The sequence below is a fragment of the Micromys minutus genome (assembly GCF_963924665.1).
Source record: "Micromys minutus genome assembly, chromosome: 6".
Taxonomy (NCBI): domain Eukaryota; kingdom Metazoa; phylum Chordata; class Mammalia; order Rodentia; family Muridae; genus Micromys; species Micromys minutus.
In genome coordinates, this window is record NC_137975.1 from 82447667 (window position 1) to 82578928 (window position 131262).

A 131262-nucleotide genomic window follows, 5' to 3' on the forward strand; every position below is an offset into this window, starting at 1 on the left:
TACCTATAGATTCTACCAGAAACCAAAACCAAAGCAAAACAAAATAAAACAAAAACAAAGACAAAAACAAACAACAAAAACAAGCCATGAGCTATCTCTAATTGAGCATGTGTGGAAGAAACCTGCTCACTCACTGATGCCCTCTGCTGTTACAAACTTACCACTCATATAAAACAAGATACTTCTCAGTGAAAAGTATAAAAAAAGCAAAACATGAAGCTGGGACAAGGCATGACTGTCTATGCCTAAGTGCAAGAACTTTGAATGGTCCCCCTTCTTAACCATCCATCAGTTTCTCCCCTCTTTTTCTATATACTGCACCAAGATCAACAAATGGCATCCATACATTTGAACATGCTGCCTGTGTCACTCTTCAACAGAAGATCTTTGTGTTTTACAAAACTCTGGTGTCAAAACATTGGCTTTTATGTTCATGAAACAGTAGGCATTACCAGTGTCAACCTAAAAGTGAGAGACCAAATCTTTTAAGTTCAGACTCCATTTTAGAGAACTTGAATTCAGGTCAACTAACAGGCCAGTACATAACATTAGTTTCTAAGTTACCCCCAATAAAGCTTGAGCCTAGCTCCAGTTTCTAGGATAATCCCAACAGTCCAGAACAATCCCCCAACAATCCAGAATTTCCAGGTTAATTTTCAACAAGCCCACCCCCTGCCTAAGGACCACCAATGCAGAGGGAAGCATAAGTTAAGTTTATGGTTTGATTCCCAGCACCACACAATTATGTTAAAGGCCATAGTACTGTTCCAATTAGATGCTTGCCATGCTAAACACACCTCCTGCCTGTTGCTTTCTATAAAGCCTTAATTGGATAGATATCCAGGGCTCATCTCCACCAAAACCATCCTGCATGCTGGTAGTAGGCTGAGGGGCCTGAGCTATCTCAAATAGAATAAAGGTCCTATTGTGATTTGCATCAGATCAGCTCCTGTCTATTTTGAGGGTTAACTAACACTTCCTTGGCACCACAAAGGCACTTAATATTACTAGGAAGTCACAAGTATGAAAAAATTAACTTTTAAAGAATCCACGGCATAGGAAAGATGGAGGAAGAAGGGGAAAGAAAAAAGATCTCTTTGGTTCCAGAAAATATCCTGAAAAAGAGGAAGGCTTAACAAGCCCTCAAAGCTACCCAGGCAAAGTGGGTTCTTTTGGCAAAGAGAGAGAGAAAAGGGAAAGAATTCAGGTTTAGATGACTAGAATCTTTCGTGCACAATTCCTGGCGGCAGCAACGTGACAAGGTGCATGTCCAGTGACTAGAAGTGAAGCCTCGTGCTTTGAAGATGCCTGATACACACTTGTTGGCCTTCATTATATGCATGGAAAGGATTGAAGGAGTGAGTGTATTGGTAAAGAGCACCATCATGAAAGTTGGCCTGAAGAAAATGTTCAGTGGCATCTTTGTCAAGGTCACTCCTCAGAGTGTAAAAATGCTGTGTACGGTGAAGCCTTATGTGACCTGGGGATTTCCAAATCTGAAGTCTGTCCAGGAACTCATCTTAAAATGTGGACAAGCAAAGATTAGTGATAAGATTGTCCCTTTGACACACAACATAATATTGAGGAGCACCTGGAGAGATTTGGCTGTCTGCTTTGCAACCTCTCAGCCTTGCTGTCCTGGCCTGGGTCAGTGTAACTGCATTTGTACCCTGACCTGCAGTGACAGTGTTTTTCTGTAGCTCAGGATTTAGGATGGGGGATTCCTATGCTAGAAAAAAAAAAATGATACATGGGTCTGGAGAGATGGCTCAGTGGTTGAGAGCACTGACTGCTCTTCCAGAGGTCCTGAGTTCAATTCCCAGCAACCACATGGTGGCTCACAACCATCTGTAATAAAAAAAAAAAAAAAAAGAAGAAGAAAGAAAGAAAAAGCCATACATCCATACATTGTGCTTGGAACTCCTTGACAGTGATACACACCCTCTTGGCACCCAGAAGTCTTTTGTGACAACAGGCAACTTTTTAATGCACATTGGTCTATTAAACTAGTCTCATTCTATACTACAGGAGGGGACTGACATTTAGTCACTTGTTTTCTACTAAGAAATAGTGTTTGGTTGGGCCTGGTAGTACATACCTTTAGTCTCAGAACCTGAGAGGCAGGCAGATCTCCCGAGTTCAAGGCTAGGCAAGCCTGCTCTACAGAGTTCCAGGATACCCAGTGCTACACACAGAAAATGTGAAGGACAAAAATTAATGCAGCAATAGACTTGTTTCCTAAACCACATGTACTCAGAAAATGCCCACTAAATTTGATTTAAGGATTCCCCTGTCTGCCCTTTCCTTAAAACCCACGCCAGGAGTCTTCATTCTTAACAGATGTTTCCCTGAACTTTCCTGTAACCTTGGCTTCATGGGGCCCTTCAAAACTCAGCTGTGAAGTGAGTCAGGTATCTGATGGTGCCAAGCATAGTGATGGCTCACCTTTAGTCACAGTGTGGCAGAGGCAGGTGGATCTCTGAGTTAATGCCACCTTGGACTACATAACTGCCTCAGCATGCCAGTTACAAGGTTAGTGGTTCCAGAGAAAACTGGCCAGAGAACAGTGTGTTCACTATAGAGTGATTGCAGTCTTGGAGAAACAGTCACAACTACATAACATTCTGGGATATAAATCCTGTATCTTACTAAGTTATGAGCACTGTAGCGTTGGGAGTGCTTGCCTACTGTGAGAGGTCCTGGATGAGCTTCCATTTCTGGCTTGCTCAGAATTGAAAGCAATTTTTTTCTATATAGTAAAAGATTTTCTTTAAAATAATTCACACATTTTTATATCAATAAATGTAAGGAAATAGCATTTGAAAGTCCTATGTGCAATACCAAAAAATATCTACAATATGTTGGATTAAATATAATAACCAATATAGCACAGGATCAAGAGAATGCAGAAAAAAGAAACTTGAGCTTTGGGTAAAGGAGGAAAATCATAGAGCAAATAGCAGCAGATGATCATAGGGGTAGCTTTGATGAAGGTGACTGAAGATGGCTGAGATGCTTGTCGTGTAGAATTAACTAGACTTGAAAATAAGCATGAGGGTGTAAGACAACGCCCGGAGGTTTAACATCCCAAATGTTATGATTCTGTCTAAACTCCACCCGACAGTTACCTGGCACTATAAAAAGGGCTGCTTGCCCCTCCTCAGTTTCTTGCTCTTGCTTCCCTTGCTCTTACCCCTTTGTCCCTCTTCTCCCCTTTCCCTTCCCCTTCTCTCTCTCCATGTGCAAGGCCAGCCTCTTCTCTACTGCTCTTCTCTTCTCTCTCTGCCCCTACTACCCTTTTAACTCCCCTCCCCAAGCCCTGAATAAACTCTATTCTATACTGCACTATATAGTTCTGTGGCTGGTCCCTCAGGGGGAAGGGATGCCCAACATGGGCCCACCAGAGTCATTCCCTTCCCCCTTCACCTTATCACACCTCCATAGAGCATATCTCTTCTCTCTCTTTTTCATAACACCAAGAACGAACGCTCACAGTACACCTGCGTCCAAGAACAGCAGTGTATCACTCTGGTTATGCTCACTGAACTTCCGAATCGGGTCTATTCCAGTCTTTAAGGAACCTATGGTTTCCACTCTGACTCTTGAGGCAGGAGAGGGAAGGTGTACACAGCTCAAAGTAAGCACTCAAGAACAGCTGAAAAGCATCAGTGACTCTTTAAAGGAGAAAAATCAATTCTAGGCTTTTGGTTCAAATACTTCTTTTCTTGTAATTTTATGACAGTAATAATTATGATGTAATTATTTCTTGTAATTTTATGTATCTGTATTTATGCTGATTCAAAAACAAACTAAGCATATTTTTTTTTCTTTTTTCTTTTTTTTTTTCTTTTTCTTTTTTTTTTTTTAAGTCCTTGCTGGTATGGTTTATTTTTGTACCATCACCACCTAGTGGAGAAAACCTTGAACTTCAAAGAGCTAAGGTTTGAGAAAAAAAATGCAGGAACATTATACTAGTTTTTATTCAGTCTGTTCTCACAACGGATTTTGAGGTCATTGTTCTGCCTTAATATTTGCAAGCAGGATCAGAATTTAAGTAGATTTGCCCAGGGTCACCCTGTGACTCACTAAATTCCAAATAACTTGAAATTAGATCTAATTCATTTTTCACCACACAGGCCATTCAAAGGGCTCAACTCTATTCTTGTCTTCAGGAGTAAATTATGTATGGAAAATTTCCTTAATTATATGTGTGAACAAATGGCATATGCAAAAGGAATAGCATGAAGATAGAGTAGAACACATAGTATATACAAGACCCTGGCTTCAATCTCTATCACAAGACAATGAAAGCATCAAGAAGAAGGAACTTAAAAGTGGGTCTCCCAGGGACTTGACCACCTTCCTTTATCCCTCTTACCATAGTTTTTTTCTATATGAGCCATCTGTTGGTTCCTTCTACCTTAGGCATTGGCGGTTGGTCATATGCACTGTATATTCAGATCTGATTTCTGTGCCCAGAGATCAGAGATCCAGTTACTGTATGGATGCTAGTATTGTCTTGATAATAGAACCATTTCCTGTATCAAAGTTGTGTAAAGAATGCTCCCCAGGAGCTAGAGAAATGGTTCAGCACTTAAAAGCACTGACTGCTCTTTCAGAGGTCTGAGTTCAATTCCCAGCATCTGTAATGGGATTCCATGCTACCTTTTGGTGTGTCTGAAGAGAATGCTGCCCAATTATCTCTGACAGATAAAGAGCTGATCAGTCTATGGCTAAGCAGGGGAGATAGGAAGGCTGGACTTCTGATCTCAGCCAGGTAAAGAGAGTTGGAAGAGAGGGAGCACAAAGACAGAAGGTAGAGAGACCATGTGGAGAGATGAATGTTTGCCATGAGGTCGAAATGAAAGAGCAAACTTGAGAACACACATGGATCAGAATGAGCCAGGGGAAGACCAGACTGGCATGTAACGAGGCATTTGTCTAGGTATTAGCAACCTTAGAGGGTTACAATCGGCCAGAACCTGTTCAGCTTAGGCTTTCAGCTTGTTATGAAACTTAATAGGTCTTTGTGTCAGTTATTTGGGAACTAAAATGGAATCAGATGAGGTCTATACTCAGGGATATAACAGAATTTGCAATTTTACTTCACATTAGCCATTGCCAGTTTATTTCATAGCATAAGGTAATTAAACCTTCAGTGGGAAAACAGTAAATAAAAAGTTTCTATAGTAACTCACAATGGTATACTGTTGGGTAGTTAAGTAAATAAAAACTCAATTTTTGACAAGATTCATAAAAGTCTTCATTTCCCCTTAACACAATTTATAATTAGCTACAATAATCCATTATAATAATAGTTTGATACTTTCGGTACCCCAAGGTGTTTGTGAGGTTGAGGAGAACTCCAGCCTTAACAACTTAACAAGTCACACTCCTCTCTCAATCTACCTATATGTATTTATATATCTTTTAAAGACATCACTTTTATATTTACATGCTTTGCCTGCATGTATTACTGTGCATCACCTAGGTGCAGTACCCCTAAAGGCTAGAATAAGGAGTCAGATTCTCTGAATTGGAACCACCATGTGGGTGCTGCAAACTGAAAGATGAACCTCTGCAAGAGCAGCAAGTTCTCTCAACTACTAAGCCACCTTTCCAGCCCCTTTTATATTTTTTAAAGGAGGTGACTTAGCATAATGAATTTTTTTTTTTTTTAGTAAAAACGCAATTTTTGAGACAGGGCCTCATTATGTAGCCCTGGCTGGCTTGAAACTCAGCCTATAGACCATGCTGGCCTCAAACTCAAGAAATCCACCTGTCAGTGTCTCCTAAGTAGTGGAATTAAAGGTACACAGCACTACACCCAGAGAATACTTTATAAATGTCTGTGGTATTCATTTCCTGTTTGCTGCAAATACCTTTAAGGGCTGCCTGCCATATATATATATATATATATATATAATTTTTAAAAATGGGTATACAATGGTGTTTTCTAGTTTACATCCAGAGATTACTTTGGGTGACAGGCCCTAAAGCAAAATTATGGGGCACTGGGGAGGGAATCCCTTTTATTTGCATTTCCTTGACCAGCCTTCTGGGTTGAACTTTTTGTCTACCTGTGCAGCTGCTTGTGTTTTCTCCAGTTTTCTAAGCACCACTGGGATATTTTCACATCGTTTTAGTTTTATTACAAATACTCTCCCTGACGATACCATCTCTGGTTACGCACCCAGAAGGCCAAAATCCTAGAAAGTCAGGTTCCCAAGTTCCCTCGGCCTTCGTGTTACTCAGCTGTTTCCGGCTCTGAGCAGGCGTGCGCAGGCGCAGCACGCCTGTCCAAGCAGCACCACAGAAAGGCCCTTCCCAGGGACGGAACTTCTTCGAGTTCAGGTTGACTGATGGTGAACTACATTTCCCAAAGTGCAACGAGAGAAATTGCCTGCGGCGATTGGGGCAAACGGTTGCGACTATGCTGCCTGCTTTGGACTACACTTCCCGACACGACGCACGAGGCGTTGCCAGCTGCGGGCCAAAGGCGAGTTGACGCGGGAGCTCAGGACGTGAGGCATGAGCGGCGCCCTCCCTCGGCCCGTGCGTGTCCTGCTCCCTACCCGCCCGAGGGTCGCGCGGCACGGGGCCTAGCGGCGGGCATCGGCGTTCTCAGGGACAGGTGCAGTCGCACGGGCGCCAGGGAGGGCAGCTGTCACTATGGAGGTGAGCGGGCCGGAAGACGACCCCTTCCTGTCGCAGCTGCACCAGGTGCAATGCCCAGTGTGCCAGCAGATGATGCCCGCCGCGCATATCAACTCGCACCTGGACCGCTGCCTATTGCTGCACCCTGCGGGGCACGCGGAACCAGCGGCCGGGCCTTACCGCGCTGGGGAGCGGGCTAAGGGGCCCTCGCCACCCGGAGCCAAGAGGCGTCGACTGTCAGAGAGCTCCGCGCTGAAGCAGCCTGCCACCCCGACGGCGGCCGAAAGCAGCGAAGGCGAGGGGGAGGAGGGCGACGACGGCGGCGAGACCGAGAGCCGTGAGAGCTACGACGCACCGCCCACGCCCAGCGGTGCGCGCCTTATCCCGGACTTCCCGGTTGCCCGCTCTAGCAGCCCGGCCCGAAAGGGTTTGGGGAAGAGGCAAGCTGCTGCAGCCGCGGCGGGCAGTGCATCCCCGCACAGCTGGGATGAGGGGGAGGCGCAGGAAGAGGAGGAGGCGGGGGTGGATGGCGATGGCGATGCGGACGTGGACGGTGAGGACGATCCCGGACATTGGGATGCGGACGCCGCTGATGCTTCCTTTGGAGTCAGCGCCGGCCGCGCGCATCCCCGGGCGCTGCCGGCTGAAGAGATCCGACAGATGCTGGAGGGCAAGCCGCTGGCGGACAAGATGCGTCCCGACACGCTGCAGGACTACATCGGGCAGAGTAGGGCGGTAGGGCAGGAGACTCTGCTCCGCTCGCTACTAGAAACCAACGAGATCCCCTCGCTCATCCTGTGGGGCCCGCCAGGTTGCGGTAAGGTGAGTGCCGCTCTTGCCGAGGGCCGCGGAGGTATCCTGAGCCGGGTGCGGTCCTCAGAATTCAGGACCCCTCCTCTGGAAATGGAGGCCTGGGGGCGCGGTCCTGATGCGTGAGCCGAGTTTGTAATAAGCAACCAAGCATACCATTTCCCCAGACCCCTTGTTGGGCCTTTTTCCAAAGGAAAATGCCCAAATTTCTTGGTTTATGCAGAGATGTGGACTGAGATTCGAGCTATCTTTGTGGTCATATCTCTGATTTTTAGTGACCCAATTCCAAGCAAAGGGCATGTTGCAAACATTAGGGAAGAAACATTTTGTATGCTCCATTTGTTGTAGAAAAGTAATTAATTTTTTTTTCTATTATACTTCCTTCCCTCCCACTAGTTGTTTTATTCTAACTGGTTTTTGGAACTAATAGAAGTCTCCCTTCTTTGAGTCGTTTTCAACAGGCATTTCCATAACTTTCTCATACCGCCTGCTGCTTGAGAAAAGCACCAATGCTTTAGTGTCCTGTTCTGTGTATCATCTTAACCACAGCCAGAGGAGATTGGTTAGAGAGCAGGTCACTGGAAGAATACTTGAGAAAATGATAAAGTGACAGTCTTGTTCATAGGATGCCCCGTCCTATGGACAGTCAAGAAAGAGTCCGGGAATATAGCTCTTCTCAGTTTATGCTTCAGATTGCTTCGTTCACAAGCACATTCCTGATGTTTATCCTGTTGTTCTTTGCAGCTCCTCTCAACTACATCTCTTTATTTGCTGGAATACATCATCCCTTTTGTGCCTGCTTGCCAAGAATGAATCAGAAGTGCCCAGATAACATTTTTTTTAAGCCCAGGCCTTGCATTTTACTCAGTCATTGAGCTATACTTTCAGCCTCTATGAATGACATGCTGATTGTTAGCATCTTGTCCACTCCTCCCAGATTTAGTGGTTGCTCCATTTAGGGGTTTGATCAGTAGTGTTGGTAGTAATTCTGACATTTGTGTAACAACATGAAAATAGTAAGCTATTGATGCTTGTAGGCTTTGAAAAGGTCTGCAGGAAGGTGAGTGGTGAGTCATGGAGGATTGAATACAAGATATTTACTGGGCCAAGGCTGCTCAGTGAGGCACTTGGTGATAGAGACAAGCCTATATGACAAGGGAGCCTAATTCCAAAAGGCACAGGTAAGCTGGGATTTACCAGGCAGCCAGTGTCTAATAACACTCAACTGTACAACTTTCAGAAAATAAAGTACTACCTTTCTGTTCAGGGATAGTTTGTCATTGGGCAAGCAACCTTCTTTTTTCCTTTCTTCCCATTTTTAATATTGAATTGCTAACAGTAGTATTGGTAATGGTAAATACATATTTGTTGAGCACCCATTAAGTGCCAGATACTGAATTTAATAGTTTTCTTGAGGGCCTGAAAGGTAGCTTAGTAGTGAAGAGCACAGACTGCTCTTCCAGAGGACCCATCCCTAGTATCCACATGGTGATTCATAAGCACCTGTAACTGCAGTTCCAGGAGATTCAGTGCCCTCTTTCAGGAGATATGACATCCTCTCTTTTAACCTCCCGGGGAAAAGGCACTAACATGGTACAAATATACATGCAGGCAAAACACCCATATGCATAAAACAGGTTCTTAAAAAAAAAAAAAAAAAAAAAAAAGGTTTTCTTAAGTCCTTGCTAAGTACTAATAAAATCAAATTACTGCTTTTAATTTCCTTCTAGAGTGGATATTCAAAAGTGCCATGTAGCTGTTTCATATGCTAGCTGCTAATTGCCTCAGAAGCTGTTCATTTTGCTTTTCTCAGCTTATCTGCCGGCTTCCCATATGAACTTGGTTCTGGGATCAACTCTTATCCTGGGCCCTTTAGCATCATGCTCTTGGCCAAAGGAGAAAGAATTTTCTCTTTGGTGAGAGGTCACAGCTGTCACCCTGGCTTTGCTAAATCAAGACTGCCATTCTTTATTGGGATTCATAAGATCTTAAAGAGTCCACCAAAAAAAAAGAATTAAAAGGAGTTAAGGATGGGGGATGGTCAGATTTAACGATCTTCTGATTTTCATTATAATGGTTAATGGTTTAGTTTTTTTTTTTTTTTTTTTTTGCTTTGTTTTGTTTTAATTTTGTGTAGTTTATGCTTTAGCACTCTCCCATACATATGATACTGCTTTTAGTACCTCTGCATACTTCCCAGTTTGATTAGGTTTTAAACTTTGTATATCTTTTCCTAGACTACCTTGGCTCACATCATAGCCAACAATAGCAAGAAGCACAGCATAAGGTTTGTGACATTATCTGCAACAAATGCCAAGACAAATGATGTTCGAGATGTCATAAAGCAAGCTCAGAATGAAAAGAGCTTTTTCAAAAGGAAAACCATTCTTTTTATTGATGAGATTCATCGCTTCAATAAATCTCAGCAGGTATATTAATTTTTTTACTATTTTTAGACTATGTATATAAGATAAGATACATAGAGTGTAAGATCACTTTGTAAAGTATAAAGCAGTATACAAATGCAACAAATGTTAACTTTCCTCAAGACACACAGGCTTGCCATCTATCCTTAAACCTCCCTCCACCCTCTTTCTTTAAAGTATTTTTAGATGACAAGAGAATGCTTTCTCCCTCTGATAAATGAAATAATTGCCATATTTCTGAGCTGTCTGTGGAAGAAAGGTTCTTTTGATCCATTTTCCAACTTTTAGAGCCTTTTAATCTAAAAAGACATTGTGACCAGTTGAACTCAATCTAAAGATCATTATTTAAGGCTAGGGTATAAAGCATTTATCTAGCTTATGAAAAAAAAAAAAAAAAAAAAAAAAAAAAACCCGGATTCTACCATTGTTCCCTGCCCTTCCTCCAAAGTTTATGGTTTTATCTGTCCCCAGTATTTTTATGTTCCAAATTTCTGTTTTCTGTGCCTTCTAGTTCTTGTCAAGGTAAAAATTGTAAGATAATGCTTTATTTTATTTTAAACTGTTTAGAAAGAAAACTTCTTTTTGAATTACCTAAATAGAAACAAAATTTTTCAGGCATACTTTTTTCTTTGTTTTGCATTGTTGCAGCTTTTTAGGTATAGGTAGAAATATTTCCCCAAACTAATAAATCTTTATTTCTCCAGATTTGAATCTTTTTGAGTATAATAAGAACACTTTAGAGTTCTGCCTGATTTTGGCTTAAATATGGAACCAGTGAGTTAGCATTTCCCTGTTAGACCATGTCTCCTGGTTGTATATTATACCAGTTTGTTAAGAACAGTAACATGCTGATTGAATACTTGTAGGAGAAGAACATTTCAGAAATATGAACAATGGTTTTCTGTAAAAAGCTGATGTTACATATGTACCCACTTTATACTAGTTCAGCATTGGTTAGAAGGTACTTTTCTACACAAAGAAGTAGTTTATGTTGAAATTGTTGGAATTATACTTAAGTACCATATTCTTTCAGCAAGAAACCAGAGTTAGACACTGGCACCTAGGAGTTGCACTTTACATATACTAACCAAGAAAGATACTATTGAAGTTGATCTGTCTATACTGATGAGTATCCTGAAAAGGAAAAATTAGAAAATGAAGGAGTAGATAGACAACTTACGAAGGATTCTGCATGTGGCTGTTATGTGGAATCACTTTCTTCTCTTTTCCTCCCATGATTAGGACACTTTCCTTCCTCACGTGGAATGTGGGACGATCACACTGATTGGTGCAACCACTGAGAACCCTTCTTTCCAAGTCAATGCTGCACTTCTGAGCCGCTGTCGGGTAATTGTTCTTGAGAAACTTCCGGTAGAGGCAATGGTGACGATTTTAATGAGAGCAATCAACTCACTGGGGATCCATGTCCTAGACTCTAGCCGTCCTACTGACCCTCTGAGCCACAGCAGCAACTGCAGCTCTGAGTAAGTAGATTTTGTGCAGCCCTTGGGTGCCCACACCTCCCTGAGAATCTCTTGGCAGAGGGCCAGAGAGGGCTGGGTCTTAGGCAGTGGAAGGGTTGAGGCAAAGAAGAGCTGTTGGTCTGCCTGTAAGGAAAATGAAGGAGGAAGAAGCAGGACCTCCCTAAGGTTCCTTTCTTTAAGGTGCATCTTGTGGTTACTGATATGTGTGTCTGCATCTGTGAGCTTTAATACTGCTTTGTTTTTGTAGTAACTTGGGCATTTGCTTTTATGTTTCATGCTTTTTCCTCACTCACTTATTTTAAAGGTTTAGACAGACTGTAAGAAGCCTTAGTTTAAAGACTTCAAGCCACTAATTTAATAGAAGAAATAGATATATACTTCTAGAATTAATTTACAAATCTTTGGAGATTTGTGTTAGATTGAAATTTTTTTGTCCCCCATCCCCCAGTTTAATTTTAAAAGTATTGAGGAAAAGCTATGAAACTCTACCCATACAATTACTGAAAACATTTTGTATATTTCAAAACTCATTCTATAAAAGTAGTGTTACTGAAAGTGACAGACTGAAGAGGCTGTCTCATTTCTTTTGTTGACAAGCTCCATGTCATGACTACCTCGCAGCTTTTCTTATGGTTAATCCATTGGATTTTGTGGGTCAGAGGTTTTTTTTTATTGTTAGAAATATTGTTCAGAAGTCATTTGTTTATTTGCTGGCTGAAATAATGCAGTGGAACATAATGTGGTTTGAGGAGAAACCATTGCCCACCCACTCATGCTGTAGACCAGACAGCTGTTTGTGCTTGCTCCAAGGCCAAGTTCTGAGGCCACTTTTCAGTGAGGATTAAAGTACAAGGCATAGTTAAACTCTCGGTTTTAGGTTTCAGCAGTATCTCCCTATGTGTCTGGATTCTCCCATTTGCTTTTGTCCTACATTTAGGAAGAGTACTACCACCATGCCTCGTTAAAACAAACAAACAAGCAAGCAAGCAAGCAAGCAAGCAAGCAAGCAAGCAAGCAAGCAAATAGCCTTTGGCCAAGGATCCCTGGGCAGAATGAAGTGCTTCATTGTAGTATACAGTATGGACTGGCCATTAGTAATGTGGTCAGAAAAAAAGTTTGGGACCTACTGTTATCTGACCATTATTGTTGTATCAGGATCCCTTGTGGGCTGGGTCTCAAGTCATTATAGTTACTATAGTCTTTTCTTCCTCTCTTTTGGGAGTTAGTTCATGGGCCCCTCACAAATAAATATACAGGTACTTATGTACTTTCTATAAAAAGATGGAGTATTTGCATTAAATCTATACACATTCTCCCATATATTTTAAATTATGATTATATTGTTTTTTATTTTTTAACTTTTTTTTGCTGTCAACTCTACTTTGCTCATGACAGACAGATATTTTACTACTGAGCTGTGCTTCCACTTTCTCTAAAATATAATGCCTAAATATGATACAAATTCAATACAAATAGCTGTTACTCTCTATTGTTCAAGGACTAAGGACAAGGAGAAAAGATCTGCACATGGTTAGTAAAAAACACATTTAAAAAAACACAACTTTTTTTTTTTTTTTTCTGTCAAAGACTGATAGAATTTAGGCTATAGAGAATCCATGGGTCAGCTGTAGACTCATGTCAGCATGTGGTAAAGGCAAATTGAAAAGAGAAAAGCAAAGAAGAAAATTGCCTAAGCTTTAGAAAACTTATTTTTATCCCATATGTTGGTTGTAATGTGTCTGTAAGTTTATGTGCTGCATATTCAGGTTCATTTTTATTTCATGTCGTTTCATGGGTCTGAGTTATCCATGTTCTTCCGGCCTTCCTATTTACTGCTTTCCCATAATTGAACTGAGGTCAGTAAAACTGTGGAGCTTGTCCCCATGAGGAGGGTTTCTGTGGTTTAAGAGATTTCCAGGTGATCTTTGGCCATAAAAAGTATGAGATCAGTAGAAGAAATAAGATTTCATACAGATACAGACCTGCTAAAATGGCATTGCAGTCAGCGCAGACCTCCCATATCCAACATGACTTACTATTTCCTCTGTCATTTGTTTAGAGATGACCCTAATTATGGCTTGTTTTCATTCTTGTTTGCTGCTTCTGTCCTCCATCTTTCTGGAACTCAGAGAAAATGGGAAGTTGTCCTTGTTTATATCCCCATCACCCTATCAATCATATTTTATGAGCTTGGTGATTGGTTAGGGCATGAATAAATCCTAGCTTTTAATGTGAAAGACATGGTTTAATTCTTCAGGGTTGTCTTTCAGAGGAGATAATTGCTCAGGTATGAGAATCTTTTTTTTTTTAAAGTAGAGTATCCCTTTTTATCTGTTGTAAAATAAGCATTATCCTTAGCACAATTTAGGACTAAATGGCTAGCATTACTGACAAGAAGTTAGGAGATGTAATATATCACAGAAAAGCAAACACATTCCAGGTGACTTCCTGAAAGAAGTAGCTGCCACCTCAGTTGCCAAGAATAATTTTTGACTTTCAGTTTCAAATCACTATCTCTACCCCAGCCTGCGTGCTCTTTAAAAGAAAATTCCTTAGGCCTTTAATCTCAGCATTCCTGAGGCATTAAAAGTCCTGTATATACTGCTAGGTATTGTGCATGTTGAAAACTACATTTCTGTGCCTGTAGAGAGTGTGTAAAAGCCAGATGAGCAAAGAGCTTATAGTACTCTGCTATGGTCATCTGTACAAGAGAGAACCTTAAACTTGGTATCTTAGAGACCCTTTTCTTCCAAGAACTTGTATGACCCCAAGTATATAAGGTATAAAAGTAAAACTTTGATGGCTGATGATTCATAAAGATGTTGTTTTTTTTTTTTTTTTTTTGTTATTTTTCAAGACAGGTTTCTCTGTCCTAGAAATCACTCTGTAGACCAGGCTGGTCTCAAATATAAAGATGCCTCCCAAGTCCCAATACCAAGGGTTAATGGTATTCACCACCACTGTCTGGCTAAAATTATTTTAAAACAGTTATTTAATGTACATGTAATTTTTTTTCACTAAAGATGAAACCTACTTGCTAAATAATGAGATGAATGTAGTTGTTTGTCTAAAACAATACAAACGATACACACTAACTGCATCTTACATACTGATGAATGACAGTAGAAAAATATTAAAAGTCTTTATTGTTTTGGGAGTGGGGATGCAACTTAGTAGAGTGTTTTTCTAGTGTGCATGATTGATTTGATTCCCAGCACTGAAAAAAATTGGACATGGTCACATATGCCTATATTCCAGCACTCTGGAGTAGAGGAAAGACTAAAGTTCCAGGTCATTCTAGGGTGCATAGTTCAAACCAGGCATCTTGAGTCCAACTGATTAACTGGACGTGTGTCATTTAAGGGCACCTTTACAAATACTTCATTTCAGTTCTGGCTTCTTTTTATTCAGTGAACCAGGCTGGCTTCCTTGGTTCTACCATGAAGTTACAAGTAATTTTACTTTCCAGTCTCATATGTTGAAAAAAAACCTCAAAAACTAATGTGCATAAGAGTTCAGGCCTCTAGAAGAGACAAGGACGTTTCCTGTATTGTGCTAAGATCAAAGCTTTTTTTCCAGTTGGAGAAGCTAGGTCCTAAGTCTTTTACCTCTGCATCTTGTTAACCAAAAATACATTTTCACAATTGCTTTAGCCAATTTTTCCTTATTACAAAAACTTTTATATCTTTGCTATTGTTATTTGTTGTTGTTTTAAAGAAAGAAACGATCTCACTGAGGTCAGGCTGGCCTAGAACTCAAGACTACCTGCCTCTGACTCCTGGGTTTAAATTCATAGACTACCACCCTGGCTATATTACTTCCTTGTTTTGTTTTTCATTTATTTTGAGTGTGGGTTTTTGGTGAGTGCACCCCATGTAATGCATGTGGAGGTGAGAGAACAAGTTACGTTACTTGGTTCACTCCTTTTACCATGTGAGTTCTGGGAATTGAATTCAGGCTTAGCAGCAAATTCATTTACCCACTAAGGCATCCTAACAGCTCCTGTGTCTGACCTCATCACAGTACAACTTGTTATTCATTATTTTATTGTAGGATACTATGAAATTTTGGTCAGTCTTTTCCCAAAGTTGATTTTACTCCCAGTTAATTTTCTTTAACTTTTGAAGTTTCTTTCCAAATTGAAATGCACCCCCTCTTGTGCATATTCGTACATATATATGTATGTGTGTGTGTAGGAAGGACAGACTTGTTAGAATCAGTTCTCTCCTTATCTGTGGGTTCCAGGTATTGAACTCAGTTTGGCTTAGCAGCAAGCACATGTGCCCACTGAGCCTTATCACTAACTCCTGTTTTATCATTCTTAGTATGAATTATTTTCTCCCCTCATTCAATTATAGGACATTTTATTTTTAAATTTCAATATTTTTTAAAGTTTCTTTCTATTAATAATAATGTGTCACTGTATGGACTTGTGCAGTGTGTTGGTATGTGGGTGCTAGAAGAGATTAGTTAGAACCAGGTGTAAGAACCCTTAAAGCCAGTAGTTAAAGATGGTTGTGAGCTGTACCACATTGGTTCTAGGAACTGGACTTGGGTCCTCTGCAAGAGTATTACATGCTTTTACTCACTGAGTCTTAGAATTGATTTCAGGTCTCCAGGTTTGCACACTGTCTACATTAACCTGCTGAGTTATCTTCACTGCTTCCAGAGTATTTTAATGTACTTCATGTAATTATTCTTCACAACTTATGAAAGCAGGAGTTTGGGACGTGACTGAGTGGTGGGTAGAACCTTGGAAATTCCTGCCCAGCATTCTTAAGTGGAGATTTTTATTTGTGCTTTGCTCATGTCCCTTGGGTGCCATCTGCACAGCTCCTCTATTATTTGGACAGAGTTGATGACAGATTCATTCTGTTTTCAAAATACTCTGACAGGGGTAAAGTTGTAAGTAATCATATATAAAGGGAAGAAGGAGTGGTGGCTCTGTGACTGTAAACTGGAACAATAGAAGACCTCTGTGTTAGAACCTGGAAGGCAGTTAGCCATATTAGCTCCATAGATAAGCTCTGGGTTCAGTATAGATAGCAATTGAGGAATATACTGAGTGTCAGCCTCAGACCTTCACATGCACCAGTACACACATGCGCGCACACACACACACACACACGCACGCACACACACACACACACACACACACACACACACACACGTTATTTTAATATTTAAGGGAGCAGCTTAATTTCCCCAAGAGGATAAATCTCATGTCCACACTTGAAGCTCTAGTCACAGTGTGCTATTTACAAATCTTTGAAGCACACACTCATGAAAGGGACATATACCACAGTGCTAATTTTAAAGACAAGCATTGTGTGCGTATATCTTTTGAATTTTTTTTTATAGGTTCAATATAACATGCATTTGCTTTAGAAGTGAGGTCTGAGCAGCTATTTATTTGAGGAACATAAAACTATACAATATAATCCCAGTAGTATTTTAAAAATTAGCTGTTTGTTAATGGCTGGTTGAATCATAAAGGAAAATTAACATAACAATGTCGGTGTTATTTCTGGTTGATAGAAGTAGGAATTTTGTTTTCTAATGCTTTATTATATTTTAAGAAAATAGTGTCTTACTCTGACATGGTAAGAAAGCCAAATTAATCCACTCATTCCGTAAATTTTGAGTGCCTGTTATCTACCAGGCACTGGAACTACAAGAGAAGGATAGACTTCCCACCTCTGCTGACCTTGTCTTCTGTCTTTGTAGGATAATAAAAATAATTTCAAAAAAATGACATTCTCAAATACCACACTCCATATTTTTGGGACTCTAAGATGAGAATGGAGGTCAACAGCATTCTTCATGGATTAGGGCTCACAATTTTTGTGTCGCTAGGAGGCTTTCCTAGGATATAAAAGATGTTGCTTTTATTCCAAGGCAATTTTATTTCTTCCATCACCCTGTCTCCTGGCGTGCCCTTCCCGCTCAGGTGCCCCTCTGGTTCTAGTCCTTTCTCTGCACATTTTGTTTAGTATGTCTTTTGATTTTCTTTAAATTCATCTTCCAGAAAATTCCATCTCTAGTTGATAATTGTTTCCTAGGCTCTACAGAATACTAATGGTGTAGTCTAGATGTGTGGTGAATCTTCTGGGGAAGTGTCTGCTGGTTGGAGCTGCCATTAGAAAAGAAAAAGGACATTCACCAGAGCTATGGGACTCAGGTGCTCCTCAAGAGTCTGTGAAGAAAGCAGTGTTAGAAAGTTACATGATGAGAACTATAGTGTTCTTGCTATTTTGTCAACTTGCACACTGGATTTATTTGGGAAGAGAGAACTTCAATGGAGATAGTGCCTGCATCCAAATTGCCTCTAGGCAAGTCTGTATTTTCTTAATTAATAATAGATGTGGGAGGGCTCAGCCCATGGGAGGCGATGGTACCCCTGGGCAGTTGGTCCTCAGTTGTATAAGCAGGCTGGGGAAACTATGAAGAATAAGCCAATAAGTAGCCTTCCTTCATGGCTTCTGTTTCAGTTCCTGCCTTGAGTTGCTGCTCTGACTTTCCTCAGTAATGAACTGTTGCTTAGATGAAATAAACTCTTTCCTCCTGCTTTTGATTATGATATTTAATCACTGCAATAAAAACCCTAAGACACATAATGAATTACTAGACATCTAGGACAACTTAGATAAAGAAAAGAATGTCATTTTTGAAAATTATTACCATACAAAGGATTAAGTTTCATTATGGCTTTTTTCAAATAAAATTTGGTGGGTTTATTGTTGTTTCTAGTTCTTCCCATTTCCCTCCCCCTAGGCTGTTTTTAAAACATTAGTTTTGTGGTTAGATAGGTATTAACAAACACTATGTTAACTCCAGCAGATGAGCTGGATTCTTTCCCCTTCAACACCCTTTCTTATCTCAGCCCATTTCACATACACTGTTTTCCAGGTTGTTTGTTTGGACATCTGTGGCCAGGACTCAATATTACCATAAATAATTTTAACTGAAGACTGGAATAGACATGAATGAATTATAAATTTAAAAATTACATATTTTTCCTCCTAGCCATTCAAACAAAGATATCCCAAATAATATATGTTAGATGGCTAACTAGGTTGGGAAGAGAAATTTTATTAAATCAGGCTTTAGTCCACTGCTGAGAATTAGGTAGGAAGATTGCTAAGTTAAGACTGAATTCATTGGTCTGTATAGAGAGACTATGCTTCAAAAAGAAATGTAAGTGAATAAGTGTTATTGTGAATTTCAGTCATAAAAGGTTAGGTAACTTAATCAAGTTCGGAGAGAGTCTTCTAATCAGATTCCAGGATAGTGGGAAGTACCAGATGCTCTTCATTACACTGGGAAGATTTACGTGATTAATGCCCACAGAAAGTGGCATGCTGCCATCCAAGAATGCCATGGCCAAAATTCCAAAGACCTGTTGTTCCTTGGTCTGCTCTACCAGAGTATTTGAGATTCTTGTTTGTTTGTAAGATGAGGGATTTGGGCTTTCTGATTAAAGAAATGTGATGCTGTCTTTACCCCATGTGGAAGATGATCTGAATATTCCTGTGTCATCAAATGTGGATTACCCTTGAACAAGCTTTTTAGAAGTGCTAGCATGTCTAGTAGTTTTCATGATTCTGTAGGCTAGAAGCAGACAGCCCACTTGTCAGAAGTGACTTTGCATAGCATTGATATCTTGCTTTGTAAAGCCTGTATAGATTAGCTTGTGAGATACCCTGTAGCTCATGTCTTGTAAAGTGTGACATACCCTTAGGACTTAGGAAACTTGGTCAATTCTTAGTATAAACAATGCTTAATTATCTGTGTTAACAATATGAATTCAGAATATTAGAACCTTTGACCCAGAATGCTTTACTGAAGTTAAATTAAGATGTGCTGCAAATGAGAAGTTGTGACTTGAATGTATTGGTAATGACACTGGTTTCTATTGCAGGCCCTCTGTGTTCATAGAAGATAAAGCAGTGGACACTCTGGCTTACCTCAGTGATGGTGATGCCCGGACTGGCTTGAATGGACTGCAACTGGCAGTGCTGGCCAGGTTAAGCTCTAGAAAGATGTTCTGTAAGAAGAGCGGTCAAACCTATTCTCCTAGTCGAGTTCTGATCACTGAGAATGATGTGAAAGAAGGCCTACAGCGGTCCCACATTTTATATGATCGTGCAGGTGAGAAATTGAACTATGGGAAAAGTAGAAGCGCAGGAACAAATGTGCCCACAGCTCATTCTACTCTGACCTTTAGCCAGGTCAAAACATACTCCAGATGCTCAGTTTGATCTGCATATTATAGTGGAAGTAAGCTTCCTACACAGGGCTGACCTTTCTGAAGACAGACATAAAACAAGCTGTCTTGATAAGAATCAAGAAGAGCTTGGCTGTATGAAATAGGAAGCTTCTCCTTTGTCTTGTAAGATTGTTAGATATAGATTTTTCCCTTGTTGTCTGATAGCACCTGGGAGAACATGGCAGTTGAAAGGCCATGAATTCAATTAACAGTGATTATTGTGACCACTTACAAAGTCAGTAAGGCAGAAAAGATTTACTGGTTTATTTGAAAGTTAATCCTCCATTTTTATTCTAAAAGATGAGTACAAGGATTTTGATAGTTTGGCTTTATAATAGCTTTGAAATTTTTAATTTTGTAGTATGTGCTAGGTGTTTACATAGAAACATGTTTTCAGATGACATTTATCCCAGCTCTTATTAAATCTGTGAATTGGTAGTATTAAAGCATATTAAGCACAGCATATTTGTAACTTCTTATGAAAGGTAGAGATGAAGATGGCTTACTGTAGATTAAACTGAACTCTGTTCTAGAACATTTGTGTGACTCTGAATAGTATCACATTGCATAACTATGTGAAGTAGAGTTTCCATGTCTTTAAAAGTCCTGCCAGAAAGAGAAGCTGATAATTGAACCTTCCAGGTCTCACATTGACTATGCCTGGTATTTCTTAATGATGAGAGTTCTTATAGTCTAGAGAATTGGGGGATGGTGGGCTGTAGAATGACTCTGCTCCTAGCCACTGCTTTTCATGAGTGAGCTGGCTGACCATACATCCTGAGTGACCTAGCATCCTTAGCTGATAGTACTGTATGATGTAAATGGTGCTGAGGACACATTGGTTACCCCTGTCCTATCTGTGTTGTGCTGAGCATGTGCCCCAGCCAGTGGCCTTTTCCCATGCTCTCTTGAATGTCTTGTCCTTGAAAAGCTTGGTAAGTAAAACATAGTAGGGTGCTACTTTGCTTTTAGCCAAATACTAACACAAAATAAAAGCAACCTGAACATTTTTCAGAAATGAGCAGATTATTTCCCACCTTTTTGTTTTTCTGGAGTAGCAAGTTTTTATCTCCCCTTGTGAGCATCCCAGTAGACCCTTTCCATTGACTAGACCATCTTTCTTATTTATCAGGTTACTAGTCAGAATCCATAGGATATTAATGAATGATCTTTTGAGTGCTTTTTTTTAGATTTCCAAAACAGCCTTAGAAGGTAGCTTATTATTATTCTTCCTATGTTTTTAAATAAATCTCATCTCAGTTCACAAAACATGTGCTAAAACTGATCCTAAGATTCACCTTTATTTATTTCCCAAGTGCCTCCATATATCCCCATGCCTGCCTCATGGAGTCAGGCACTTTATGGAGTCAGTCACTAAGTCACTCTATCTAGACTATGTTATTGAGAAGAGACACTTGGAGGTGTTCAGCCCTAGGGAGCTCCTTCTTACTAGCTCTTTGCTGTTCCAGGAGGAGTTGAAGGCAGTAGAAGCTACTTGGCTTGGTAGCATAGCCATGAAGACCCATACATCATGCCCTCCTATATTAATGTGCTTACACTGCTCATCCACACAAGCGTGTCTGCTCTACAGGGGATCATCAGACACACATAAATATAATTCACATTCTCAAGGCATGTACTTTTACAGGTTGCTCCAGAAACAAGAATTGAAGAACCATTGCCCTGTAAATGTGTTAGCTTAGACTCTTGAAGTTTTTTTAGTAACCCTGATATGATAGAAACAAGCAAAAAACTACCACTAGAGGATTTGCTATTATTAATTTCTTTTAATGTCACAAACTACACAGTTGTCCCTTAGCATCCAGTAAGAGGTTCAGATGTTTGTATGCCAGAGTAAAGGTATTTCTGAATGAAAACAAATGGTCTGTACTGCATTGACTGCATGCTTTTAGGTTAATAATACAAACTCTCCAATTCTCAAGCTACATATAATAAAAACAAAAGTAAATATTATTCCTGTAGGCTAGTAATTAACACTAACAGGTTTAGTTCATCTGTACTGTTTGCTCTGTACAAGGCCTGTGTGTTTAAAACAACCACATTTTATCCAGTATGAATCCCAAGGCATGGAGAACTTACTAAAGTCTGCATTGCTAGTGAGTTTAAGGTTCAAGTCCAAACTACTTTGGGCTAGAGCCTATGGTATAGTTCACTGTATTGAACAATTGAATTAACTCTTGTGTTAGGTCAGTAAAGATGACTGACCTGTGTTAGAGAGTATAGGATTAGCAGGTATGGGGACTAGAGGTGGTTGCCTGTCTGTCTCCAGCCATAGGCCCTGCTCTGTTGACAGAAAGGTTTAGAGTACCCAAACCAAAGAGGCAAAACAGGGGCCAAAGCCATGTAGATCACCCAGGACACTTCCAGCCTGGGTTCATGGCTCACTTCACTAGAGAAGCCCCAGGTAGAGGACACTGCTTATCCATAAAGTTTAATAACTAGATTCATGTCATTGACCTGGCCTAGATTTCTTTAAGAATTAAAGTTTTGGAGGCCCTGAAATCAGCCTATTAAATACTTACCCTTTGGAAAACAGTTTCTCTTCACTATTTGAAGACCAAGCGTCATCTTAGCAGCTGCTAGGATTTTTTTCTGGAGCCAGAGTGCTCTGCCTACCAGAATACTATCGCATTGTTGATGTAGCTCGTGATGTCTACAAAGCAGGTGCTTCTCTGGAAGGACTTAGGACCATAGGACTTTACTCTGTCAGCTGTCATGTCCTTAAATTTACATGAGCGAATAGTCAGAAGGCATGGACATGTGTAGAGAGCACTGTTTATTTTTGATAACTGTTTAGCGATTATTCCCTGTTAAGTGTTTTTTCTAAAGTGTATTTTGCTAATCTGTTTGCTTGTGAATCTAGGATTAAAGGTGGACTGAGACACATGGTAAAGATGGAGCCATAGCGCTTTGAGGATAAGAGCTATTAGTTCATTTGCCAATACCCTAAGATACCGCTTCACAAATGTCCCCATAGTCTATAGTGTAATGACCATAGGCTTCGGATATCAAGCTGTCTGCCAACTGGCAGTGACACTGAGGAACAAATGGGCTCTATCAGCTGTCCTTGCCACTTTCTCTCAACCCTAATGACTGTGACCAGACCTAGTCCTTTTTACTCAAATAGACTCTATGTGGGCAGAAGATGGAACCAGGACATGAGAATCTCTCCCCCACCTCTCTTGTCTCTGACAATCCTCTGTGATAGAGATCATGTTTAAAAGAGCCTGTCTCCTCCTTTCCCTTTGCCAGCCTCTATGTCTAAGTGTCCTTGGTGTGTATAACCATCAGCAGTTTCTCCTCTGAATAGGACTGTTATGAAATAGGTATGGAGCCCTGAGTGAGCTCTGGGACTTATCTAGGCTTCATCCTACTGAGTGTAGCTGAAGGGCAGCTGTCATGCCTGCCTTCTCCAGCACAACTAGGGCCTGTTTTAGTGCTGCTTAGTATGTCAGGTAGACATACAAGGCTGCCAAGTGACTGTTGTTCTGGTGTACAGGAGAAGAGCACTACAACTGCATCTCTGCCCTACACAAGGCTATGCGTGGCTCTGACCAGAATGCTTCCCTGTATTGGCTGGCCCGGATGCTTGAGGGAGGGGAAGACCCACTCTATGTGGCCAGAAGGCTGGTAAGGTTTGCCAGCGAGGATATTGGTGAGTGGAGGAGAGTCTGTGTGGGGGTTGGGGTTCCGAGGGGGGGTAATGTCATATCATGTACAATATATGATTTGTACATGTAATGTCATATCATGTACAATAGGTAGGAAAAGAAAGACTTGATATGTACTCAATGGTTGGTTGCTCCATGTGCATGTGTCTATTTACAGAGTCACTGTGCTTCTTTGGAGATGATCTCAAGATCATATATAAAAAATATTTTTGGTTTGCTTTGTAGCCAGATGTTAAGGTTTTTATTTGTTAGTTCTTGAGATAGAAATGGGAGGTTCTGGAAACCATTCAAGACAAAGATTAGGAAAGTTTTCCTTTTCTTATTGTAGATACTGTGTTTTCATCCATCCATCCAATCTTATGAATGCCTTCATGGCCTTTGCACTTTCTTTCTGTCATATTTAGTCTCTTGTTTTACCTCCTGGAATGTATTTTTCCACAAGATGCCATTTTTGACACCAACAGTAACTCAATAAACAGTAGCAACTATTATAAATGTAATGTTATTGGAGATCAGAGATAAATTGGTATAATTGTGCTGGGTGTTTTATCCCTAAATCTACATGCAGTAGTAGTTGCTGGTTACAACAGCACACTGACAGGTCGGAATAAGGGTGTCCTGTGACTTACACCACTTTGTCTCTTATTGTATCATAGGTCTAGCAGATCCATCAGCATTAGCACAAGCAGTTGCTGCCTACCAAGGCTGTCACTTTATAGGCATGCCCGAGTGTGAGGTAAGATACCAGCTCAGTTCTTTGCAAATCTTTGTTCTGTGCCCTGTCTTTCCTGGATTTGAATATAAGTCTTGCCTTTGTCACAGGTGTGTTAGGCCTAGTCAACAAGCTGCTCAGCTTTTGAACTTTGTTATTTAGAATCTTAGCCTCCTAGAGAGATAAGAACTTCCCTGTCTCATCAGGTTGTGGTTTGGCTTTCATTTTATAATATTGGGGCTTGGACCCAGAGTTTGCATGTGCTAGTTAAGTCCTCCACCACAGTCCTGTTTTAAATTTTTAAAGAGCATCTTATAAGTTGTTCAAAGTAGTCATTCTCTAGCCCAAGCAAGCATTGAACTGAGAACTTCATGCCTTGGCCTCCTGAGTGACTAAAATTATAGGACCATCACCAGAGACAAGACTGTGCTTTCACACTGTCCTTTGGAGTCTTGAGGCTCAGAAGTGTTCTAAGCTTTCTGAGAACAAGAAGCAGTGGCTTCACCTCCATGCAGAACAGCTTCCTAGTCATCTGCTTTATGAATCAGGGCTTAAGAAAGATTTGATTTAGTGAGAAGTTCATGACAAGTACTGATCTAGCTCCCCTCTCACCTCATTAAGACTTGTTACTAATTGTCCAGACTAAGTGAAAAGGGGACTATAAAAGTTAATTTAAATAACAAGCAAACACGAGAGTCATCTAAGAATTAACTAGGAGGAATCATAAAGTATTCTGCCAAACAGAAACTTTGTGGCATCTTCCTGGTGACATGTGCCCTTCTGTGTCCTAGGTGCTTCTGGCCCAGTGTGTGGTCTATTTTGCCAGAGCCCCAAAGTCCATTGAGGTGTACAGTGCCTATAACAATGTAAAAGCCTGTCTGCGGAATCACCAGGGGCCCCTGCCTCCTGTACCCCTGCACCTGAGGAATGCGCCCACCAGGCTGATGAAGGATTTGGGCTATGGCAAAGGCTACAAGTACAACCCCATGTACAGCGAGCCTGTGGACCAGGACTACCTACCTGAGGAACTTAGAGGAGCTGACTTCTTCAAGCAGAGGCGGTGTTGACTCTTGGGCCATGAGTAGGATGCTTGTATCTTGAGAGGAAGGCCAAAAGTCACTGGATCTTGGAGTTGGTTGCCTGGGGAAAGTTAAAATAGAACAACATTTTGTGCCAGAAGTTAAGGGTTCCATAGATGGAGGTTACTTCAGCTAAATGTGTACCATGAAATTGTGTTCATTTGCACTCTGTGCAATGATTATGCTTATGAAAATACCTGGCAGCTTTGTGCAATTAATTAATGTTATAAGGAATTATCTATTTTGTCATAGTATTTAAGTCATAATGTCATTTCAAAATTCTGTTCAGTAGGCTTTTTTTTTTTCTTTTAAAAATGTATATTCTGGGTAGTTACAATTGGTAAGAGAAAATGTAATTGTGATTTAATACTGCATAGTGATTTGGGTATTTTTTTTATATGCAAAGGTCTTATGAGCCAATAAAACTATTTCAAAGTACTCTTCAGTTCTTCAGTGTTCCTCCTTTTTGGGATGGTGGCACCAGTGTCTGCCACCATTATGTTTCAAGAAATGGATACAGATAATGAGCAAACTCCATAGGTGAGAAGATTGGGAAGGTAGGGAATTTTTCTGAAAATTAGGTCTTTTTTTCCCCTATTGGAGAATCTCACTGTGCAGCCTACACTGCCCTTGAACTTGTGGTCCTTTTCACCCACCTCTTTGGTGCTGGGATTATACAGGAGTAGGCCACTACACCCAGCTCATTTTATTTTTTAAAGGCCACACCTATGTAATTTTATGTGGCCTATAAAAGAATCCAGCATTCCTAGCACATTTCACCCCAACACCAGTAGGCGTTATTTACATGTAGCCCTGTTGTTAAATCCAGTTTCTTGCTTTACTTTGTTTCCCGGAGTTATGCTACTGTCACTTGACCTGCTGCCTTTGGACTGGATGCTAATTCTTCTCAAACACATTTCAAGGTCCAGTCTGTGCACATTTCCACGAGAGTTAATGGGTCACTTCTTACTCTTTAATGTGATCTCTCCTAGAGATTCCTTAGCCAGTCCAGAGTTGATGTCAGCTGTTTTCCTGGGAGTGCCTCTGCCTTCCTGATGAGAATACCTGTTTTCTACACATAACATCCTGCTGCTGGGGTGTCTAGTTTCATCAGCCAAGAAAGGCAGCATACTATTGAGGCATTTTATCCTTGGTCAGGCAGCATACTTCCTCCAGTAGTGTCACTGAAGGATGCTGAGAAGAACCACTCTAGACCCTTAAAGACTACATGTGATGCTTATGGTCTACCTTTAGGCTTGTTTGATAGTTTGGCCGGGAACACATTGTAGGTAAGGAATTATTTGTCCATTGTCTTCTACTTTCCCAGCTTTCTGTTTAGAAGTTTGAGGACATTCTGTACTGGTATCTTTGGTTTGTAAATACTACAAGCTTATAGAACCTTCTGTTTCTAATATATAGAAAGTCTTCAATAGGTTTTGTGTGCATTTGGTAAGACCTTCCTAGATGGAAATCCCTGATGTGCTTCTCTCTCTTTTTTTAACCCATTAAATATTTCCTGTTTCACACTAAGCAATCTTGTTGATGTTGGAAACACCAGTGAACGAAAAAGACAGTTTTGAATTTATTGAGTGAAAGTTTAGTATGTCATGTAGAAAACTGAATCAGAGATGATATGGAGAAGATGCAAAGGGGTGGTTAGATTTAACTGGAGCACCAGTGGGGACTTCAGAGAAGGGATGGACTCCTACCATCTCCTCTGCTCTAGTCCCAGCCCCATTTATTTTTCCTTCTTACTGCAGTTTCTGGGAAATTTCTTTATCTTTAATTTTTGCTCCTTCATTGCTGCCATTCTTAAATTTCCAAGAGCCTGCTTTTATTTCCTTTCTGGTCCTCCTCCCTCCCTCCCCCATTCTTCCCTTCTGTTCTCTATCCCACTTTTCCAGAAGCCTGTATTGTATTATTTGTTTGATGACTGCTTAACTCCCTGAGGATATTAAGTTTTTATATTTTTTCTATTTATTTTTCTTTGTTTTGGTCTCTTGTATTGCCCCCCCCCCCCCACATGTCAGGCATGAACTTGGGAACTGGATACAGGATAGAAGGGCAGTGTATAGTGTTGGGTTTGTTTCTGTTTGGGCTTTTTGTTAAAAACCTGGAAGTTCCAGTCCTTAGGGTTTTCCAGTAGTAGGAGCCCCCTCTGTTGTCTGCCTGTGGGTGAAGGTTCAGCTGAGTGTCAAACAGCATCAGTCAGGTGTGACCTCTTATCTGGTGACCAAGTGGGACCCAAGCTATCAGCTCTGCTTGAAGTTTTACAGTTCAGATGTCCTGTCATGGCCTGGAGTAGGAAGAGATTGTCGTTGGCCTTGTGAAAGACCCCAAGACTTTGAGACAGCTTCCTCAGAGAATAAGCCAAAGTTCTTGGCTTTTCTCATTGGATTTTATCATCTTTGACCCTCAACATCATGTGGCCATCAACTTCCTTGTTTACCCCTTGTTTCCAATGGAGTCAGGACATTTGCTAACTGGAGGCAGCTAATCTGTGTTGTCATGTGTTAAGATCATGTTATAATTCTGAAAAGCATTGGGAAACACCACCAGTTTACTTGTTATGTCCCAGCGGTGTTAGTTTTTGTTTATTCTGGTAGAGCACACCAAAATTCAATGATGTTATATAAATGACTTGCAGAGAATTTCCAGTTGCTGTAAGAGGAAATGATCATTCATCTTTTTGAGACACACATCTTCAAACTAAGAGATTTTGCCAATTTTAAATGAGAACCCAGCTTTCTATACATTAGAAAGTATAATGTTCTAGGTAGGACTAGGGAGAAGGCTCAGCAGATAGAGGCTTCATATAAGCCTGGAAACCTGAGTTTAGTACTTGGAACCTACATGTATTTTCAGTTACTTTTTTTGTTGTGTTTAACACTTTGGCTAAGGCAACTTAAGAAAAGAAGAATTGAAATAGTTTCAGAAGGATGAGAATCAGTGATAGCTGAGGTGGGGCATGGCTTATGGAGCAAGAAGCTAAAAACTCATGTCTTCAGACCACAGCAGAAGTAGAGAAAGCAGCTGGAAATGGTGTAACTACAGCAGTGAAAGCACTGGCCCCAGATTTGATTCCTGACATCCACATGATGTTTTGCAACTGACTATAACTCCAGTCCCAGGAAGACCTGAAACCGGGCACAATTAGACACACATGTAGGCAAAACGTTTATGCACATACATTTTTTTAAAATTCAAACCCAAAGCCCACCTGCAATTACATACTTCCTTTAGATCTACCCTAAACAGTTATACCAACTGGGGACCAAGTATTCAAATACATGAGCCTGTGGGGACCATTCTTACTCAAACCCCCAAACTATGTAAAGGTAGAAAGAGAGGAACAACTTTACAAAATTCTCTGTCATACATGGCTGCATTTCAGACCTCCAGAACCCATGCAGGAGCCACACAGGGTAAGGTATGATGACCACCTACAACCCAAGCACATAGGCATCAGAGACGGGATTCTAGGGGCAAGCTGGCTAGCTTGACAAGTTTGGCAAGTTTGTTTTAGCTGAGAGTTCCTGCCTCATGAAATAGAGAGTAACTAAGGAAGATATCCATCAACATTGTGTCTCTACGTGTACTTGCATGCATATGTATGTGCACCCCACCACATGTACCCATACACACAAACACACACATGGACTGGAGGAGTTGAAGGGTGATGTGGATGGAGAATACAACTAATCTCTTAGAGGAGGCTATTTGTGTATACCTCAGGCACTAGAGAAAATACCCGAACAGTAAAATGGCCAGATGTAAATAGCACATGTAAGTTGGTAGCTTCTTGACCACTAGTTACAAACTACACACCCCCAGAGAGACACCCACAATGGCAGCCAAAACTGAACTTATCAGTAAGGAGGAGAGAATAAAAAGCATGCTAGAATCAGAAAACTTGTATAATTTCTCAGTGAACCATGCCTTTTGATTTGTTTTTTTTTTTTTTTTAATTTCTGTCATGCTTAGCATGTAGAATGTGAGAGTACATATTTGCTAAATAATAAAATGAATGGATAGTGTTTCCCTGGGGGTCTGTGTAGACATCTGAAAATCAAGCTAGTCCTCAAAGCTGCTCTCCAGTAGGGGTCAGGCTGAGGCTGGGGCAAACTCTGAAGCTGCATCTCAGTTCAATCCACCTGCCTCAGTGACCAATGCAGGTCAGAGTTGTCTCAGTGTTTGTGATCAACAGGACCGATAAAGTAACCTTTTTAAAATAGAGCCAATTTGTCTGGCTGCAAAAGCAGTGTTTGACCACTACAGAAATTATGTACAAAGGAAGGGAGAAAACCTTTTTCCTCAGTGGTAACTTATGTGAGTGGTTCTGTATAAGTCCTCTGGGTTACAGCCCAGTAAATGGAATTTAATAAACTCTACTAGTTATTGATATAACCTGGCTAGCCCCCCAGTAACTGAGGCAGAGTTCTATGGATTTATTTAATAAGTTCTTACACAATTACTAATCTATTTTTCTAAAGCTAGACTGGCTACTTCCCAGCTGTTCTCCCCTGGTACTTGCTGTTTGAATCTTGCCAGGTTACTTGTTCTCCAGCAGTCTGTCCTGGGGTTGGGGTGGGGCATTTCACTCAGGCATGTTCTCCTGCCCCATCACATCTCTGGTTCTCTCTATCTTCCTTCTTCACTTTCCTCTCTGTCCCTTGTTCCTACTTGTGACTCCCAGCCCAGTAACTGAAACCCTGCCTACTCGGTAATTGGCTGTAGCCACTTTTATTTAGTCAGTAGCTTTAAATTGGGGGCCAAAGTTTACATAGCATCAATTAGTGCTTGTCAAAAGCAACCAGATCATGGAGGCCAGTATTTAGCATTTGAATACATAGTAGCACCAGACCAGTCCCCAATACTAGGTATTTTTCAGATGTATTTGTGCATGTGAAAATTGGAAACTTACACCACCTGTTTAGCAGCTGCAATCAAAGGAGCCACCAGAGGGCACACAGTTCATGTCCTGCACATCTCTAGCTGTGCCACCCACATAGGCTGTGACAGGATAGACAGCCTAAGAACTGAACTTTATAAGAATGACACACTTTGCACACTCTACCTGCCAACCATTGCCCTCTGCCCCCATTGCTGGTGTTCTATTAAGAGCCCAGCCATCCATGCACACTGAGGAACATGGACCCAGAGTGAGTCTGCTGGAATTCAAATCCTAGCTGGGCCATTATGTGGTTAAGGTTATCATCATGGCTTTCCCCCTTTTTTCATTGGTAGGAACTTAATTGCAGTGGAACCTCATCACTGAAGACTGAAATATACAGGGTCTCACCTTGCAGTGCTGAGTACCTTACCTCAGCCATTTGAGTACTGGGATTACCAGTGTGTGCCATCATCTGTCTGTATTATTTCTGATAATGACTTTAAAAACCTATCATAATGCTGGTATCATACTATACTTTTTGCTGTTGCGTGGGAACAGACTTCTTCATTTTGTGAAGATCCTGCCTCAAAACAAACATGTCCTATCACTAAGCAAGCAGTGTATTTTGCACCCCAGGTAGTGCAGTATGTTTCTTGATTGTAGCTGCACCACAAACACAAGTAAGGCACAGTGCATAATGGAGATAAGTGGTGGGAATGTGAGTGCTCCATTACAGCCCATGGCAGCACTGTTATATGTAACATGTACTAACTGGCAGTGCCAGGATACAGAGAAAGTCACAGAACTCCCAAGTCCCCTGTGCAGTCAGTCTCCTTCCTGATTCTCTCAGGTCCTGAGTATTCTAAGAATGGCTGGCATTGCACCTGTCCAGGTGCAGCTGTACTGATACCTGCCAAGCCAGGTATATTAGACATTAATTCCATGACTTCCTTCTGGGGACTTTTCCCTGTGTTCTAAAACATGAATACGTGGAGCTGGGTGACAATCTCTTAATCGGCCACAAGACATATCATCATCGGGCAGGAAAGGAACAACTGAATCACTTAATCTAATTCCTGCAGTGTGACAGCAACTTGACCATGGTGGAGATTAAAAGATCAGAATTACAGTTTGACAGATGATGCATTCAATCATGACTTTTTCCAGTAAAGCAGGCTTAAAAACACCAGGCCCTTGTTGAATTAATTGCTTCATACTGTGTCTGCAAGCACAGAAATAGCACATTTTAAAAAAGTGAATTGTAGATACAGAAGCTGTATCAAGACAGGGCACTTTTATAACACTTTTACAATATTTATAAGAGTAACAGAGTTGGCTTCTCTGCTCTATGTACTTAATCAAACTCCCATAACATTCAGTTAGTTCTCTTAGTATCTACATCTTTGCTGGAAACAGGTCTAGAAAGGTTTTGTGGAACCATCTTATTGTGGACTGATATCACCTTACCTGCATCTGTTAAGATACAACATACAGGAAGGCAGCAAGAGAACAGAAGCAGAGGGTACCCTGGGAACTGAGCCTTAAGGCTCAGGAATGCTTAACAGAGCAGATGGGTTTTCCTATCACTGATAAAGCCCAGAAAGCATGCTATCCTGGACTTTATTTCCTTGGGCTAATTGACAAGCTGAACTAAAGCTCAGAAAGACAGCTGCTTTCTAGAGGAGAGTCCTCTTTCTCAAGCTGTTGTATTCCTAACATCTTTGAGAACATTTGCTTTTGAGAATAAGTAGGTAAGGTCCAAGGTCCCAGGAAGAACCATTCTGCAGTTAATCACCCAACTCAGACATTGTCCTAAAAAAGCTAGTTTGTTTCTAGAGTGAATCTTGTCTCTCCAGACACAGTGCCATGGTCTCTAACTATAATAGTGGATTTGACAACCTCTCCTTTCATTTTTATCAATTTTGTCTCAGCATATTTTGAATCTTTTATGCACGTAGACTTAATAATTCCACTGGAAAGATACATAATTACAGATCTTTGGATGATGAAAGAAGCATGCTGTTGAGAAAGAGGGGGAAACCAAAATAAGTCTGTTATTGTTTGGTATCTGTGACTTGGTGTTACATAAGTCACAGTACAAGGCTGTCTCAGTCAGGCTTCATCTGGTCATTTTCTCTTAAGTCCAGAGCCCTCAGGATCCCTCTTCTGTCAAATACTGGACTCGTATTCTTCATCCCACAAAAACAGAAGTGACAGATCATTACTATGAAGTAAATGGCAACTAAAGATTATTATTTTCATGGCAAGCACTGTTATCTTAAAGATAACTTTTGTGTTGCTATGACAAAAGAGCATTAAGGGAGTAAAATTTTGGGAGATCCATCATGGCAGCGATGCTGTGGTGGGTCAGCTTACTGCTTAGCAAGTAAATGTGGTGGAGGCTGTTCATGTCCTAGAGGAGCACTAAGCAGAACTCCACAGGAACTGGGGACTGGACACTACTTTGCCCACAATGATTTCTGCCACTTGGATCTATCTTGTAAAGGCTATAATTGGAGAGTATAATATGTATATTATACATACATAATAATATGCAAATGGCACAATTAGCTGGAGACAAGTGCTCTAAACATTTCATCTTCAAACACTAGTGGTCAAATGTGAGGGCCATGGATGCAGCCTGGCTATAGAATTTCATACATTACCAGACCTCTGAGCTTTGAAGCTCTTGAGATCTACCAGGAATAGCTGTTGTACTTTCTTCTAGGGGCCTGAGGAAATAGCTCAGAGGGTAAAGTCCTTGATAAACAAAGTCTTCTGGCATGTGCAAATGCAAAAGCTGGGTAGGCATGGCAGCCACTGGTAATCCTTGCAGATGATCCCTGAAGCAAACTGGCTAGCTAGATCAGTGGAAATGGTATGCTGCTGGTTTAGGGAGAAGAGTCTGTTTTGATATAGAAGATATAGTAACCAAGGAAGACACTTTAGGCCACCACATACATGTATCTGCACACATACATATACGTGCACTCAAACTACACACACACACACACACACACACACACACACACACACACACACACACACAAATGAAATTCCTCATGGCTTAAATGAACCTGATTTCTGTCATAATGCATTCCTCAAATTTCAACTGTTCTACCTAACTCTTTCAGCATGCTGACCACTAGAAAAAGGAACCGTACCCTCCTGCTTTATGTTATTCAAAGATCTTACCCCACCCATCCCTGCCCGGTAGGGAGTCTAGTTCTGACCAAATGCTTCCAGCATGTGAAGCTAAACCGTGAAATTTCATGTCCCATTTTCCTGTCATCCTGACTGTGATTGCTGTCACAGGATTTGTGGGTGGTGCTTTAATAGTCAATAGGAATTTCAAGTAATGCCTGAAACTCAAACTGAAGCTGGGGCTGAAATAATATTGAAGCGTCCAGCTTTTTATGTCACAGTTAAGCCTGATGAATCCGTCATTTTCTCCTGCTGCCTGGCAAGCCCAGAATATAAAGGAACTTTGTTTCATAGGGATAGATTGGTGGAAATTGCAGAAACAATGATAAGAAGAGATATGAAATCAACAAGGAAATTGTTGCTAGGCAACATGGTTGGTTGTCAAAGAGATAGCCTTCAGTAATAACCCCTTGGCAATCTTCAATATTAGGCTGTAAATCTTTGAATAAGGATGACTGTGCCACAAATGGACCAGGGTGGACCCTCTTCTAAAAAACCAATGCACCCAGCTTGCCTATTCTGTCTGTAAACATAACTTCCACCACTCTGAGAACTGTGCATCTGTTTCACTGACTGGAACACTTTGTCTCTTATGTTTTTAGAATTGTACCATGATTGTATTTTTTTTTCTCAGTACAATGAACTCAGATTGCCACCACCCTACTTGCTTGGGTCCCAGAACTCTGGCTAGAGGTGGCAAGGGCACATGACTTCTAGACAGTGACACTGGGATCCTGTGGGAGTTCTCTAAAATTTGAAACCAAAGCCTGTTGATTAAGTAGGTACTGGGGGGGGGGGGGTGTCTCTAGCTAGCTCTGGGATAGGAAGTCTGGATGAGCATGTCGGTCTGAAATACTAGGGAGGAGGAAGATAAAGTTGCTAGTCTTTGTACCCACTGGGGAGGAGGAAATACAGTTTGTAGACTTTGTACATACTGATCATTCTTCCTAAATGGTCATACCAGAACTCCCGAGAAAAGCTCTGCAATTTCTCTTGAGCCTGGCTCATATGAGAAATAGCTTTCCTCATTTCTCATGTGTCTGAGGCCTTGGGCATCTTTGACACAGCTGTGCCTCGCCTGGCCCTTATGGATAATATCTTTGTCAATTGGCCATATTGTCTGGCAGGTCTTTGCCATCCTCAACAAAGCCTTGGCCATGATAAAAATACATATCTCCTCAGGATTTCACTCACTCAAGCCTTACTTTGCTCCCTATACCAGATTATGCCAAATTACTTTATATTGTCCTGGTTAGATCACCAACATTTGACCAGTGAGTTCCATGTATTCTCAGGCCTGTGAAGTCTGTAGGATGTTGGATTTGAAGGAACATTGCAGAATACTGGGCCACAGTCTTCATTTCCATGGCTGTGGGATCTGCTCTGTAACTGACCATCCCCTTTCTTCTTGAATCTGTGTTCCACAGAGCCTGGCTTTTATGCTTGGCATCCTCATCCTGTCTTTTCCTTGTTAAAATATTCTGTGGCAGGAAGGTTTGCTCTGTTCATCCTGGTCTCCAGCTGTTAGCAGTTTCCAGGATTCAGAAACACTAACAAATGGACCTGAGCAAGGACCTCCAAGATCAGATGCAAAGCTTAGTCACCTAGAGATTGTCCTGACACATTTGAAAGGGTCCCTCCTTCCCCCTTTCCCTGTGTGAGGCTTTGTGCAAGACAGTGTCAGTGCATAAATGGATATGCAGGCTCAGTGAGCTGAATGCTGGCTCTTGAGACTGTTGACAACTTGTGTAACATCTATTTACTGATTTCATCACCCATATAATGAGGCTGTCTTATATCTAACTCATTAGCTGGAGGAGAGGATTAAGCAAGTACCTGTGAAGCTTAAAAAAATACTCTAGTAGGTAGGTATTATATTATAGGAGGTGTATCTTCCTTTTTGAATCTTTGCCAATATTCCTAATCAAAATCTGCCCCCGCCCCAGAAGACTACAACATAATGTTCTCAAACATGAAGGTTAAATTCAAGGGCAGGAGGGGTCAAGATTGGGGGGGGGAGGCAGGGGACAGGTGTCTTTCCTATGGGGGAGGGGGTAACTTTTTTTTTAGGTTGGTGGGAATTTTAGCAGTATAAGCTAAACAATCACTTCAGTTTTTTCCCCTATTGGTACTTGTCACATGATGTTGACCTTTTTTTTTGTTTTGTTTTGTTTTGTTTTTTCAGAAAGTTAGCTGACAAAGAGGGCTTCCCAAGGGTTTGATTTGCCATCACAACAAAGCTGTGGTTGAACGTTCAGGAAGACAATGGTTTCCTGTGTAACTGGAAACAAAATTGCCTGTATCTAGGGCAATTGTTTCTTAACATCCAAGAGAAAAGGGAAGACAAAGGCCAGAAAAGCAAAATAAGATAAAAGTTCTCTTTTAAATTAGTGTATATTGATTGCACAAAATGGTGGGCCCCATTATGACAGATGTAAGTAAAGGGTTTAAACATATCTGTCTCTGAACACAGGAACTATTCCCACCTCACTTCCCCTTGCCTTGTGCCTTGATGGTATGTGCCCCTTGAATTTCAGGTCTCACTTTTTTTTTCTCAAGATGAGAATTCTTTGTGAATGTTGGCACACAAGATTGAAGAATTAACAGTACCAGCCCCCACATTGGAATTGCTGTGAGTCAAAGGGATCAGTTAACCAAGGTAAGTTTCTAGAGAATTCTTTTATCAACTACACACAAAAACAAAAAAGTTAGTAGAGCCCAGGAATACAGCTCAGTTGGTAAAAGTCTTTTTCTCATCCCACAAAGACTTGAGTTTGATGCACAGAACCAATATAAAGAAATTTCAGGCATGGTGGTTTGTACTTGGAATCCCATCTGTGAGGAGGCAGAGACCGTCAGATCCCTGGGGCTGGCTGGCTTAGCTTAACACACTTGGGCAGTCTGGGCTGGTGAGAGACACTGTATTTTTAAAAGGTTGCTGGTTCCTGGAGAATGATACCCAAGTTTGTCCTCTGGCTTCCATCCATACATGGAATACACACACACACACACACACACACACACACACACACACACACGTAGAGACAGAGAGAGAGAGAGAGAGAGAGAGAGAGAGAGAGAGAGAGAGAGAGAGAGAGAGAGAATTAATGAATTAGAAAAATGCAGAAACCCTAGTGTTGTATATAGGCATATTGTGTGAAATCAGGTAACTCTTACTAATATTTACTGCATTTTCTTAATAGAAACCATACAGGTGGCTGAGCACAATGGGGTATGTATGTAATATGAGCACATGGACGGTCAAGGCAGGAGAATTGTAAATTTAAGGTAAATCTGGGATATATAACAAGAGTATCTCAGAACACCAAAAGAAGGGAAAAAGAAGCATAGGTTTACTAAACATGAGAGGAGGAGATTCTTTCTTAGTGTCTTAAGTATTTTATTGAACATGATACTTTTCACAGAAAACTAGAGTCTGTGGTGCATTTACATTTCTTTAAGGCTAACTGTAAAAATATCGTGCAATGTTATTTACATTTTAAAAATATATGGGAACCATATTCTCTGTGGAATTGAAGTCTCAATAGGATCTGGCGTAACACGAAGGAAGGGCTGGCGCAAGTGCACTTTGAAAACCTCATTCAGTAAGATCTGCTTGCTCTTGCAATGCATAGAACCCTCCTGCACCTTGGAAAATAGCTCAGTTTCATGAAGTATGTAAGACAGCACACTGTGGGATCCCCTGGCAGCCGTTCCCTGCACTCTATTTTCTCTCCACACACCTCTGTGTTCACTTCCCTGGTGTTAAAGTAACAGTAATGCTGCCACCTCCAACACATCGTGTTAGGGCCCTACAGTTCAGGTGTAGAAATCCTTTCATACTTATAATCTCCACATGTCTCCGAGCCATCAACTTCTCTGATAACTGCTCCTTCCTGAATCCTGTGTTTTCTTTATTTCATGTATTCACTCACTCTTGGGCTCACTCTCACTCACACTCACTCTCATACTTACTGTCACTTTCACTCTTCACTCTTACTCCTACTCATTCATTTTCACTCATACTCACTCTCATACTCATTCATTCTCACGCACTTATTCACACTCTGACTTACACTATCACTCATTTTCATTCATACTATCACTATCACTCATACTTATTCTCACACTCACTGTCACTCACACTCACTCCAACTCTCACTCATACTCACTCATACTCAAATTCACTCTCACTCATTCTCACTCTTACTCAGACTTACACTCTCACTCACTTATTCTCACTCACTCCCACTCACTCTCACTCACACTCACATTTATTCTCACTCACACTCATCTCATCCTTACACTCTCCTACTCCCACTCATTTTCACTATCACTCTCACTATCATCACTCTCATTCACACTCACTTATTCTCACTCACACTTCTCACCCTTACTCTCACTCAGACTCACTCTTTCACGCTCACTTTCACACTCACACACTTATTTTCACTCACACTCATCTCATTCTTACTCTCAGTCATCTCACTTGTTCATTCATTTATTGTGTTGATTTCAGTGCTGGATCTGTGTGTTCGAAGCTCAGGCTCAACCACTGAGCTAGATACCCAGTCCCAGGTGACCAGGGCTTGGTGTTGATGTTGATTTGTGTCAGAGCCAATGGAAGAAGAAAAACTGCTGAACTGGTTCATGGAAAGATGACACTCAACAGGTTCTTCTGGAATGCTATTTACCCCATCTTCTATCAATCTCAGCTACTTTGTTAAATGGAAGTTTGTTGGAGATTGTAAAATTATCAGTGCTCATTTTAATTGGCAGCAAATGAAAGAGCATTGGTGTTGAAGTTTAAGGACCTCCTAGAGTAGTGATGAACTAACTCTTTGTGGAAGTTTGGGGGTACCAGCCATGATAGGTCATATTGGTTACTGTGCCTCAGAGCTTGGAGACACGTGCTCTCATCCTCCTCTGAGCTCCTCCAGGGGATGAGGACCATAGCATCTGAGGCATGATGTCAAGGTAGACATGCAAATGCCAGCTCAAGGGCTCAGGCTTACTCTACATTACTCTTATTTTGCATTCTGTATTAGTGATTTCTTCCACCATAACAGGAAGTGAAGCTCTCTTCCCATGAGACTCCCAGTTTACATTGTCATAATTTTCTTTTAAGTAGAGAATTTGTAGTGAACAGAATAGTTATTTTAAAGAAACAAAGTGTATGGGTTTACACTACATGCATGTATGATGCTTTCAGTAACTGGAAGAGAGTACCAGAGTTATAGATGTTTGTGAACCAACACATGGATGCTGGGAATAAAACACAGGTTTTTTACAAAGGCAACAAGTGCTCTAAACTGGTAAGTAATCTCTTCAGACACTATACCTGCTGCTCTTGCAGAAGACCTGGATTCAGTACACACATCGCAGCTTGCCACAATCTTTAACTCCAGTTTCCCAACTGATACCTTCTTCCCACCCTCCATGGCCAATAGGCATGCTGTGCCTGCAGGTAAAATAAAACACTTGTGTGTATGTTCTGCTCAGGAATCACTTTTTATAAGAATTGATAAAAACTCATATTTGGTCTTCTGTCACCTTCTGAACACTTTGTTTTGTTTTCACAGTTAAGTATACAGTTAAGCTGTTGTTAATTTGTGCACAGGGTGTAAGAAAAGATTCAATTTTATCTTTTCTCACATAGGTTCCAAAATGTTTGAAAAGAACATATGGGAAATTTCCTCCTTTGGCCATCTGCCCTGGAGAGCTTCCATGTAATGTCAATGTGTGACCAGTGATTCTAATACAAATCAATTAAATGTGGGGAGTAAAAGGTGGCATTTGGAATAGTTGTCCCTAGGTATTTGTAGGGCTATAATCCTAAGACCACACCCTGTGGTCATCCTGTTTCTCCATAGATATAAAAGCAGAGGACCAAAAGTACCTTAGATTATAACATTTGTATAATTATACCTATGTGGTTAAAATTAAAGGAGGGCAGGCACAAGATAAGACAAGGCCTGTGATTGGACAGTGGAAAGTAAGGCAGGGACAGAGTTTTGGAAAAGGGAGAGAAACCAAGGAGGAGGAGAGGAAAGGAAAGATGGAGGAAGATGAGGAGGATCAATCTCCAAGTGGCTTTAATTAACCACAGGTAGCTATGAATATCTTATAGGGGATGGATTATTATTGGACAGTTTGTCTTATCTAGGTGGGCAGATTGTATCTTATCAATTGGATCTGAGTTTATTGTGTGGACATTTTGTAGAGTGCAAGTTTATTGAGATAAGTTACTGAGATAAATCTGATTGTTAAATTACAAAATTCTGGAGTTTTGATTTGGTTGTGCTGATGGGAGTTGTAACAGTGACCACAATGGGCAGTTGTTGGGAATGTGAACAGAGATGTGGGCAGAGAGCCAGGAGGGTGGCCGCTGCTGGGACCATAGAGTAGCTGAGGGTAGTGTGGCATGGCACCACTGGAACCGCTTTTTAAATGCTTACTGCTAATACATATTTTTCTCTATAAGAAGTTGAGTTATCATTAAATGACTTGTAATGCTTGATACAATGTACAAACAACATAAATCATTATGCTCTATTGATTGGAAAACTATAACAAGAACTAAACTATCTGTATGTGCTCAGTGCAGACACAAATGAAAAACACCTTACACCATTTATCTTCAGTTGATTGACTCTGTGATGTGCAACAAATATCTGGGGTAACTGGGATTGTACTGGGGTTAGAGGCATAGACGGGCTGCTCTGGGAAATGGATTGATAGTCATCCTCATCAGAAAGCAGGGCTCATAACATACAGGATGACTTCTAGGCTTTCTGTTCTATCCACTTCTGACTGTCCCTACATATAAACTGTTATGACTCATTTCTACAGCATTACCCTAGAAGGCTTTGTTTCAGTTGTCTCCTCTTACCTAATTTGTCTTCTTGTTAGTCTTGGAAATTCTTGGCCTTCTTCAAATTATCAGTTATTAGCAGTACTTGATTTATTTCATAGGAAAGAAGGTGTCTTAGTTACTCTTCTGTAGCTGAGAAGAGACACCTGGACCAAGGCAATTTACATAAGAAAGCATTTAATTTGGGGCTTGCTTACATTTTCAAAGAGTGAGTCTGTGACCCATGACCATCATGGAGGGGAGCATGGCAGGAGACAGGCAGGAGCAGCATCTGAAAGCTTACATGTTGAGACAGCAATCACAGAGTGGGGGGGTGGGGCAGAGAACATGTACCAACTGTAGTGGCCTGGACTTTTGAAACCCCAACATCCCCCTTAACATGTATTTCGTTCTCATTTTATAATACTTTTTCTCTTTAATTTCTTTCTATTTTTGTTCTTTCATTTTGAGGGAATGCTGCTAAGTGCATCCAAATTTAAAATGTGTATAGTTTTCTAGTGTACTGAATCTTTTTCTCATAAAATGCTTATTTCTAAGACAGGAAAAGTTTTTTGTTTGTTTGGTTTTTTTTTGGTTTTTTTTTTTGCGTAGTATTAATATAGCTACACCTGTTTCTATGGTTAATGTTATCTTGGTGGGTTAGGCAGATTGATATTTGGATTCAAGATTAGAGGAGTTATTAATATCATAGATACACAAACACAGCAACACAGTGGGACACTGGGGATAGATACAGCTGTGTAAAGGAGTAAGGATCCTTACACAATTTTGAGAAAGAGATGAGATTGAAGTGTTTTTCTTTTTAATCCAAGGTTGACTTTGGTGGGGATCAACAGGGTACCACATAATTGATAAACATATTTCCCAGTTGGTCAGTATGTGGGGCTAGTGGGACAAAAAGACAAGAACCTAGTGAAACACATTGATTGATTCTGGAAACCAGTTGACTATGTTCACTGGAACTGTGGCAGCCTACCACCTAAGAAGTAGCTTAATGGTGGAAACATAGCTTTGTGCTGATAGCTTCAGGGATTTTTACTCCCTGGTTGTCTAGTACAGATGCTTGTCACTGTATCATGGCTGTTGGGGCTGGGTGGCACATGGTGAAACAAGTGGAGAAACAAGAAGTAAAGATATATAGAGCGGCCTAGATAACACAACAGCACCCACAAATACACCCCATTGATCTGTTTATTACAGCTTGGCTCCACCTTCTAAAGTTCCTGGAACTTTCCCCAAATAAAGCCAATACATAAAGGACCAAACATTTAACACTTGATCCTGTGAGGGACCCTTCCTACTCAAACCTATAGGATATGTTTTTCCTCTCAAAGTATGTTCCCTTTAAATGTAACACATTTTCAACATAGACTGACCACTAACTATTATCTCTTAACTAAACCACTTAGTTCACATTTCCATTAATTACTTAATACCTCTGTCACATTCCATCTTGTTTCTCATGCTTCTTGAGCCTTGGTCTCTTCCCTCCTTCTTGCCTTCTTTGGATTGATTGCACAGTCTTTGTTTCTGTTTGATTTAATATAGAATCTGTCAAATCATTTTCCTATTCTTCTAGACATTAAATTTCAGAACCAATCCAATGTTTATCTTTCCAGACAATGTAAGGACCTTGGAAAGTTTTCTCTAAGTGAAGGAAGTACTAGAGACTGAAAGTCTCGATATGATGTGATCTTGTGCCAGCTAGCTTTGGACACATGAACTCAAATCATCCTCTTGCATCAACATCTTAGGTATCTAGAACTCCAGTCACAAGATCCAAATCTGGATTATCATTTATTATAAATTACTTCACATTATTCTGTATATATTGCAAACTACTTAGACACTATTGATAGTTTTATATGGTCAATATTCACTTAAATTTACCACAAATGCATATTCTTATTCTTTAATTTTTTCTTTCTAATTTTGATATACATAAAGAAAATTCCTCAGAATGGTTTAAAAGCAAAGTCTACATAAATCAATGCTCTTAGTTTTTATCTGCATTTGCCTTGAATGGTATGTTTTCCGGTTATGGACTAAGCTGAAGTTGGTATGTTTTGGAATTTGCACTTCCTGGAAAACTAAGAGTGCTCTGTGGCCTGGCTTTACAGTTCCTGTGGCTGTGTTGTTAGTGTGGCTACCCTGTCTGATCCCTTTTATTTGGTTGTTTTTATTAACTTGTCTTAAGACTTCTCCAATTTTTCTAGGATATGCTTTGCTTTGTTTTCTTTCTAGGCTAGAGTAGTTTTGTTTTTTTTTTTGTTTTTTGTTTTGTTTTGTTTTTTTGGTTTTTTTTTTTTTTTTTTTTTTTTTTTTTTTGTCTGCTAGAGTTTAGAGTATGCACTGACGTTGTTTTATCTAGTTTGAAACAAGCATTTTGAATGTTTGCTTTTTTTCTTTTTGGTATATGTGTATGGAGGTATATGAATGTATTAGTGAGGGTGGGTGTGGATGTGTCTACATATGTATGCATATGTGCATGAGTGTGTGCGTGCACATGCATACACATGCAGTAGGGGGCCATAGATCATCATTCGCCATCATATGTTTTGAACATTGTCTCTTGCCTGGACCTTACTTATTGGTAAAGCTAACTATCCCATTGTTTGCAGAGATACACTGGTGTCTGTCCTCTCTCAATCCAGTACTGAAGTTATAAATACACCCTTCCATCCAGGGATTATATGTATGTGCCCGTGATCCAGACTCGGGTCTTCATGTTTGTAGGGAAGGCACTTCAATGACTCAGCCATCTCCCTGGCTTTTTTTTTTTTTTTTTTTTTTTTTTTTTTTTGAGCCCACCCCTACATCCACACCTCTTAAAAGATTCACCATCTCCCAGTAATACTATATTGGGGCAAAACTATGAAGACATGGGCCTTTGGAGAATATTCCTCATCCAAACTAAAGGAAGCCATCTAAAAGAAGTAGTACAGAGGCCATGCCTGCTACTTTTGTCTTTTCTACTTCAGATAGGAGAACCTGGATTACAGTAGGCTCAGTATTCGGGTGGGGGAGTAGGGAGAAGAGGAATAAAACCTTCTTAGTAATCTGCTACAGTTTTGTTTTTAACTTGTAGAGTCCTTACCATATCTGTATTGTCAGGCCAATTGCCCTTATGACTTTTAGACTTGGCTTGCCTGAGACGCAGGAAAAAGAAGATAGGCATCACCTGGCTTGAAGAGTCTACGAAATCTTAGATTTGTTAAAAATCCACCAGTATTATGGAAGAATAAAATAAAGAATATCAAGTCCCATTCAAAAAAGTGCTTCAGACAAATGGTCATACCAACCCAATAGTTCCCAATCCAACTTCTTTCATGTTGTACAAAGCCATTGTATCACTATAGCTACCTAAGTAATAGGAGTCAAGAGCTTTATTAGAAAACCCAGAGTATATGATCAATGAGGACACTAACCCTACAGGACATAATTCTGGAGGAGCTATATGTCTTCACAAGAAGGGGACTTTCAGTCATATTTGTTCCCATAGCCTATTTGCTTTAAATCTTCTCTTCATCAACCTGGGATGCCTTCCTTCTGCTGTGGCTTCCAATCTCTATCCATAAATAAAAGGGCATAGTTTTATGTCACAAAGTATGAAACAACTGACTTTTGCCTGTTGGCAGTTCTATGTTATCTCATGGTCAAGAATCTATACATCTATTTTATTCCTTTGGTTTTAGACTTGTTACTGTCAGCAGTGACAACTGTTTTTTTTTTTTTTTTTTTTTTTTTTGTTATACAATCAAAATAGACATACCTAAGCCAAAGACATAGATATAAAAAGCCAACAGGGTTGAACATACAAAAGAAAAAAAGATGGATTTCTGATTAGATGCTTTATTGTCAAGTACAAATGTATATAATCACTATTAAAACCTCCAACAATGAAACTCTAAACTCTGCCTTATATCTGTAAAGTCTCCTTCTGCTATGGGGAACAAACTCTGCCAAGGAAGAGCACATTAGCTGTGGGGTTGTGCCGAATGAAGAAAAGGAATGGATGGTCCACTGTGAATTCTTCCTCAGGCAACAACATGCAGAATGCAGCAATGCCTGCCGTGGCAGCAGCTGCCTCTGTTCCCTCCTCATTTACTTCCACAAAGGACTTGTGGACAATTTTTGATATAAAAAGATCTCTGGATCCTGACATGCCAGACAGATCAGCCTTGCTACTGCTAAAGAGATCCTGCAATCCCAGGCGGCCCAAGTTAGAGTTGAGGATGTAGCTCTCTTCAATCTTGAATCTGGGCAATTTGACATGGACATCAATGTTTTCCAAGTTCTCGCGTTTGGTCCATTCACGAAGTTTTTCCAAAGTTATTTGCTCCTCAATCTGGAATCAATATAAAGCAGGTGTGTATTTATTTACTTGATATTTATATGGTACTTACTATGTGCCAAACCCTTTACATACTTCAATTTATTCAATGATCACAGCAGTGTTTCCCTATCACAGTGGTTCATGGAAGACAGAATATATTCTGGTAATTTAAAATTTTGGCTCCTGGGCTGGGAGTGTGGCTCAGTACTACTTACTTACTTACTCAGAACTCTTACCTAGCCCAAGCTACTTGGCACTGTAAATAATAAAGTAATAATAATGATAGAAGTTGATTTATTACTACAATAATGTATAATTCCAATGAACAAACTCACAATTGCTACAATTCACAGGTTTTCCTTCATGTTTTCTGTCCAAATAGATTCTACTTAGATTTAATTTTATCTGTAAATTGCTGGAATATAGAATTCTTTTCCAGGTCTTTGAGGGTTGAAGGACAAAAATTTTAACAATAAGTATTTCATCCATTCACCCATCCAACTATCTATTTGACCATACATCCATCATCCATCCATTCATCCATTTATCCATCCATCCATCCTTCATCTATCCTTCATTCATCTGTCTATTCATTTCCCTTTGCCTCCCTCACTCACTCACTCACTCATTCCTTTTATTTATTCTATTCTTCCTGTCTATTTCTCCTTCAGTCTACTCATTTGTATATTCTCTCACTCACTCAGGATTTTTAAACCCCTACCACACTGAATCACTTGGCTGATGGGATATTGGAGGTTTTACTACCCTGATTGCTTTAATGATGCAACGGACATTTTAGTAGTATTTTTTATTCATTTTGAAACTTTCTAAAGTTGTAGTGATGTGTACACTCCACTAGAGCTGAAGTAATATTCTGTAACTCCTGGGATAAAATGAAAAAGAAACAAAATATATGGGACTTATTTCAAACAAGTATAAGCATTGGTCCACACACCCCGAAATCCCAGTATTCAGGAGCCACTGACAGGGCTGTAAGCTTTGCCTACACAATAAGAACTTGTCCATGGAGTGGAGTAGAGTAGGGTAGAGTGGAATAGAGTGGAACATAGAATATAATAGGCATGCAAATGACACCAACTTCGTAGCGTTGCTGTGACCATTGAATTAATTGATGTATGCAAAGGTTTAGCACATAGTATCATATAAAAATCAAGTATTGTTCTTCTGTTTAGACCAGAATAGAACCACTTATCTTATGACTACTGACAGTTTCTTTCTTTCGAGCATCATTTTGTAATAAGATAAAGTACCAGCCAGAAAGTACTACTGACAAAAGGGACCACATTCATGTCAGTGCATACTCTGTACATTTGAGTGACAGCAGGCTCCTTCCTGATTGTAAGTGTAGGCTGGGAAGGAACAGGAGCTAAGTCACAGGGCAGTCTTGGATTTCTGAGGGAAAATTGTAATCTTAAGGTTGTCTACTTCTAACCCTGTTAGGAGACACACAATGTCTAAAGATGTATATCAGTTCTCATTATAACTCATTTAAAGTTACTTTAAGGGAATTTCTATGAGAGACCACTTATCATTGTTACCTTTACTTTTAAATATCTACACATTCCCCCATCACAATGGTTTAGTGGAGAGAGACTATATTCTAGTTATTTAAATTTTAGGGTTCTGGGCTAGGAGTGTAGCTCAGTGATAAAACACCTACCTAGTCCAAGGTACTTGAGTTCTGTGAATAATAAATAATAATGATAGTATAAAAATAAAACAGCAATAGTAATAACTATATAAACATGAGACCTCAGAGCTATAATTTCTATATTGACAAATATGGGCCTGCAGTGTAAAGTCTGTGGATGAACAAGTGTTTATGGTGCAGTGTACACATGGGAAGTATAAGAAGAACACAGTGTAAGGAAACATGAACCATGGCTTTGAGAACCAGTTACCTTCTTAAGACCTGTAGACTCATCCTCAATATCATCTGGCAGCAGAATGACCATGCTAAGTTCTCCACCTTGGTAAGGCATCTCCAGCACCTTGCACTTCAGGTCCGAAATGTAACCAAATGGAAATTTTTTCTTTTGATACATCATCTTCACAGTTTTTGTATCTTTCTGAATTGTTGCAAAATTTAAAAATACTCAAGTTATTTCCTTTTATCTTTTAAAGCAGAAAGGAATTTGGGGTCTTGGGAAAGAGTGCTCAGTGGTAAATCCCTGACTTCCCATGGGGGAGGCACTGTGCTATATTCCCAGCACTCAGACACATACAACCAAGAACATCCCAGGATGACGATATCACCTGACCTTATTCAGTCGGAATGGAGCATCTGTTGTGTCTTGTTTCATAAATTTCTCCTCCCACATTCCCTTGAAGTAGATGGCATTCACTAGCACAAGTTTGGTCATGCTGTCTACCACACCCACAGCCAACAGTTCTGGGATTTTACCTGAAAAGATAAAGTAAGCTTTTTAATAATTTCATATTGGAATTCTGATTTAATCCAATAATTTCTTAGCTCTAACATAGACTTCACACTTCATTTTGTTTTAATTCAGTGTTAAGTTAGGAAGGACCCACTTGTCTTATTTTTATTTTAAACAAACCTACTTGTAAGACCCACCAGGCTTGGGACTACTGTTCCTTAATACCCTAAGTTCTATTCCTTGAACCAGCAAAAAAATATCATTAATGTCAGGCAATGTCTTCAACAAGAAAGTTTTCCTGGCATGCAAACAATAACCATTATTTTGTGAATGGCTATTCTTTACAGAAAACAAATAATATTCCTTAGTGTAAAAAGTTTGGTCACTGGTAAATACTATCTTCAAATCTGCTAAATAGGAGATTATTCTTTTGAAAAGGGCTGTGAACAAATGTCCAAGAGATAGAATACTTATCCTAGGATAAGTCTATTGAAACAGAAGCCACATTTTCCAGTGCCTAATACACTTCTGGGAACTGATAGAATTTCAGACGAGATCCCTGGTGGCTGACTCACACAGAAACAAGACTGAGGAGAGATCCATTACACAGCTGAATTGAGCCTAGAGGGTGAGTCACTCCCTACCTTCTATTTCTGAGTTACTGGAGAATATGGTGGACAAAAACATTATGATTGCAATAGTTTCTAAATACTGATTACATGGTTCCATGAAGTTTAACAGCTCATTTCTTTCCATATGAGCAATAAATACTTCTGGACAGGCATTTTTATCAATTTTCTTCTGCATTTTAATGTTGGCTTTAACTATCAGTTGTACTTCAGGGGAACCCATAGGTACTCAACTGGTACCATTACATCATGTCTGTATTTCTACACTGCTAAGTTTCTGACCTCTTAAGTTGTCCCTTATTCTAGAGTATAGCATCAGAGTGTCAGTGTACATCAGCCAGGATTTGGGAAGTTGTGGAAAGGAGAAAGGAGATGCAAGTGAGAGAGTGTAGGGGAGTGAGAAACTGTGCTCAGTGGCTCTGTTATGATTCAGATGGTTCCACCAAAGGTCCCTCTCTTAAAGTGTTGCACTCTGGTCTAGCCTGTATTGAAAGGCAGAGGAACCTTTAAAGAGTAGGTTCTAGGTGGGGGGTTTCCACAACTATAGATCATTGGGAAATATAGTTTTCTCAATTTATTTTTATTTTGAGACAGGATCTTGCCATGGGTACTCAAGGCAATCCTCTTGCATCAGCCTCCAAAAATGCTGAGATTGTAGGTCTTCACCATCAATTTTACGTTGGAGAAGGCTTGCTAGTATTGAAAATGGTTCTGAGACACTGGTCTCTTGTTCTTTCTTTTTATTTATCAGTGAGGTGAACTGGCCTCCTGTGCTATAATGTCTTAACAAACGGCAGAGTGTTGCCTTGGGGCCAAGCAATAAGGTCAATCATTAATAAAACAAAACCTCTAATACTGTGAGTAAAATCAGCCTTTAATCCATAATCTGATCATGTTAGATGTGAGCTATAGAAGGGAAACTGACTAACAGAGCCAGCACTGCTCAGCCTCTCACCTTCGGTTTGACCTTTGACCCACTGGTTTATCTCCTTCCTTGCACCCTCAGAGGCATGCAGAAAATCCACAGAAGCCAAGTCAGCATTATATATTTTCTGAGTTGAAGCCAAGAACTCCTATTTTAAAAGAGAAGAACCACCGTGAACAACTTCTATTCTCTACAGAAGTTTTCTCAAATCCCCAAAAGAATAAATAAGTCCTAAAATTTGAAAACGTTTTATTAAAACCTAAACTTTGGATTTTTCCATTGTTTCAAAAACCATACAACAGTAAATTTACTGTCCCTTTCTGCCTTCATTTTTTCCCCACCCATCTTTCCTCCCTCTCTGCAGCCTTCCCCAACATCTCTTGAGACAAGGTGTCTCCTTGTACCAGCTCTAGCTGTACTCGAAGTCACTTTGTAGACCAGGCTGACCTCAAACTCAGAGATATACTTACCTCTTGCCTTCCTTGTGTTGTGTCCTAGACATCTTTGAAGGTTACAGTGCTGTAGTGGTGAGTAAAGTACTTTATATAAAATTTCTGTTGTTGCTATAATGACTACTCATTCTTTTTGAATTTCATGTTCACATTTTCATAATTGAATGAATGTCGATTATACTTCAAGTGGCTTTTCAGACTCTTTGTATGTGTATGTATGTATATATATGTATATGGGTGTGCATATCTGTGCAATCATGGAGGCCAGAGAAGATGCCAGGTGTCTTACTTTAACTCTCTGCCTTATTTCCTTAGAGCAAGGTTTCTGGCAAGGCTGGTGGCCCACAAGCCCAGGGGGTTCTCCCAGCTCCATTCCACACATGGCTGGGTTTACAGGAGACTGTAGAGCCACGCTTGGCAATTTTCATGGGTTCTTGGATTCAAACTCAGCCTTTCATGCTTGCACAACAAGCCCTCTTTCCCACAGAGCCATCCCTTCAGTCCTTGCTTTTGCTTTAATAAGACATCCAGGAGGATTCCTTTCATTAGAAAGTCTGAGATGAAAGTCCCACACTCATTCTTTGCTGTTTTATGAATGGACTGCAAAATGGCTGTGCCTGGAAAAATTTGTGTCACTTCAGGAAGTTTCAGAATGTGAAGTACTAGGTACTTACAGGAAGGAAATTGTAGGTTTTCTCTCCATAGAGTCTGTTAGCAAGTTTCAGAGTGTGAGATGCTCCACGCTTGCTCACTTCAGCATTCAGGCTTTGAAAGCGGGAATGAATGTCCTCAACAGAATCGAAATGAAAAGTCTGAAGGAAGAAAATTATTTTTTATACAGTCATCTCTTTTGAAGTTATAAAGTGATTCCCTGTTGTCTTCCTCCACCAAACTACTTTTATTTGAAACCAAGTAACTCCAGCCTAATATTTTATTAACATATGATCAGCAAAGGAAACAAATTGAACAAAAAATATACCGGTCAGTGAGACATAATTAAACATAGCTTCTTGTAGTAGTAAATATTAAAAATAAAAGGCTTATTTCTTGAATGGCCCCATGGTCTCACTCTGAGGGCTCGAGTCTAGTACGGCGCTGGCGCACGGCCTCCTTTGCTTGGTTGGAGCCACCCCCACGATTACACTCATTTGTGCAATACTGCCTGCCCTATTGCCTCCATCCCAGGGTGTTTCTTTACACCAAATCCCAATACAAACACAACTCTAAGGCCTGATAGCTTTTCATACAAGTTTATATATCAAACTCTCAATCCACAAACTCTCTATACAATAAGATTACATCAAATAGACAAAGATACAAACTGCCCTTCTATATGATATTAGACCTATAAAATCCTTAAATGTTCACAGCTATTTAATGCCAATTAAACCTACCTGGCTCTAGTTCATCCTTCTGGAGCTCCATCTTGGAGTTTCCTCTCTGTCCTCCTTTGTCCTCTCACCTCTGACCCTCTCCCTTCTTCTCCCTTACCCCTCCCAGTTACTAGCTCTCCTTTATTTTACTAATTCAAATGGGAAGGTTCAGATGAAGTCACCTCTTGAGTTCTGGGTAGCCCTTCTTGGGGAAGTGGAATTAGCATTAAAATAAGAACAGCTTCAGGAAAATCTACATTTCTCCCTTTTTGTCCAGTTAAAAGGCTCCTTTTCCCTCAACTATAAAATGAATACAACTATTACTATTTTACAATTTATAAAGTATAAGACAGCTTTAACACCCAGTCTATCAATTTTGTCTATTAAATAAAGCACCTTTTCATCTATCTTGAAAGACTATAATTCTACACCTGACTTATATCTCGGTTTTAGATTATATGTCATCTAAAATTCACCTTTTTAGATCTATATTAACTTTCTTAATGTCAAAAAGCTGGTCTGGCTATGAGGCTACCAGTCTTCAACAATGTCAGAAATCTCAGAATGATTAATATTACCTGATATATGAGAAGCACAAACACAACTTCTAAAACTAACCAATATATAGAGACTGCTGATCACTTGGACAGTCCCTTATCTCTCAAAACATTCAAGCATCAGTCTTCAGCCTTCTGGCCCAGGATCATATCTCACAGACCTTTGTAATGCAGAATTTGAAGGGCTGACAATTTTGGCTTGGTAAAGATTATCAGTCGACGAATACTGTCCCTTTCTGGATAGTATTGTCTATAGATGAATGAGGCAATTCTTGCCTAGTGACTATCTTGCCACAACAGGAGCAACTCTATTGATGCTCAATTTCTTCTTAGAATTTAAGAAGGGGTGCTGTCAGGAGCAGACAGGTCCCTTTTTGGGGTAGTGTAATTAGCATTAAAATACAAACAGCTCAGGACAATCTACAGCTTCTAAATAATTTTAATAGTTACACACATATTAATGGTTAACATGCTAAATATTTATATCTGTTTTTTTCCATAAAGATTTAAGTTTTATGCTCATGTTTATATTCTGTGCCATATACAAGTTTGGTACAAAAATAAAAGTAAAAAAAAAAAAAAATCTCAGAAGTAAATAAACAGTGTCAATAAGACTCATTCCTGATGCGAGACCCAAAAAGTGGGACTGACTGAGAGCTTTTTCTTTGCTTTTCTTACTAAGGCCCACAACTCATTCCCCAGAGAAATAACTTCCTTAAGTTTATTCTGGTGAGAGTTTACTTCCTCTTCTGTTAGTTGTAAATCAACCAGCCTTTTATGGTTGTGTAGTCTGGGTTGGTTACTCCCTTCTAGGTCTCAAAGGACAAAAAGTACACAGGGCCCACAGTCCACGCTAGTCCCTGAGCAATGCTTATTAGATTGCTACAGGGGCACACCTACTAGACTGAAACCCAGAAGGGAAGTCCTTGAGACCATTATTTCCTCAAGCTGTCATCTGTAAAAGTCTTAATACTGAAGCAGATATAACCCGTGCGAAGCACTAAGCAGCAGGTACAGAGCAGCCAGGAAGGTCAGGTAGCAAACACTTTGCCCACTCCTGTCTAAGCTTCCAAAGGTGGCAGAATTCCCCTCTCAGAATTAAGAAACACCAGGAGCAGAAGTCCCTTCCATACCTATTAAGGAAGACTAGGAAGCTGTGGGATGGAGGCAAACCTGACCTGCTGTCTCCTAGGGGTGGACTGAGAGGAAGTGGAACCTGTTCACCAAGCCACAAGGACTTTCTAATCTCTCCCTTGCAAAGCCACCACCAGTGAAATCGGGCTGTAGAGAGGCCCAGGGCTAACCCTGGGAAAACTGACAGATGGTTGACTTTACCTTGTCCCCACAAACAGGTACCACTACCAAGCTGTCTCCTGTAGCATGTTCCTGTGTCTGTCATTATCACAGGCATGATTTATGAGTAGTGGTGACCAAGGCAAAAGGAAAACAAGAGACAGCTAGGCCTGGGGAGCTACAGGGCTTACAGGAAAGCTTGTGATTCACTCCTGTGAATGGGAAAACAAAACCCACAGGTCGTGTCTTTCTTCACTCTGTGCCCCCAACTGAACAGAGACACTGCCCTATTCTCATTTAAAGCTGGTAGTGAACAAAGAACTGACTGTTCTTGGGGTGCTTTTCCAAGTCTGACTGCACCTTGTTAGCAGGGATATTGCAGGGGGAGCTGGGAAGTTTTGCTTCTGCTAACCTTGGAGAGCTGGGTTGCAGTGCTGCCTTTGGCCCCCAGAAAGACCATGGCCAAGGCAGAAGAAATGCTGAAGGGAGAGAAGAAGATGTTTCCTGTGGGGCTGCTTTCATTCAAGGCGTGGAAAAGCTCCAAGGCAAAGAGGGTGTTGGCTGAACTCAACTGCTCCATGGTGAAACTGCAACAGAGGGGAGATCAACATTGCCAACTGTAACTCCAACAACAACACCTACCTCAACATTGCCACCCATCCCTAGGACCTGAAGTTAGTTAATCCTGCTCCCTCCCATTTTTTCCCAATGGGCAAGAATACTCCTCCAGGCCCACAAAGCTAGACTAGACTAATGACACAGGACCAGGTCCTAGCATGTCTCATATCTCTAATTTTCCTGACAGGTATGTCTGAAGAGGGACCATGCCTGTGGCTTTGGTACAGTGCTGACACTACACAGCCTTCTGTGGAGCTCACATATCTCTCTCTATGTGTGATATGTCAGGTTCTATTTCATCTGGGCAAATGAATCCAGAAAACCACATGGACCTACTCTGCATACAAGTGGATTCTGGTAAAGATAGCAATGTTATCATTTTAGTTCTCCATGAATTCAGTTCCCCATGCAGGAGGTCAAGGCTACTGTCTCAGCTGGAGTGGACTGTGCAAGTTAGGGAATGCCACTCACTCTTCCTAGTCAGGTTGTGGGTGACAGGGAAGAGAAACACTCTCCTGTGTCTCCTTCGCAAACATGCTGGCCCCAACAGTGGGTAAGCAAGACCTGCTGGAGGACCATCTCCTAATCCATCAGGGTCCCAAACTCAAGGCTCCAGTACAGGACAAATCACAATGTGTGTCTGTGGATGTTTAGCTACCAGGGCCACATCCAGTTCTCATTGTTGAATATTTGGAATGGAATCTAACCAGCTTCCCTCCCAGCCTCCCTGCAGCCATACCTATGGGGCTGCAGGGCCATATCTCTCAGACCAAGGTTCAAAAAGAAAGCTGAGAAAGAAAAAACCAGTAGCTAGGATAATGGTTCTTTCTTTGGCCTAAGGCCTGGAGTGGGGTGTAGTTGGGATACACAGAGCACTTCCTGGTCCTCTCTTGGGTGAGGGTGAGGTACCAGAAACATTACCAGAAACATGCTGGTTCCTGAAGGAGGTACCAGCCACCTTTTCCCTTCTCTGCCCCTGGGTACCTTACCTCTTGCTTAGCAGATCTGGCTCCACTTGCTGGTTGACCTAGGAGGAAGTGACAAGAGCCAGCTGGTGCTGTTATAGTACACAGAAGGGGAGTGTCTTACTGGCAATCCTGAACTGGGCGGAGAGGCCTTTTCTCTGGCGAGTGTTTAAAACCAAGCTTGGAGGGCTGTCAAAATAAAAGCAGAAGATTGCAGGGACTCCCAAGGGGCCCTTACTTTCCTCAGTTCCAGGCATTTCTTTACTTTTCTAAGCAGAGACCCAGTAAGTTATTTCTTCCTCAGCTCCAAATGGCCAAGAGGGTTATTGTCCTCTCTTCCAGGTCAAAGATTCCCTTTTGAATTCCACTGGAACACTGCAAAAATGCAAGGGATCTTTTTTGTGAGGTGTGTGGGTGGGAGTGGAGAAATACCTTTGTGGCCCCTTGCATAAGGTCTCAAATGCCAGTTTCTAGCAACAACCTTGACTGCTCTGCCTTTCAGATGACAAGGCTAGCTCAGTGACCACACGAGGATGGCTAGGCCTCAAGCCACTGTTCTCAACTATTAGACTAAAAGTTTGGATACATCCCTTTCACCATCCAACTTAAATTAGAATTGACTAGCCCAGGCCATCATTAGCTTGATGGACTCACCTTTATTCTCCCTTGAAGTTTCTGGATCTGTAAAGTACATTACTTTTCAGTGCTTCTTGTCTTTCTTCAGAAGGACAAAGGAGGAATCCCACTGTTACACAACACAAGGTTGGTTGTGGGAACAAATGAGAAGAGAGGAGAAAGGAAGATGGGGAGATGTCAGCAGTTCTCCTGAGCACTCACGTGTTGAATATAATATTCATTGTGAGGTATCAGAAGATAAAAACTTTGTGTGTGTTGTTTGGGAGGTGGGGGCTTTGAGAAGTTATTACAGTTACAGAAGGTTCTCAGGGTGGGGACCCCTGGCTAAATCCGAGAACATCATCCTCATGACCACTAGGTGGTGCTCAGCCACAGCTCTTAGGGACTATGATACAGTGCTTGTGGCTTTCCCAGGCTGCTACTCTGCCTTTTCCTCTGAAAAACAAGGTCCTGATGGGGAATTCAGCAGTTGGCTTTTATAAGACAGGGAGAGATCAGAAGAGACACACCTGTGCTCATATATATACCTTGATGCCTTACACTTTCTGGGACATTGTTCAGATGAAGGCTATTTCAGATGATGAATCTTGAACATGGAGAATTCATAGTTACCAAGCCTCAAAAGTCTTATTATAATAATTTCAATGGACATAGTCCTTTTCACATACAAAATATATTCATTCCATGTACCCCAAGTTTATTTTAGCATTTCCAAAATCAGATATGAATTCAAAATATTACTTCTAGTGAGCCTATGAAATCAAATAGCTAGTTTCTTCTGAAATAATATGGGAACAGCTTAGAACAGAATTTTCTTTTTAAAAAATCAGTGACAATCCATGAAAAGTGATAGGTTCTACAGACTTCCAAAGCCTAGCATTACAAGCACTGTGACACCTTAAGGCTTGAGAATACCACCATTCCACACTAAGAGAGGGCAGGACTTGGATGTCCAAGGCTCTGGCGGACTTCAACCCTATGACCACTAGATGGCGATCACGCAGCAGCTCTCATGAACTGAGTCCACTGTATGTGGCTTTCCCATACTGCAGGTGTCTGTAATAATGCTCTGCTGCTCAAGAATCTTGGAAGAGAACCTGTCTATAGTTAAAATATTTTTTCTGGTGGGATCTTTGCAGTGTCATAACTACTGTCTCCAATAAGCAATGCTTTTGGTGACTCCGTGGCTGCCTAGGACTTACCTTGTAAAGGCATTCCTTTAAATCCTGGAGAATATGCCACACTGCATGACCTCACAACCAACTGACCTGAGACATCTAGACACAACATCAAGGACTTCCAGAAGGACAACAGAACCAAAGAGTGCCACATTATAATGTGGGAGCAGTTGTGGTATCTCAAGTCCATAGTGCACTGGGTCCCTACCTGGATCCCTCCCTTGAAACACTTTTGTCTGAGGCATTGTGGTATGTGATAGGCATGGCAATTGTGATAATAACTTGATGACTTTGACTCACTCTGGCTTGCAGTAATGAATAGTCTCAGGCTTCTTTCCATAATAAGCTCTTTATCAAAGGTTACCTTTGTCACAGCTTTCATGTTTTTTTCCTGAGCATGTGGTTTCTTTCTTTAACATGGTGAGGGATTTCCAAAAAACCTTAAGTTTTATGCTAACTGAATAAAACTCTCTTCCTCTCCCTTCAAATTCCCTCTCTCTCTCCTTATGTCTCTGTCCTTTTGCATGTGAGTGTGTGTATGGGGGGCGGGTTGGGGGCTTGGGTGTGTGTGCTTTGAGGATTAAGCCCACCTGTCCTATCACTGTTTTTATCCAGAGAAAAGCACTAAATTGTCTCCTAAGTGGTCAGGATAAGTATATTTTTTATGGGATTGCAGGACATTTTCATTTCTATTATAGGAGCACAGATAGCCCTGAGCAACTGAAGTCATGAAGAGGAGACCCCTGTACTCAGTTATTGCTGCTGCCCCAGCCATTGAGAGCAGAAGTAATGTACTCTTAGCTAGTGCTGCCTGTCCATTACTCTGGATTCTCACAGATACTATGAATATTGAGGTACACTTTGAAAGCATTTTGAATGAGCTTGTCCTCTTCCTGTTCAATTTAGAAACTGTCTTAGGGTGACTTGTGACATTTTATTTTATTTTTTTTTATTTAAAACAACTTTATTTTACAAAACAAAGATAAATGTACAGATTTTAAACATTTTTTTGCTTAAAATTATACATTTTTGTCAGTACTTTTTTTCAGATTTTAACATAATTTTTACATAAAACAATATGAATATATTTTTTAATCAGTACTTAATTTTTTTCAAAGTTTGATAGTATGCCTTGAAAACTTAATAGTTACAATGAGCTAAAGTACATGTAAAACAAAATGTAACATGGAAATAAAGTTTTCTTGTTTTGTAAATATTTTTTTTTGTTTTGTTTTGTTTTCTTTATTTCTTGGACTTCATACAGTCTGTGAGTTGTTTCTGGGGGAGTGCAAGCCTCTGGGGTTAGCATCCCACTATCAGTGACTGCATATTATGTCTGTTCTTTTGTGACTGGGTTATCTCACTCAGGATGATCTTCTCTAGATGCAGCCATTTTCTTAAGAATTTGGTTAAGTCATTGTTTCTGGTGGCTGAGTAGTATTCCATTGTGTATATGTACCACAATTTTTGTATCCATTCATCTTCTGAAGGACATCTGGGTTCCTTCCAACTTCTGGCTATTATAAATAGAGCTGCTATGAACATTGTGGTGCATATATCTTTGTTGTGTATTAAAGTGTCTCTGGGGTATATGCCCAGAAGTGGAATAGCTGGGTCTTCAGGTAGTACTATATCCAATTTTCTGAGGTATCGCCAGACAGATTTCCAGAGTGATTGTATTAGCTTGCAACCCCACCAACAGTTGAGAAGTGTTCCTCTTTCTCCGCAGCCTCACCAGCATCTGCTGTCATCTGAGTTTTGGATCTTGGCCAATCTGACTGGTGTGAGGTGGAATCTCAGGGTTGTTTTGATTTGCATTTCCCTGATGGCTGAGGATGTTGAGCACTTCCTCAGATGTTTTTCAGCCATTCGGTGTTCCTCAACTGAAAACGTTTTGTTTAGCTTTGTACCCCATTTTTTAATAGGGTTATTTGATTCTCTGGTGTCTAGCTTTTTGAGTTCCTTGTACACCTTGGATATTAGGCCTCTATCTGATGTGGTGTTGGTAAAGATCTTTTCCCATTCTGTTGGTTGCCATTTTGTTTTCTTGACGATGTCCTTAGCCTTACAGAAACTTTGCAATCTCATTAAGTCTCATTTGTTAATCTTTGACCTTAGAGCTTGAGCCATTGGTGTTTTGTTCAGGAAATTTTATCCTGTGCCTATGTGTTCTAAGGTTTTCCCTACTTTCTCATCTAATAGTTTCAGTGTATCTAGTTTAATGTGGAGATCTTTGATCCACTTACACTTGAGCTTTGTACAAGGAGATAAGAAAGGGTCTATTTTCATTCTTTTGCATGCTGAGTGCCAGTTGGACCAGCACCATTTGTTGAATAGGCTGTCCTTTTTCTATTGAATGTTTACTGCTCCTTTGTCAAAAATCAGGTGACAATATACATGAGGGCTCATTTCTGGATCTTCTATTCTATTCCATTGATCCACATGCCTATTTCTGTACCAGTACCATGCAGTTTTCAGTACAATTGCCTTGTAATATAGCTTGAGGTCAGGGATAGTGATTCCTGCAGATTTTTTTTTTGTTGTTAAGGATGGATTTAGCTATTCTAGGTCTATTGTTATTCCATATGAAATTGCACATTGATCTTTCCAATTCCATGAAGAACTGGGTTGGAATTTTGATGGGGATTGCATTGAATCTGTAGATTGCTTTTGGTAGGATGGCCATTTTTAAGATGTTGATTTTTCCAATCTATGAGCATGGGAGATCTTTCCATTTTCTGAGATCCTCCTCAATTTCTTTCTTTAAAGGTTTGAAGTTCTTGTCATACAGGTCCTTCACTTGCTTAGTTAGAGTCACACCAAGGTATTTCATAGTTTTTGTGACGATTGTAAAGGGTACCTTTTCCCTAATTTCTTTCTCCACATGTTTGTCCTTTGAATATAGGAAGGCTACTGATTTGTTTGAGTTAATTTTGTATCCAGCCACTTTGCTGAACTTGTTTATCAGCTGTAGGAATTCTCTGGTGGAATTTTTAGGGTTACTCAAGTACACTATCATGTCAACGGCAAAGAGTGATGTTTTTATCTCTTCCTTTCCGATTTGTATCCCCTTGATCTCCTTTTGCTGTCTAATTGCTCCAGCCAGGACTTCCAGTACTATGTTGACTAGGTAGGGGGAGAGTGGGCAGCCTTGTCGAGTCCCTGATTTTAGTGGGATTGCTTCAAGTTTCTCGCCATTAAGTTTGATGTTGGCTGTTGGTTTGCTGTATATTGCTTTTATTATGTTTAAGTATGGACCTTGGATTCCTGTTCTTTCCAGGACTTTTAACATGAAGGGGTGTTGGATTTTGTCGAATGCTTTCTCAGTGTCTAGTGAGATGACCATGTGATTTTGATCTTTGAGTTTGTTTATATGGTGGATTACATTGATGGATTTCCTTATGTTAAATCATCCCTGCATCCCGGGGATCAAGCCTACTTGGTCATGATGAATGATCGTTTTGATGTGTTCTTGGATTCGGTTTGCAAGGATTTTGTTGAGTATTTTTACATCAATGTTCATAAGTGAGATTGGTCTGAAGTTCTCTTTCCTTGTAGGGTCTTTGTGTGGTTTAGGTACGAGGGTTATTGTAGCCTCAAAAAATGAGTTGGGTATTATTCCATCTAATTCTATCTTTTGGAATAGTTTGGAGAGTATTGGTGTTATATCCCCAATAAATGTCTGATAAAATTCTGCACTGAACCCATCTGGACCTGGGCTTTTTTTGGTTGGGAGGCTTTTGATGACTGCCTCTATTTCTTTAGGTGTTATAGGGTTATTTAGATGGTTTACTTGGTCCTGGTTTAACTTTGGGATCTTGTATCTGTCTAGGAATTCGTCCATTTCCTCCATATTTTCCAATTTTGTGGAGTATAAGTTTTTGTAGTAGGATCTGATGATTTCTTGAATTTCCTCAGTTTCAGTTGTAATGTCTCCACTTTCCTTTCTGATTTTGTTAATTTGGATACTCTCTCTTTGCCCTCTAGTTAGTCTGGCTAGGGGTTTATCAATCTTGTTGATTTTCTCAAAGAACCAACTCTTTGTTTTCTTGATTTTTTCAATGGTTCTTTTTGTTTCTATTTGGTCTATTTCTGCCCTAATTTTGATTATTTCTTGCCGTCTACTCTTTTTGGGTATATCTGCTTCCTTTTGTTCTAGGGCTTTTAGCTGTGCTGTCAGGTTGCTGATGTAAGCTCTCTCCAGTTTCTTTTTGGAAGCACTTAGGGCTATGACTTTTCCTCTCAATACTGCTTTCATTGCATCCCATAGGTTTGGGTATGTTGTGTTTTCGTTTTCATTGAATTCTAGAAAATCCTTAATTTCTTTCTTTATTTCTTTTTTGACCCTGCTATCCTTTAACAGAGTGTTGTTTAGTTTCCATGTGTATGTGGGCTTTTTGTTGTCTTTGTTGTTGTTAAAGACCAGCCGTAGACCATGGTGATCTGAGAGGATGCATGGGAGTATTTCAATCTTCTTATATCGATGGAGGCTCATTCTGTGTCCAATTATGTGGTCAATTTTCGAGAAGGTGCCATGGGGTTGTGAGAAGAAGGTGTATTCTTTTACTTTAGGATAGTATGTTCTGTATATATCTATTAATTCTAGTTGGTTCAAAGTCTCTGCTAGTTTTGGTTCAAAGTCTCTGTTCAGTTTCTGTTTGCATGATCTGTCCATTGGTGAGAGTGGGGTATTAAAGTCTCCCACTATTATTGTGTGGGGTGAAATATATTTTTTGAGATTTAGTATTGTTTCTTTTATGAATGTGGGTGCTTTTTTATTTGGAGCATATATGTTAAGGATTGAGAGTTCCTCCTGACTGATTTCTCCATTAATGAGTAAAAGGTGTCCTTCCTTATCTTTTTTGATAACTTTTGGTTGGAAATTTACTTTATTCGATATTAGAATAGCCACTCCAGCTTGCTTCTTGGAGCTGTTTACTTGGAGGTTTTTTTTCCCACCCTTTTACTCTGAGATAGTGTCTGTCTCTGTCTCTGAGATGAGTTTCCTGTATGCAGCAAAAGGCTGGATTTTGTTTATGTATCCAGTCTGATAGTCTATGTCTCTTTATTGGGGAGTTGAGACCATTTATGTTAATAGATATCAAGGAATAGTAGTTTCTGTTTCCTGCCATTATTGCTTTTTTGGGTTGAGTTGTGTCTGTGTTTTTTTCTTCTTTTAGTTTTCTTGTTTAGGAGTTTTCTTGTTTTTACTAGGCTGTATTTTCCCTCATTGTATTGGGTTTTCCACCTATAATTCGTTGTAGTGCTGGGTTTGTGGTCAGATATTGTGTAAATTTTGATTTGTCTTGAAATATCTTCGTCTCTCCATCGATGGTGATTGATAGTTTTGCTTGGTATAGCAGCTTGGGCTGGCACTTGTGCTCTCTTAAGGAGTGCATGACATCTGTCCAGGCTCTTCTAGTTGAGAAATCGGGTGTGAGTCTGATTGGTCTGCCTTTATATGTTACCTGACCTTTTCCCCTTACTGCTTTTAGTATTCTTTCTTTGCTTTGGGCACTTGATGTTTTTACTATTATGTGTCAGGAGGTATTTCTTTTCTGGTCCAACCTATTTGGAGTTCTGAAGGCTTCTTTTATGCTCATGGTCATCTCATTCTTGAGGGTAGGGAAGTTTTCTTCTATGATTTTGTTGAAGATATTTACTGTGCCTCTTAGTTGATACTCTTCTCCCTCTTCTATTCCTATTATCCTTAGGTTCGGTCTTCTCATTGTGTCTTGGATTTCCTGGACATTTTGGGTTAGGAGCTTTTTGTTTTTTGCATCTTCTCTGGCTGTTTTGTCTATGTTTGCAATGTTGTCTTCTGCCCCCGAGATTCTCTCTTCGATCTCTTGTAATCTATTGGAAATGCTTGCTTCTGTGACTCCTGATTTTTTTTTTTTTGGTGTTCTGACTCTAGGGTTATCTCTTTTAGCATTTTCTTTATTGTGTCAATTTCTGTTTTAATGTCCCTCTTCCATTCCTTTATTTCTTTGGTTCTGTTTTCCTCTAGTTCTTTGAGTTCTTTGAGTGTTTTTCTTGATTCTTCTTTAAAAGCTTCTGAATCTTTTTGCTTTTCCTCCCTTTCTTGTTTACGTATCTCTATCAGCATCTTGAGGTATGATTTCAGGTCTGTGTCTTCTTTTTCTGGAGTGTTTGGAATTCCAATGTTTGCTGTGGTGGGAGAGCTGGGTTCTGGTGTTGCTAGATTGTCTTGGTTTCCTTGGGATATACTCTTTCTCTTTCCTCTTGCCATTTTGTTGTCAGTGATATGTTCTTGCCTTTCCCTTGTATCTGGTCTTTGTCTCTGGTTCTCCACTGGTCCAGGTGTCAGATGGGCCGAGCCCTGTTCTATGCCTCAGAGTCGTTGGGTGTGAACAGAAGTTCCAACGTTCTGTTTCTGGTCGCTGGATCAGGCACGGCAGGGCAGGGCAAGGCAGGGTGTGCACTTTCCGTGTGCACTCCGCAGAGATCTCTCTGCTCCCCTGCAGCCTAGGTCTCCCACTCACCAGTTGTTCAGCCTTTACGAGCTGTCGTTCCGGGTAGCAGATGGGCCGGGCTCCGCTCTGCGTAGTGAAGTCGCCTCCGGGTGGAAACAGAAGTTCTAATTTTCTGTTCCCAGTTGCTGGATCGGGCAAGGCAGGGCAAGGCAAGGCAGGGGGGGTTGCACTTTCCGTGTGCACTCCGCAGAGATCTCTCTGCTTCCCGGCAGCCCTGGTCTCCCACCCACCAGTTGCTCAGCCTCTACTAGCCTCCGTTCTGGGTGGCAGATGGGCCAGCGACTTGTGACATTTTAAATTGATGAGGAATTCAGGTCTCACAATAGTGCTTTACTAAATAGTTAAATGTGATAGAATTTTAAACTTTCTTTTTTTGTGTCATGGTCTCTCTGGCTGTCTTGGATTTCCATCTGTAGAACAGGCTAGCCTCCAACACTCTTTTGTAAACTTTTAAACTTAGCTTATATAGTACAAAATAATGGCTTTATTATTCTATCTTTATAAACGACTTTATTATTATTATGTATCTATGATACACATATATCATCAAACTTTGTTCAGGTTGTCTCCTGCTTTACTGTCTCTTGTCTATATTCCATGGGAACATGGGTCTTACTTCCCAATCACACTTTTATGTCTTTTTTTTACTTTACATTCAGATTGCTGCCCTCTATCCCTGTCAACCCCTCTCCCGCACATAGTCTCTCACCCCATCTTCCAAACCACCCTTCCCCTTTTCCTCTGAGAGGGTAGAGGCACTCCATGGGTATGCAACCTCCATGGTACATCAAGTCCTTGTAGGTCTAGGAGTATTCTCTCTCACTGATGCCAGACAAGGCAGCCCAGCTAAGGAAACTTATTCCACAGACAGGCAGCAGCTTTAGCAATAGCCCCAGTTGTTGGAAGACCAAGCTGTACATCTGCTACCTATGAGCAAGGAGGCATAGGTCCAGGCCATGCATGCTCTTTAGTTGTGGTTGAGCCTATGAGAGCCTCCAAGAGTCCAGGTTAGTTAAGTCTTTTGGTCTTCCTGTGGAGTTCCTATCCCATTCCAACTTGCAATCCTTCCCCCGACTCTTCCATAAGAGTCCCAAAACTTCATTCTCTGCTTGACTATGGGTCTCAGCATCTGTTTTGGTCAGCTGCTGGGTAGAGCCTCTCAGAGAACAGTTATTTTAGGCTCTGGTCTACAAGCAAAACAGAGTATCATTAGTGTCAGGGGTTGGTGCTTAGCAATGGGATGGGTCTCAATTTGGGCTGGTTATTGGTTGGTCATTATCTCAGTCAGTCTCTGCTGATCACCCATTCCTGCATTTCTTGTAGATAAGATAAATTTGGGGCCAAACATTTTGTGGGTGTGCTGGTATCACTTATACTTCTATGTATTTAAAATAAATCCAGGTTCCACATTGAGGTGACTCTAGCTGTCATGAGAATGGCAAGCATGGCTCTGGCAGGCCTTACCTTTCTTTCCCATCCCCTGTTCTTGCTAATACCTGTTAGATTATAATTCCTAAAGCTGGCCACCAAAGTCTTTCCCCTTATTTGGCCACTTTCTCCCCTTGAGGATGACTACCAAGGTCTAGCTATCAAAGTATTGAAGTTCATCAATCAAAATCTCCTTGTGGTTAACCTATTTAACATGCCAATCAAAATTACACAGCTCATCCTAAAATGGGTTTCTCCCTTTTACCTTTATAAGTCACCATCTCCCTGCCAGCCATGTCTGTCTCCTCTCTATCCAGAGGCAGTCCTTTGTCCCTCTGGAACAAATATCTCTCCCCATACCCCTTTGTTCCTTTCCTATTCTCCCTAGTCCTCTAGCTCCTGTCTTTGACTCTCTGGGGCAAATAACTCTGCTTTCTGCTGAGAACTTGGTCTTGGGATATTACAGTAAATATAAAAAAGGTGGTGCAACCAGTTCCAGTATGTCACCATTCCACACTGTTTCTTGCTCTCTCTGACCTTGGAGGTCACTCCCATGATAGTTCCAGTACTGTCGGACCATAAGGATTGCCATTATACTTATCTATGATTAGTATCTCTCTTGGCTGCTTCTCTCCCACACTAGTTCCAGCACCAGAGAACCGTATAGAACTAACAATATATTTCTGCCTATCCTTTCTCTTCAGCCAATGACAGGCCTCATTTTATCTTGAATTTGCCTTCACCTACATAAACACAACATTGGGCTGTCTTCAGCTGACTCCCAGGGTCCCTTCAATTTGCCGTTTTAAGCCTGGATTATTTTGCTTAACATGATGATATCTAGTTCTGTTCTGTGTTCTGTCAAGACATAATTTCATTCTTTTCTATAGCAAAGTAAAACACCCACTGTTGTGCTTGCATATCCTGTGTAAAGTGACTATTATGGCATCTCATGAAACTTTCTCCAAAATTGGCCATGGACTTGGACACAAAACAAATCTCACCTGATACAAGAAAAGTGTAATAATAACATGCATTGTATGTAACCACTGTGGATTAAAGCTGGATATCAACAATGACAGAAATAGCAGAAAGTTTATGAACTTAATGAAGCTAAATCACTACTCACTAATGAATGAAAATTGGGTCAAGATAGAAGTTAGGAAAGAAATTAAGAACTTTTTAGAATGAATGAAAATGAAAAGACTCAGACCCAAACTTTTGGGGCATAATGAATGTAATTCTAAGAGGCAAGTTCATAGTGCTACACTAAGAAATAATTAGGAAGATTTCCTATTAATAGCTTAATGGCAAACTTGAAAGCTATTGAAGAAAAAAAGAGATCACACCATTTTGGGGTGTAGATGTCAAGAAACAAACTTGTGGTGGGAATATGAAAGATAGAGACAAACAAACCAAAATAAAAAACTCACCCCTAAACAAACAAACAGTAATGAAAAAAAGAGTGATTCTTTAAGAAAATCAACAAAATTGCCAAACCTTAACCAAATTAGACATGGAGAGAGAAGATCCAAATGAACAACATTAAAGAATAAAAGTGGGATATAACTACCACAAAGGAAGCCCGGAGAATCATATTTGTAGTTTCCTACATAGAATCCTAAACATCTTTTATTTGACTTATTCTTAGACACTAGAGTGTTTTCTGGTTTTCTTGCCTTATATGTCATTCAGAGTCTAGTCTGTGATATGTTTCACCTTCAACAATTTAACTTATAGTAAATTCATAGGCAAAAAAGGATTAATTAGAGTTGTTTAGACTGTTTGGCTTTAGTTTGTGTATGTTGAACAGTATTTAGATCTAAAACCTTGGGTTTCATTGGCGGTATGTGTGAGTCAGCTTTCCATTACCATAACGAATTTCTTAGAAAAGAATCAGCTTATAAATAACAAAGTAGGATTTGGCCTCAGTCTCAGATTCCTGTCTAGGATCACATGGTCTGTGTTGGAAAGCAAGGAGCAGTGAATAAACTCAAAACTGCTCACATGGAGGCACAGTAGAGGAAAGAAGAGACTTAGACCATATATATCCTTCAGGGACACATCTCAGAATTATCTGAAGACTTTCCTTGAGTTCCATCCCCATCCCACCTCTTAAAAGATTCACCATCTCCCAGTAACACTATATTGGAGAAAACTATTAAGTCTTGGGCTATGGGGTAACACTCCAGATTCAAACTAAAGGAAGCAACCCAAAAGAAGGCTGCAGAGTCCATGCCCACTGCTCTTGTCTTTTTACCACAGCTAGAAGAACCTGGATACAGTAGGTGCTGGTATTTGTGGAGAGAAGCAGGGAGAAAAGGAAGAAAATCTTCCTGATGATCTGTTACAGTTCTATTTTTAACTTGTGATGTCATCACTACCAGTCACACTGTTAAAGTCAATTGCCCTTATGAATATAGCCTTGGCTTGCCTCAGCTAGAGAGAAAGAGGATGGGAATCATTTGGGTTTGCCGATTCTAACAAATCTTTGATTTGTTTCAATCTACTAGTCTTGTAGAAGAACGAAATGTATAAATCAAGGCCTGTCCAAAGAAGTGAATCTGACAAAGGGTCATACCAACCCAAGACTCCCCAATGCAACTTCCTTCACAAAGCCATCCTATCACCAAAGCTACCTGAGTAATGGGGTCAAAAGGTTTTATTGTAAAAACACAAAGATGATGATTAATAAGGGCACTAAGGCTACAGGACAGAATCATGGAGAAGATATGTCTTCACAAGAAAGGGACATTTAGTCGTATTTCTTCCTGTGGCATATCTACTTTTAATCCTGGCTTCAACAACCAGGGATGCCTTCTACCCTGTATTTCAAAACTCTTGAAAAGAAATAGTGTTGTTCCAATTCGTGAATCACAAAAAAAAGAGTAAACAGTAATTGTTATTTTAGATCCATTACTTTGATTAGTGTTTTATTAATTATTTATTATTTGTCTCTTGCTTTTTAACAGTTGGTCTTTTATCCATTCACTTGCTATTTATCTCTCTGCACATCCATCTGTCCATTGTACTATTCATCTGTCCATCCATCTATCCATTCACCCATCCTCCATTCATCTATTCATTTTCCTCTGTCATGATCACTCATTTATGTATGCCTTCCATCCTCGTCTTCTGTCAGTCCATCCATTCATTCATCCTTTCATCCACTTAGGAATTTTAAACCCCTATCACAATGAATCACTAGACTGAATGGCTATATGAGTATTTATGATCCTGATTGCTTGAATGGTACAATGGAAATTTTAGAAGTTTCTTCTATTTATTCCTAAAGCTTCTAAAGTTGTAGTGATTTGTAAACTCCACTAGAGCTGAAGTAATCATTAATAATCCTTTGGCAAAAATTAAAACAGTTCAAAATATATGGAACTTAGTTCATTTCAAACAAGGAAAACAAACTAACATGGGGCCCAGACCCTGTAATCACAGCATTCAGGAGGGTACTGAATCACATCATAATAAAGGAGGGATGCAAGCTTAAGGCTCACCTAGGCCACATAGCAGCAGGACCTTGTCAATGGAGTAGAGTGGAATAGAGTAGAACATAGATAAGAATAGGGATACTAATGATACCAACTTTATAGCATTGCTGTGACCATTGAATAAATTGATAAATGTAAAGGGTTTGGCATATAGTAAGTTCCATATAAATATCAAGTATTATTGTTCCTCTAATAGGCCAGAATAGAACCACTTATCTTGTAGTGACAATTTCTTTCTTGAGATTAGAGTCTCATTTAATTACCAGCTAGAAAACATAACTAACAAATTGACCACATTCATGCCAATACATATACCATTTAAATGATGGCAGGCTTCTTCCTGATTGTAAGTATAGACTGAGAAGGAACAAGACCTAAGCCACAGGGCAGCCTAGGATTTCTGAGGGAAAACTGTAATCTTCACAGTTATGTCTACTTCTGACTCTGTCAGGAGGCACACAATTTCCAAAGATGTAAAACAATTGTTATTATGATTCTTTTAAAGTTATTAAGAGACTTTCTGTAAGGGACCACTTATCACTGTTAACTTTTATATTAAATCTCTAGTGTTCTCCATCACAATGCTTTACTGAAGGCAGCAAACATTCTGAACATTTATGCTGTAGAACTCTGGGTTGGGAGTGTGGCTCAGTGACAGAACATGTCCCTAGTATAAGCTACGTGGGCACTGTGAATGATAATAACTCATAATAATTATGATAATAATAACAATAATAGTATTAATAATAATAACAACTATAAACACGAGGCCTCAGATCAGTAACACCTGATGGACTATATTGACAAAAATAGGACTGTAGTTGCAAAGGATTTTAGGTAAAGTCTGTGGATGAACAAGTGTTTATGATGCAGTGAACACATGGGAAGTATAAGAACAGTACAGTGAAAGGAAACATAAACCATGGCTTTGAGAGCCAGTTACTTCCTCAAGACCCATGAACTTGCCCTCAATGTCTCTGGCAGCAGAATGACCATGTGGAGTTCTCCACCCTGGTAAAACATCTCCAGCACCTTGCACTTCAGGTCTGGCATGTAACCAAATGGAAGTTTCTCATTTGATACATCATCTTCATTGTCTTAGTGTCTTTCTGAATGGTTACAAAAATAAGAAATACTCAAATTACTCCTTCTTGTCTTTTAGAGCAGAGAGGAATTTGGGGTCTTGGGATTGAGTGCTCTGTGGTAAAGTCCTGTCTTATTATGGGGGAGGCCCTGTGCTACAACCCCAACACTCAAACACATATAAACCAAGAACATCACAGGATGGCGATGTCACCTGACCCTATTCAGTTGGAATGGAGTGTCTGTTGTGCACAGTGTCATGAATTTTTCCTCCTACATTCCCTTGAAGTAGACGGCACTCATTAGCACAAGTTTGGTCATACTGTCCGCCACTCCCTCTGCCAACAGTTCTCTAATTTCCCCAGAAAAGATAAAGTAAGTTTTTTTAAAGATCTATTTTGGAATTTTAAATTTAAATCAAAACTTCTTAGCTCTAACATAAAAGTCACACATCATTTTGTTTTAATTCAGTGTTAAGTTAGGAAAGACTCACTTGTTTCATTTTTATTTTAAATAAATCAACTTGTAAAATGCAATAGGCTTGAGTGGATATTCTTTACAAAACATTTCCTAAATAGAAGGCTGCTTTTTTGAAAAGCCCTTTGAAAAATGTCCAAGAGATATGAAGACTTATCAAATGGATGAGTTTATGGAAACAGAAGCCACTCTCTGCACTGATGCACTGCTGGGAACTGATAGAATTCCAGACAGGATATCTGGGAGCTGACTCACACAGAAACAAGACTGAGGAGAGATCCATTACACAGAATTGAGCCTAGAGGGTGAGTCACTCCTTACCCACTATTTCTAAATACCGACTTCATGGTTTCATGAAGTTTAACTTCGCATTTCTTTCCACATGACCACTAAACATTTCTAGATAGGCATTTTTATTAATATTATTGTGCATTTTAATATTGGTTTTAACTTTCGATTATACTTTTGAGAACCCATTGGTGCTCAACTGGCTCTATTAAATAATGTCTGTATTTCTCCCCTAATAAATTTCTGACATTTGAATTTGTTCCTTCTTCTAGGGAATAGCATCTGAGTGTCAGTGCACATCAACCAGAATTTGGGAAGTTGTGGAAAGGAGATGCAAGTTAGGAGAGTACAGGAGCGTGAGAACCTGTGTACAATGGCTCTGCTATGGTTCAGAGTAGGCCCCCAAAGGCTCTTGTCCTAAAAGTTTGGACTCTGGTCCACGCTGCATTAAAATACAGAGGAGCCCTTAAAATGTAGGACTTAGACAGGAGTCTATAGATCATTTGGGATTGAATTTTCTTTCTTTTATTTTTATTTTTGAGACAGGGTCCTGTCATGTATGCTCAAACACTCCTCCTGCTTCAGCATTCCAAGTACTGGAATTGTAGGCCTTCATTATCAAACCTACCTTGGGTATGGGGTGATACAGTGGTCTCTCCCTCCTTCTTTTTATTCACCAGTGAGTTGAACAGGCTTCTCTGCCATGTCTTTTAACATGATATACACGTTGACATAGGACCAAAGCAATAAATCCCATCATTTATTCATTGAAACCTGCAACACTGTGAGTCAAAATCAGCTTTTATTCCACAAGCTGATTGTGTCAGGTGTGGGCTACAGAAGGGAAATGGACTAACAAAACCAGCACTATTCAACCTCTCACCTTCTGTTTGACCTTTGACCCACTAGTTTACCTTCTTCCTTCTATCCTCAGAGGCATTCTGAAATTGCACAGGGGCCAAGCCAGAACCATACATTTTCTGGGTTGAAGCCAAGTACTCTTGCTTTTTTGTTTGTTTTTTTTTTTTTTTTAAGAGGAAGTGTCATGAGTAATATTTATTACTTACAGAAATTTCTAAATTTCCAAAAGATAAAGTTATATAAATGAAATGGTTTCATTAAAACTTAACCTTTATATTTTGTATCGTGTTGGAAAACAAATAACACTAAATTTACTGTCCTAACCTTTTTTTTAAAGAGGAAGTGTCATGAATAATATCTATTATAGAAATTTCTAAAATTTCCAAAAGAAAAGGTTATATAAATGAAATAGTTTCATTAAAACTTAACCTTTATATTACTGTCCTAACCTTTTTTTTTTTTAATTAGGTTACAGTGCAGTAGTGGCAAGTATAGTCCTTTAACTAAAGTATCTTGTCTTAACATAAAGGTTATTAGGATTTTTTGAATCTTACATTAACATTTTTATAAATCAGCAAATGTTGCTTATACTACAAGTAGCATTTCACGTCTCCTTTTGCTTTGTGCACTTGCCATATGTCCAAGTAGCCGTCAGATGTAACCTGTGAGAAGCACTAAGCAGCAGGTGCAGAGTAGCCTGGCAGGTCAATTAGGAAATACATTGCCCATTCCTGTCTAGACTTCTAGTGGTGGCAGAATTCCCTTCTCATAATTAGGGAACACCAGAAGCAGAGATCCACTCTATATCCATTAAAGAAGACTAGGAAGCTGTGAGCAGGGAGGCAAAAGTGACCAGATATCATCCCAGAGGATGTAGGTCTTGTTCACCAGGCTACAAGGACTTACTGATCTCTTTCCTACAGAGTAACAGCCAGCCAAATCAAGCTGGAGAGAGGCACAGTGTTAATCCTGGAAACACAGACAGATGGCTGACTTTACCTTGTCCCCACAAAAGACCACCACAACCAAGCTGCTTCCTGTTCCTATACCTGTTGTGCCTGAAGGTGACACTATGACAGGCATGATTAATGAGTAGTGGTTGTCAATACAAAAGGAAAACTGGAAACAGCTAGTTCTAGCCCTGGGGAGGTGCAGCGCTTCCCAGAAAGCTGTCAGATTCACTCCTGGGAATGGGAATAGGAGCTCAAAGCCTGTAGGTGTTGTCATTGTCTTTTTCACTCTGTGTCCCCAACTAAGCAGAAACACTGCTCAGTAAAAGCTGGTAGTGAAACAAACTGATTGTTTGGAGTGAAGTGGTTCTGAAAGTCTAACTGCAACATGTTAGCAGTGATATGGCAGGGGAGCTGAACAGTTTTGCTTCTGCTAATCTTAGAGAGCTGGGCTGCACTGCTGTCTTTGGCCTCCAGAAAGACCAAGGCCAAGGCAGAAGAAATACTGAAGGAAGATAAGAAGATGTTTTTTGGGGGGCTGCTTTAACTCAGGGTGTGGAACAGCTCCAAGGGAAGGAGAGTGTTGGCTGAACTTAGCTGCTCCATGGTGAAGCTGCAACAGAGAAGAGATCAGCATAGCTAGCTACACCACCAGCCAAATTACCTACCTCAACTTGCCACTCACCCTTAGGACCTTACAGTTTAGAATGCTCACCCAGTCGTTTTTCCCAGGAGGGAAATAACATTTCTCCAGGCACACAACTCTGGGGCCAGACATCAGGAAGGCCATTGCTTGGGATGTAGCTGTGGATACACAGAGCCTTTCTGGGCTGCTGGAACCATGAGGTTGATTGTGAGGCTGGGAAAGCATGCAGATTCCAGGAGGCAATGTATAGAGGTCTGCCCACATCCTGCCAGCTACCTCCCTGCTATACCACCCAAGTGCCTTACCTCCTGCATTATAGATCTAGGACCCTTGCTGCAGACCTAGGAAGACACTCCCAGGCCAGCTGTAGCCTTTGCAGTATGCAGAAAGGGGATGGTCCTTCTGGCAAGCACAAGCTGTGTAGAGATTCTCCTTGCCTGGCTTAAAACTGAGCTTGCACAGCTGGCAAAATAAAAGCAGGAGATTGGAGGCACTCCCAGTACTCGCCTTTCTCTACTTCCCTAAGCAGAATACCTAATAAATTATTTCTATTTATTATTTATTAGTTTTGAATGGCTTAGAAGAAAAACAAACTCTCTTATAGGTCAAATGATTGCCTTTTCAATTGCATGGAAAATGCAAAACCAAACCAAATCAAAACCAGTTAGGGATCCTTTTTGAGAGGCGTGGGTAGGGGTGGTGAAGCACCTTTGTGGCCCCTTGGATAAACAAGCAACACCCTTGACTGTTCTGCCTTTCAGATGCCAAGGATAGCTTAGAGACCCTCCAGCTGTAGAGAAGCTAGAGAGGCATTCAAGCCACCTTTCACAATTATTAGACTAAAACTTTAGACACATGTCTTCCCTATCAAATGAAAATTAGAATTGGCCATTATTATAATAGCACAGGCCATTGTTATCTTGATGGGCTTGGCTTTATTCTTTCTTGAAGTGTCTGAATCTGTAAAGTCATAGTTTTCCAGTGCGTCTTGTCTTTCTTCTGAAGGTCAAAGTCCTATTATTTGCTAATCTTGGAACTTATTTCTAAGGATAAGAGAAAGGAGGATGGGGAGATGGGTCAGTTGGTACCTCATTTACCACCCATACATGAGGGACTGAATTTGGATCTGTGAGCCTCTGTAATCTTCGTGCCAGAGTTGGTATGGGGGAAGCATTTCCAAAGAGGAGCTCAATGACCAGCTAGTCTTGCTCACTCAGTGGGCTCCTGGGTCTGTGAGAGATCTTGTCTCAAAAAATAAGGTGGAGAACAATAACAGGAGACTTACAATGTCAACCCCTGGCTTCTTCATGCACATGTGTCTGTACACCTACCTACATACATTCACACAAACAAGGTGTGCACACACACCACTCACCACAAAGGAAAAGGGCCACAGTCTAAAACAAACAAAAAACAAACAAACAAGCAATCAAACAAAGAAAGAGCAAATGAAATGAAAACGGAAAGAAAATATAGTTGACTGTTGCCATAGTTGTCATGAGTTGATCAGATTTGGCAATTTCACTGCTATTTCCAATGAAACTGGAGAACCCCCTCAATGACTGGATGTCAAAAAAGACTAAAATGAATACCCAAACACTGAACTTAAAGACATGGGACAAGAGGTATGCCACCTTAGGAATGCAATTGCCTGCCCTACTCATGAGGCCTTGGGTTCCATTCCAAGCACAAACCAAAAGCAAGGGAAAACAGTGCTCTGAAACATTTTTTTCCTGCTACCCTTTAAAATTATTTATTTATTTATTTATTTATTTATTTATTATATAAGTACATTGTAGCTGTCTTCAGACATACCAGAAAAAGGCATCAGATCTCATTATAGATGACAGTGCTCTAAACCACTGATCCACCTCTCCTGCCCAAAGATTTACTTATTTTATGTATATGAATACACTGAGCTGTCTTCAGACACACCAGAAAAGGGAATCAGATCCCCATTACGGTGGTTGTGAGCCACCATGTGGTTGCTGGGAATTGAACTCAGGACCTCTGGAAGAGCAGTCAGTGCTCTTAACCTTCTAAGCATCTCTCTAGCCCCTTTCTGCCACCTTCTATTTGTGCTTATCTAAGATCTAATTTGAAATTATTTCAAATATATTTTCCACCAATTATTTACACACACACACACACACACACACACACACACACACACACACACACACTACATGCTGGCTTCTAGTCTCCATTAGTACTTGTGACAGTCTCGGCTCTTCTCATTCCCTCCCCTCCTCTAAGCCTCTCCAGCCCAAGGCCTTTGTATTTCCTCCTCCAGCTTCTCTTTCCTATATAATTCTGCCATTTTCTGCCATGTGTTCTTTTGTCTTTCTTGGCTCTCTTGGACCTTGGTCCCTCCTCCTTGACCCTCTTGTCTTTCTACTTTTCTTCTCTCTCCATCCCCCTTCTCCCATGGTCTAAAGCAGTCTACTGGCCATGATTAGCTCATGTGGAGCAGGCATGACCTTATCTCATTCACTTTATTGACCAATCCTACCCAGTAGAAGTCACATCTGTAAAACTTGACAGCTGTGGTAGTGTCTCCCCTTGTCAGAAATGATGAAGTGGTCCTGGTGGTACTGAGTGGACTGAGCACATGGCATCCATGTTTCCAGTAGCCACCCATGGGATTCCTTGAAGGAAGGCATCAGAGGAGGCATAATCATCAGGGCTCCCATTTGGGGCGCTGGAGGACTGGAGCTACAAACATCCCCACGATGTGCACTCTAAAAGCCAGAGGTCAAAGAATGACTGGAATACCAAAGCGTGGCAGTCAGGCTGTTGTCCCATCCACCTCTACATCCAAGCTCAGTGTCCTTCAACACTACTGCAGGGCCCTTTCTTCTCCTGGAATTGCAGGGTTTGATGTCCATGTGCCCTAGTCAGATGGTTTTATCCCACTAGCAGGTCATTTGATGTTCCATCTTCAGTTGCTGTTGGAGCCATGACCAGTCCTTCAAGAAGTACATTGATCTGAAAGTGACAGGGAGTGCAGACTTACCCTGTCTCATAGGAATTCGTTCACTGTCATGGAAGGAAAAATATTGCTCCCAGTGAAGGAAGTCCCCTAAGAGATTTAAACTCACACAACATTTTAAGGGTTGTCATGAAGTTAAAATACTCCCATTGGACAGCAAGTTATTCCATTGGCCCTCTCCATTCATTCAGCTGCTACTCTGACCAAGAGTCCAGGCTATTGGCAATGACAGTATAGTCCGTTAAAATGTGGCAGGATGTGGTGGTAGAGGTGGCCATCATGACCCTATTGGGTATATTATATCCAATCCAGATCAGAAGACAGCCATTGGCTTTTCAGATGGCAGCCATGTGCAGTGCACCCTTATGATTGTAGTTTTACAGAACCATCAGTAGTAGCCACACCTCTGAATTCTGACCCTGAGCCACAATGAGCCAGAACATCCACTAGAGGTCACTCTTGTGACTTGCTGGTAAGCTCAACATTAGCCTGTAGAGCCTTCTGATTCCTTGGTATGTCACCTGGGCCCAAGTTTTAATGCATCTTTTTCATTCAGCAACTGAATTCTGCTGTGCTTGTCTATTTAAGCCAATTGTGCTGAATATCAAAGTACCCAAGAATGTGATAATATAACAACAAAATAAATTGTCTTGTAGCTCTGAAAGCTGAGAAGTTCAAGTTGCCAGCGAATTTGCTGTTTGCTCTCAATGTGATATCCTGGGAAGACACGGAGATGGTTCAGCCAATCAAGCCACTAAGCCTGATGACCCAGGTGTGAAGCTTGAGACCCACAGAGTTGAAAAAAAATTGACTCCAGAAAGTTGTCCTCTGTCATCTGTGAAGTGTCCTAGCATGCCCAGTCATGCCTGTGCACACACACAAATGTTAAAAAAATTACTTTGTTGCGGTGCCCTCATATAAAGTAGATTCATAAAAGTGCTAATTACATATTTTATAAGATCCCAATCCCACTCACAAGGGACTGTTTTAATACTGTTAGAGGATTAACTTTCATACGGAATTTAGGAACAACACATTCAAACCGCAGTATCCCACCCACCAGGCCTGCTCTCCTTGAACTCATGTCTGCTGTAGTTAGGATATGGTTTGAGCATGTCTCCTGAGAACTCATGTATTGAATATAATGTCCACTGTGAGGTGTCAGAAGATAGAGGTGGGGACTTTGAGAAGTGATTAAGATTACACAAGGTTTTCCTGGTATAATCTTAATCTTAACTGTAATAACTGGTAACTGTAACTGGTGTAATCTTAATCTTAACTAAATAATTTAACTAAATCTTAACTGAATACGTGAACATCATCTTCAAGACCACTAGATGGCACACGTGCCCCAGCTCTTAAAGGCTGAATCCAGAGCTCTTGACTTTCTCAGGCTTCTGCAGTTTCTTAGTTGACAGCACCTCGGCTCTGAAATCTTGGAGGAGGACCTGCCTTTAGCTCGGAGAAACAACATCTTGAGGGGATTCAGCAGTATGCCTCTATTCTCTGCTTTTATAAGAAAGGGAAAGATCAGAAGATACACACTTGTTCTCTTCTCTCTCCCCCTTTTTTGTGATTTCCACTTCCTGAAACCCTGTTCAGATAAAGGCTATTTTAGATGCTGAATCTTTGAAATGGAGAATTCATAGTTATTCAGCTTCAAATGTTTTTTTTATAATAACACAAATGGACATAGTCCTTATCACATACATAATATATTAATTCTACCCAGACTTTATTCTAGCATTACCAAAATCAGATATGAGATTCAAAATACTATTATTAATGAGCCTGTGAAATCAAATAAGCCAGTCACTTCCGAAATAAAATGGGATAAGCTTAAGATAGAAATCCCTTTTTAAAAATCAATGACGGACAAGGAAAAGGTTGTAGGTCCTCCAGACATCCAAAGCCCAGCATTGCAAGCATTATGACAACTTGAGGCCTGAGAATAGTTTATTAAACCTCCCTGGTTGCCAGTCAGGGATGGCAGAGTAGTTGGCTCTCCAAGGCCCTGGCCGACCTCACACCTATGACCACTAGATGGCGATCACGCAGAAGCTCTTACAGGCTGAGTGTAGTGCTTGTGGCTTTCCCAGGCTGCATCTGTACTTAATAATGCTCCACCACCACCCCCTCCCCGCCCCCAGCTCCCTGCACAAGAATCTTGGAAGAGACCTAACCCTAACCCGCCTTTAGTAAATCTTCCTGATAGGAACTTTGCAGGCTCCAATAAACAGTGCTTTATGGTGACTCCACTACTGCCTAGGACCTACATCATAAAGCCATCCTTTTAAATCCTGGAGAATGTGCCACACTGTATCACCAACCTGAGACATACTGACACAACATCAAGGACTTCCAGAAGGACAGCAGAACCAAAGAGTGCCACATTATAATGTGGGAGCAGTTGTATCCCAAGTCCATAGTGCACTGGGTCCCTATCTGGATCCCTCCTTTGAAATGCTTTTGTCTGAGGCATTTTGACGTGTGGTAGGCATGGTGTTTGGGATAATCAACTGACAACTTTGAGTTATGCTGGCTTGCAGTAATGAATAGCCTCTGGCATCTTGCCATATTAATCTCTTTATAAAAGGCTAGTTTTGTCACAGACTCCATATTCTTTCCTGAGCAGGTGGTTTCTTTCTTTAACATGGGGGATTTCCAAATCTTTAAGTTTAATGCTCTCTAGCCCCTCTTCTTCTCCCATCTCTTTCCATGTGTGTATGTGTTTGTGTGTGTGTATGATATTAAAGATTAAGCTCACCTCTCATATCACTTTTTATCTGTAAGAAAGCACCAAATTGTTCAAGATGGCTGGCCTGTAAATGGTTATCTTCCTGTGTCAGATTTCAATGTGTCTTGTGTGTGCCTTCACACCTGGTTCTTTTTCGATTGTACATTTCTATTAATTTGTTGCTTTCTTTTTTGTACAGTAAGTAATAGTGTACTCTCAACAATATCCACAGAAATTTATAAAATTCTGATACCCACTAAATATTCTGGTTCATCCCTTCAACATTCTTTCACCCAGAAAGAATCAAGGCATGAGCATACTTCTGCCAAGGTCACTGTCACTTTGTGGGAGGCCAGTCTTTCTTTGGGTTTCTCACACTTTGTTCTCATTTTCATGTTAAATACACTTGGAATTGCCTTTACCACCCCTGTTTTCGCCAAAGTTCAGATCTAAGCCAGGTAAGAAATCTCTCAGAATAATTGGCCCCTCCCTATAGCTTCCCATTATGATCTATCGCCACTGTCACCCTTAAAGCCCCAACAATAGAGATCTCAAACTCTGCCAGGCTCTGTCACCACTCATAGTAGAAGCCCATGGCTTGACTGGTTGTGTACCTATAGTGCAAACTTTGTGGTATGATGATTCAATAGTGAATCCGAGTAGATTGTTCAAACATTTGTTTCACTTTTTGAGACTGAAAGCTTAAGTTCAAGTTGTTGGGAGGGTCTGTGTTTGGCTAAAAATTCTCTCTGCTTCCTGGAGGTTGCCTGCTTGCTGAGGCTTCTGGAGGATGAGGCTCACCCTCCTGAAGCAGAAGAAATAAAAAATGGCAGCCATCCAAACCTTCGGTCTTAGTCAGAGTTTTACTGCTGTGATAAAACACCGAGGTCGAGTTCCCAAAGGTTTAAAGACTGGTGAGAAGGGGATCTGGGCAGCCTGGGAGCAGAGAGATCTCTGCGGAGTGCATACGGAAAGCGCACCCCTGCCCTGCCTGATCCAGGGACCAGGAACCAAGCACTGGGACCTCTGTTCACACAAGGTGGCTTTGGGGCGCAGAACAGGGCTTGGCCCTTCTACCACCTGGACCAGCAGTTCCCAAAGTTTAAGGCATGGTGAGAAGGAGATCTGAGCAGCCAGGGAGAAGAGAGATCTCTGCCAAGTGCGCACGGAAAGCATGCCCCTGCCCTGCCTATTCTAGGGACCAGGAACCCAGCATTGGGACCTCTGTTCCCACCCGGCGGCTTTGGGGCACAGAACAGGGCTCGAACCATCCACCACCTGGACCAGTGAAGATCCAGGGACACAGACCAGGTACAAGGGAAAGGCAAGAACATATCACTGACAACAAGATGGCAAGAGAAAAGCGAAAGAGCATATCCCAAGGAAGCCAAGACAACCTGGCAACACCAGTACCCAGCTCTCCCACCACAGCAAACATTGGAATGCCAAACACTCCAGAAAAAGAAGACGCAGACCTACCTAAAAGATGCTGATAGAGATCCTTAAACAAGGAACGGGAGGAAAAGCAAAAGGAATCAGAAGCTTTTAAAGAGGATACAAGAAAAACACTCAAAGAACTCAAAGAACTAGAGGAAAACAGAACCAAAGAGATGAAGGAATAGAAGAAGGAATTTAAAATGGAAATTGACACAATAAAGAAAACACTAAAAGAGATAACCCTAGAGGTAGAACACCTAAAAAAGAAATCAGGAGTCACAGAAGCAAGCATTTCCAATAGACTACAAGAGATGGAAGAGAGAATCTCGGGGGCCAGAGACAACATTGTAAACATAGAAAAAACATCCAGAGAAGATGGAAATCCCAAAAAGCTCCTAACCCAAAATGTCCAGGAGATCCAGAACACAATGAGAAGACCAAACCTAAGGATAATAGGAATAGAAGAGGGAGAAAAATATCAACTAAGAGGCACAGTAAATATCTTCAACAAAATTGTAGAAGAAAACTTCCCTACCCTTAAGAATGAGATGACCATGAGCATAAAAGAAGCCTTCAGAACTCCAATTAGGTTGGACCAGAAAAGAAATTCCTACTGACACATAATAGTCAAAACACCAAGTGCCCAAAGCAAAGAAAGAATACTAAAGGCTGGTCTTTAATAACAACAAAGACAACAAAAAGCCCACATACACATGGAAACTAAACAACACTCTGTTAAACAATAGCAGGGTCAAAGAAGAAATAAAGAAAGAAATTAAGGATTTTCTAGAATTCAATGAAAACGAAAACACAACATACCCAAACCTATGGGATGCAATGAAAGTAGTACTGAGAGGAAAATTCATAGACCTGAGCGCTTCAAAAAAGAAACTGGAGAGAGCATACACCAACAACTTGACTGCACAGCTAAAAGCTCTAGAACAAAAGGAAGCAGATACACCCAAGAGGAGTAGACAGCAAGAAATAATCAAATTAGGGCAGAAATAGACCAAATAGAAACAAAAAGAACCATCGAAAGAATCAACAAAACCAAGAGCTGGTTCTTTGAGAAAATCAACAAGATTGATAAACCCCTAGCCAGACTAACTAGAGGGAAAAGAGAGAGTATACAAATTAACAAAATCAGAAAGGAAAGTGGAGACATAACAACTGAAACTGAGGAAATTCAAGAAATCATCAGATTCTACTACAAAAGCTTATACTCCACAAAGTTGGAAAATCTGGAGGAAATGGATGAATTCCTAGACAGTTACAAGATCTTAAAGTTAAACCAGGACCAGGTAAACCATCTAAATAATCCCATAACACCTAAAGAAATAGAAGAAGTCATCAAAAGCCTCCCAACCAAAAAAGCCCAGGTCCAGACGGGTTCAGTGCACAATTTTATCAGACATTTATTGCGAACATAACACCAATACTCTCCAAACTATTCCACAAATAGAATCAGATGGAATACGACCTAACTCATTTTTTGAGGCTACAATAACCCTCATTCCTAAACCACACAAAGACCCTACAAGGAAAGAGATCTTCAGACCAAACTCATTTATGAACATTGATGCAAAAATACTCAACAAAATCCTTGCAAACCGAATCCAAGAAAACATCAAAATGATCATTCACCATGACCAAGTAGGCTTCATCCCTGGGATGCAGGGATGGTTTAATATAAGGAAATCCACCAATGTAATCCACTATATAAACAAACTCAAAGAACAAAATCACATGGTCATCTCACTAGATGCTGAGAAAGCATTTGACAAAATTCAACACCCCTTCATATTAAAAGTCTTGGAAAGAACAGGAATCCAAGGTCCATACCTAAACATGATAAAAGCAATATACAGGAAAACAACAGCCAACATCAAACTTAACGGTGGGAAACTTGAAGCAATCCCACTAAAATCAGGGACTTTACAAGGCTGTCCATTCTCCCCTACCTATTTAACATAGTACTGGAAGTCCTGGCTGGAGCAATTAGACAGCAAAAGGAGATCAAGGGGATATAAATCAGAAAGGAAGAGGTAAAAACATCACTCCTTGCAGATGACATGATAGTGTACTTGAGTGACCCCACAAATTCCACCAGAGAACTCCTACAGCTGATAAACAAGTTCAGCAAAGTGCCTGGATTCAAAATTAACTCAAATCAGTAGCCTTCCTATATTCAAAGGACAAACATGTGGAGAAAGAAATTAGGGAAAATATACCCTTCACAACAGTCACAAAAACTATGAAATACCTTGGTGTGACTCTAACTAAGCAAGTGAAAGACCTGTATGACAAGAACTTCAAACCTCTAAAGAAGGAAATCGAGGAAGATCTCAGAAAATGGAAAGATCTCCCATGCTCATGGATTGGAAGGATCAACATTTTAAAAATGGCCATCCTACCAAAAGCAATCTACAGATTCAATTTAATCCCCATCAAAATTCCAACACAGTTCTTCATTGAGTTGGAAATATCAATGTGCAATTTCATCTGGAATAACAAAAGACCTAGAATAGTGAAATTCATCCTCAACAACAAAAAAAATCTGCGGGAATCACTATCCCTGACCTCAAGCTATATTACAAGGCAATTGTGCTGGAAAACTGCATGGTACTGGTACCAAAATAGGCACGTGGATCAATGGAATAAAATAGAAGATCCAGAAATGAGCCCTCACATATATGGTCACCTGATTTTTGACAAAGGAGCCGTAAACAGTTAATGAAAAAAGAACAGCCTATTCAACAAATGATGCTTGTCCAACTGGCACTCAGCATGGAAAAGAATGAAAATAGACCCTTTCTTATCTCCTTGTACAACGCTCAAGTGTAAGTGGATCAAAGATCTCCACATTAAACCAGATACACTGAAACTATTAGATGAGAAAGTAGGGAAAACCTTAGAACACATAGGCACAGGAGAAAATTTCCTGAACAAAACACCAATGGCTCAAGCCCTAATGTCAAAGATTGACAAATGGGACTTAATGAGATTGCAAAGTTTCTGTAAGGCTAAGGACATTGTCAAGAAAACAAAACGGCAGCCAACAGAATGGGAAAAGATCTTTACCAACTCCACATCAGATAGAGGCCCAATATCCAAGGTATACAAAGAACTCAAAAAGCTAGACACCAGAGAATCAAACAACCCTATTAAAAACTGGGGTACAGAGCTAAACAAAGCGTTCTCAATTGAGGAATATCGAATGGCTGAGAAACATCTAAGGAAGTGCTCAACATCCTTAGCCATCAGGGAAATGCAAATCAAAACAGCCCTGAGATTCCACCTCACACCAGTCAGATTGGCTAAGATCCAAAACTCAGATGACAGCAGATACTGGCGAGGTTGCATAAAAAGAGGAACACTTCTCCATTGTTGGTGAGATTGTAAACTGATACAACCACTCTGGAAATCAGTCTGGTGCTTCCTTGAAGATCCAGCTATTCCACTTCTAGGTATATACTCCAGAGACACTCCAATATACAACAAAGATACATGCACCACAATGTTCATAGCAGCTCTATTTATAATTGCCAGAAGCTGCAAAGAACCCAGATGTCCTTCAGTACATGAATGGATACAAAAATTGTGGTACATTTACACAATGGAGTATTACTCAGCCATCAGAAACAATGACTTAACCAAATTCTTAAGAAAATGGTTGCATGTAGAGAATATCATCCTGAGTGAGATAATCCAGTCACAAAAGAACAGACATAATATGCAGTCACTGATAGTGGGATGCTAACCCCAGAGGCTCCGACTTCCTCAGAAACAACTCACAGACTGTGTTAAGTTCTAGAAAAGAAGAAAAGAAAAGAAAACAAAACAAACAAACAAAAAAAAAAAAACAAAAAACAAAAAACACGTCATGCTCAATCCTTACACACCAAGAAAACGTTGACTAATTCCGGGTTACATCCTGTTTTACATGTACTTTTTGCTCATTGTAACTAGTAAGACCTTAATGCAGAGTATCAAACCTTAAAAAAAAAAGAAAAAAAAGCCAAGCACTGACACAATTGTATTTGTATACATTTATGCAAAAATGTTTAAAAATTTTTTCTTTTATCTTTGTTTTTAAAATAAAGTTTGAAAAAATAAAATAAAGTTTTTCAATAAAAAAAAACACAGAGGTCAAATAAAACTAGAGACAGAAAGGTTTATTTCAGGTTATGGTAAGGTCACAAGTCCCCACTGAAAGAATTTGGGGCAGGACCTCAGGGTAGGAACCCAAGCCATTCACGAGCATTGCTTACTGGCTTGCTTTCCATGGTGTATGCTGAAAATAAATTTTCAACACACTATATTCTGCTCTGGATTTCCCTTCCCACAAATCTTTTTAGATTCTCCCTTACTCACTTGCCTACCCTTTATTATATGCCTCTCTGTTTCTCTATAGAAAACAAAAATATCCAATAAACTAGAATTTTAAAAAGAAAAGGCACAAGAAACACATACAGTCAGATAATCACAAAATTGGAAACTATAAGTCAAAGACCAACAAGAAAATAAAAAAAAACTAATAAAGCCACATGAGACAAAAGTTTACAAAACACCACCAAGTTCATTTTGTGTTATCCATTTACTGCTGGGCATAGAACCCATCAGTAAGTAGTATTAAGTGTGGTCAATGCACCAAGTAAGAGCCCATGGGAGAAAACTGGTCTCTCCTTTGTAAGCAGTCATCATTTGAAGACAGGTTCTTGGTGAAAGATGAGAGGAGCCCTTGTCCACTCCCCCTTTTCAGTGCTCAGAGCCTGTATGGGTTGGACCTGTCCGGGATAGGTCCATTCTGCCATAATCCATATGAGCTTATTGTCTATGGGAATGTTAGACACTCCCATGTGTATTTTAGGAGCGTAGATTATCATGAAGAGGGAGACTTCTGTACTCAGTTACTGCTGCTGCCCCAGGACTTAAGAGCAGAAGTGATTTATCTTAAGCCTGACTTGGTTTTTCACAGGTGCTGCTTATCTATTACTCTGTATTTTTCACAGATACTGTGAGAGTCTTTGCTTTATCCCTTGAAATCATTTTGGATTAGTGTTTTTCTTCTCCCACTCAGTTTAGAAACAGTCTTGGGGTGAGTTGTGACACTTTAAATTGATGAAGAATTATAAATCTCACAATGTGCTTTATGAAATAGTGAAATGTGATGCAATTTTAATTTTTTTGAGTCAAGGTCTCTCTGGCTGTTCTGTATTTCCATCTGCAGATCAGCCTAGCCTCCAAATCTCTTTTGTAAACTTTTAAACGTAGCCCATATTATGCAAAATAGTGGCTTTCATTATTCCATCTTCATACACACATATCATCATATTTTGCTCAGATAGACTCCTGCAACAGTAAAGTTTACTGTTTCTTGTTCCCCTAAGTAAGAACATGGGTCCTCCTCTCCAGTAGTCACAATTTTATGGTTTTTTCCCCACTTTTTCTCCAGATTGCTGCCTTAACCTCTTGAGCCTCCCACCCTCTCCCCCGTTACAGTCTCTTCTCTCATACCTCATCCCCACTTCCGTTTCTCCTCAGAATGTAGAGGACACTTCTCACACTGCTCTAGCACATTTCATGTCTCTGCAAGTCTAGGAGCATCCTCTCCCACTGAGGCCAGATAAGGCAACCCATTCGAGGGAACTCTACATACAGGGAACGGTATTAGCAATAGCCCTCTTCCTCCAAATGAAGAAGAAGCTATGCATCTGCTACATACGTGTAGGGTACCCAGGTATATTCTTTGGTTCAGTCTCTGAGAGCCACAAGGGTCCAGGTTAGTTGACTTTGTTAATCTTCATGTGGAGTTCCTATCCTCTTCAGGGTCCTCAGTCCTTCTCCCAACTCTGGTATAAGAGTCTCCAAGCTCCATCCTCTGTTTGACTGTGGTCTCAGCATCTGATTTGGTAGACTTCTGGTGGAGCCTCTCAGAGGACAGTTATGCTAGGCTCTTGTCTGCAAGCATAACACCGTATCATTAATAGTGTCAGGGATTGGCACTTGGCAACGGAATGGGTCTCAAGTTGGGCCAGTTGTTGGTCCTCAGTCTCTGTTCTATCCCATGTCCCAACATTTCTTGTAGACAGGATAAATTTTGGGTCAAAAGTTTTATGAGTGTTTTGGTGCCTCTTATGCTTTGATGTGTTTAAAATAAATCTGGGTTTCATGCTGAGGGGATTCTAGCTGTCCTGAGAATGGCAAGCATGGCTCTGGCAGGCCTTACCCTTCTCCCCCATTCTCTCTTCTTGGTAAAAACTCTTAGATTACATTCTTAAAACTGGCTGCCAAGGCCTTTTCTCTTATTAGCCAGTTCCTTTTACTGGGGCTGACTACCAAGGCCCAGCTATCAGAGTATTGAAGTTCCCCTGCGATTAACCTATTTAACATGTCCAAATAAAATGAAGCAGCTCATCCTTACATGGGCTTTCCTCCTTGTACCTTTATTTGCTGTCATTTATTTTTATTTTTTTTAGTTTTTAGTTTTATTTATTTATTTATTTATTTATTTATTTATTTATTTATTTATTTCGGGGTCATGTCTGTCTCCTCTACATCCAGAGGCAGTCCTTTGTCCTCATCTCCCCTTGTTCCTTTCCAATTCTCCCTAGTCCTCTACCTCCTGTCTTTGTCTCTTGTTCCCTGGCCTGTGTCCCTCTGGGGCAAATAAATCTACCTTATGAAGGAAACTTGGTCTTGGAGTGTCTTCAACTGACTCCAAGTGTCTGTACAATTTTCCTTTCTGAGCCTGGTTTATTTGACTTAGTGTGATGATCTCCAGTTCTATTTACTGTCCTGCCAAAGACATAATTTCATTCTTTTCTACAACTAAGTAGAACACCAACACTGTGCATACCACATGTAAAGTGACTATAAAGGCACTGTGTGAAAGTTTCTTCAAAATTCTCCATGGACTTGGACTCAAAAGTAGTCTCACCTGATACAAGAAAAGTGCAATAACAATCTGAAACTTATCTGATTAAATTATGGATTAAAGCTGGATATCAATAACAACAGAAATAGCAGAGAGTTTGTGAACTGAAAGAAACTGAACTATTTACTACTGAATGAAAATTAGGTCATGACAAAAATTAGGAAATGAATTAAGAACTTTTGAGAGCAAATGAAAATGAAAATACTCAGACCCAAACTTTTGGGACATAATGAATGTAGTTCTAAGAGGCAAGTTCATGGCACTAAGGGTCTACATTAAAAAAATAATTGGGTAGATCACCAACTAATAGCTCAATGGAAAACTTGGAAGCTAGATGTCAAGAAATAAGCTTTTGGTGGAAATAAGTAAAATAGAGAGAAAAAATAGAAAAACAATAACAACAAACAAACCGATCTGAACACTCCCCCCAAAAAACCCAAACAAACAAGCAAACAAAAAATGAGAAGAAAGTGGTTCTTTAAGAAAAATCAATAAAATTGCCAAATCCTTAACCAAAATAAACATGAAGAGAAAAGATCTAAATTAACAAAATTAGAGAAGAGGGATATAACAGCCACTAAGGAAACCCAGAGAATCATAAGGATGTATTTTGAGAATTTGTCCTCTACTAACTTGGAAAATCCAAAAGAAATGACTCATTTTTGACACATATCATTTACCTAAGTTAAGTCAAAACCATATAAGCAATTTCAACAAAAATATAACCCCTGGGGACATATAAGCATAAATTAAAATCTCTCAGCCAAAAGATTTCAGGGCCAGACAGTTTTTAAAGCAGAATTATACAAGAATTTCAAAGTAGAATTAAGGTCAATGCTCCTCAAGTTATTCTACAAAATATATACAGAAGGAATACTGCCCAATTCCTTTTATCAGTCCAGAATTTGCCTAATGCCTAAACCATATATTGGTCATAAAAAGGAACAAAATTACAAACCAAAATTTCCTATAAAATAATTGCAAGCCAAATTAATGAACATATCAAAAAGATCAGTCACTATGGTCAAACTGGCTTTAGTCCATAAATACAGGGGTTAATTCAACATAAATAAATTGATAAATGCAATGCACAATAGAAACAGACTGAAAAACAAAACCACGTGGTGGTCATCTCACTAGATGTAGAAATGGTTTCTGACACAATTCAACACTTTATCATGATAAAAGTTCTCATTATACACAAATACAAGAAATAACCCTCAAACATAAGGATGTCAAAGGCATACAAATTAGAAAGGAAAAAGTCAATATCTATTTGCAGATGATATAATAGTATACTTAAGTGACCCCAAAATTCTACCAGAGAACTCTTAAACCTGATAAGCAACTTCAGCAAAGTGACTGGATGTAAAATTAATTCAAACAAATTTGTAGGCATCTTCTACTCAAAGGGTAAACAGGCTGAGAAAGAAATTATGGAAACAACAACCTTCACAATAGTCACAAATAACATAAAATATCCGGTGTGACTTTAACCAAGCAAGTGAAAGATCTGTATGACAAAAATTTTAAGTTGCTAAAGAAAGAAATTGAAGAAGACCTAAGAAGATGGAAAGACCTCCTATGCTTATGGATTGACAGGATTAATACAGTAAAAATGTCCAACTTGCCAAAATCAATCTACAGATTCAATGCAATCCCCATTGAAATTCCAACTCAATTTTTCACAGAGTTAGAAAGAGCAATTTGCAAATTCATTTGGAAAAACAAAAAACATAGGATAGCAAAAAACTATTCTGAACAATAAAAGAACTTCTAGGGAATCATCATCCCTGACCCCAAGCTGTATTACAGATCAATTGTGATAAAAATTGCATGTATTGGTACAGAAACAGGCAGGTAGATTAATGAAATAGAATTGAAGATCCAGAAATGAACCCACACATATGGTCATTTGATCTTTGACAAAGGTGCTAAAACCATTCAGTGGAAAACAAACAGCATTTTCAACAAATGGTGCTGGTTCAACTAGCAGTCAGCATGTAGAAGAATGCAAATTGATCCATTCTTATCTACTTGTACAAAGCTCAAGTCCAAGTAAATCAAGGATCTTCATATAAAACCAGATACATTGAAACTAATAGAAGAGAAAGTGGGAAAGAGCCTTGAACACATAGGCATAAGGAAAAATTTACTGAACAGAACACCAATGACTTATGCTCTTAGATCAACAATTGACAAATGGGATCTCATAAAACTGCAAGGCTTCTGTAAGGAAAAGGACACTGTTAATAGTACAAAATGCCACCAACAGATTGGGAAAAGCTCTTTACCAATCCTACACCTGATAGTGGGCTAATATTTAATATATACCAAAAACTCAAGAAGTTAGAGTCCAGAGAACCAGATAACCCTGCTAAAAATGGGGTACATAGCTAAACAAAAAATTATCAACTGAGGAATATCAAATGGCTGAAAAGTACCTAAATAAATATGCCACATCCTTAGTCACCAGGGAAATGCAAATCAAAACAACCCTGAGATTCCACCTCACACCAGTCAGAATAGCTAAGATCAAAACTCAGGTAACAGCAGATGCTGGTGAGAATGTTGAGAAAAAGAAACACTCCTCCATTGTTGGTGGGATTACTACCACTCTGGAAATCAATCTGGTGGTTTCACAGAAAATTAAACATAGTACTATCTGAGGAGCCAGGTATACCACTACTGGGCATATATCCAGAAGATGCTCCAACATGTAACAAGAACATATGCTCCACGATGTTCATAGCATCATTATTTATAACAGCCAGAAGCTGGAAAGAACCTAGATGTCCTTCAACAGAGGAAGAGATGCAGGAATTGTGGTACATTTACACAAAGGAGTACTACTCAGCTATTAAAAACAATGCCTTCGGCATCTGCCTGGAATGCCCTTGGGGGCAGACCAAACAGGCCATTTGGCACCTGGAAATGTGGAGTTCCAGGGACACAGGCCTGGTGAGACTGTGTTGTGAGTAACCAAAGCAGAAAAGGCTAGGCAGAGCACGCAGAAAATTTGACCCTTTGGTTGGTTCAGTGGAGCCAGAACTCTGACATAGGAACTCAGCATTCGCCCAGAAAGCCCTTGGGAGTGGACCAAATGGGCCATTTGGCACCTGGAAATGTGAAGTTCCAAGGACACAGGCCTGGTGAGATTGCGCTGTGAGTAACCAAAGCACAGAGAAGGCTAGGTGGAGCACACAGAAAACTCGGCCCTCCGGTTGGTTCAGTGGAGCCAGAATTCTGGCATAGGGACTTGGGATTGCCCAAAAAGCCCTGTCTCAAAGTCTAGACACACAGGCCCACAGTAAGGCACAAGCCCTTGTCAGTGGGAGCCAGGGTTTGCCCGGGAAAAGCAGTGCTTAAAGTTCAACTCTACAGACCCTCTTACACCTGGACCAGAGAGGAGTCTGACACATAGGCCCAGGGAGAGCAAATCAGAAATCCTCAGAGAGCAGAAAGTACTGTGCCACTGGGAAAAGGGTCCATTGTGGCCTAGAGAAAGAGCCAGGTCCCTACCGGTAGTACTCAGGACCTGTGGGCACAGGGCTGAGCTACCAGAACAGCCTCACAAGAGCTCCCACATCTGAGCCCGCAAAGACATAGCTGAGTTACTGCTACCAGAACTGACTGCTTGCCCACCAAAAGCCAAACATTCAGAATTGGTTACTTCCTGAACCTACGGGCCTTCAGGTCCATTGGTGAGATGGGTACCAAACACTGATGACAAGACCATGTATAATCACAGATAACAAGATGGCAAGAGGAAAACGAAAGAACTTAAGCAATGAAAACCAAGAAAACCTGGCAACATCAGAACCAAGCTCTCCCACCACAGCAAGCAATGGATTGCCAAACACTCCAGAAAAAGAAGACTCAGACCTAAAATCATACCTCAAGACAATGATGGAGATCTTTGAGAAGAGCATGAATACTCCCTCAAACAAGTATGGGAGGACAACCATAAACAAATAGAAGCTTTTAAAGAGGAAACACAATAAACACTCAAAGAAATACAGGAAAACAAACCAAAGAAATGAAGGAATTGAAAATGGAATTAGAAAAAATAAAGAAAACACAAAAAGAGACAACCCTGGAGATCGAAAACATAAAAAAGAAATCACTAGTCACAAATGCAAGCATCTCCAACAGACTACAAGAGATAGAAGAGAGAATCTCAGGGACCGAAAACAACATTGAAAACATAGATAAAAGTCAGAGAAGATGCAAAAACCAAAAAGCTCCTAACCCAAAATGTCCAGGAGATCCAGGACACAATGAAAAGACCAAACCTAAGGATAATAGGAATAGAAAAGGGTGAAGAATATCAACTAAGAGGCACAGTAAATATCTTTAACAAAATTGTAGAAAAAAACTTCCTTACTCTTAAGAATGAGATGACCATGAGCATAAAAGAAGCCTACAGAACTCCAAATAGAGTGCACCAGAAAAGAAATCCCCCCCCCCCCGACACATAATAGTCAAAACGCCAAGTGTTCAAAACAAAAAAAGAATCCTAAAAGCAGTAAGGGAAAACGATCATGTAACATATAAAGGCAGACCAATCAGAATTAAACCCAACTTCTCAACAGAGACTATGAAAGCTAGAAGATCCTGGACAAACATCATACAGACCCTTAGAGAACACAAGTGTCAGCCCAAGCTGCTATACACAGCAAAACTCTCAATCACCATAGATGGAGAGACCAAGATATTCCAGGACAAAACTAAATTTACATAATATATAACCACAAATCCAGCCCTACAAAGAATAATAGATGGAAATCTCAATACAAGGAGGGCAACTACATCCTAGAAAAAACAAGAAAACAACTAAGCAATAAAACCCAAAGGAGAAAGACACACAGACATAATTCTACCAGTAAAAACAAAAAATAGCAGGAAACAGCAACCACTATTCCTTGATATCTGTTAACTTAAATGGACTCAATTCCCCAATAAAGAGACATAGACTATCAGACTAGATACATAAACAGAATCCAGTATTTTGCTGCATACAGAAAACACATCTCAGAGACAAATACACTATCTCAGGGTAAAAGGCTGGGGAAAAAAACCTTCCAAGCAAACAGCCCCAAGAAACAAGCTGGAGTAGCCATTCTAATATCAAAAAGTAGATTTTCAACCAAAAGGTATCAAAACAGATAAGGAAGGACACTTTTTACTCATAACAGGGAAAATTTATCAGGAGGAACTCTCAATCCTTAACATATATGCTCCAAATACAAGAGCACCCATATTCATAAAAGAAACCCTACTAAAGCTCAAAAAATACATTGCACCACACACAATAATAGTGGGAGACTTCAACAAACCACTCTCAACAATAGACAGGTCATGGAAGCAGAAACTAAACAAGGCTGCAGTGAAACTAACAGAGGCTATGAACTAATTGGAATTAATAGCCATCAACAGAACATTTTACCCTAAAACAAAAGAATACACCTTCTTCTCAGTACCTCACAGCACATTTTCCAAAATTGACCATATAATCAGTCACAAAACAAACCTCAACAGATACAAGAAGATTGGAACGCTTCCATGCATCCTATCAGATCACCATGGACTAAGGCTGGTCTTTAATAACCAGAAAGACAACAAAAAGCCCATATACACATGGAAACTGAACAATGCTGCACTAAACAATAGCATGGTCAAAGAAGAAATATAGAAAGAAATTCAGGATTTTCTAGAATTTAATTAAAATGAAAACACAACATACCCAAACCTATAGAATGCAATGAAAACAGTACTAAGAGCGTTTCCTTAGATCTCTGAGCGTTTCCAAAAAGAAACTGGAGAGAGCATACACTAGCAAGTTGACAGCATAGTTGAAAGCTCTAGAAAAAAAGAAAGCAGATACACCCAAGAGGAGTAGACAGCAAGAAATAATGAAACATAGAGCAGAAATTGACCAAACAGAAACAAAAAAAACCATTGAAAGAATCAACAAAACCAAGAGCTGGTTCTTTGAGAAAATTAACAAGATTGATAAACCGTTAGCCAGACTAACTAGAGGGCAAAGGAAGAGTATCCAAATTGACAAAAAAGGAGAGAAAAGTGGAGACATAACAACTGAAACTGAGGAAATTCAAGAAATCATCAGATCCTACTAAAAAAGCCGATACTCAACAAAGCTGGAAAATCTGCAGGAAATGGATGAATTCCTAGATAGATACCAGATACTAGAGTTAAACCAGGACCAGGTAAACCATCTAAATAATCCCATAACACCTAAAGAAATAGAAGCAGTCATCCAAAGCCTCCTAACACAAAAAAGCCGAGGTCCCGATGGGTTCAGTGCAGAATTCTATCAGACATTTATTGACGACCTAATAACAATACTCCCCAAACTATTCCACAAAATAGAGTCAGATGGAACACTACCTAACTCATTTTTTCGAGGCCACAATAACCCTTGTGCCTAAACCACACAAAGACCCTACAATGAAAGAAAACTTCAGACCAATCACACTTATGAACATTGATGCAAAAATACTCAACAAAATCCTTGCAAACCAAATCCAAGAACACATCAAAATGATCATTCACCCTGATCAAGTCGACTTCATTCCTGGGATGGAGGGATGGTTTAATATACGAAAATTCATCAACATAATGTACCATATAAACAAACTCAAAGAAAAAATCCACATGGTCATCGCACTAGATGCTGAGAAAGCATTTGACAAAATTCAACACCCCTTCATGTTAAAGGTCTTGGAAAGAACAGGAATCCAAGGCCCATACCTAAACATAAATAAAAGCAATATACAGCAAACCAACAACCAACATCAAACATAATGGGAAACTACACGCAATCCCACTAAAATCAGGGACTCGACAATGCTGCCCACTCTCCCCTTAACTATTCAACATAGTACTGGAAGTCCTAGCCGGAGCAATGTGAGAGCAAAAGGAAATAAAAGGGATACAAATTGGAAAGGAAAAAGTAAAAACATCACTGTTTGCAGATGACATAAGTGATCCCAAAAGTTCCACCAGAGAACTTCTACAGCTGATAAACAAGTTCAGCAAAGTGGCTGGATATAAAATTAACTCAAACAAATCAGTAGCCTTCCTCTACTCAAAGGACAAACATGCGGAGAAAGAAATTAGGGAAAAGATACCCTTCACAATAGTCACAAACAATATGAAATACCTTGCTGTGACTCTAACTAAGCAAGTGAAGGACCTGTATGACAAGAACTTCAAACCTCTAAAGAAGGAAATCGAGGAAGATCTCAGAAGATGGAAAGATCTCCCATGCTCATAGATTGAAAGGATCAACATTTTAAAAATGGCCATCTTACCAAAAGCAATCTACAGATTCAATGCAATCCCCATCAAAATTCCAACCCAATTCTTCATAGAGTTGGAAAAAGCAATGTGCAATTTCATGTGGAATAACAAAAGACCTAGAATAGTGAAATTCATCCTCAACAACAAAAACAAAACATCTCCGGGAATCACTATCTCTGACCTCAAGCTATATTACAAGGCAATTGTGCTAAAAACTACATGGTACTGGTACAGAGATAGGCATGTGGATCAATGGAATAGAATAGAATAGAAGATCCAGAAATGAGCCCTCACATATATGGTCACTTGATTTTTGACAAAGGAGCTGTAAACATCCAATGGAAAAAGGTCAGCCTCTTCAACAAATGGTGTTGGTCCAACTGGCACTCAGCATGCAGAAGAATGAAAATAGACCCTTTCTTATCTCCTTGTACAAAGCTCAAGTGCAAGTGGATTAAAGATCTCCACATTAAACCAGATACACTGAAACTATTAGAAGAGAAAGTAGGGAAAATCTTAGAACACAAGATACAGGAGAAAATTTCCTGAACAGAACACAAATGGCTTGTGCTCTAAGGTCAAAGATTGACAAATGGGACTTAATGAAATTGCAACGTTTTTGTAAGGCCAAGGACACTGTCAAGAAAACAAAATGGCAGCCAACAGATTGGGAAAAGATCTTTTACCAACTCCATATCTGATAGAGCCTAATATCCAAGGTATACAAAGAACTCAAGAAGCTAGACACCAGAGAATCAAACAACCCTATTAAAAAATGGGGTACAGAGCTAAACCAAAAATTCTCAATCGAGGAATACAGAATGGCGGAAAAGCATCTAAGGAAGTGCTCGACATCTTTAGCCATCAGGGAAATACAAGTCAAAACAACCCTGAGAATCCACCTCACACCAGTCAGAATGGCTAAGATCAAAAATTCAGATGACAGCAGATTCTGGCAAGGATGCAGAGAAAGAGGAACACTTCTCCACTGTTGGTGGGGTTGTAAACTGGTACAACCACTCTGAAAATCATTCTGGCGATTCCTCAGAAAATTGGACATCCTACTACCTGAAGACCCAGTTATTCCACTTCTGGTCATATACCCCAGAGAAACTCTAACAAACAACAAAGACACATGCACCACAATGTTCATAGCTGCCCTATTTATAATATCCAGAAGCTGGAAAAAACCCAGATGTCCTTCAGTAGATGAATGGATACAAAAATTGTGGTATATTTACACAATGAAGTACTACTCAGCTATCAGAAACAATGACTTTATGAAATTCTTAAGAAAATGGATGCATCTAGAGAATATTATCCTGAGTGAGATAACCCAGTCACAAAAGAACAGACATAATATGCACTCACTGATAATTGGATACTAACTCCAGAAAGCTCTGAACACCCCCAGAAAGAACTCACAGACTATATGAAGTTCAAGAAAAACAATGGCCCAAAATTGAAAGCCTCAGTCCTTCTTATGACAAAAATAAATGTATACCACCCTCTCAGAGTGTGGTACACCTGGACCTTAAATCATTAATAATCCAAGAGCTGCGATTATAGCGTTGTGGCAATTTTTAGTATTCACAGATCATTATGCTTAATCTATACTCACCAAGAAATCTGTTTCCATGTTACATTCTGTCCTACATGTACTTTATGCTTATGGTAAGTAGTGAGATTTCAATGCATGCTATCAAACCTCTAAAATAATTAAGTACTGACAAATATATTCATATAGTGTTATGCCAAAATGCCTTTAAAAATCTGTATATGTATCCCTCTTTTTTTAAAAAAATAAATTTTTAAGAAAAAAAAAGCCTTCATGAAATTCTTAGGCAATTGAATGGAATTAGAAAAAATTATCCTAAGTGAGGCAACCCAATCACAAAAGAACATACATCGTATGCACTCACTGGTAAGTGAATAGAAGTCCAAAATATTGTAATACTCAAGATATAATTCACATATTATATGAAGCTCAAGAAGAAGGAAGTCCAAAATGTGGATGCTTCAGTCCTTCTTAGAAGAGGAAACAAAATACTTGTGGGAGGGAGAGTTGTGGGAAGGTTCTTGGAGAAAGGGAGAGGGCAGAGGAAAATAGGGGGCAGGATCAGGATATAGGTACGATATTTAGAGGATCAGGAATTTAAATAGAAGTGTGTATTAATGGGGATGGGGAACTGGTGGTATCCACCAGCAAGTCCCAGATGTCAGGAAAGCAAGAGGCCCCTAGGACCCAACAGGGATGATAATAGCTGAAATGCCCAACAAAGGGAAGGGAGTACCTGTAGAGACCATAAGCAAGGCCCCAGGTTAGAGATGGGGCCACCCACCCTTCTCAAAAATTTAACCCAGAATTGTTCCTGTTTAAAGGAGATGCAGGGACAAAGAGTGGAGCAGGGACTGAAGGAAAGTCCACCCAGAGAATGCCCCACCTGGGGATCCATTTGCAGCCACCAAACCCAGTCACTATTGCTGATACCAAGAAGTGCTTGCCAACAGGAACCTGATGAGGATATCTCCTGAGAGTCTCATCCAGAGCCTTACTGATACAGAGCCTTACTGATACAGATGAGGATGCTTGCAGCCAACCATTGAACTGAGCACAGGGACCCCAATGGAGGAGTTAGAGAAAGGACTGAAGGAGCTGAAGGGGTTTGCAACCCCATAGGAAGAACAATAATATCAAGTTACCAGAACCCCCAGAACTCCCAGGGACTAAACCGCCAACCAAAGAGTAGACATGGAAAAACCCATGGCTCCAGCTGCATATGTAGCAGAGGATAATATTGTCTAGCATCAACTGGAAAAGAAGGTCCTGTAAGGTTGGATACTGCCAGAACGGTGAGGTGGGAGTGGGTGGGTGGGAGGGGGAGCATTTTTATAGAAGCAGGGGGATGGGTGATGGGAGAGGGGAGAACCAGGAAAGGGGATAACATTTGAAATGTAAATGCTTAAAATATCCAATTAATAAATTTTTTAAAAAAATGAAAAAGGAAAAGATTTCCCAAGGTTTTCATGGTGGGGCACGAGAATATCATCCTCTTTACCACTAGGTGGCGAAAACGCCCCATCTCTTAAAGACTATGACTCCAGTGTTTGTGGCTTTCCCAGGTTTCTGCTACACATCCATCATCTATTAGCTCTGCAGCTATGAAATCTTGGAGGAGACCCTGCCTTCAGCTCTGCAACAGACTGTCCTGGTGGGGACTCAGCAGTTCTACAAAACCTGGCTCCAAGGAGCCTTGTGGTGGCTCTACCTCTGCTTTTTTCTCTGCTTTTATAAGCAGAGAGAGCCCAGAAGAGAAACACATGAGTTCCCACTTTTTCTGTTAATTTGTTTATGTGGTTTTGATTTGTTCTGTGATGCCTGGCACTTCCTGGGAAAGCTATTTTAGAAGTCCAACCTTGAACCTGGACAAGTCATAGCTATACAGCCATGAGTCTTTTATTTTAATAATACAAATGGACATAGTCCTTTATACATACAAAATATATTCATTCCATGTCAGTCAACTCTATTTTAATATTACTAAAGTCAGATATGAAGTTCAAACTATTATTCTTAGGGAGCCTGTGAAATTGAACAAGCTAGTTTCTTCTAGAATAAAATAGGTCCAGCTTAGGACAGAATTTTCTTTTTAAAAATTAGTGACAGGCAAGGAAAAAGTGGAGGACCCTAAAAATTTTCAGAGCTCAGCATTACAAGCACTATGACATCTTGAGACTTGAGACTACCCCCATCACACCTCCCTTGTCCACCTTCTGGAGACACACAGAGGAAGGGCAGGGTAGTTGGTTGTCCACAACTCTGGTGGACCTCATCCCCAGACAACTAGGTAGCATGCCCGCAGACCTCTTACAGGTTGAGTCCAATGCTTGTGGCTTTCTCAGGCTGTGGTGGATCCATATCTGCAGCCATTCTCTGCATAGGACCTGCCTCCCTTGAAATCTATAAGATTGCTGGACATTTCCATTGTATATTTTAGGAGCATGAATTATAATGAGCAACTGAAGTCATGAAGAGGAGACTCCTGTACTTAGTCACTGCTGCTGTCCAGCCCTTGAGAACAGAAGTGATTTATCTTAGCCTGTCTTAATCATCACATGTGCTACATATACATTACTCTGGATTCTCACACCAAGGTCTATTCCCTTATTTGGCCAGTTCCTCCTCCTGGGGCTGACTACCAAGGTCCATCTATCAAAGTATTGAAGTCCAATAATCAAATCCCCTTATGGTTAACCTAATTAACATGCTCAATCACAAGTAATCAGCTCATCCTTCTTTCATAGGCTTTCCCCTTGTACCTTTCTTTATAAGCCATCTTCTACCTGTGGCCATACCTGTCTCCTCTCTATCCAGAGGTAGCCCTTTTCCCCCATGTCCCTTTGTTCCTTTAGCATTCTCCCTAGTCCTCTAGTTCCTTTCTTTGTCTATTGTTTCCTGGCTTGTGTTTCCCCCGAAGCAATCTTCTTTTGTTGAGAATGCGGTTTTGGTTGTCTTGAGCTGACTCTGAGGGTGCTCACAGTTTGTCCTTCTGAGCCTAATTTATTTCACCTAAACTTTATCTTCAGTTGTATTCCCTGTCCTGCAATAGACAATTTCATTCTTTATAGCTCAGTAAACTATCCACTATTGTGCATACAAACCCTATGAAAAGTGACTGTAAAGACAAATTATTTCCATAATTGTACCCTCTGGATAATCACTTTTAATTTTATCACACCATTGTTGGTGAGTGTGAAAGCATGTGGGCACACCCAGGGTGTTCATCACATGCAGTGAACATGAGATCAGAGGACAACTTGCTGAAGTGGATTTTTTCCTTCAATCATGTGGGTCCAGGCAATTGTGTACCCAGGTCTTGGTGACAGGCATCTTTACCCACTGAGCCATTTTACTGGCATCAAAGACCAGCTTAGACACCACAGGGTAAACTTAGGCAGGCAGTGAAGTGTGGAGTAGGTGATTGGGGTCAGTACTGGAAGCTCCTGGCAAGAGTCAGAACTAAGAGGAGCTAATGGGGGCCAGTCCAGATAGTGACTGACAGGGACTGCTACCTACAACAATTAGCATTAAAGAAATTACTCATCAAACTTTTCTCAGAGGGAACAAAGTTCAAAGATTGAACTGGGTATAGTGGTTTGAATATGTTTGGTCCTGTCAGTGGCACTATTTGGAGTTGTGGTCTTGGAGTAGGTGTGTCACTATGGGTTTGAACTTTAAGACTCTCCTCCTAGCTGCCTGGAAGTCAGTATTTTCCTAGCAGCCTCCAAATGAAGATGTAGAACTCTCAGCTCCTCCTGTACCATGCCTGCCTAGGTATTGTCATGTTTCCACCTTGATGATAATGGACGGAACCTCTGAACCTGTAAGTCAGCCCCAATTAAATGTTGTCCTTATAACAGTTGTCTTGGTCATGGTGTCTGTTCACGGCAACAAAACCCTAACCAAGATACTAGGGCTGGTACTCCCTGTGTCCAGCAAAAAATATTGAACTGTTTTAACTCTTAGGGTCCAGTGAAGAAAAGAAGGAAAGAGAAAAAAAATGTACACACACACACACACACACACACACACATTGAGTGGATGAAGCAAAAGGCAGACCCAGTAACTTCATACATACAAAATGCATATGTGCATACATGCATGCAATGCATATGCATACATACAGACCTACAGTCAGACAGAAATATATCCATTCACACATAGAATGGACACCAAGTTTCCAACATTCTAGTTCTAAGCATTTCACACATACACATATATACATACATATATATATATATGCACATATATATACACACAAAAAACACATAAACATGTACACACATATACATATATGCACATATACCTGGTAGGTGGATGGAACAAATTTCCAACACATACCCACACATGCTTTACATACATACATAAAAACATACATACGTATTTGATGGATGGAACAAAGTTCCAAAAACTTTATTTTTTCTCCTATAGCTTATATATCACAGCAAAAATTTTCAAGCAGTATAAAATTACAATGTGATTATGTTTTAGTTTTCTTTTAGTGAATGACTGTGAAAAGATCATATGTTCCATAATACCTTTACAAGAATAAACATTATGTAGTGCAGGTAAATATTTCAAATTGAACTTAAGTGATTTCTGGGTTTCTAAGAAAAGGAAGTGAAAATATCACAACCAAATGTCAATCAGTATAAGAAAAAGTTCCTCCGCTCTAATTCTCACAAAAAGGAACCTGGTGGTCCTCAATTATTTTTCTCAAACCTTGAACTTAGTCTGCTTGGAACAGTCTCACTTTGAAACTGTGTGTAGGCCTAGCATGGGTCGAGTCTATTAATAAACACCATGGCATGGCCAGAGACCTCTATCATGAATAACCAGAGAAACCCCCATCATATTGGAAACCCCAGTAGTATTTCAAAATTTTTTTGTGAAGACGTGTAAGCCATGGCTCCATACTTATAGACATTCATCAGCAGGGCAGACAGACAAACTTGCTCAGAGAAATGGGGAGCTAAAGAGACAGATTTACAATGAGACATTTGGGGATGTCAAAATTACTACCCATTCTCTGGGTAAACTGGTATGCATGTCAGAGACTTTCAGAGACACCAGGCCAGGTTGTTGCAGTTGGATACCAACCTAGTCTGTCAGCTCTGAGGAGGCTTATGGTTCCTCAGCTCTGCTGGTAAATTCATATCACAGCCCAGACTGTCACAGAGTATTGTGCAGTCTTCAGTGATAAAGTTGCTATGGTTTAGATAGTAACCCTGGTGACAAGGGTTGGAAAGTTGATCCCCAATCCAAGACTATTGAGTCCTGAAGAGAGTTGTTAGGTCATATGGACTCCATCTTCAAGAAGAGAGAAACATCTTGCTTTCTGTAACCCCCTTTGCCCTCCCATCTTCCACCATGAAAAGATTCCAGAAGGCTGTGGCCTGACACAGCCCCTAGACCCTAGAAATTTATTTAGCCTTCAGAATCATATACAAAACAGGTTTCTGTTTGTTAGGAGTAATTCATTCTGAGTTAGTCTGCTATTGAAGCCTAAAATGGGTTAAGAAAAAATGGCTTTATTCCTGAGTCTCATGTCATTTATAGCCTTTCCCACTAGAATGTGGTTGGCCCCAGGGCCTCTGAAGTCTGTTGCTTGCCCAGAGGGTCACTTGTGTGTGCCCAGATGCCTTTGTAACTTAGCTCCACTCACCTCCCTAATAAACCCAGAGGAAGCAAGACACCTTTTGATTTTCTTGGTATGGAAGCTGTGATGAGTCAAACCTTCAAAGATTACATCTTTAGAAGGGACTACTGCTCATTATACAAAGAAGCTGATCTTGTAGCTGAAGTGCCAGGAGCTAGCCCTCGCATGGGGGTTCTTCTCTCTTGTCAGTTCTTGAGGCAGCAGAGGAGGAAGAGTGTCGGTGGAAGGTAAGACTTGGTCTCATGAGATATTTTGGGCTGCTGTATAATAAAAGTTTACTATCTAAGTCTAAGTTACTATGCTACTGTAGCTGACCTGCCTTCTGTGGTCTTCTGAGGCCAGATACTGCAGTCTCTGGCACATAGCACCTCTTCCTAAAACAGCAAGGAATTAAATAAATAAACTTTGTACTATCTCAGCTGAAACTGCTGGGCTCTAACCTTTAGTCTACTAGTAGGAAGTTGCAGGAAGAAAAAGGGACACTTAGAAAAGTGATTATAATGTTTATTATTAAGTAGTAAAAAAATGTCCTATGAAAGCTATGTAAAGCAGAAAGGGGGGAGTGAGGGAGAGAGTAATAGAGAGATAGATAGATCACTTCTCTCTTTGTCCTCAGTACTTATACATCTTTCAGAATACATGATCACATATTACAAAGTTCATCACAAGTTCACACCAAAAGTCAAATCATAAATTGAAATAGAGGTTTACAACAAAGAATGTTTACATGCAGATCCATTAGGAGTAATTATCTGGCTAAACATCCATCACCTGTCTCAGCTCTACAGGTTCACTGAAGGTTTAAAACCATAACTAAGTTATTAGTGAAGCTTTGTTTAGATAAACCCAGTCAATATTTTAATCCTCTGTCCTAACACCTATAATAAAGTGTTGGTTCCCTTTTTATGACCTTTGCTTAATTGTTTTACAACCTCTTGTAATGTGCTTTGAGTAGGAGAAAGTCTGGTTACTATTTAAGAGTAATTAACTGGTGTCACTTGGGAGATTGGCACAGTTCTCATTGCAGTTTTGGCTATTAGAAATGACCTAATGGCAGTCTCATTATAAAGAGCTTAATAATCAGTTATAAGTTTAGGAATTCTTATAGGATCATCCTTAAGACTTAAGTTATTTATATGTCTATATAGCATCACTACAAGACAGTACATCTTCATAGATCTGCAGAGATCTGCTCCAAAGGGGTGTGCTGTTACTTAATGATTGTTATATATGTTTAATAATAATGGGAAAAGCATATTAATAGCAGGGATCTTTCCTAAAATGAATTTCTTACAGCCTTGCTGAATAAGAGTGAACCAGTCACAGATTACATAATAATCTAAGGCTGGCCATCTCAGGATGATCACCTGTTAGTTGTTAGCCTGTTCTGTTATGGCTCCCAACACTGAACCTTGTGTATTCCAGGGATAGCAGGCTGAGCAGGTGAGGTCAGGCCCTGTGGTGTGGAGGGCTGAAGTTTTTCTGTGGGGAATGGTAAGGTGGAAGTGAAAGTATAGAACACAGAAGGAAAATGAAGAACCAGACAACCTGGAATTTTATTAGGTTTTGCTTCTCTGTTGGGCAGATAAACAGACTGCTCTGTGGGTAAGAGGGTGAGGAGTTTAGGGAAAATGAGAGATGTGAGATGCCACCTGTGTGTGCATCTTCCCCACTTCCTGGCCCTCTCTTGTGGCTTCTTCCTGCTATTTTATCATTTTATCACAGTTATACCCAGAATGTGGGCTTTGTGAAACAACCACAAAGATGGAAGCCCACTGTCATTATATCATATCCTAGCACATCATATCACTGCCATTAGTTGCCATTGATGATGATCTTGTGGCTGAGAATTGTTTTTCAGCTTCTTGAGTGTAACTTTTTTCTCACAGTGACAGGCACAACCCCTACCATCCCATCATGCACTTTATTGATGAGTTACTAATATCACTTCTTCATAAGATTCCAGACATACAGAAGATTCCAGGGTTCTTTGACACTGATACCAAGTGAAAGATGCCACAGAACCACAGTTCCTCCAGAGAAAGCCCCTTGAATTATTAACCTTGAGGGTCATGCCTGTGGGTTCAGAAATTTTGCATGGAAGTTCAGTGTTAATTTTAACATTTCCAGAGAATTTAGAAAATTTCCTGCTGCGTTATAGAAGTGAGTCTCAACCTGACACAGAAAACTTCAAATGATTATTTTAATTGTCAACATCCTCACTAACCTTTGCTATTTAATTTTTGAAGTGTAGTCTGGCAATTTGGTGTGCACATGCAATGTATGAAGGTCAAATGGCAGTAGAAAACAATTATACCTCTTTAAACATTAAAAAATTGGACTAAAATATAATATTTTAATGTATTCCTATATAAGTGTGATATTTCAATACTTGTGCGCAATAGCTGTTTACCAGACCAGAGTAATATACTTCCTTGTCATTGCTTTGAATTTAAAGACTTCAGACCCTCTTGTCTACTTATGCATAAAACATACAACAGATTACTATGGCTTTTCAACTGTGTACAGAAACACTACAACTTATCACTTCTGTTTTCAGGTAGCCATTATGCAGCCTTCCTCTAACTATTCTCAGTCTTTGGTGGTGACAATTGTACATTCAGTTTGATGTTTTACATGCTCTTTCTTGCAAACAGGAGGTTTTGACGAAGTGCAGAGGGACAACCCACCATGGGCCACACCCTGACACTGTGAGCTAAACACATCTTTCCTCCGTAAGTTGGCCTCTTAGGTATACTGGCCATGGCCATGTAGATGTGATTTATTCAATATCCTCACCAAACTTTGCTATTGTTTCTATAGATTTCTTGAAATACTAGTCATTACAAATAGGATGAGATGACACAAGATAATAGACTATGTAAGGAACTTAACCTCTCAATAACTACCAAAACAGCATATTATTCCTGCTTTAGTAATGGGGACACTATCAAGGTTTGCCTTGGCAATGGCAGCAGATCATGTGGACATCTTCAGTTCTTTTCCAAAGCTCTGAATAAAATAGCCTGACACCAACCCCTAAAATCTAAAATGAGCAAATGACATGCACAGATACTTCTCAAAAATTTCCAGGCAGGCATTCCTCCTTTCTGCCTCTATTCCTTGGGGACTCCAGAAATCTTTGTGAGACCCAGTCTTCCTCCCTCCTCCCATACCTTTATGTGAGCCACCAACACCCAGAGGAACTCTATACTTAGAAAACTCACTGGCCAAATGGACTAGGAATCAACTAGGTGATCACCACTCTCCTTCCTGAACTTTATTTCCAGCCCAGTCTCAACTCAGCACTGAAGCAGCTGTCCTACTGAATCTTGTCTTTCCTCTGTCTCTATTCCCTGGGGACTCTAAAGATGCTCATGGCAGGCCCAGCTTTCTTACTCTTGTAGATCCTCTCTGGATCACCCCAACCCATCCTCATTCCTCTCTGTCAGTCCACAATACCTAGACATACTTTCTATCTAGGACTACTAATAGCTCTATCTGTTAGGGACTTGGGAGCATTCCTTACAAGACAACCCACCACCACAATCTCCTAAGATGCAGAGAGGGCAACAAAAACTAAAGAACAGAATACTGCCCCACCCCCCGCCCAAGAAGACAAGATTAGATAGCAATAACTAAATTTACATTAACCCCTTAAACAGATAATTAGACACCAGCATAAAATATTCATAGCATCCAGGACAATATGTCTCCACCAGAACTCAGGAACCCTCTTATAGTAGACCCTGAGAAATTTGATATAGCTGAAACATAGGGCAAGGACTTTAAAATAGTCATTATGAGTATGTTCAAGGAACTTAAAGTGAAAGTGAATAAATCCATTAACTAAATCTATGAACACACAATCAAACAATGGAATGAAATAAAACAAACTATTCAAGATAGGAAAGTGAAAATGAAATCACTCAGCAAAATCCAAACTGAACTAAAAGTGGAAATGAGAAATTTAGGAAGTCACCAAAACACTACATACACATCTGATAGATGGCTAATATCAAAACTATACAAAGAACTCAAGAAAAGGGGCATCAAGAAAGCAAATAACCCAATTAAAGATTGGATACAGGTTTAAACTGAGAACTCTCAAAAGAGGAAATACAAGTTGAAGAAGATTCTGGAACCATGCAGAAGAGGACAAAGATTGTAAACATCCTAGGTGATGAAGGACACAAAGGGAACATGACCATGTAAACCCAGCAGGGGCAATGCACATATGAAATCACAGGAGCTATGTGAAGATACTCTGCCTTTCACAGGAACTGAAAGTTGCTGCCAAATCAAAAACAATCCACCCCACTCCCACCCCTGCCTCAGAAAAGCATTGCAGCATGCACACACTGTGAGTACAGTTTCTGTTTCTATCATATTTTAGCACTGTGACAAAATAAATAAAATAAGCAACTCAAAAGAGGAAGGTTTATTTTGGCTCATAACCTCAGAGGTTCAGTCTTCAGTTGCTCATTCATATTTTCTTGGTCAATGTCTTGAGACAGTGCATTATGACAGTGAGCCCTTTGTTTCTACAGTTCTCACTCTATAGATACTAGAGGAAAGACTGCAGAGTGGAAGGGTCTGAGCATCCTTCACAGGCATGTCTCATTCACTCCTTCTCCCAGTGGGGCCCTGCCTCCTAAAGTTTCTACTGTCTTCCTACATTACTATTGGCTGAAAGAAACACTTCAGCATATAAGTTAGGAGAAAACATTTAAAATATAAAACAGTAATTTTTGGTCCCTAAATATCTATGTACCTCATACATTGCAAAAGTGATCTTCTGCACTTTTAAGAGTTTCAAAGTGTACAAATATCAAGTACATAGTCTGCTCTGAGAGCCAAGGCACTCTTAGTGTTGAAGCCCATAGAAAACAACAATGATCACATATGCTTCTAATACATAGCAGTAAGTGCACGCTTCCCTTCCAAATAGAGAGAATGGAAAACTATAAGGAGGAATCAGACTAGTATGAGAACAAAACCCAGCAGGGCAAGAGTTAAATCCTTTAGCTCTGTCTGGCATCCAGTGTGTGATGGCAGTACTCAAGTTCTAACAGGTTTGGGCAGAACCAGTCCTGTGGACTGACTAGCTGCTGTTCACCTGGTCTCACTTTTTAAGGTCGAATCTACTCTTTGTTTACAGCTTTTTCAGGCATCAAGTTGTGTGGAAAGTGTGTCACTCTTACATGGATTCTGGCTTCTTAAAATGGCACAGATCCTTTCACCCATTGGTCTCCCAAACTTTCTTTTGAAATCTCAACAGAAGGCTACACAACCCCATCACTCCTTCATATGTACAATGCCAGTCAGCAGTAGAGAAAGGAAGACCCAAGTATACTGTGGCTGTGGTGGCCTCTGAGTATGTGAATAGCTAAAACCTGAGGAAATGAACTCTAAAGACAAATTTTCCTGGGCAGCTCTGTACAGGCAGGGCATGTCAGAACTCACTCCTCAGAACAAAGTCCTTTAAAACAGTTTAATCCTCTTCTGTATGTGATGAATGAGAACTTGCCAGTTCCTGAGATGGCATCTAACTATCTTTCTACTGTCCCATACAAAGTACTTGTGTGTGTGTGTGTGTGTGTGTGTGTGTGTGTGAGAGAGAGAGAGAGAGAGAGAGAGAGAGAGAGAGATCTTACATGTGTGTATATAGAGGGCCGAGATCAACATCTGGTGTCTTTCACTGTTGCTTTCAACTTGACTTTTAGCAGGATCTCTCACCAATCACTTGATTGCATGTGAGTTCTGGGTATCTACTAGTCTTCCAAGGACCTCAGTGCTAGGTTATAAATACATGCTTCTGTACCAGGATTTTTCTGTATGCTGGTACTTGACTGGGTATTTACATCTCCTTGTGCTTGCAGAACAAATATTTTATCCACTAACTCTCTTCTCAAACCCTACTTGATTTCTTTTTAATGGTGGTAATTGCTTTAACAACTACATCTCACATCCTGAGACACTTCTGGCAAACTAGCAAGGTTTACAAATATCCTTCCATTCATCTTTCCAGATTTATAGTGTAAATCATATTCATGGGAACCAGCAATATTCATGCCATTGTCTGGTAGTAGTGGTGCTTTGAAAGGTCTTCCACATAAATAAATAGTTCATCACCTTTGAACTCACTAGTGTTTTGCATATAGTTCAAGGCTTGTACAATAGTTAGACAAGTCTTTGCAAGGTTGTCATGTGTGATGGTTTGCATATGCTTGGCCCAGGGAATGGCACTATTAAAAGTTGTGGCCCTGTTGGAGTAGGTGAGGCTTTGTTGGACTAGGTGTGTCACTGTGGGTGTGGGCTTTAAGACTAATTGCCTGCAAGCGAGTATTTTGTTAGCAGCCTTTAGATGACAAGATAGAACTCTCAGTGCTTTCTGCACCCTGTGTACTAGATGCTACTGTGTTCCTGCCTTGATGATAATGGACTAAATGTCTGAACCTGTAAAGCAACCCCAATTAAATGATGTCATTAGAAGAGTTGCCTTGGTCATGGTGTCTGTTAACAGCAGTAAAACCCTAAGACATCATGTGAATGGCCTTTGATGCAATTCTTAACAAAATCTTTATATTTATCTAGAACAGGAGGACAACCTTGTCTTTTTACATTCCACATCATTATTCTGTTCTTCTTAGTTCCATTAGAATTTTTAAAAATTAAACCCATTAGAATTTTTATTGTGCTCTGATTAGAACATCCTAATCTTTCTACCTGGTTCTTCCAAACACCTCTCTTCTTCTATTGAATGTCAGCTCCATGCACTTCTGTCTCGCCTCATTCCACCTAGTTTTATTAATGACTCAGTCGCTCAGTACCAATTTTTTAAAGTCACAATTCTTTCCATTCTTATGGGAAAATGACTTACAAGAAAGATCTTTAGGCCTCCATTTTTAGTTTAGTTGTTCAGGCTTGTTGCCTTTGGGCCTGTGACAAAGTACACATCATAGCAAAAGTACAAGGTGGAGAAAACTGCACACTTAGACACAGTGAAATTCAGGGAAAAAGTAGAGGAAGAAGTAAAAGAACAGAAAGAGGATGGAAAGAGGAGTGGGTAAGAAGAAACAGGAAGGGTGAATGATGATGTCCTAGAGGAAGAGGAAGAGAGGAATGAAAAGAGAGAAGATTGGGGAAAACAGGTACCAACATGCCCTGCAATGACCCACTTCCTCCAACTAAGTTCCACCTTTTAAAGTTTCTTCCATCCCCTTGAGTTATCAGCTCAGGTTCTAGCCTTTAATACATGAGCTTTTTGACAATATTTAAATAAAAACTATAGCAACCGTATACCCAAGATAGATGAGATCCAAGAGAGTATGCACAGTCCATTTGTTAAACCTACAGTTCTAGCAGCTCTAGTTAAATTCTTAGGAAAAAACATTCTCCCAAAATTTTCAAACATACAGATTGTCCTTTTTCTCAAAGAATCTGTCTACTCAAATTCTTTCTGTTGCCAATATGGCTAAAACATATTTAGAGGGGTTAGATATCTTCTGTGAAGATCTTTATCCAGAGACCTAAAAAAAGTCAAGAGAACACTTGTAGAAATTCTGGAGCTATGTGCTGAGCTATGTGCCATTATCCTCTCATTACTTTTACTGTAGATAGCATCTGCATTTGCTCTGTGGCTCCTGAGGATAACACTTGCCTAGAATCCTTTTCATGAACACAAGAGCTACTTTTGTCAAATCTACCAATGGTTCAAATAATCTCAGGTTGAACTAACTGCCATCTTCTGAACTTGCATCATACGACAGCCAAAGAGATTTCTTATACATAAATTAATGATTGAGCCTATGCCCTTCGGTAACCTTCCTTATATGTCAAAATGTCCTGTGTCTTTTTTCCCATAAGCAGCCCTGAGATCTATCCATGCAACACCATATTTGAAACTTACTTTCCTATCCCTGTATTCTGTGTAAGACATTTGGGGACACACACACACACACACACACACACACACACACACAGAGAGAGAGAGAGAGAGAGATGAAAACACTCCATCATGTTCATGGTCTCGGCCCCTGAGAATTTATTTGATCTTAGGAAGAATAATGGAAGCAATGTCTAAATTCTTGTCCATGGTTGAGACCTTAAAGCCCTCTTCTCTTTCCTTTTCTTTTTTCTTCTCTTCTCTTCTCTCCTCTCTTCTCCTCTCCTCTCCTCCCCTCCCCTCCCCTCTCCTCCCCTCCCCTCCCCTCCCCTCCTCTCCCCTCCCTTCCTCTCCTCTCCTCTTGTCTCCTATTATTTTCTTTTCTCATTGAGTTGCTTCTCTTCTACAGATGAAAGTGATTCTCTAGTTGCCTGGATGTTATGCTGAGAGCACCAGGGATGCAGCTTTTTTGGATCATCTTTTACTGTGATATGGGTTTTTTAAGGATTCAACTGGATTTGGGCCATCCATGCTTCTTTTAAGTAATCCCCTACTCTCATTTTGTAAGGAAGTTCAAAAGTTCATAGTTCACAAAGTTGGGCTCTGGTAGAATATATCACTCTGGGTTCCCCATCTTTAATGTATATGTGCATGTGTGTATGTGTGTGTGTGTGTGTGTGTGTGTGTGTGTATACACAAATCTGTGTGCATGCATGAATGTCAGGAGAGAGCATGAGGTATCTTCTTGTATTGTGGTGACTTAATGGTCCTTGTTTTCTAATGCTAATTTGGGGCCACAAATCTGGTGCACCAGAGATAAGAGTTCACATGTAAGATAACTGAATTAATTAACTGCCCTTAGTTAATTGTGATTGATGTATGATGATGCCAATAGTCAATAGCTGGGCAGAAGAGACATAGGTAGTATTAAGGTTTAGAGGGTTTGAAATAAGCAAAGAGAGGACACCATGGGACAGAAGACATGTGCAGGGGAGGAGAAAGAAAAGCTACCATTGGTTAGCTGAACCATAAAAACATGGCCATGTGGGTTGGCCAGCTAAGAGCAGCCAAGATGAAACATAGTAAGTAATAACTTGGGTTATGGATAGGAAGGTAGATTCTAACAGCAATTGCCCAGTTCCAAGTGCTGCTTAGGAATATTTAAAAAATATAAATGCTGCATGTGTCTTTTATCCAGGGATATAAATGGTCTAAGGTGGGCAGAAACCCCATGTTGGGATAATGATAAAAAAAATAATAATTCAATTACATTTTCTATCACTGTTTGGCTTATCTCTTGAGACAGAGTCTCTCACTGAATTTATAGTTCAGCATTTTTATGCTAGGGTATCTGGCAAGAACTAACATATTTTTCATTTCTGCCCTCTCAGTCAGCATTGGGGTAATAGTAATGAGTTACCACACCCAAGTCTTTTTACATAGATAATGGGGATTTGAACTTGGATACTCATATTAACTTCCGAGCCATCTCTCCAACCCCATGACCATGTTTTTAAAAATCATCTGGTTTAATAAAGAAAATGAAGAAATGCCGACCACTGTGGCATAGTTTTAAAGTTTTATATTCATTAAGCAAATGGTGCTATCTAAAATGATAAGATTTAGGAAACATTGCTAACCAGGTTTATTCATGAGGTATTCTTAATTTCACAGTGAAAGCATTTTCTGTGCAATATGTTTTTGAGACTGCTGTCCTGACTGGATTGAAATGAGCACATGCCTTTCTTACTTGGGAAATTTACAGTTTCCCAAGTAACTGGCACTGTAAATGTACACCACCACAACTACCTATTCATCTTTACAGCATATCTGTCTCTGGGACTTATAAGAATACTGGGTCTGAAGTTTTTTTATGTGTGGATGTATGTATGTGTAGTAAGAGTGCCTGTTCATACAGAAGCCAATGGATACCTTCACATATTCCTTTATTGTAACTATTTATTATTATTGTTGTTGTTGTTGTTTTAATTATTATCATCATATTGACAAGGTCTCTCACTATGCTTCCTATTTGACTAGGCTATTGGCTAAAAAGTCCCAGGGATCTACTACCTGTCACCATAAATAAGTATCAATGATCCACCTTTTTATGTGTGTACTAGAGGTAGAACTTCAAGCTTTGTACGTGTTCTGCAAGCACTTTGTTGACTAAACCCAGCCTGTTAAGTCCTTTTTGTGACTTAAAATAAGTTCCACTCTCCCATCTCTAAATACATGCCCTACTTCCCTCAGATCTGTACTGGGCAATGGCTCACCCTGACATGTACATTCCTCCTCCCTGGGCTATGACAGGAGATCCACATTTCATTGTAAACCATGGAGGAAGGTATGCACTTTGTTGTAAATCACAGTCAAAACAGAACAAAGAATATCCACATTTCCTACACCTTGAAGCTGGATTGAAAGGATCAAGTTGATTTGATTAGTTACTAGCTAGTTAACTGGCACAATTTTATATATTGCTTGATACTTTGGGCCTATGTTTATATTGCTTGATAACTGAGTGGAATGGGTCCCTCGTTTCTTTGGCAAACAATTCAGCCCACATCTTGAGTATCACAAGGCTACACACCATGTATCTGAGAAGTTCTGATGCCTGAGGGTATGAGTGCAAGCAGTCAATTGAGAAATTCTGAGCTGGCAATTTAGAGAAGTCTTCTCTGGCTGCATCACTGCTAGTTCAGTGAACTCCTCTTGCCTCTCAGAAACATTTTCAGCTTTCAACCGAATGAGCTTCTGGTGAGTGCAAATGTGGTGTTAGGTTGATTTTGAAAATGCAATGAGATTTTCTCATCAAGTGTGTGCAGAAAATATTTTGGGGATCCTTTTGTTTGAAGCAATGTCATGTTCCTCGAAGCAAGAAGATAAGGTAGGCACCACGTACACTTTATTTTAATATTTTATTCCCCAATGCTGGAATGATCAGATATTTTCAGACATATTGAATGAAGCATGTTGTTTTATTAGGTCCTCATCACAATCATAACTCATTCAAGATGACAAAGATGCCCACCGAGTGAGTTATTTTTTAATTCATCTTTATCTCTGAAGAGTGTTTAAAACTGCATTCCTACTCTCTGATTAAAAAATGTTTTAAGTTAATCAGGAAGCTCAAAAATACATTTTAAAAATGTTTCCTCACAACAACCATTTTACTTCAGTGAGAAATAACAGAGAGGTTCGGTGGGTGCATCCAATTGGTTGAGGAGTTGCAAAAATGATTAACTGTTGAAATTGCTCACTTTTACAAAGCTAAAAAAATGTACTATTCTTTTTATTACTTCTTGTAATTCTTGTAACAATGTCTTTATTGCTGATATCAATCATACAGTAAATTTCAATTACACAGTGAGTCACATTTAGTGATTCATTCAGTATCAAACACTGAAATCCACTTTGACATCCTAGTACCTGGAGTACTACTGTCTATGCAAATACCACCATGCTGTTCCTAAGAGATCTTGGGCTCTTTCAGAAATGAAAGAATGGTACAAATACATCACATGCAGTAGCTGTGGTTTCAAGAGATTTACAAAAAAAAAAAAGAAATTCTTTAAAGTCACCTTCATTAAAATACCGCCCACAAACCAGTGACTGTGAACAGTTTGCAACATCTGTAGACACATCAGGCTGGAAGTGGAATGAATTTAATTTTCTGGATTACCTGATCAAGAATATCATCAGACATGTCATCTATTCTTCTATAGACAGTGTCCTTAGATTAAAGAATTGCCATCAATTCCATGACAAATTCATCTCTGATGATAACTTGACCAATGTCTTTGGCTGCTGGCAACAGTAAATCCCCAGTGTTGGTATGACATTTCATAGTTCTGGTAATTCTGAGTGACCGAAGTATAAAGCTTCAATGACTGCTACCTTTTGTTTCTGGTACATGCCACTTGTGTCAAGTCTGGCTTTCTTGGGTCCATCAGCTTTGCTTCTGAGATAGTTGGTATCCTTGCCAGCAAAATTTAGTTGCTTGCTATCAAAATGGTGTTTTAGTTTGTTTGGCTTTATATGCTCAGCTGATAGAATGTCATAAGAAATACAACATTGTAATTTCTCAATTTCTATTGTTATTGCTGGAGTAAAACCATACTGAAAAAATTTTCACTGTATTTTCTTTTCTTAACATTTTTCTCTACACATTCCTTTGTCATGGGATGGTTTTCTAATGAAAATAAAATATAACAATTATAAGGCTTAATAATACAAATATTATATACTGTATAATTCAGCTCAATGCCATTTATTAAAGTTTTTTAGGATTTAATATTTTTACATACATTTATTATCATAAGGGACAATATTCACATCAAGCAAAGGTGACTATAAAAAGACCCATTAGCATCCAGATGGAGTTTCCATGGTACAGATTTGGGGTTTTTTTGTAATAATTGATTTTATATTTACCCTATAATTATAATGCACAAAGTGTCATGTTACCTTCAACAATGCTCCTGTTAACACACTAGTTGCTCTCCATACATGTATGACTGGTCTGCATAAGTACATTATGGCATCTGCTCTGTCACATGCCCTTATTTTTTTCTGGTGTATGTGACAGGGTAGGCATGATGGTGTCATCATGCCAAGTCCTCATCTGTGTATCTGCATGTGGGCAGACCTCTTTAGAGACAGATAGAGGAGTGGTTCCTAAGACTATCCACCAGAAATATCTGTTTTCTGAGAGTCTTAGGCAAACTCTCTGAAAGGGCCAGGCAATTCTCTAAAGGGTCTTAACACAAAGGTTGAGAACCTATCTTCTAGAGGAATGTACAGCATCTATAATGATGAAGAGGCCATGTCTTGCAGCATGGCAGCATCAACAGGAAGCAGACTGACCACATTACTCAGCAAAGGAAGCAGAGAATCAGAAATAAATAAAGCCACAAACCCAGGAAACCTGCTTTCAGTGAAGCATATCTTCTAACAATGTGCCACCTCCTAAAGATAGCTTACTATTCCCAAATAGCACTACCAGCTGGAACCAAATGTTCAAAAACCTGAGGGGGACAGATCTTTTTTAAAACCCCACTCCCTCTCACTAACCCTTCTGTACCTCTTGACACAGGAAATCCAAATAACAGGCTGGGTCCTGGGAATGGCGAGTGAAACTATCCCAGTCTTCAAGGAGGATGTGCAGAGACACACTGGCCACACACTGGCAATTCAGTGCAAGCACAGCCTGTGTCACCTGGCCTTTTTTTTTTTTTTTTTTTTTTTTTTTTTGTCTCCCTGCCTGAGTCTAAGTGCAGCCAGCTCCCCTCTGCAGCTTGACTCCTATTGGTGCCTTTTTTTATTGCATCTTTTCAGATGTTCATCCATAACCCCAGTCCATGAATTTGGAGTTTAATTTCCTTCCTTTGTCTCCTAAGTGTATCTTCACTATCAAATGCCTGAATTTACTTCCTAGATTTCACTTCAAATTCATATGATTTTAGACAAGTGTCTAGTTTGACCTAATACAAGTTACTTCCTTTCCTCAATCAGCTGCTCATATAAAGAAGGGAGGGTTGATGGATCCTGCCTTGTCAGTGGTTTTTAAGTTTTTATTGAAACACCAAAAAAAATAGAAGGGAGGATATGCATATTATACAATGTATACTGTGTGAAATTGACATTATCTTGCTCAGTACCATACATATTTAATATAGAGAACAAAAATTTTTAAATGTATATGTAAATAAAAATAAAATCTGAACAATGAAGATCATGTATTTCAGAAGGAACTGAAGAAAAGAAACCCTAATTCACTGTTTCTAGGAACACAAATCTCTACAAATATTATCAAAAACAGTCTGCAGTGTGTTCCAAAAATTTTAAGTGGAGCTGTAGTAACAAGGAAGTGTTCATGAACCTCAACAGACCAATCAAGAGCCACTCTGATGTAATCACAGCAGGGTTTTTATTTACAAGCTTGAGCTCAGGCTTAACTCACATCAGACTCAGGAATGTTCAGGTGGAGAAAAGCCTTGAACACTCATAGGAACAAGGTTTTATAGAAAATGACAGTGAGGACTCAGTGTTCCTAGCCTGGCAACTATCTAATTGGGGGGCTACTGTGGCCTTTAATATAATTGAATGGTGCTGGAAGCCAAATCATAAACTTCTGCTATTCTCTTAATTGGTGGCTGTTAGGTAGGGATGGACTTGTAGCCTGGAGATGTAGATTTGTTGGGGAATAACCTGGAAACTAGTGGCAGATGCTACTAGATTTGTTGGTGGAGAATAACCTGGATGTGGGTCTTGTTGGGAGGAAGGGTAACCTGGAAACTGAAAATAGGAACCAGGTTGTTACTTTACTTGATTTTAATTTAGGTCAGGTTCCTTAGGATGGAGCCTGAACCAAAAGAACTTGGTCTCTCAGAGCTACCATATGATTAAGCAATCCCACTTCCGTAGATACATAAAGGGACTGAAATCTCTAAGTCAAAATGAAATCTGACCCAAAGATGGTAACATTCTGTCTTTATTAAAATGTTAATCCAAAGAGCCTAATTAGAGATCTGCCTGTGTCCATCAACAGATGAATAGGAAAATAGAGCATGATACATGTGCATAAAAACAATGAAACTGTTCAGCCTTAAAGAGAAAGAAATCCTGCATTCTAACACCATACATAGACCTAAATGATAGCATGTTAAGTTAATTCAGAAAGTCAAACACTGTGAACTAAAAGCTGTGCAGAACATTAAGACTCTTGAAAATAACTTAATCAAGTGGCCATTAGAGTAGAATGAACATGACACTACATTTCTGTGTGTACAATCCATAGCTCAACACAAATAGCAAGGGGAAACAGTATACCTCCCCAAACAAGAGGTCAAAAAGCAAACCAGCAAATTTACTTCTAAAAACTAGACTTGCTTTATTTTCAAGATAGAATCAGACAAAACTTACATCCATAATATAGAATCAGTGATCCCTGCTGTCTGTGTCTGTCCACTGGGGTGTGTGGTGATGGGCAGGCATGTACTCTGGTATTTACTAAGTCGTGAATTAGAGTCTTCAAGGCAGTGAATAAAAAGGCCCACAGTTAGATCACTAGTGGGCACATACATGTGAGAACAGAGAGTGCATAGTTCAAAAAACAAACAGCAAGTCACCAGCCAAGGTACAAAAGCAACAAGACCTCCAAGACAGTGATTAGCAATGCTGACCAGGGACAACAGCAGACAGAGAGCCAAGATCAGCAAGTAACAGAGCAATCTAGAGACAGAGTGGGGCTTAAGTATAGACAACTTTGGAAGGGCAGTGAGTAAACAGCCCCTGATCATCTCCCTGCCTTGTTGCCAACCCCCATCCTCTTAGAGTGGCTACACTGCCCCACTTGCAGTTCCCAGACCCTAGAAAGATACACACCCCCCTTTTGTTGTGTTATTTGGCCCAGTCAGAAACCACTCCACACCTGGCCTTCCTTTCCCCAGCTGCCTCAACTTAAAAACTTCACCCTAGGGGATAACTTCCACCCAGCAGCTAGGAAATTTGCATACCCCCCCCCTAATTACCTGAGTGTATAATACTGGGACTGCAGTCTGTGTGGTGTGACTTCAGGCAGTCCTGAGAGACTGCAGTTCAAGGTAGAGTAAACTTTCTGGTAACTTGAATTGGACTGTGTCTTTCTTTCAAACCCTTAGGCCTTCGCCTTGTTCGGAGTAGCTGTTAGTGGCGCAGGCACCACAAATGGAGGCCCACGTTGTCTCCTGCGCTGCCTGGCCCAGGAGAATGTGCATAAAGTTTGTAGATCCAAATCAGCACCACACTTGAGATGCCCAGAGAACCAACTAACCTCAACACAAATTACCGAAGGCTGTGAGTGGTTGTTGCCATAAGCACCCTCCCTAAATCCCCTATTCAGGAGCTCAGTGTTTTCTCCTTTGTTTGGAAGCCCTTCCACTCCAGAGACTCTTTTTTTCTTTTGGTTATTTACACAAGTGTGTTTGTCAGGGTGTGTGTGTGGGGGGTGAGGGTCATTCTTAATCATCAATACCAGTAAACAACACACTGAAATCAACTGCCCAGGCTGATTTTTGGTGACAGTTGATTATCTAGTACCTGAGTTCTTGAGTGAAGTAGATTTCAGGGCTAAAGAGGACTCTTGCTCTCCAAGGTCTGCATTTCCAGGTGTAGAAATGCTCTGCATGCCAACTGCCTTACTGTGTTCTGGCTTGTATTAAAGACAGGCATGTTTTTCTTTTGAAACAGAGAGCATACTCTTTGAATGAGATGTTGCAAATACCCCCATGTTTTCCATTGTTCCTCATTTCCAAGAGTATTGACATCATTGGTGGAGAGGTCACTTGAATTCTGGCAACTGGGCAGAGGGGGCAGGGCTCACAGACAGAGAACAAGCTAAAGAAGGAAAAACATAAAACTTAGAGGAGATTGGTTACTTCAAAGTTATTTTCCTGATAAGCCAGGGACTGGGAGATAGAAAATTAACTGGCTGGCTAACTCCAGTGCTAGGGTTTGGACCAGGATTCTCCCCCATAGTTCCATGTGGTAAAGGCTTAGTCACCAGCCTGTGGCACCACTGGGAGTTGACAGAACCTTTAGAGCAAACAGTATTTGGAGAAAGTTGGGTCATTGCTGGTGTGGATGGTTTGCCCTGAAAGGGATATTGGATCCCTGAGGCTCTTCTTCTTAACTTTCCTGGCCAGTAGTGGTGGTGGTGGTAGGGAACAACTTACTACTCATTATTTACTTGCCATGTTGCTCTCCTACAGCACAGGTCAAAAACTAATCAAGCGTGGGTCCAGACACCTGGAATTGTGAGCCATAAGGAGCCTAGTCTTCAAGTGCAGTGTGGTTGTTGCTGCTACTGTTGTTGTTGCTGTTATGTTTAATGATTTTGGTTGTTGTTGTTGTTGTTTCTGCTTGGTTGCTGTTGTTATTGTAGTTGTTCTTTCAGGGATTTTTTCCAGGAGAGAAAGCTGACTTACTTATTTTTTATTTCTGGTAATTATTCTTATTTTATTTTATATTTTTCCATTTTTATTAGATAATCTCTGAATTTACACTTAAAATGTTATCCCCTTTCCCCATCCTGCTCCCATCTCCCCTCCCCCTCCACTGTCTTCATAAAGGTGAACTCCTAATATCCCTCTCCACCCCATTGCCTTGGTATTTCCCTACATTGGGAGAATGTGCCCTCCCTGCACCAAAGGCCCCTTCTCACATTGATGCCAGACACCGGTATTTTCAGCTACATATGCAACTGAAGCTATAGGTCTCTCAGTGTGAGCTCAATGGTTGGTGTTTTAGTCCATGGGAATTGTGGAGTGTTTGTTTGGTTGATAATGTTCATCCCATGAGGTTGCAAACCCTTTCAGCTCCTCCAGTCCTTTCTTTGGCACCTTCATTGGGGTCCCCGAGTTCAGTCAGATGATTAGCTATAAACGTGCTCAGCTGTATTTGTATGACTCTGGCAGAGCCCCTAAGGAGGCATCTCTATCTGGTTCCTGCCAGTAAGTACTTCTTGGCATCAACAATAGTGCTTGGGTTTGGGGGGCTGCATTTGGGGGTGGATCCCAAGGTGAGGCAGCCTCTGAATGATCTTGTCTTCAATCCCTGTTCCTCTATTTGATCTTTCATTTCCTCCCGTGAGTGTTTTGTTCTCCCTTCTAAGAAGAGCTGAAGCATCCCTATTTTGGCCTTTCTTCTTTTTGAGCTTCATAAGGTCTGTGAATTGTTACTTGGGTATTCAGAGATTTCTGGGGCTAGTATCCTCTTATCAGTGAGTGCATAGCATGTGTGTTCTTTTGTGAATGGTTTACAAAAGCTGATTTACTTCTGTAAGAATCAAAGGGGAGGGATCTGTACACATTTAGGAAAATTGGCTTTTATCTTTCTTTATAGTTTTTCTGAAGGTCAGATGACAAGTTAGATTTGGCTTGCTATCTTCAATTATTATGATAAACTCCATCTAGATTTTTCATCTGCTCTGTTAGGTATGGAGATTGGAGGAAGTCTTGAGTGAGTAAATTTCTGAATGAATGTATATTACAGGCATGGGTGAGGCCAATGTGGAGGACGCCAATTCCTTAGCCTTCCTCAGGGGTCTAAGTACAAACATGATGTCACTTTATCACTGTCTCAAAAACTAGCAGCTGCTGCTTCTTTATCCTGGGTGATTACAGTCAGAAACTGCTTGCCTACAGAGACCTCCTAACTACACTAGTCATCCTTCCCATGTGCTGTACATAAGAAACTGAGACTCTGAGTTGTCACACTTGTAGGTATTGCTCCACATACCACTGGACACCAGCTTTTCTGAACATCTGACTATGCCTATTCCTATCTTCATTCCCTTGTAGCCCATAATATGGGTTTCTGGAACCAGGCCATTCAGGAAGAGGTAAGGACACAGACCAAGAACTCAGACTTCTCCAAAAGCAACAACCTAGAGTATTATTTGCTACTAACTAACCTGTAACAAGAACGTTCCACTCTACCTAATGGAAACTGTTTTCCTCATCTGGATTCTGCACATACTTTCTATGTTTCCAATTGCACTCTCTAAATGAGGACTAGCCCCAATTCATAAATGTTCAAATAGGATCTCTAAACTTTTAATGTCCTTTGCAGGGGTCCAGTCTCAGTGTGAGCCAGGTCCTAAGAAAGGCAGGAATGGAAATAGTTCTAATTCAGTAATTACTAGGAATCAGTAGTGAATGCATGCTGTCAGTTCAAGTACTTTTTTGTTCCAGAGGATTCTCATTATTCTTCCTTCTTTTGCTTTCTCCCTTCTCATCCTTTTCCTTTCTCCTTTCTCATTCTTTTGCTTTCTCCCAGCCAGAGAACTCAAACCTAGTTTTTTAATTACAAAGGTTACATCACGAAGGCTTTGATCATTATTAATAATATTTTTAGAAATTTTTAATTTTCTATAAATTTTATAAAGTGTGATTAATTGATTTCAACCTCTGCTTTCTTAAAACAGAAACTAAACCAAAGCAAAAGCACATTTTCCTATAGTTTTACATTGTTCTTCATAGTCAGCTGGGCACAGATCTTGTGGTTTCCTGGTACAGCAGACTTTCATGTAAAAAAGAGAAACGTAACAGACTACTAAGGTTGAAATGATTTATTACCAAGCATTTTTATGTACATTCCAGCCTTTGCCCCTCCCCTTCAGTATTCCCCCTCCCACAGTTCCTCACCTCAGTCCTCCTTCTCCTTGCCTCTGAGAGGGTTATCCTCCTTCAACAGGCCTTATTCCCTGGGGCCTCAAGTCTCTTAAGGTTTAGGCACATCTTCTGCTACTGAGGCCAGACCAGGAAATCCTCTGCTATATATGTGCTGGGGCCTTGGACCAGCTTGTATGCTGCCTGGTTGGTGGCTCAGTCTCTGGGAGCTTCATGGGGTCCGAGTTATTTGAGACTGCTGGTCTTCCTATGTGGCTGCCTTCCCCTTCAGCCTCTTCAAATCTCCTCCTAATTCAACCATAGGGGTCCATGACTTCAGTTCAAAAGTTGGTTGTAATTATCTGCATCTGTCTCAGTCAGCTGCTGGTAGAACCTCTGAGAGCTTCCATGATAGACTCCTTGTCTTCAGTCTCTTCTTTTTTTTATGTCCCTGCAGTTCTTTTAGACAGGAACAGTTCTGGGTCAGAAATCTTGATTGTGGGATAATTAGTAACAACTTGCCTCCACTTGAGGTCATGACAATCTACTGAAGGTAGACTCTTGAAGTTTCCATTGTTGGGCATTTTGGCTAAGGTCTCCCCCATTGAGTCCTGAGAGTCTCTTACCTCCCATGTCTCTGGTACTTTGTAGAGAATCTCCCCACCTATTCCCTTAAGGCTGAATATTTCGATTCATTCTTCTGGACCCCTGGGCTTCTCTCCTGTAACCCTCCCACACCAATACTTTATCCTGTACCCCCCTTCCCTCTTCCTCTCTTCTACCCAAGTCCCTTCCTTATTCTGCCTCTCATGATTATTTTATTCCCTGTTCTAAGTGGGATTGAAGCATCCTCTCTTGGGCCTTTTGCTTGTTACACTTCCTACTGTCTGTGTGTTGTATCCTGGGTAGTCTGTACTTTTTGACTAATATTCACTTACCAATGAATTCATATCATGCATGTATTTTTGGTTATGGGTTGCCTCACTCACGATGATACTTTGTAGTTCCATCAATTTGCCTGCAAAATTCATGATATCCTTAGTTTTTAATAGCTGAATATTATTCCATTGTGTAAATGAACCACATTTTCTGTATCTATTCTTCCATTTAGGGACATTTGGGTTGATTCCAGCTTCTGGTTATTACAAATAAGGCTGCAATGAACATAGTAGAATACATCTCGTTGTGGTATAATAGAGTATCTTTTAGCTATATTCCCAGGAGTGGTATAGCTGGTATTCAGGTAGAACTATTTTTGGTTTTGTGAAGAACTACCAGATTGATTTCCAAAGTGGTTATAATAGCTTACAATCCTACCAGCTATGAGGCAGTGTTCCTCTTTCTCCACATTCTTGCCAGCATCTGTTGTCACTTTAGGTTTTTCTCTAATCCATTTTGATTGGTGTAAGGTTGAATCTCAGGGTTATTTTAATTTGCATATCTCTGAGGACTAAGACCTTTGACCATTTCCTTACTTCTCAGACAGTTAAGTTTCTTCTGCTGTGAATTTTCTGCTTAGCTTTGTACCCCATTTTTTAATTAGGTTATTTGGGTTTTTGGAGGTTAACTTCTTGAGTTCTTAATATATTTTGGATATTAGCCCTCTATTAGATGTAGAGTTAGTGAAGATTTTCCCCCATTCTGTAGGTTGCCAATTTGTTCTATTGACTGACTGTATTTTTTTTTTTTTGTCTTGTAAAAGCTTTTCAGCTTCATGAGGTCCCATTTATCATTTGTTGATCATAGAGACCAAACCATTAGTGTTCTGTTCATGAAATTTCCCACCTTCACTTCTATTAGATTCAGTGTATCTGGTTTTATATTGATGTCCTTGATCCAGATAGATGTGAGCTTTGTTTAGGGTGATGAATATAGATCTATTTTCATTCTTCTACATACAGACAGCAAGTTAGAACAGCACCATTTATTGAAGATGGTTTCTTTTTTTCCACTGTATGCTTTGGCTTCTTTATCAAAGATTAAGTGTCCATAGGTTTATGGGTTTATTTCTGTGTCTTTAATTCTATTCCATCGATTAACCTGTCTGTCTCTGTACCAATACCATTCAGTCTTCATCATTATTGCTTTGTAGTATAACTTGAGGTCAGGGTTGGTGATTCCCCCAGAAGATCTTTCATTGTTGAGAATTGTTTGGGCTATACTGGGTTTTTTGTTTTTCTACATGAAGTTGAGAATTGTGCTTTTCCCATCTGTGTTTGTTGGAATTTTCATGAGGATTGCACTGAATCTGCAGATGGCTTTTGGTGAAATGGCCATTCTCACTATATTGATTCTACCAATTCATGAGCATGGGAGATCTTCCCATTTTCTCAGGTCTTCTTTGATTTCTTTCTTCCGGAATTTGAAGTTCTTGTTATACACATTGTTCACTTGCTTGAGTTATACCAAGATATGTTGTACTATTAGTGGCTATTTTAAAGAGTGTTGTTTCTCTAATTTCTTTCTTGTCCTGCTTATCATTTGTTTAAAGAAAGGCTACTGATTTGTTTGAGCTAATTTTATACCCTACCACTTTGCTGAAGTTGTTTGTCAGCCGTAGAAGTTCTCTGGTAGAATTTTGGGGTTTGCTTCTATAGGGCAACATGTTCAGAGGTTGAATGACCCATAGTGCCCTGGGTCTTCTACATTAATCCTTAATTAAAATGTTCCATGGACAAACTTACAGGCCCATCTGAAGTATGCAATCTTTGGCTCAAGTTTCTTCTTCCCGATGATGGTATCCAGTGTCAAATTTGCGTAAACTAACTAGAACAATACTCCCAAATCTCTGGGACAAACCTGATTAGGCATAATAAATTAACTTTTTGATATTTTCTTGAGTTTAATTTGCAAACTTTTGCCAAGGTTTATTGCTTGCTTGTTTCTTTTCTTTGTTTCTGTCTTGTTCACCTATGTCAGGGAGATTGGTCTATAATTTTAACTTTGTAGGTGTTTTTTGCATCTGTATCACATGGAAAAATTGGTAAGGTTTCTTCTTTTCTTATATTATTTAATAGTTTGAAGAATGTTTAATATTGGTGTTCACAATTTTTAAGAATTAAGAAGTGATTTAACCTGACCCTGGACCTTTTAAAAGTAAGATTTTTTAAAAAGTAAACATTATCAATTAGAATAGATGTGGGTGAATTATTTATATCATCTTGGCTTACTTTTAATAGATTATATGTATCGGGAAATTTGTTAGTATCTTTCTTATTTTCCATTTAAGTAGAATAAATTTTCAAGGTATGTCTGAAGTGGTAAAAGTAAAAAGTGGTAACCTTTTATCCCATGCTAGTGATGACACCCTTAGGGCCACATGGCATGTGCATACCCAGCTGCTACTCTGTCACACGGTCTGCAAGTTGACATCTCTACGTGGTTCCCTTCCCGGGCACTTCACTCTGCCCACCCTAGCTGCTTCTGTCCTGGGTGGTCCATGACCGCTTCAGTGTGTTGTTTTTACTCACTTTCCCTTGACAGGCTGTTGCAAAGCCTTACATACCCACATCCCAACTCCATGGTGGGCTTTGTGCATCCCCCCACTATGCCCTCTTTAAACTCAATTAAGTTGCCATACCAAACACCACATCAAAATACTCTGATCCAATTGGTATGACATAATTTGCCTCCATAGATAAGTCAACTGATACTGTACAATTTCATCTCTTATAAAATACTTTTAACAATCTTTATCCATATAGAGATGCAACAAGAGAAATATCTATGTCTGCTTCCATGTTGACCCCTCTTAAATCTCCCCTTTCTCCTTCTCTTTCTCCTTACCAAAACTTTGTCCCCAACCTCGACTGCCCAATCATGTATTGCCTTGACATCAATTTACAGTTGTCCTTATGATTTCCTGAGTTTCCTTAGTACTATTGGGATGAGCCCTTCTTATCTTTAATTGTATTAGTTTGGATCTTTTATTTGGGTTATTTTGGCTTGAGGTTCATTGTTTGAATTTATCTTTTCAAAGAATCAACTCTTAGTTTTATTATTTCATTCTGTTCTTTTTTGTTTAGATTTTATATCAAATTGTATGTTGATCTATGTAGATTGTCCTGAAGCTGTTTGTATTTTAATGTTAATTACAATTCCCCAAGAAGGGCTGGCTAGTCATGTGACTCCAACTGAACCTTCCCATTTTAATTAGTAAAATAAAGGAAATCCAGTGACTGGGAGGGACAAGGGAGGTAGAAAGGGCTGAGAGGTCTCAGGAGGTCAGAGGATGGAGGGGGAAGGTTGTGGCAACATGGATCCTCCCAAGGACCAGCTAGACCCAGGTGATATTGATTGGTGTTAAAAAGCCATGAACATTAAGGATTTTACAGGTCTAATATTTCATATAGAAGGGCAGTTTGTATCTTTGTCTATTTGATGCAATCTTATTGTATAGAGGGTTTGTGGGCTGAGAGTTGAATAATCCTGCATGAAAAGCTATCAGGCTATAGAGTCGTGTTTGTGGGATTTTGGTGTACAGAAACACTCTGGTACAGAGGTGGAGAACAGGCGGTAGCAAACCACCAAGGGAAGGAAGTTGCACAGACAAGTTGGGCCATGGTGGTGGCTCAGACCGGGTGCCAGAGGTGTGCATGGCTTTGTATCAGGGTCGGGCCTGAGGAGTGAAACCTCAGGGCCAGTAAAGAGATAAACCGATTACTATTTTTTAATATTTACTGCAACAGATCTATTTCTTTACATCTAATGATTTTGGATTTTGCTTGTTTTTATTTTTCTAACGTCTTACCATATATCACTATATTAAATTGGAATCTCTCTGATTTTTTAAATGTTGGTGATTCCAAACAGGATTTTTCCTTTTAGGGCTCTTTAATTGTACCCACTAGAAAGTATGTTAACTTTTATTATCTATCATTTATGGCAATTCTTTTATCTTATTTTTGATTTCTTTTGAAAGACCCCCGGAGGGTATCTTCCACCTGAGGAGACCCTTCCCAAGGAGCAGCGAGACCACGCAGTTCGGATGCAAACAGCAAGAGGTTTATTTCAGATACACAGGTACCTGGGGCAGCAAAGTCTCTCAGAAGACTTGCGCGCCTAGGCTGGGAGTAGGCCCCTTTTATAGGGGTGGCCAAGCAGAAGCGCGGGTACAGAAGCGAGACGCATGGTTACAGGGAGGTGATTGGTTGATTTAAATGAAGCCAGGGTGAACTGGGGACAAGCCCCAAGTTCTCGGAAAGGGCGGCCTTGGCCCCTCCTCTGGGACAGGGTGTTGTTTTTCGTCCTTGCCTCAACATGTGTGGCAAGATATTGTGTCTTCACCCCGGTCCAGGTGGTCAACCGCAGATATCCTGTTTGGCAAGGACTGTGCTATTTCTTGGCTGACTCTCAGTTCAGTATTTTTCCATCCCTGTCTAGTTTAAGCCTTGCACAAAATGGTGTTACTGCAGCTAAGGCGGACGAGGGGTCTTTCATTCCCCCATTTTCTTATATACTCGAATGGAATCTTTCATTCGGGAGGTCTCTCTCATTTTTGTAGCTCAGGGTCATATTGTCTTAGTTGATGGTACTGTTGAGTGAGGACTAGGGCCTGGATGGTGGAAAGCCTGTCTTTTACGAATTGGACCAGACGATTTAGGATGCACGGTCCAAAGAGTAATATTAGGAGAATAATGACTAGTGGACCCATAATGGAGGAAATCAGGGTAGTGAACCATGGTGACTTATTAAACCACCCTTCAAACCAACTTTGTTCAGACTCAAATACCTTCTGTATTTGTTTGAGCCTTTCTCTGAGTTTGGCCATATTGTCTCTTACTAATCCAGTGTGGTCTGCATAAAAGCAGCACTCCTCTTTTAGTGCTGCACAGAGTCCCACTTCTTGTAAAAATAGAATATCTAGTCCTCGTCTGTTTTGGAGTACTACCTCAGAGAGGGATGTTAGAGACTTTTCTAAGGCGCTGACTGATTCTTCTAGCACCTGTAAGTCTGCATGCATTGCCTGCTGTAATTCTCTGAAGTGGGAGGTCTGTATCAAAGCGGTTGTTCCAGTTCCTATGCCTGCTGCAATACCTCCCATAGTGATCGCTCCCAGGAGTAAGGCTAAAGTTAAGGACACCGGTTCTCGGCGGATTCGGACCAGTCTTTCAAAATGTTGGTATATAAGTTCAGATTCATAGTAGGTAACTTTAGGCCATAGTTCTATTAACACACAAAACTCAGAAGTCTGATTAAACACTGCAGCCGATATACAGGGGGTTAGACCAGTGTTGCAAGCCCAATAGGTTCCTGGTCCTGCCGCTAGGTAGTAATTTCCTGCAGCAAGTGGCTGAGTCTGATTACAGAGGTCTTGATGAGTCGATGGGACTGTTCCTAGACAGAACCCCTTTCCTGATGCTTCGGCCAGGGTTAATTTATGGCCGGGAATAGATTTGCAGGCTTCTTGGGCAGTGGTGGAGTTACTATAGTTTCCTAAGATGGCCACTCCCTCGTAATATGGTGGGCTAGAGGTTAGGCATAGCCAACATTCTTGGGTCCTATCTGGGTCGGAAAAATTTAGGGCCAGGTAGGCCCCCTGTATCAGGTTGAGAAGTCTATCTCCAGTGCCCACTACTTGAGGGCAACTGGTGACTTTGGAAGGTATGGTTACTGTCACCGGGGTGGGGGCCCGTTGAGTGGTGTTGAGGGCAACCTTTGGGGTGGTCAGACGCTGGGGAAGTTTTATTATGGGTGGCGCCTGTGGTGAGGGAGGCTTCTGCTCTGATAATGCTTGGTTGGGCCCCACAGACACTCGGTGTGTCTCTATCTTTAGTCTGAGGGAGAAAAGGATCCCAGGATCTGTACCAGAAACATAGAACCTAAGTCCCCACTTACGCCCTTTATGCCACTCTGTAAATTCTTTTCCCTTGTTGGTAAAGTGGATAACGACCGGGTTACAAGAGCCTCTGTTACAGGTGGTGAACCTTGAGGTCGAGACATATCTTCCCCTCTGGGGGTAGTTAGTGGGTTCAGAATTATTTCTTAACACAGTTATTAAGTCCCAAGAGGAAGTGGGATGCCAGTAGGTAGTCTCTGATGTCTCGCAACCCCAGGCCCTGCAGAAAAAATGTTCTAGTCCTCCGCATCGCCTGGCTTCTTCTCTTGTCCGTCCATCTCGGGGGCAGATATAAAAGGGGGCTAGTCTCATCTGACACCGTGACCATTGTCTAGCACACCCCAGAGTTGTTGTACGTTGGGTGTGGGTGGATTCTTCTAGCACAGGTAAGGAATCAGGGCTATGATCAGGTATATCCCAGGAATCTAGTCCCGCAATAAGGTGACAGAGGTCAAGCGGGATATCAGGCCACCAAGCTTGTAGGGGGGAGTCGTTGGATAACCTTTTTACAACATCTCCCCCTCCGTTGAGTACCTCCCATGTTAGCCGATAAAACTGATAGGGGCTGTGTCTAGAACTTATGATTCGCCCCCTTCCCCAGTTTATCAGACATAGAAGAATAACTATCTTAAAAGTCTTATCTTTAGAGGATTTTGAGTGCGTTGAACTTTCCATGTCGCCTGCCTGCCGACGGAGGGATGAGCTGGCTTAACGTGGGACGCGTGGACCCAAGCGGCTATCCCGTCTACCTTGAGGGCCGTTGGTGTGGTGAGCAGCACGGTGTAGGGTCCTTTCCAGCGGGGTTCTAAGTTTTTAGTCTGATGCCTGTGGATCCATACAGAGTCTCCGACCTGGAAGGCGTGAGGTATCAGCGGCCTGTGTAGTTGTTCTTGATAGGCGGAGGCCAACGATTTCCAGACCTCGCTCTGGACGATCTGGAGTGCCTGCAGGTGGGCTTTTAGAGACATATTATTAGCATGGCTGGCAACATCAGAGTCATAAAAGTGTATGGCTGGTGGGGGTGCTCCGTAAAGTATCTCAAACGGGGTGAGTCCATGAGGGCCTGGAGTGTTTCGGGCATGATACAGGGCTAGAGGGAGTAGGAGTACCCAGTCTCTAGTGCCAGTTGCAAGCGTTAATTTGGTTAGAGTCTCCTTAATGGTTCTGTTCATACGTTCTACCTGCCCTGAGCTTTGGGGCCTATAGGCACAATGTAGTTTCCAATCAATCCCCAGTAGCTTAGCCACCAACTGACTTACCTGGGAGACGAAGGCAGGCCCATTGTCTGACCCCGATACCGGGGGAAGTCCATACCTGGGAATGATCTCCTCTAATAGCTTCTTTGGAGACCACGTTGGCTGTTTCATGTTTGGTGGGAAAGGCTTCAACCCAGCCAGAAAAGGTATCTACAAATACTAGTAAGTACTTATAGCCATATAGTCCAGGTTTTACCTCCGTGAAATCAATCTCCCAATGAGTGCCCGGTCGGCGTCCTCTCACCCGAACTCCTGGGTTGATCTTGGTTCTTCCTGCATTTGTTTGTGCACAAGCAGTGCAGTCATTTAGTACCTGTTGAAAGGTATTTTCTCCCTGCACAAGATAGTGCACACCTTCTTCTTTATCTAGGAGGGCCTTTAGCTTCTTGGCACCAAGGTGAGTCAACCGGTGTAGGGCTTTAATTAGTTCGAAAGTCTGTTTCAGGGGTATCACCACTTTATCTTTGTAAATCCATTGTCCTTTTTCTGGCAAGTGGGTGGCCCCCATTTTCTTTAGTAAATCTAAGTCTTGGTCAAAATGGATCTGTGCTCTTAATTTGGTTAAGAGATCTCGGCCCAATAATGGGTAAGGGCAGTCAGGCACATGTAGAAAGGAGTGAGTCACCTTACTGGTAGCCAGGAGCACCTTACGGTCGGTAGTCCACCGATATCTCTTGCCTCCAGTGGCTCCTTGGACCCAGGCTGATCGGTCACTCAATGGTCCCGCCAGGTTGGTTAATACAGAATGTTGAGCGCCTGTATCTACTAGGAAGGTGACTGGTTGCCCCCCAACATCAAGTGTTATCCTGGGCTCGGGGGGGGGGGGGCTCCTGGCCCCGACTCTCCTAATCTTCTAGGGTCAGAAGCGACTCCGGGGGTTTGGGCCGATGAGGTCCCTTTGGCCGCTTGGGGCAATCCCTGATCCAGTGACCTTTTTCTTTGCAGTAGGCACACTGGTCTCGTTCTACTCTTGGTCCCCTTCGGTCTCCCGCCTGTCTCCCTAACTGCTGCCCTGACACTACGGTGGCCAGCAGTCTGCTAATCTCTCTATTTCTCTTACGGTCTCTTTGGTTTTCCCTTTCTTCTGCCTCCTTTTTAAATCTCTCTTCTCTCTCTTCTTGAGTCTCTCTCTTATTAAATATACGCTCAGCCTCTTTCAACAGGTCCTGAATTGTACTTTCTCTAAGACCTTCTAACCTCTCTAGCTTCTTTCTGATGTCCTGTGCTGATTGCCAGATAAAAGACATGGCCAAATTGCACCCTGGATCTTCCGGGTCATAGGGAGTGTAGATGCGATAGGCTTCTTTGAGTCGCTCTAGAAACGCAGAAGGCAACTCTTCAGATCCCTGAATAACCCGCTTTACCTGAGCCAGATTGGTGGGGCGCCTCGCGGCTCCGTGGAGACCCGCTATGAGCAACTGGCGATAGAGACGTAGGTGATTCCTACCTTCTGGGGTAGCGAAGTCCCAGTTGGGACGTTCAAGGGGGAAGGCTGCATCAATTTCATTTGTCAACTGGGTAGGGCGGCCATTGTCGCCCGGGACGTTCTTTCGTGCTTCTAAGAAAACTCGCTGCTTTTCTTCTGTGGTTAGCAGTGCCTGAAGCAATTGCTGGCAATCATCCCAGGTGGGCTGATGGGTAACTAGAATAGACTCAATCAAAGAGGTTAGCATAGAGGGGTCTTTAGAGAAAGGGGGGTTGTTGTTTTTCCAGTTGTACAAATCAGAAGCCGAGAAGGGCCAGTATTGCAGGCGACCGTTTGGCCCCGTTCGTAAGGGGAAAGCCTGAGACATAGGGTCTGGGGCTGGCTCCCGTCTTCCGCAGAGGCGTCCGGCCACTGGGGACGGAGCTGGTTTGGCCAGGGCCACCGGCAGAGGTGCCACAGGTGCTGGGTCAGCCTCCCCAGGTGCCCTCGTGTCTGGATAGGGTGGGGGTTCCTCTGTCAGGAGGTCCATCAATAAATTATCTCCAGGTGGCAGCACCGTCGGCTTCTCTTTTGTTTCTGTTTGGGGACTTCGGGTTACAGCGGGATAAAGGGAGGACTGGGAGGATAAGGGAGGTAAGGCAGGGGCGGGAACCAGTTGGAGGGGAGAGGGTAAGGCCGGAGCAGACGGGGAAGGAGGGGGCTTAGGAGAGACAAAAGGCTTAACCCATGGGGGTGGGTATAAGGCAAGGTATTCCCAGGTGGCGATGTAGGGGACCTGGTCCGGGTGGCCGTGAGGACCCGGATCCATGACTCTGGCCTTGACCTGAGAAATAATATCAAGATTAAAGGTGCCATCTCGCGGCCATCCCACGTTAAACGTGGGCCATTCCCCTGAACAAAAGGTGGTCCATTTTCCTTTTCGGACTTCTACCGAGAGGTTGTGGGTGGTGTCCCGGACATCTTTCCAATGCTGTAAAGTGAGGCTCAAGGGGGTAGTGACAGTCTGTCCCATGGCTTCAAACAAGGCAACTGCAAACACAGAACAAACGAATAAGAGACAAAGACAGATCAACACAGAGCGAGCGGCGCGGCTTCGGTGCCAAACCAAAAGTAAAGAATCAGACGGAGATGGAACATGAGGGTCCGGATCCCTCGTCTCCCAGAATTTCCACGTACCCTTCGGACGGGGGGTGGGGGCGAAAAGTCCGACTCTGGTAGTGGACCAAGACAGATGAGTCCCGAAGAATCGGGCTCCTGACACCTGTGGAACGTCTTCCAGGGCTGCGGAGGAGAAGTCCGAGATCGTCAGCTCCTTCTCAAGTCCGCCAGATACAGACTACTTGGCCAAGTACCGAAAATACAGAGTTCGCTACGCGGCAGACAGTTAGGCAAACAATCAGACACAAACAAGGGCTGGCCAGCTTACCTCCCGATAGTGGGTCGGTGGTCCCTGGGTAGGGGGGGGGTCTCTGAATCCCGGACAAGCCCCCAAATGAAAGACCCCCGGAGGATATCTTCCGCCTGAGAAGACCCTTCCCAAGGAGCAGCGAGACCACGCAGTTCGGATGCAAACAGCAAGAGGTTTATTTCAGATACACAGGTACCTGGGGCAGCAAAGTCTCTCAGAAGACTTGCGCGCCTAGGCTGGGAGTAGGCCCCTTTTATAGGGGTGGCCAAGCAGAAGCGCGGGTACAGAAGCGAGACGCATGGTTACAGGGAGGTGATTGGTTGATTTAAATGAAGCCAGGGTGAACTGGGGACAAGCCCCAAGTTCTCGGAAAGGGCGGCCTTGGCCCCTCCTCTGGGACAGGGTGTTGTTTTTCGTCCTTGCCTCAACATGTGTAGCAAGATATTGTGTCTTCACCCCAGTCCAGGTGGTCAACCGCAGATATCCTGTTTGGCAAGGACTGTGCTATTTCTTGGCTGACTCTCAGTTCAGTATTTTTCCATCCCTGTCTAGTTTAAGCCTTGCACAAAATGGCGTTGCTGCAGCTAAGGCAGATGAGGGGTCTTTCACTTTAATGAATCATTCATCATTCAGTAGTGTGGTGGTTTGTATATGCATAGGGAGTGGCCCTATTAGGAAGTGTGGGGTAGGTGTGCCACTGTGCCCTAAAGTCAGTTTTCACTAGTAGCCTTCAGATGAAGACTTAAAACTCTCACCTCTGCCTGCACAATGCCTGCTTGGATGCTGCCATGTTCCTGCCTTGAGGATAATGGGCTAAACCTCTGAACTTGTAAGCCAGCTCCAATTAAATGTTGTCCTTTATTAGACTTGCACTGGCCATGGTGTCTGTTCACAGAAGTAAAACCCCAGCTAAGACAAGTAGCATGTTGTTTAACCTCCTGGAATTTGTTTGTGTTCTATAGTTTTCATTGCTGTTGATTTGTAAGTTTTTTCCACTGAGAACAGAGAAACTAGAAAACTTTATTTCAATTTTCTTTCCTTTGTTAAAATTTGATTTGGGTCCCAATACATGATCTATTTTAGAGAATGCTCCATGGTTGCTATGAAGAATATATATTCTTCAATATAAATAGAGCCACATAATCTATATTCAACCATTAGTAAAACACATGTCACTCTTTAAATTTTTCTTTATTTTTAAAATCTACTTGTATCTAAATTTAAATTTACTTCTTTGTAGAATCCTGGGGCTAAGGACATATGTGCATGGAAGAGCCAGTAAAAAACAACAATAGCATCAAGTCATGGATAAAAACTGGAATTTCAGGGCTTGTAAGCAGTCATATAAATTATGGGAATTGTCTCTTTTTCCTCTGCAAGAGTAACAAAGTTTCTTAACTTTTGAGCATCCTCTCTAGCCTATAATAGCATTTTTACACAGTGAAA

At 40.6% G+C, this 131262-nt stretch overlaps 2 protein-coding genes and 1 pseudogene across 3 annotated transcripts; 2 read left to right on the forward strand and 1 right to left on the reverse strand.

Annotated features, from left to right (window-relative positions):
• Nucleotides 1–1064: 1064 nt before the first annotated feature.
• Nucleotides 1065–1657, forward strand: LOC308422106 (large ribosomal subunit protein uL30-like 1; annotated as a pseudogene). The gene has a single exon. The product of its transcript is annotated as a large ribosomal subunit protein uL30-like 1 (transcript).
• A 4847-nt stretch (nt 1658–6504) lies between these two features.
• WRNIP1 (WRN helicase interacting protein 1) lies at nt 6505–25529 on the forward strand. Its single transcript, XM_080918215.1, has 7 exons — nt 6505–7479; nt 9705–9896; nt 11136–11377; nt 19299–19528; nt 23167–23322; nt 23995–24074; nt 24842–25529. Exons 1-7 carry the CDS (start codon nt 6673–6675, stop codon nt 25115–25117), a joined length of 1983 nt encoding a protein of 660 aa, XP_080774341.1. The 5' UTR covers nt 6505–6672; the 3' UTR covers nt 25118–25529.
• Nucleotides 25530–43964: 18435 nt separating this feature from the next.
• Nucleotides 43965–53744, reverse strand: SERPINB1 (serpin family B member 1). Its single transcript, XM_080918090.1, has 7 exons — nt 53676–53744; nt 52481–52655; nt 49520–49657; nt 48424–48541; nt 46720–46862; nt 46360–46527; nt 43965–44449 (listed from the first exon to the last, which is right to left on the reverse strand). Exons 2-7 carry the CDS (start codon nt 52646–52648, stop codon nt 44045–44047), a joined length of 1140 nt encoding a protein of 379 aa, XP_080774216.1. The 5' UTR covers nt 52649–52655; nt 53676–53744; the 3' UTR covers nt 43965–44044.
• Between the last annotated feature and the right edge of the window lie 77518 nt (nt 53745–131262).

What these genes read in the sequence shown, in the direction of transcription:
- WRNIP1 (XM_080918215.1), top strand. Translation starts at nt 6,673, where the DNA reads ATGGAGGTGAGCGGGCCGGAAGACGACCCCTTCCTGTCGCAGCTGCAC. An exon ending in GTTTGCCAGCGAGGATATTG is followed by an intron (nt 23,323 to 23,994) that starts GTGAGTGGAGGA and finishes ATTGTATCATAG; the next exon opens with GTCTAGCAGATCCATCAGCA. An exon ending in TAGGCATGCCCGAGTGTGAG is followed by an intron (nt 24,075 to 24,841) that starts GTAAGATACCAG and finishes TCTGTGTCCTAG; the next exon opens with GTGCTTCTGGCCCAGTGTGT.
- SERPINB1 (XM_080918090.1), bottom strand. Translation starts at nt 52,648, where the DNA reads ATGGAGCAGTTGAGTTCAGCCAACACCCTCTTTGCCTTGGAGCTTTTC. An exon ending in CTGCAACCCAGCTCTCCAAG is followed by an intron (nt 49,658 to 52,480) that starts GTTAGCAGAAGC and finishes TTCTTCCTTCAG; the next exon opens with ACTTTTCATTTCGATTCTGT. An exon ending in AAACCTACAATTTCCTTCCT is followed by an intron (nt 48,542 to 49,519) that starts GTAAGTACCTAG and finishes CTTTTAAAATAG; the next exon opens with GAGTTCTTGGCTTCAACTCA.